The following is a 144,179-nucleotide window of genomic DNA, read 5'->3' as shown; positions in this document are numbered from 1 at the left end:
CCGTGCGCCGCCGCGAGAGGCAACGGGAAAGGGAGAGGCAGGTACCGGAGCTGCCCGCGCGCCGCCGCTGTGGGATGCAGGCAGTGCCCGACGACGGTAAGTGGCTCCTCGCTTGGGTCTACAGCCGGTCGCTTACAACTGCAGAGACAGACGCTTGACAGCTCCGTCGAAAGAACGCCAAGGTGCTCCGGATTGCAATTGAACAGTCTGAGCACGAGGAGGTGGAGGCGGCTCGGCTCGCGAAACTCAAGTGGCAGCAAGACAGGGCCATCCGGTGGCTCTAAGGGCTCATCATCCTCTCCGACACCCCCACCAACAACAACGACCACGGCTCCTCGTCTGACGACTCAGATGATCCTCCACCAGCAGTCGACACTTGCAGTTGCGCCGACAAGGAAGCGGTAAATCTCCACCGTCTCTGTAGATAATTTTTAATTATTTATGTCTCTAATTAGAACCTATTCATCGTATGTTGATTATGTGAACTTTGAGTAGTTTTTGGAGATCCATCTGTCATTTTTTGGTGATCGAAATGTACATAACTAGCTTCGTTTTCATTGTCCGTGTGATGATCTACATAATTCATCTTCACATTGTATGGGTAGTATGGATCCGCGGGCGCGTTCACGCGCGTTTAAAGGTGTGAGTCTACCAAATTCGGCTGTAGATGCTCTCAGTCCACACAAGTAGTGCACTCAACTAGCTCTCATGCATCCTGCTCCATCGCCCACTGCACTTCTGTACCTGCCACTCTATGTTTATCACTTCATGATTGACAAGAAGATCGGCAGGAGATCATTGTTCCTGGAGAGCATATACGCGATCGATCCCTAAATTAAATCCCCTGTTGCACACACAGAGATCAGTTAATCATTCACTCCAGGCCCCTGCGTCCTTACTTTATACACAACAAAACACACATCAATCCGATCGCCCGGCCTGATCTGCTCTGCGAGTGGACCGTACCGTCAGTTCATCACTTGATTCCAAGACAACGGGGCGTCGTTCTGATTCTTCTATGGCACTGAAAAAAACTATGGAAAAATGGATACGAATCATGGTACATGACTGAACCGACGTGACCAACTATGGAGAAAAACTATTCCTCGATTCTTCTAGGGTCAACCCGTTCCGATCGATTTTGACCTCTGACCAACCACTTAACCGGGTTGACTTTGTCAACCCCGTTCCGATCCGCAGCGGTGTAGTAGTAATATAATCCATAAACAACTCAGCGTGCGGCATCGCCAAAAGGTTGCTGATTAATCAAGTGTACTGTATGAAGAACACAGCGCTTCATTTTGACTCCAGTATTTCTTCTGCTCAAATCTGACCCTCTGTTTTTTGTCTGCGGCTAACCACCTCACGTACGCGTATGCCGTCTAAGTGTAGTCCTAAACTTTTAATTTAATTTATTAATAATTTTAGACGTGATCGGTTTCCGGACGTAGGTGCACGGCTGATGAAATGTAAGGAATCTTCCCTCGTGGTGACAAAATTACGTTCTTTCGTGGATGACAGCAAGTAGAGCCTAACCATGGATGCGATGCGATGTGATCGACGGAGACGCAATTATTTTTAGCCACGCGATCTCTGATCGACGACCCAAATCTGACACGATTACAAGTTTATTATCATACGTCTACTTCGCTAATTTAGCGTTTGGCGCGAAAAATGCGGTAGCTTGAATTGGAGATCCGTCTCAAGAAATGGATTGTGGATCCTAGAGCTTAGCTTTAGCGTTGTACAGCAGTGCAACAGAAAAGGATCCGATGGCGTATGCAGCTGCTAGAGAACGCCTGCATGGATGCATCAGAACATCTTTGGCAGACCTCGCAAACCGGATCATCCGCTATAATAACCACTGATTTACAACACGGAGACTGTTTTGCCGACTCGAATAGATCTCGTAAATTCGATCGTCCCGTAAATTATTTTGGGACCCTGGATCCGCCGGCCCATTTTCTCTATATATACGGGATTTGTGCTCTTTTTTACAGGGACCACTAAAACATAGAAATGGTTGATGGAAGGGAAGTTTCAGCTCCCGCCACGGTCTTCCGCCGCGCGAGCTGCCGCCTGCAGAAGCGGCCCCTGCCCCCGCCATACGAGCTGCTACCTGCCGGAGACGCCGCCGCCCATGTCGTGCGAGCTGCTACTTGTCGAAGCACGCCGCCGCGTGAGCACCCGCACCCTTCCGTCGCCCCCTGCCGCGAGCTGCGGTGGCCGCCCGCTGCCGTGAGCCGCCACGCAAGCTGCAAGCTGGCCTGCTGCATGCCGCGGATCTGATTGATTTTCTTTTTTGCATTTTAGGGTGTTTTGTGCTATTTAACAGGGACCTTAGATTTAGAGAGAATCATTTAAATTTATTTTTTTTTACAAGAAAAAGCCTTTGGATTTTATGAGAATTGTGTTCTAAAGTCGTCGTGCTAAGGTCCAGTGGCACCAACGTGCCGGAGAAGAAACTGCTATCTTAGTTTGGTGGTAATATAACTAGTGGATCTTTTGTTTACTCAGTCTGTTTGACTGAACGGTACCCCGTCATTTCTAAATATAAGTCTTTCTAGAGAATCCAATATGAACTACATAAGAAGGAAAATGAATGAATCTAGACGACTACGTCTATATATATCCGTATGTACTCCCTCCGTCCGATGAAGAGTGTATATATAAAAATTTTGGGACAAATTATGAAGTGAAGTAAAAAATGCATTGGAAAGATACAAGCCACCACCTCTCTTTCCTCTTTAATTATCCAACCCTTAATTAGCTAAGTGCATGTAGAAATTAACTAGACCGAGTAGAATGTTATTGACCTTGATTACCGTGTGACGAGAGATGAGCATTTTTTTTTACTTTAAATTGTATCGGAAAGATGGATGTACACTCTTTTATGGACAAATTCTAAACCCAAGCGTACACTCTTTACTGGACGAATGAGTAGTCTGTAGTGAAATCTTTAGAAAGATTTATTTTGAAACGGAAGGAGTACATGTGATGAGCGATGGATTGGACATTGGCCACTTCTTTATCATGGCTATTATTCTCCTTCCTTAATTCAATCGTCGTGCCAGATGGAAAGGAATTCATCCACTCCCACTGACCTGGCCAAGTTCTGTAGTTGTATATATCCCGAATGGTTGACAATGGGTTTGGGATCACACTTTCTGAACCCTGGATGAATAAACACTGAAACGGCAGGGCAGAAGGGAGCAGTGACTTTGCGGCCGGACGGACGGAAGACGGAAAGCTCAAACTTGCGATGTCCACGGGCAGAGGCAACAGGCAAGTGGTGGCACAGAGCTGTCAAACCCGCCGCTAGCGGACTGACTAGCAACGACGACTTTGCCGGTACTGAACAAGTACGTACTACAAGATTCAGCAAGTTGCGGTGACAGGCAGACATGATTGCTTGCCGGAGCAATGTGTTTCTTCCCCCTTCCCGCTCATGCTTTCCCTATGGCTATGAGAGTTGACACAAGTGGTAGCATGTAGAGAGGCCAGCACAAGCCACAGAGGTGTGGCGCCGGGGAGAAGGATGGCGCGCCGATCGGGTCCGGACAGCAAGGAAAGACATGGGAACGGCACACTCGGCTGTGCCGCGTTTGGCTTTCAGTTTTAACCGCAAGCGGAGCGGCAGGCAAGTACTCCAACACAACAGTATACTTGGCGAGTACGCCAGCCCGTGTACGCATGATGGCTCCGCGCTCTACCCTCTTCGGTCGGCCTGCTGTTGCATGCCGTTTGGGCCGCGCGGCGCGGTGTCATCTCTGTTAGTACGACTGTGCGTGCTGTGCCGCCGGTGGGGTGTTGCCGGGCCACCGCCGCCCCGTCGCTTGTCAGCTGCCTGCTCTGCCCACGTCTCTCTCTTTTGAGACAGGTTGGCCCATGCATGACAATTACCCAAGGTCTCCATTACTTAACCCTAATTAGCGCCCATTAAGCTCTGCCAGTTTTGGAAGCAGACAGACACGACATAGCATTATTATGAAGTGACCGTGGAACTTGGTGTGCGTATCTGCGTGGTCCTCCAAGACAAGTGGAGAATAATGCATCCATGCAGGCCTTCTCTAGCTGCTGCATACGCCACCGGATCCTTTTCTATTGCCCTGCTGTACAACGCTAAAGTAGACGTCTATGGGTAATAAACTTGTAATTGTGTCAGATTTGGGCCATCGATCGGAGATCGCGTGGCTAAAAACAATTGCATCTCTGTTGCGTAGAGCACATCACATCACATCCATGGTTAGGCTATAGCTACCCTATACTCGCTGTCATCCATCGAAAGAACTTAATTTACGTGGATCCAATAATGCTAATTTTCTCATCACGAGGGAAGATTCCTTACTTTCCTTACATCTCATCAGCCGTGCACCTACGTCCGGAAATCGATCACATATACTCCCTCCGTTTCTTTCTATAAGACGTTTTAGACAACTGGTTTTGAAATGTTTTAGAAGCTGTCTGAACTTTCTAAAACGTCTTATAAAAATGCACAGAGGGGGTATGATTATTAAAGCTCATTAACTGCAGAAAAAACAGAAAGTCAAATCTGAGCACAAAAAATAGAGTCAAAATGAAGCTCCGTATCTCTTCATAAAGTACGATTGATTAATCAGCAACTTTTTGGCAATGTTGCACGCTGAATTGTTTATGGATTATTACACGGCCGGATGCGCATGGTCTAGTCTAATTTAGGTTAATCATAGTGGGAGTAACTTAGATAGTAACATAGCAATAATCAGTGGCGGAGCCACCGCCCAGCCACCCTGGGCACTTGCCCGGGCTCGTTGGCTCGTAACAGCAACGATCGACAGATTATACAGAGGGCTTAAATTGATCGATAACTTGCTTTACCTGGGCAAAAACCATTGGGCCTTTTTTTCTCACCGGTTCACAGCCCAACAAACGAGCAGTACCGCAGTCTGCAGTCCAGGCAGAAAAAAAAAAGAAACAACGCCGGGAATACCTACGATGGACGGTTCGATCGCTCCAACTCTCCTGTCAGGTTGTCCCTTCGTTTCTCACACGCGAGCGCAGGGACTGGGCGACAGAGGGGCCCTGGCGGCTGGCCCTGAGGCTGAGCCCTAGACGGCAAGACGCAGGGCCGGCGGCGAGCGATGCTAGGCTCCCAAGCAGTCTTCTCGTCCGGCTCTCCTTCCTCTCATCCGGCTTCGGCTTCCGTCGGTAAGAAATCTCTAGTGAAATTAGGGCTAGGGATCCCTCATCTCTGAAGTCTGAATAATTAGTATGGGTTAGGGAAGTAGGGATTGATGCGAGGTATGGATCGAAATACATACACACCCGTCTAATATACATATGCAGGCTATGGTGTGTAATAAGCAACTAATGGTGTGAGAGTTCAAGGTCTGGCTTAGGGGTTAGGGCTTAAATTTAGGGAAAAAAAATCATTGGGGATGATCATGAATTCATGACTAGAGAATTTATTTATTTTTGGCTGCTGAAACTACAAAATCTAGGTATATAAGAAGAGGGCAGCTTGCAGACCATGGAATTCATGCAGTATTTCTTACCTTCAAACTGAATAAACTGCGTAGCGAGAGAATGGTTCAAATGTTACACCGAGCGGGAGTTATTCAAGTTAGTTGATGATAAAGATAATTAATATTCGAACATTTACTGCAATGAAGTCTCAGAAAGGGCATTTGCCTCGTGATTTTCTTTAGCACATTGTCAGTATATTCCATCTGACCATCACTATTATCGCAAGCATTCCATTGTAATATATTCACATCTCACAACCAAATTTCTTTTAGTAATCATTCTTTATCTTGTAGTGCCTTCTATGAATTTGGCCATGGCGAGTTTGCCTCTAAGCAAGGCAGGTTATGTATCTTTCTTTTGGCAAAAATAAACAAGTGAAAGATGCTTTTGAATGTGGTGGAAGAAAACTGCACAATGACATGCGGCGACATCTGGTATGGATAGCTTTACTTTTGCTGGCAATATGGCCAGTTTGCCTCTATGCAAAGTTGGTTATATATCTTCTGTTGTCAAGTCTCAACTTTATCTGGTCTATGAAATGGATATAAATATATTATATATAGTAGTTCACTTCAAAATTACATTTTTGTGTGACTATTATGTTTATGTTTTCACTTGATTATTAATGTGAATTTCCGCTACAAAAGTTTGGTGCTATATTATGTGTTGTGTACACGAATACCCAAATTTTGTTTGTAGATTATACACTTAGGCTTAATTTGCCCAGGCTCAAGAAAAGTTCTAGCTCCGCCACTGGCAATAATCCTACACCTACGAATACCATACGTAAAGCTACGTAATCTTCTAAACTAAATATCACAAGATGATTCCTGCACCAAATATATCTATGACTTGTGTTGGCCTCTTTACACACGTATATATGATTCCTGCACCAAATATCTCCCAAATATCACAGGGAAAGTGTGAGCAGGGGGAAGAAATGAATAGCAAGCAACCCTGTCTGTCTGTCACCACAAGTTGCTGATTATGATACATGGTGCACTGGCAAAGTATTTAATCTTAGTCAGTCCGCGTTCTTCTTTTGTCAGGTTTGACATCTACAGTGCAACTCTACTTATATTGCCACTGCCAGTGGACAAAGCAAAGTCGCCGTCCATTCTAAACTTCTGCAAAGTCACTGATTTGTTCCGCCGCCGAGGCTTGATTTTCTCCTCGTTTTCAGATTTTGTTCATTCGCACTTTCCACTATGAACGGATGTGGGAACGTCTACCATCTTTGCACACGACAGTGGAGAAAGTATGGATGGAGAAGGGGAAGGCAAAGAATCTGTCTGATGTTTCAGGAAAGCTGCTGTCGATGAGAGGGTCTCTCACCCACTGGAGTAAAAATAACTTTGGTTCAGTCCTGCGCAAAACAAAAAGGGTCAGAGACAGTATAAGTAAACTTCTAGAGGAGCGTCAGTCGGAGGCTAGAGAGGCAAAATTGAAGAAACTATCAAGTGAGCTTGATGAACTGCTGTTGCGAGAAGAGATCATGTGGAAACAGCGGTCAAGAATTCAGTGGCTAAGAGAGGGCGACAGGAATACGAAATATTTTCAGCGTAAGGCCACTTGGCGCTGAAAAAAGAATTCTATTCGGAAACTGAAAAGAGAGGACGGCACCTGGGTGGAGAGAGAGGAGGAGTTACAGAAAATGGCCACTGAGTTCTTTAAGACTCTGTTTACGGCTGACAAAGGAGTTGACCCTAGTGCCCTTTTGAATCTGATTTCCCCTAAAATAACCACGGAGATGAACAACTTGCTGATCAAAGACTTCACTGACGAAGAAATAGCGAACGCCTTGTTCCAAATTGGCCCCCTAAAAGCACCAGGAGCGGACGGATTCCCTGCTAGATTCTACCAAAGAAACTGGTCCTTGGTCAAAGAAGATGTCACTAGCGCAGTAAAGAATTTTTTTGAGACAGGAATCATGCCGCCCGGGGTTAATGATACTGTCATATGCCTCATTCCGAAGAGCAAAAATCCCCAATACCTTAAGGATTTCCGGCCGATCAGCCTATGTAATGTTATTTACAAAGTGGTGTCAAAGTGCCTAGTGAACCGCCTCAGGCCTTTTTTGGATGAGATTGTCTGAAACTCAAAGCGCCTTTATACCAGGAAGGATGATCACGGACAACGCTATCATTGCGTTCGAATGTTTCCACAGGATAAATCACTCTAGAAGTAAATTCAACACCAACTGTGCCTACACGCTTGATTTGGCAAAGGCGTATGATAGGGTTGATTGGTGCTACTTGGAAGGAGCCCTTCAAAGACTTGGCTTTGATCGAATCTGGATCAAGTGGGTCATGGGCTGCGTGAGGTCTGTGTCCTATTCAGTGAAGTGGAATGGTCAACTGCTGGAATATTTTTTCCCCCTCTAGAGGTCTCAGGCAGGGCGATCCTTTAAGTCCATACTTGTTTCTGCTGGTGGCTGATGGCCTGGTTAACATTTTGAACAGAGAGGTGGAAAATGGAAACATAACCCCGATCAAAATTGCTAGGGGAAGCCCGGGGATTTCTAACCTTCTATTCGCCGATGACAGCCTCCTCTTCTTCAAGGCAACCGAGCAGGAAGCAAGGGTGATTAAGAACGCCCTGGATCGATTCCAAGGATGTCCAGGCCAACTTCTCAGCCCAGCAAAGTGTTCACTACTCTTTAGTGAGCTTTGTACACCTGAGGCTCAAGGGAGCATTAAGAATGTGCTCGGGGTGACCTTTGTTTCCTTTGAGAGTAAATACTTGGGCCTCCCTACGCCCGAGGGAAGAATGAAGAATGGGTGTTTCCAACCGATCACGAAACGTCTCTCCAAAAGATGCTCAGACTGGAACGAAAAATTCATGTCCTTTGCGGCAAAAGAGGTCAATGTGAAATCAGTAGCACAAGCCCTGCCCACGTACCCTATGGGAGTTTTTAAAATGTCAGTTGGGTTTTGTGACAAGTATGAAAAAATCATTAGGGATTTCTGGTGGGGAGACACGGAAAATCATAGGAAAGTACACTGGATGGTGTGGGATCAAATGACCAAACCAAAGAGAGAAGGTGGTTTGGGTTTCAGGGATATGCACTCTTTCAACCAAGCACTCCTTGCGAGGCAGGGATGGAGGTTGTTACAGAATCCAGACAGCCTGTGTGCTAGGGTCTTAAAGTCCAAATATTACCCAAATGGTGAGCTTTTAGACACAGTTTTTGCAGCTGACGCCTCACCGGCTTGGAGGGGGATTGAGTTTGGTTTAGAACTCCTGAAGGAAGGCGTAGTGTGGAGGATTGGGGACGGAAGAAGTGTTCGGATCCAGCGAGACAATTGGATTCCGAGGAGAAGTGGTCTGAAGGCTGCCTCTTTTACACGTAACTGTAGGCTCAGATGGGTAAACCGGTTAATAAAAGCTGATACAAACGAGTGTGATGTGGAACTCATCCGGCAAATCTGCCCTACATATGACGCAGACGAAATCTGCAAGATTAGACTTCCAACAAAAAAGATAAAGGATTGTATCGCTTGGAACCATGAAAATTCAGGAGTTTTCAGTGTCAGGAGTGCATACAAATTGGCAGAGGAAATCGAGAGCAGAAACACACCTACTGCATCAAGCTCTTCATGTCAGGCCAACAACCGGAGCATATGGGACTTAGTATGGAAAGGTAAGATGCCAGAGAAAATTAAAATCCTCAACTGGAGGGTTGCCACAAACTCTCTAGCTACGACAAAGAACAAACAACGTAGGACGCTGGAGGTCCTAGCAACTTGTCCTATCTGCGGTCAGGGAGATGAAGATGAATATCACGCTGTTGTTAGCTGCACTAAGGCCGGCATTGAGGACAGAAATAAGAAATAGGTGGGAACTGCCAACCGAGAAAGGTTTTGCATACACTGGACCAAACTGGCTGCAGTGCTTGCTGGACACATGTAATGAAACTGTTGGGGAACGTAGCATAAATTCAAAATTTTCCTACGTGTCACCAAGATCTATCTATGGAGTCATCTAGCAACGAGGGAGGAGTGGATCTACATACCCTTGTAGATCGCACGCGGAAGCGTTCAAGAGAACGGGGTTGATGGAGTCGTACTCGTCGTGATCCAAATCACCGATGATCCTAGCGCCGAACGGACGGCACCTCCGTGTTCAACACACGTACGAAGCAGCGACGTCTCCTTCTTCTTGATCCAGCAAGGGGGAAGGAGAGGTTGATGGAGATCCAGCAGCACGACGGCGTGGTGATGGAAGTAGCGGGATTCCAACAGGGCTTCGCCAAGCGCTGTGGGAGGAGGGAGATGTGTCATGGGAGGGAGAGGGAGGCGCCAGGGCTTAGGTTGGGCTGCCCTCCCTTCCCCCCACTATATATAGGGCCAAGGGAGAGGGGGGAGGAGCAGCCTTGGCCCTTCCTCCAAGGAAGGGTGCGGCCAGGGAGGAGTCCCTCCTCCCCAAGGCACCTCGGAGGTGCCTTCCCCCTTTAGGACTCTTCCTCTCCCTTGATTCTTGGCGCATGGGCATCTTGGGGCTGGTGCCCTTGGCCCATATAGGCCAAGGCGCACCCCCTACAACCCATGTGGCCCCCCGAGGCAGGTGGCCCCACCCGATGGACCCCCGGGACCCTTCCGGTTGTCCCGATAAAATACCGGTGACCCCGAAACTTGCCCCGATGGCCGAAATAGCACTTCCTATATATAATTCTTTACCTCCGGACCATTCCGGAACTCCTCGTGACGTCCGGGATCTCATCCGGGACTCCGAACAACTTTCGGGTTACCGCATACTAATATCTCTATAACCCTAGCGTCACCGAACCTTAAGTGTGTAGACCCTACGGGTTCGGGAGACATGCAGACATGACCGAGATGACTCTCCGGTCAATAACCAACAGCGGGATCTGGATACCCATGTTGGCTCCCACATGTTCCACGATGATCTCATCGGATGAACCACGATGTCAAGGACTTAATCAATCCCGTATACAATTCCCTTTGTCTAGCGGTACGATACTTGCCCGAGATTCGATCGTCGGTATCCCGATACCTTGTTCAATCTCGTTACCGGCAAGTCTCTTTACTCGTTTCGTAACACATCATCCCGTGATAAACTCCTTGATCACATTGTGCACATTATGATGATGTCCTACCGAGTGGGCCCAGAGATACCTCTCCGTTTACACGGAGTGACAAATCCCAGTCTCGATTCGTGCCAACCCAACAGACACTTTCGGAGATACCTGTAGTGTACCTTTATAGCCACCCAGTTACGTTGTGATGTTTGGCACACCCAAAGCACTCCTACGGTATCCGGGAGTTGCACAATCTCATGGTCTAAGGAAATGATACTTGACATTAGAAAAGCTTTAGCATACGAACTACATGATCTTGTGCTAGGCTTAGGATTGGGTCTTTGTCCATCACATCATTCTCCTAATGATGTGATCCCGTTATCAATGAAATCCAATGTCCATGGTCAGGAAACCGTAACCATCTATTGATCAACGAGCTAGTCAACTAGAGGCTTACTAGGGACATGGTGTTGTCTATGTATCCACACATGTATCTGAGTTTCCTATCAATACAATTCTAGCATGGATAATAAACGATTATCATGAACAAGGAAATATAATAATAATAACTAATTTATTATTGCCTCTAGGGCATATTTCCTACAGTCTCCCACTTGCACTAGAGTCAATAATCCAGTTCACATCGATATGTGATTAACACTCAAGGTCACATCCCCATGTGACTAACACCCAAAGAGTTTACTAGAGTCAATAATCTAGTTCACATTACCATGTGATTAACACTCGATGAGTTCTGGGTTTGAACATGTTATGCTTGTGAGAGATGTTATAGTCAACTGGTCTGAATCTTTCAGATCCGTATGTACTTCGCAAATCTCTATGTCATCTTGTAGATGCAGCTACTACGCTATATTTGGAGCCATTTCAAATAATTGTTCTACTTGGAGCTATTCTAAATTGTTGCTCCATTATACGTATCCGGTATCTCTACTCAGAGCTATCCGGATAGGTGTTAAGCTTGCATCGACGTAACTCTTTACGTCGAACTCTTTATCACCTCCATAACCGAGAAACATATCCTTATTCCTCTAAGGATAATTTAGACCGCTATCTGGTGATCTACTCCTAGATTACCTTTGTACCCTCTTGCCAGATATGTGGCAAGGCACACATCAGGTGCGGTACTCCGCATGGCATACCGTATAGAGCCTATGACAAAAGCATAGGGGACGACCTTCGTCCTTCCTCTTTCTTCTGCCGTGGTCGAGCTTCAAGTCTTAACTTCATACCTTACAACTCAGGCAAGAACTCCTTCTTTGACTGATCCTTCTTGAACACCTTCAAGATCATGTCAAGGTATGTGCTCATTTGTGGTCGAGCTTCAAGTCTTAACTTCATACCTTACAACTCAGGCAAGAACTCCTTCTTTGACTGATCCTTCTTGAACACCTTCAAGATCATGTCAAGGTATGTGCTCATTTGAAAGTACCATTAAGCGTTTTGATCTATCCTTATAGATCTTGATGCTCGGTGTTCAAGTAGCTTAATCTAGGCTTTCCATTAAAGAACACTTTCCAAATAACCCTATATGCTTTCCAGAAATTCTACGTCATTTCTGATCCACAATATGTCAACAACATATACTTATCAGAAATTCTATAGTGCTCCCACTCACTTATTTGGAAATACAAGTTTCTCATAAACTTTGTATACACCCAAAATCTTTGATCATCTCATCAAAGCATACATTCCAACTCCGAGATGCTTACTCCAGTCCTTAGAAGGATTGCTGGAGCTTTGCATACTTATTAGCATCTTTCAGGATTGTTAAAAACTCCTGGTTGTATCACATACAACCTTTCCTCAAGAAAATCGTGAGGAAACAATGGTTTTTGACATCCTATCTGCAAGATTTCATAAATAATGCAATAATCGCTAATATAATTCCAACAGACTCTTAGCATCGCTACGTGTGAGAAAGTCTCATCGTAGTCAACTCCTTGAACTTGTCGGAAAACATCTTAACGACAAGTCGAGCTTTCTTAATGGTGACATTTACCATCATTGTCCGTCTTCCTTTTAAAATCCATCTGTACTCAACAGCCTCACGACCATCGAGCTGTTTTGTCAAAGTCTACACTTTGTTTCCATACATGGATCCTCTCTCGGATTTTATGGCCTCGAGCCATTTATCGGAATCCGGGCCCACCATCGCTTCTCCATAGCTCGTAGGTTCATTGTTGTCTAGCAACATGACTTCCAAGACAGGATTACGTACCACTCTGAAGTAGTATGCATCCTTGTCATCGTACGAGGTTTGGGAGTGACTTGATCCGAAGTCTCATGATCAATATCATAAGCTTCCACTTCAATTGGTGTAGGTGCCACAGGAACAACTTCTTGTGCCCTGCCACACACTAGTTGAAGAGACGGTTCAATAACCTCATCAAGTCTCCACCATCCTCCCACTCAATTCTTTCGAGAGAAACTTTTCCTCGAGAAAGGACCCGATTCTAGAAACAATCCTTTATTGCTTTCAGATCTGAGACAGGAGGTATACCCAACTGTTTTGGGTGTCCTACGAAGATGCATTTATCTGCTTTGGGTTCGAGCTTATCAGCCTGAAACTTTTTCACATAAGCGTCGCAGCCCCAAACTTTTAAGAAATGACAGCTTAGGTTTCTCTAAACCATAGTTCATACGGTGTCATCTCATCGGAATTACGTGGTGCCCTATTTAAAGTGAATGCGGTTGTCTCTAATGCCTAACCCATAAACTATCGTGGTAATTCGATAAGAGACATCATGGTATGCATCATATCCAATAAGGTGCAGTTATGATGTTCGGACACACCATCACACTATGGTGTTCCAGGCTGTATTAGTTGTGAAACAATTTCCATAATGTCTTAATTCTGTGCCAAACTCGTAATTCAGATATTCATCTCTATGATCATATCATAGATATTTTATCCTCTTGTCACGACGATCTTTCAACTTCACCCTGAAATTACTTGAACCTTTCAATAATTCAGACTCGTGATTAATCAAGTAAATGTACTCAACATCTACTCAAATCATCTGTGAAGTAAGAACATAACGATATCCACTACATGCCTCAGCACTCATTGGACTGCACACATCAAAATGTATTACTTCCAACAAGTTGCTTTCTAGTTCCATTTTACTGAAAACGAGGCTTTCAGTCATCTTGCCCATGTGGTATGATTTGCATGTCTCAAGTGATTCAAAATCAAGTGAGTCCAAACGATCCATTTGCATGGAGTTTCTTCATGCATATACACCAATAGACATGGTTCGCATGTCTCAAACTTTTCAAAAACGAGTGAGCCAAAAGATCCATCAACACGGAGCTTCTTCATGCGTTTTATACCGATATGACTTACGTGGCAGTGCCACAAGTAGGTGGTACTATCATTACTATCTTTTGGCATGAACATGTGTATCACTACGATCGAGATTCAATAAACCATTCATTTCAGGCGTAAGACCATTGAAGGTATTATTCAAATAAACAGAGTAACCGTTATTCTCCTTAAATGAATAACCGTATTGCGATAGACATAATCCCATCATGTCTATGCTCAACGCAAACACCAATCTTGATGGTAGAGGGAGCGTACGATATTTGATCAACCTTGGAAATACTTCCAACACATATCGTCATCTCACCTTTAGCTAGTCTCCGTTTATTCCGTAGCTTTTATTTCGAGTTACTAACACTTAGCAACCAAACCGGTATCTAATACCCTGGTGCTACTAGGAGTACTAGTAAAGTACACACCAACACAATGTATATCCAATATACTTCTATCGACCTTGCCAGCCTTCTCATCTACCAAGTATCTAGGGTAATTCTGCTCCAGTGGCTGTTCCCCTTATTACAGAAGCACTTAGTCTCGGGTTTGGATTCAACCTTGGGTTTCTTCACTAGAGCAGCAGCTGAATTGCCATTTCATGAAGTATCCCTTCGTGTCCTTGCCCTTCTTGAAACTAGTGGTTTCACCAACCATCAACAATTGATGCTCCTTCTTGATTTCTACTTTTGTGGTGTCAAACATCGCGAATATCTCAAGGATCATCATATATGTCCCCGATACATTATAGTTCATCACGAAGCTCTAGCAGCTTGGTGGTAATGACTTTGGAGAAACATCACTATCTCATCTGGAAGATCAACTCCCACTCGATTCAAATGATTGTTGTACTCAGACAATTTGAGCACAAGCTCAACAATTGAGATTTTCTCCTTAGTTTGTAGGCTAAGAAAATCGTCGGAGGTCTTATACCTCTTGACGTGGGCACGAGCCTGAAATCCTAATTTCAGCCCTCGAAACATCTCATATGTTTTGCGACGTTTCAAAACCGTCTTCGGTGCCTCAATTCTAAACCATTTAACTGAACTATCACGTAGTTATCAAAATGTGTATGTCAGATGTTCGCAACATCCACAGACGACGTTCGAGGTTCAGCACACTGAGCGGTGCATTAAGGACATAAGCCTTCTATGAAGCAATGAGGGCAATCCTCAGTTTACGGACCTAGTCCGCATAATTGCTACTACCAACTTTCAACTAAATTTTCTCTAGGAACATATCTAAACAGTGGAACTAAAGCGCGAGCTACGACATAATTTGCGAAGACCTTTTGACTATGTTCAGGATAATTAAGTTCATCTTATGAACTCCCACTCAGATAGACATCCCTCTAGTCATCTAAGTGATTACATGATCCGAGTCAACTAGGCCGTGTCCGATCATCACGTGAGACGGACTAGTCATCATCGGTGAACATCTTCATGTTGATAGTATCTACCATACGACTCATGCTCGACCTTTCGGTCTCTTGTGTTCCGAGACCATGTCTGTACATGCTAGGCTCGTCAAGTCAACCTAAGTGTTTCGCGTGTGTAAATCTGTCTTACACCCGTTATATGTGAACATTAGAATCTATCACACCCGATCATCACGTGGTGCTTCGAAACAACGAACTGTCGCAACGGTGCACAGTTAGGGGGAACACTTTCTTGAAATTTTAATGAGGGATCATCTTATTTACTACCGTCGTTCTAAGCAAATAAGATGTATAAACATGATAAACATCACATGCAATCAAATAGTGACATGATATGGCCAATATCATATTGCTCCTTTTGATCTCCATCTTCGGGGCTCCATGATCATCATCGTCACCGGCATGACACCATGATCTCCATCATCATGATCTCTATCATCGTGTCCTTGTGAAGTTGTCTCGTCAACTATTACTTCTACTACTACAGCTAACAGTTAGCAATAAAGTAAAGTAATTACATGACGTTTATGTTGACACGCAGGTCATAAATAAATTAAGACAACTCCAATGGCTCCTGCCGGTTGTCATACTCATCGACATGCAAGTCGTGATTCCTATTACAAGAACATGATCAATATCATACATCACATATATCATTCATCACATCCTTTTGGCCATATCACATCACATAGCATACCCTGCAAAAACAAGTTAGACGTCCTCTAATTGTTGTTTGCATGTTTTACGTGGCTGCTATGGGTTTCTAGCAAGAACGTTTCTTACCTACGCAAGAACCACAACGTGATATGCCAATTGCTATTTACCCTTCATAAGCACCCTTTTCATCGAATCCGATCCGACTAAAGTGGGAGAGACAGACACCCGCTAGCCACCTTATGCAACTAGTGCATGTCAGTCAATGGAACCAGTCTCATGTAAGAGTACGTGTAAGGTCGGTCCGGGCCGCTTCATCCCACAATACCGTCGAATCAAGATTGGACTAGTAACAGTAAGCATATTGAACAAAATCAACGCCCACAACTACTTTGTGTTCTACTCGTGCATAGAAACTACGCATAGACCTAGCTCATGATGCCACTGTTGGGGAACATAGCATAAATTCAAAATTTTCCTACGTGTCACCAAGATCTATCTATGGAGTCATCTAGCAACGAGGGAGGAGTGGATCTACATACCCTTGTAGATCGCGCGCGGAAGCGTTCAAGAGAACGGGGTTGATGGAGTCGTACTCGTCGTGATCCAAATCACCGATGATCCTAGCGCCGAACGGACGGCACCTCCGTGTTCAACACACGTACGGAGCAGCGACGTCTCCTCCTTCTTGATCCAGCAAGGGGGAAGGAGAGGTTGATGGAGATCCAGCAGCACGACGGCGTGGTGGTGGAAGTAGCGGGATTCCAACAGGGCTTCGCCAAGCGTTGTGGGAGGAGGGAGATGTGTCATGGGAGGGAGAGGGAGGCGCCAGGGCTTAGGTTGGGCTGCCCTCCCTTCCCCCACTATATATAGGGCCAAGGGAGAGGGGGGCGGCGCAGCCTTGGCCCTTCCTCCAAGGAAGGGTGCGGCCAGGGAGGAGTCCCTCCTCCCCAAGGCACCTCGGAGGTGCCTTCCCCCTTTAGGACTCTTCCTCTCCCTTGATTCTTGGCGCATGGGCCTCTTGGGGCTGGTGCCCTTGGCCCATAAAGGCCAAGGTGCACCCCCTACAGCCCATGTGCCCCCCCGGGGCAGGTGGCCCCACCCGGTGGACCCCCGGGACCCTTCCGGTGGTCCCGGTACAATACCGGTGACCCCGAAACTTGTCCCGATGGCCGAAATAGCACTTCCTATATATAATTCTTTACCTCCGGACCATTCCGGAACTCCTCGTGACGTCCGGGATCTCATCCGGGACTCCGAACAACTTTCGGGTTACCGCATACTAATATCTCTATAACCCTAGCGTCACCGAACCTTAAGTGTGTAGACCCTACGGGTTCGGGAGACATGCAGACATGACCGAGATGACTCTCCGGTCAATAACCAACAGCGGGATCTGGATACCCATGTTGGCTCCCACATGTTCCACGATGATCTCATCGGATGAACCACGATGTCAAGGACTTAATCAATCCCGTATACAATTCCCTTTGTCTGGCGGTACGATACTTGCCCGAGATTCGATCGTCGGTATCCCGATACCTTGTTCAATCTCGTTACCGGCAAGTCTCTTTACTCGTTTCTTAACACATCATCCCGTGATAAACTCCTTGATCACATTGTGCACATTATGATGATGTCCTACCGAGTGGGCCCAGAGATACCTCTCCGTTTACACGGAGTGACAAATCCCAGTCTCGATTCGTGCCAACCCAACAGACACTTTCGGAGATACCTGTAGTGTACCTTTATAGCCATCCAGTTACGTTGTGACGTTTGGCACACCCAAAGCACTCCTACGGTATCCGGGAGTTGCACAATCTCATGGTCTAAGGAAATGATACTTGACATTAGAAAAGCTTTAGCATACGAACTACATGATCTTGTGCTAGGCTTAGGATTGGGTCTTTGTCCATCACATCATTCTCCTAATGATGTGATCCCGTTATCAATGACATCCAATGTCCATGGTCAGGAAACCGTAACCATCTATTGATCAACGAGCTAGTCAACTAGAGGCTTACTAGGGACATGGTGCTGTCTATGTATCCACACATGTATCTGAGTTTCCTATCAATACAATTCTAGCATGGATAATAAACGATTATCATGAACAAGGAAATATAATAATAACTAATTTATTATTGCCTCTAGGGCATATTTCCAACAGAAATAACCAGAGACAGAATTCTACTACTATTCTGGAGGGCGTGGTACTTACGTGAAGACTGCGTACATGGTGAAGGGAAAGCACTGGTCTCGGTGTCGGCAGATTTCCTTAAGAGATACGAGTTAGAAATCACGCAAGCGTCGGGGCCTGAACCAGACGATGCGGGCAAAATGAGCCTTTTTCCTGCGGTGTCTGGCAAGGTAGCGAGCTCACCGAACGAGTCTCGGCCCTGGATCCCCCCACCGGCAGGTAGTTGGAAGATTAACACGGACGCATCTTTTGTGCGAGACAGCGACAAAACCGGCCTGGGAATGATCGCTAGAGAGTGCAAAGGTATTGTTGCGGTGTCGGTCTGTAAAAGAATCAACCCTAGTGCAGGTGTTGAAGAAGCAGAGGCCGTAGCGGTGTTGATGGGACTAGCGGAACTGAGTGCCGTCTACCGCGGGCCTGTCGTTATGGAATCTGATTGTCTGAACCCGATAAATCGGCTAAAGAAGAACCTCGCAGAAAGATCCCATTTGTTCCACATCATAACTGACATTAAAGCCCAAATCGGGATCTTCCAGTCTGTCACCTGGTCGTCCGTCCGTAGAAATCAAAACAAGATGGCCCATGAGCTGGCAGGATTAGCAACAAGAAAGGGGGAATGTAGGATTCTCGCAGGCGTCCCTGATGAGCTAACAGAACTCTTATTAAGTGATTGTAAACCTCCTGTAAGCTCTACTTAAGCCATTTTGGCTGTTCTAAAAAAAACCCAGGAGAAGTCAAGTGACAGGCCAATGTCCAGCGCGCTGCTCAAACAGATCCAAATAAGCAAACAGATGTTAGAATTATTGTATAGGGATAGGAGAGGTGTTTAAATTGTATCTATCTCTTCTTCTCTCTATCTCTTGTAACGACCTCCCCGGTCAATCTCTTTCTGTTCCGGTCGATCTCTCCCTGGTCGATCTCCTCCTCTATAACTTGTCCACCAAGGCTTTGCCTCAATATATACAACGCGGCCCGAGACAAAGGGTTCTACGCTTCCCAAACTACTTTACATGGTAACAGAGCCTCTTCCTCGTCAGATCAAGAGAGATCGCATCTAGCTACCGTTCGCAACCGAGCCATGTCCACCACCTCCGCCTCCATGTCACCCAGCACCATGGGCGCGATCACCACCACCTCCTCCACCTCCACCTTTGCTTCCTCATCCACAGCTACCAATACCTTCCTCGGATCGCCACCACAGGAGAAGCTGACAAGGGGGAACTTCCTCCTCTGGAGAGCCATCGTGCTTCCTCAGATCAAGGGTGCTCAGATGGAGCACCATCTTGACGCCACGAGCCCGCCACCGCCGGCCACCCTCATCATCACCAAGGACGGCAAAGAAGAGCAAGTTGTCAACTCTGCCTGCACCCTCTGGTATGCGCAACAACAACAACTCCAAGGGTTCTTGATGGGTTCTTTTTCCCGCGAGATTCTGTCCCAGGTGGCCACGCTCCAGACGCCGGCCGAGGTGTGGCGCGCCATCAATGCCATGTTCATCGCCCAGAGCCAGGCGCAGGCGATCAACACCCGCATCGAGCTCACCAACCTTAAAAAAGGTAACTTGACCATGGCAGAGTACCTCGGCAAGATCAAAACCCTCACCGATGAAGTTGCCTGCACCGCCTCGGCCCTCTCCGACCCGGAGATCGTCTCCAAGATTCTTGCCGGCCTCGACATGGAATATAATCCAGTCGTCTCTGCGCTGGCGGCACGCGTGGAACCTATCACGGTTCCGGAGCTGCATAGCCAGCTGCTCAGCTTCGACGCCCGCCTCACCCTCCTCCACGGCGGCGATCTTCGGCAATGCTCTGCGTACTCCGCCTCTCGGGGACTTGGTCATGGCCGTGGTCACCAGGGCACCACCCGTGGTGGCGGACGCGGTCGCGGTGCCTCCTCGGGCGACGGTGCTCGCTCTGGAGGCGTCTATGGAAACAACTACGACGGCGGCTACGGCAACAACCACGGGGGCGGTGGCTTCAACAACAACACTGGCCGCCGCAACCCCTTCGCTCGGTCTCGCCCTCGGTGTCAACTCTGCAAGAAGGCTGGCCATGAGGTCCTTGATTGCTGGCATCGGTATGATGAAAACTTCGTTCCTGACTCCAAACTAGTTGCAGCAGCTATGCGCGAGCAAGGCGGGGACGGTGTCTGGTACGTTGACTCTGGTGCTACAGATCACGTCACTAATGAGCTTGAGCAACTTGCCCTACGTGAGACATATCACGGCAACGATCAGATCCACACAGCCAGCGGTAAAGGTATGGAGATTTGTCACGTTGGTCAAGTTTCACTTAATTCCCCTAGTCTTCAACGTGATCTTGTTATCAAGGATGTTCTCCATGTTCCCCAAGCTGATAAAAATCTTGCCTCGATGTCTCGTTTAGCCACCGATAATGATGTTTTCTTTGAAACTCACCCTCGCTATTTTTTCATTAAGGATCGGGCAACGAGGGCACCTCTCTATCACGGTAGATGCGTCGGCGGCCTCTACCCCATCTCCTCCGGAGCTCTTAGCAACAAGCATCGTCGTGTCTACTCCATAGTCAAGCCTTCTTTCGAGCAGTGGCATCAAAGATTAGGACATCCCTCCTCAATCATAGTTCGGCAAGTAGTCAATAAAGACAAACTTCCTTTGTCACATAGTTCAAACAAAGAGTCTGTTTGTGAAGCATGTCAATGCGCCAAGAGCCATCAGCTTCCCTATCCTAAGTCTACTAGTGTGTCTCATGGCCCATTACAATTGATCTTCAGTGATGTATGGGGTCATGCTCGAGATTCTTTTGGTCGAAAAAAATATTATGTTAGCTTCATTGATGATTACAGCAAGTTCACATGGATTTATTTACTTAAGTATAAATCCGAAGTCTTTTCAATCTTCCAAGAGTTTCAGAAGCTAGTTGAGCGCCACTTTGATAGGAAAATTATTTCAGTCCAAAGTGACTGGGGAGGAGAGTATGAAAAACTCAACTCCTTCTTCCATAGCATTGGGATCACTCATTATGTGTCCTGCCCTCATGCTCATCAGCAAAACGGTTCTGCCGAACGCAAACACCATCATATCGTCGAAGTTGGTCTCTCCCTTTTAGCTCATGCATCTATGCCCCTCAAGTATTGGGATGAGGCTTTCATCACAGCTACATATCTTATCAACCGTCTTCCCAGTAAGGTCATTGGCAATTCAACTCCTTTAGAACGATTGTATCATCAAAAGCCAGACTACAACTCTCTAAAAAAATTTGGGTGTGCATGTTACCCCAACCTTCGTCCATACAATCATCACAAACTAGAGTTTCGCTCCACACAATGTGTGTTTCTTGGGTATAGTAACCTTCATAAAGGGTATAAATGTCTTGAACCATCTACTGGACGCATCTATATCTCCCGTGATGTTATCTTCGATGAAACATTATTCCCTTTTTCTCTTCTTCATCCCAATGCTGGCGCCTTGCTTCGTGCAGAAATTGCACTTCTACCAGACTATTCTACACATCCTGATCACGGGGGTGAATTAAATGATCATGATCATGTGCAAAAATCCACAGAAAAATGCGTTTCAAATGAGTCTTGTACAAATTCTACTCGTCATTTTATGTGTACACAGGACAAAGGCACAGTCTTCGAGGATGATCTGGCTGTCAGCGCGCGATCCCAGGCGGATCCGCGGCAGCCTGCCGAACAGGGCGGCATGCGATCCGGTGCAGATTTGCCCCTGGCAGGCGACAGCGACAGCAGCCCAGGTGCGGGTTCAGGGGCGGCTCCGGGCGCGCCACGCCGAGCCGACCAGGTGGGTCACGTGGGTCCAGGCGCGGGTCCAGGCGAGTCACGCCAAGCCGACTAGGCGGGCCACAGCGGACCAGGTGCAGGCGTGGGTCCAGGCGCAGCGCCTCGCCAATCCTCGCCTGTGCGGTCTGATCCGGCTGTCGAGTGTGGCGCGAGGGGGGGGAGCAACTCCCCGTCTGCCACGTCGGTCGATCCAGTGCGCCGCCAGACCGAGGAACAACGCGCATCTTCCTCGGATAAGGAGCCGATCCACCATGCTGGATCTTCTATGGGCACCGCCGAAGCTGCTGGATCTCCTGTGCCGCAGTCCACAGCTACTGATTTTGTGGCTCCTTCACCTCCTCGTCGACACACCCAGTCTCGGTCAGGTATTGTCAAGGAAAAACAATATAGTGATGGTACAATAAAGTATAATCCGACCAAGCGTGCTTTTGTTGCTACTACTGGTGAACCTATTAATTTGCATGATGCACTTGCTAGCAAGGATTGGAAGGAAGCCATGGATAATGAGTACAATGCACTCATAAAAAATCAGACTTGGCATTTAGTACCACCACAACGTGGTGCTAACATAATCGATTATAAGTGGGTATACAAGATAAAAAGGAAATCTGATGGTAGTATAGACAGGTACAAGGCAAGGTTGGTTGCAAAAGGATTTAAGCAAAGGTTTGGAATTGATTATGATGATACCTTTAGTCCTGTGGTTAAAGCAACTACCATTCGCCTTGTTTTGTCCATTGCCATTTCCAGAGGATGGAGCTTACGACAGCTAGATGTTCAGAACGCGTTCCTTCATGGTGTTCTTGAGGAAGAAGTGTTCATGCGGCAACCACCAGGTTATGAAAGTCATAGCACACCACATTATGTATGTAAGTTGGATAAAGCATTATATGGACTTAAGCAGGCTCCAAGAGCATGGTATTCTAGGCTGAGCATGCAGTTACAACATCTTGGGTCCACGCCATCCAAAGCAGATACATCCTTGTTCTTTTATAGCAAAGGCAATATCACTGTTTTTGTGCTTGTTTATGTTGATGATATAATTGTTGCTAGTTCAAGTGAAGAGGCCACCACTTGTTTGCTTAAGGATTTAAAACTTGAATTTGCTCTCAAGGATCTAGGTGATCTTCACTATTTTCTTGGCATAGAAGTAAAGCAAGTCAGAGATGGCATACTTCTCTCACAAGAAAAATATACAACTGATGTTCTAAAGAGGGTGGGATTGGAGAATTGCAAACCTGTCAACACACCAATTTCCACCTCAGAAAAACTTACGGTTGATAGTGGAGAAGCTCTTGGTCCAGAAGATGCAACCAATTATAGAAGTGTTGTTGGTGCTTTGCAATATTTAACACTTACACGTCCAGATATTTCTTATTCAGTGAACAAGGTATGTCAATATTTGCATGCTCCTAGAACTACTCATTGGACGGCAGTTAAAAGAATCCTAAGGTATCTTCAGTATTCTCAAGGGCTTGGACTTCAAATTGTCAAGTCCCCTTCCTTGCTTGTTACTGCGTATTCTGATGCAGACTGGGCAGGGTGTGCTGATGACAGAAGATCCACTGGTGGTTTTGCTGTGTTTCTGGGATCTAATCTTGTGTCATGGAGTGCAAGGAAGCAAGCTACTGTCTCAAGATCAAGTACAGAGGCTGAATATAAGTCATTAGCAAATGCCACAGCTGAAGTAATGTGGATACAAACATTACTCTATGAGCTTGGGATTAAAGCTCCAAAGGCTGCACGGTTATGGTGTAACAATATTGGTGCAACTTATCTTTCAGCCAATCCTGTCTTCCATGCACGAACAAAACATATTAAAGTGGACTTTCATTTTGTCAGAGAGAGAGTAGCTTGAAAGCTACTTGAGATACGGTTCATTCCTACAGCGGATCAACTTGCCGATGGGTTTACTAAACCCTTGACAGAGAGAAGATTGGATGAGTTCAAATACAATCTCAACCTTAGCAAGGCTTGAGGTTTAGATTGAGGGGGAGTGTTAGAATTATTGTATAGGGATAGGAGAGGTGTTTAAATTGTATCTATATCTTCTTCTCTCTATCTCTTGTAACGACCTCCCCGGTCGATCTCTTTCTGTTCCGGTCGATCTCTCCCTGGTCGATCTCCTCCTCTGTAACTTGTCCACCAAGGCTTTGCCTCAATATATACAACGCGGCCCGAGACAAAGGGTTCTACGCTTCCCAAACTACTTTACAACAGACACTGGTTACCAAGCTAATTAAGTACACACAGGGGCGGCTTGGCTTGGCCCAGATCGAATCAAACCTAGGTCGATGTGACATTCGCATCATGTCGGCGTCGCACGCACTCCAACTGCATCTGGATTTCTTTGCTTTCTAGCTTCACATGATTTTCACTACATTTTGAATTTTTTACTTAGGAGTAATCACAAACACACAATGAAACATTCCAATGGTGGAGCGGCATTCCAAGTGACGCATCGACGACGTGGAGTCTCGACGGCGTGGCGCGTGGGTGATTTCCGATGGCGAAAAGCTGGCGGGGCGAGGGAAGGGTCCGAGCTATCCATTCCGGCCGAACGAACGGTCATCGGTGGCGGCGTTGGGGCGCGACGGCTGTGACGGCTGGAGACAAGGCGGCACGGGGGGTGGGAGAATGAGGGGTGCCAGTTTTACTCGTCCGCCACGAAAGTGAGTAAATTCGGGCCTTGTTCGGCATGAGTGTGAATCCGAGTGGATTGAAGAGGTTTGAGGAGGATTTAAACCACTTGTAAGTCAAAATATGTCCCAATCCTTGCCAATCCCCGTCAATCCTCTTAGGGAGAGGATTCACCGAACAAGGCCTTAGGGAGATTTGGGGGGATATTGGGAGTTGGAGTAAAAAAAATTACTCCGCTACGCCGGATTGAGGAACGGCGGTACGTGCACCGTAAGGGATTATAACTGAATTTTTACTCCCTTATGGCCTTTTTGGAGATCGGTTGTACACCCAAAATCTCCATTACTTAACCCTAATCAGCACCCATTAAGCTCTGTCAGTTTTGGAAGCAGACAGCCACGATATAGCATTATGAAGTGACCGTGGGTCTTGGTGTATCTGCGTGCTCCTCCAAAACAAATGGAGAATAATGCATCCATGCATGCAGGCGTTCTCTAGGTGCTGCATACGCCATCGGTTCCTTTTTCTGCCGCCCTGCTATACAACGCAAAAGCTAAGCTACCGCATTATTCGTGCCCAATGCTGAACTATCAAAAGTAGACGTATAGTAATAAATTTATAATTGCGTCAGATTTGGGCCATCAATCAGAGATCGCGTGGTTAAAAACAATTACAACTCTGTTGAGCTTCAGCACATCACATCTATGGTTAGGCTCTGGCTAGCCGACCACGTGACACATGTGATAAGCAATTCAAACAACTTAAAAAAAGGCTCTGACTAACCTATTTGCTGTCATCCACGAAAGAACTTAGTTTACGTGGATCGAATAATGCTAATTTTCTAACCACGAGGGAAGATTCCTTGCATTTCACATCCGTGTCGATTAATAATTATTAAAAGTCTAAGACTATATCTGGACGGCATAAGCGTACGTGTGGTGGTTAGCCGCAGAAGAAACAGAGTCAAAATGAAGCGCTGTGTTCTACACTTGATTAATCAGCAACTTTTTGGCGATGCCGCACGCTGTATTGTTTATGGATTACTACTGCACCGCTGCGGATCGGGACGGGGTTGATAAAGTCAACCCGGTTAAGTGGTTGGTCAGAGGTCAAAATCGATCGGAACGGGGTTGACTCTACGGAGATCGCCGTAGAGCCGGGAGGAGCAGACATGAAGTCACGTCAGTTCAGTTATGTACCATGATTCGTATCCATTTTTCCATAGTTTTTTTTCCAGTGCTGTAGAAGAATCAAAATGACGCCCCCATCATCTTGGAATCATGCGGTCCATTTGCAGAGCGGATTGGGGCGATCGGATTGTTGTGTTTTGTTGTGTAAAGTAAGGGCGCGGGAGCCTGGTGTGGATGATTAACTGGTCCCTGTGTGTGCCTGTCAGCAACAGGGGATCTAATTTGGGGATCGATCGCGTATATATATGCTCTCGAAGAACAATGATCTGCTGCTGATCTTCTTGCCAATCATGAAGTGATATACTCCCTTTGTCCGAAAATACTTGTCATCAAAATGGATAAAAAAGAATGTATCTAGAACTAAAATATGTCTTGATACATCTTTATTTATTTATTTTGATGACAAGTATTTCCGAACGGAGGAAGTATATAGAGAGGCAGGTGCAGAGATGCAGTGGGCGATGAAGCAGGATGCATGAGAGCTAGTTGAGCGCCCTAGTTGTGTGGAGTGACGGAGCTAGAATCTACCAAATGTCACAGTTTTGAACTGGGATCGAGTATAGATTATTTCAAGCAAACGAAATCTGACGTCCTGGCAAAGATCCCATGCAGATAGCATATTCTTCAAGAACCAGTTCTTCTCGATGCATACTGGAACGACAGCGGGCCACCGCGCAGCCTCCTCTGGATCCTTTACCACATCATCATCTAGATCATGAACGGGAGAAGCCAAACCCTAACAAGAGGGAGGGAAAACTCATATTTTGTTGCATGCTGAGGTGTGGCAAAGTAGGTAGGCAGCGACATGGCGGAGCGGGGCGTACAAGTCGCGGCCGTCCTCACGGGACATGACGGCCCATCGCCATTCGGGCCACCCAAACGGCATGGGAGCCAGCCGAGCGAGCAGGCAACGCGGTGGAGCAATGCTGTGTCGCGCGGCTACTCGCCACATATTGTTGTGTTGCCTAAAATAAGTGTCTCAATTTTATACTAGCTTTGATATAAAGTTGTATTAAGTTTGAGACTGTTATTTTGGGACGGAGGGAGTATTTGGTTGTCACTTGCACACAGTGAAAACCAAGCGCGGTGCAGCCAAGGATTGTGCTCCCGTACCCTTGGGCGCTGTCTGGACCCGATCGGCGCGGCATGGCCATCATTCTCCTCAGTTACAGATCTCTTTGACTTGTGTTGGCGTCTTTACATACGTATATACTTCCTGCACCAAATATCTCCCAAATATCATAGCGAAAGCGTGAGCGGGGGGAAGAAACGAATAGCAAGCAACCATGTCTCTTTGTTTGTCTGTCTGTCACCACAAGTTGGTGATTGTGATACATAGTGCACTGGCAAAGTCTTACTCTTAGTCTGTCCACCGTTCTTCTTTCGTCAGGTTTGACATTCACAGTACTATACTACTCCCTCCGTTTCTAAATATAAGCCTTTTAAGATATTTCAAAATAGACTACGTACGGATATATATAGACATATTTTAGAATCTAAATTCGTTCATTTTGCCTCATATGTAGTTTATATTGGAATCTCTAGAATATTTTGGAATGGAGAAGTACTAGTCTACTTGTATTGCCACTTGCCACTGCAAAGTCTCCTGCCATCCCTCCGTTCTAAACTTGCTTTGTTCTGCAGTCGAGGCTTGATTCCTCCTCGTTTTCAGATTTTGTTCACTTGGAGGAAAGAAGTCAGGTGACAGGCCAATTTCCAACGCGTTGCTCATCGCACGAACCATTCAGTCAAGCAGATCCGGTGAACAAACAGCCACTGGTTACCAAGCTAATTAAGTACACACATGGGCGGCTTGGCTTGGCCTGGCCCAGATCGAAACGATCTTAGGTTGATGTGACATTCGCTTCTAGCTTTAGATGATTTTCACTGCATTTTGAATTTTTTACATAGGAGTAATCGCAAACACACGATGAAACATTCTGTGCCAGAATTTTTTACTTAGGAGTGTGTCAGTGGCTGCCTCCGACACTCAACGCCGTCAGTCCCGAACAGAATTTTGTACTACTGAATTAAACAATTCTTCTCAACAATTCTTCTCCATTCTGCACGACAACGGTTTAAGCGCGAAGAAGAAAAACCAGGCAAATCCATAATTCATCACATGAACCACTCTTCAGGCTGCCCGTAATGAGAGTATTATAGGTAGTATCATGCATGCCAACTAAGCAAGTTTGATAAGATGTCATAGAATTAAATGAAGAAAAAAAGGCTTGAGTATCATATCATAATACCGTCTCATATTAAATGATGTGCTACTTTGTGTCATGCATGGCAATAAATGTAATCCTCTATGATACCAACTTATGATACTATGTATTAAGTATGTAGTATCATAGACTAGTATCATACGTATGATACTAATATATGCATGATACTCCCCATTACAACCAGCCTCGGGTCAAACAGATGGAATAAACACCAGCAGCTAATTACTCCTACTTACCACTAGTGCCAACCTATAATTAATTTAAGTACAGTTCATGCATGCGGCTTGGCCCACTCAGCTGGAGCTGTACTTGATTGCGACACTGGAGCACGTACTCCCCTCCAACTGCATCTCAATCGGTTTGACTTCACCATCCATCACAGCCCGATGACGTTCCTGGAGGTGGTGACGCCGCCGTCGACGACGAGGTTGTGCCCGGAGATGTACCTCGACTCGTCGCTGGCCAGGAACAGCGCCGCCTCCGCGATGTCCGCTGCCCTCAACGTCGTGCCCTTGAGCGTCGCCATGCCGCGCACCATCTCCTCCGCCTTCTCCACCTCCTCCGCGCTCACCGGCGCCGGCGAGCCCCCTTCTTCGTCCGCGCCATGGCGCCACGCGTTCACCAGCATTGGCGTGGCCACGCCGAAGGGGGACACGCAGTTCACCCGGATGCCGTGCTCCCCGAGCTCGCAGGCCGCGTTCTTGGTCAGCCCCACCAGCGCGTGCTTCGACGCCGTGTACGCATGCGGGCCCATCCCGCCCAGCACGCCGGCCACGCTCGCCACCGACACGATGCTCCCGCCGCCACCACCGCCGCGGCGCTGCAGCATGGCCCGCGCCGCGTGCTTCATGCCGAGGGCCGCGCCGAGCGTGTTTACGCGCAGCACGCGGTCAAACTCGGCGGCGTCCAGGGACGCGATGCCGCCGCTCCTGGCGCCGTTGCTCGCTGGGGGCGCCTGCCGGCCCAGCACGCCGGCGTTGTTGCAGAGGACGTCCAGCCTCCCGTGCCGCGCCACGCAGCACCCGACGGCGCGCTCCACGTCAGCCTCCACCGACACGTCGCAGTGCACATAGCTGCAGCAGGCGCCGCCCAGCGCGGCCGCCAGCGCCTCCCCGGCCGCGCCGTCGATGTCGGCGATCACCACCCGCGCGCCTTGACGAACGAACGCGCGCACGATCGCTTCGCCGATCCCGCGGGCCCCGCCGGTGACGATGGCCACCTTGCCCTCCAGCCTCCTGTGCTGCTGCTGCTGCTGCACCAGCACGGCGGAAGCGGCGGCGGCATTGTGGGTGGTGGTGCCAAGAGCGACGCTGCCGGCTTGGGGGGGCTTCTCGGCGGGCATGAAGTCGAGAGCGGTCATGGCGAACAAGGGCGGTGCGGGCGATAATGTGTGGGACTTTCAGTTGCAGGTATGGATGGATGGACGGGAGTGGGACGAGATCGAGCCGCACGTACGTCGTTATATAGGGGCCGGAGCGGCGGATCGGAGCCACGCGGAGGCCGGTGGGGATGGCATTTGGCACCGTCTTGGTCCTCACGGGCCGCGTGTGCAGTGCACACACACGTAGCGGCTGTATCAATCCGTGTTAATCTGGTGGTGGTACTAATTCTTTTCTGTAATTCATTGCCGTTTGACCCTCATCTGATGTGTGCGTTCATGTCAGACCGACGTCACTGTTCGCTGCAAATATTATACAGTAACATATCCCGGGCTGGTCAAATGATGCCAGGCTGTGGCCGTTCACACCGTATGATGCATTTTCTTTGTACGTGTGTTGGATCATCAGGTCAAGAATCACCTTTTCTCCAAGTCATGGTTAACTACCGAGTAAAATATAGAGTAATCATCGTTTACCGAGCTGTCTCTTCTAATTACAGTCAGCTTAGTTAGTCTTGAACTTCCCTAAAAAAAAGTTAGTCTTGAACTGCACACTGGACCCTTGCAAGTTGCAAGGCTGAGAGCAACTCTAGCAGGACCCCGCATCCCGCCCCGACCCGTAAAATAACCGCCAAAATGCGGGTCAACGCGAAAAAACCAGCCCGACCAGACCCCGCATCCCACCCCGGCCTACAAAAAGTTTTAAGGACGCGGCAAAATCCCGACCCCAATTCGGGAAAACGCGGGTTTCGCCCCAGCCGCTGAGGTGCCCTGCATATAAGCGGAAGCGGTTGGTAGGAGGACATTTCATCCCACTCTTTCTTCCACCAACCACCTCTCCTCCCTCCCCCCCCCCCCCTCGCGTCGCCGCCGGCCACCGCCCAATATTCAGGCGAACGCAGCCGGCATGAGCACGCTGGAAGGCCGCCACGCGCACAAGGCCTCCCCTCCCTCCCTCCCCTCCCCCTGCGTCGGCGGGCCGCAGATCTGCGGCACTTCATCCCGGGCCACCGGATTTGGTTTTTTCCAGCCGTCTGTTGCGGCCTCAAGCGATGGAGTGGTCGGGGAGCCTCTCCCGCAGCCCAGGCAAGGGTGCATCACCGCATGCAGGTACGGGTTCGTCCGCCCGCCGCCGCCGAAGGTTTGCGGGCATGGACTCATCCAGCCGTCCACCGGGCTCGGCGCTCGCGCAACGCCTTTGTGGCTTGCCGATGCCGCTCATAGAGTGTGACGACTGCACAAGGAAAGTGCTGCGGCTCACTTCGAGCACACCGAAGCACCCCGGATGGGTGTTCTTCAAATGCGAAAACGACGGGGTACGTGCATTTGCGGTAGCTCGTTTCATAGTTCATTTTCTAGTTCAATTGCGGTAGCTCACTTCGAGCTTGCTCATTCTTTTGTGTAGGACGATGGATGCTCATTTTGGTTTTGGAAAGGCCAATACATTGATTTGTTGATAGAAAGAAACTTAATAAATGTTAGTGCACTCCTTAGTATAATCGAAGGCAATGATGCGGCTGCATGTGCAACTAGAGGGGAAGCAACATCTACTTCTTCCGAACCAAAGATGAAGAAAGAAGAATGCAAAATCGAGAATCCACAGATCAAAAACGAATGCATGGAGAAGATATTAGTCCAACTAGTGGGAGCCGTTATGGAAGTTGGAAATCTTTTAAAATGCATACTTGTAGTTCTTGTTTTCTTTGGTCTTACTATTCTAGCAAAGATTTGGTGATATCTTTTGTATCCAATGTTGTTAAATAAGAAAGGCAATGCAATATGCAAGATCAAATTAAGTTGCAAATTTAAGTTTTGCGGGCCGGGAGGAGCTGCGCCGATCAGATGCCACAACCCCAACCCGTAAAAAGCATATTCCGGGAATATCCTTTTTTACGGGTCTATTATGCGGGGTCTGCATACGCAGCCGTCCGCGCCGGCCCGCAAAGGCGTTTTTCCGCGACCTGCAAAAACGTTTTGCGGGTCGAAGGATGCGGGGTCTGCTAGAGTTGCTTGAGAGTCTCATGTGAGCAGTTTGGATACCACTTTAACATGACATATAGTAATACTTAGTAGATCTTGGTAAAAATTTAGTTTGCATCTAGTCATAGATTGGACGGAGAGGAAGTGAGCGTATATTCTCTCTCTCTCTCTCTCTCTCTCTCTCTCTCTCCAAGCTGAAACAGCAGAGCCGGTTGACTGCAATAAGAAACTAGAGGCGTGCAGCACGACCCGATTCTTTTAGACATTTCGCGTCCGTAGTTTGAGCTAATCAGGCCTACATATATTTGAGAGCACATGAGCGCATTGGTTGGTCTCCGTTTCATCACATTGCTAGCACTGCATTATGCCATGCTAGCTGCACTCTTTCTGCTTGCCTGTGCATTTTCGTCTGCCCAGGTGGAAAAGAAACAAGCCAGTCACGTCTCAGATGTCGCGATATCGTCTCCCAGGCAACCGTGTACGGAACTCATGGTGATCGTTAATCCATCATCATCTCGACCAAATCACGACGTATGATCCATCACCTCCGACTCGATGGAAGTTATACCGAATCCTTTTTGACGTTTTATTACTGTCTGTTAACTTGTCACGTCGACGTATCTGACGATAAGCAAGATTTTTCTCGTTAGACATGAACGAACGCGAGCACTTGCAGCATAAGCTATGTGGTCTATCAATCAAGTTAACGGCGCTGGGCGTTCCCAGAGTTCACCACGGCTCTCATTTGTTATTGCATCGCAACCCTTGACAGTTCTTGCCATCGATTTTTCCTGACAGTTCTTGCCATGGATTCGAAGAGCTAGGCTAGCCGCTAAGCTAATTAACCTGTCGTTTCCCGCGCAAAAAAAAATTAACCACTTGCTTGCTTGCTACTGTGGTGATTAAAATTGATGGCGATGGGACCGCGAGCCAGAAAGTAACAGGGTCGAAGAGATTGACGGCTCCGCCCATGCATGTCATGTGATGGGCCACATTACATATCGGCAGGATGTTGTCAATTCTGCCGGAGGTCAATGATATCTTCACATCAACTTTTCGCGAACAGCAGTAGGAGTACTGATAAACAATTGGATTCCGTGCTGTACTTGTTTGGGCTGCTCTGGTTTGCCACTTTTTTCTTCTAAAGGGGAAAGGAGAATTCCCACTTATGATCAATTTCAGACATATGATATCGGACTTGCTATAACTTTGTGATTATTTGTTATGATTTGCATGCATGCTAGTACTACCCTTTGCTGTGTTGATTTCTACTCTCAGTTAAGTGCGAAAAAGTGATGTTTCAGCGTACTGCAAAAGGTATGTGAAACAAAACATTATTAGCACAAAAATTACTAGGATGGGTGGAGTAATTAGTATACAAACGATTTTCTAGCGGATGCAATCCACGGCATTTTCAACTGCTTGCCGGTTTTGCAGCTCATCCATGCTTATGAAGGCGAGGGAATGAAAAGAAGGGGATATATGCATGAAAGATATAGACATGCCTATTAAGCATCTTCTTTTGCAAATGTCAGGTATTTGCTCATTGTAGTTGTATCAGATCCATATAACATTTGAGCTAAAATGCCCATTATTGAAGGAAAAAAACATGCCACGAAGATGTATCACCTAAGTGAAGAAATAATTCAAACCCAGATATTGCAGTGCGACTGGCCGTACATGGTTGTCATGATTAACACAATTTTGTAGAATTTGAAAGATTTGATTAAATTTGAATGAATTTGACGCATAAGGTATGCCCAGGACAAATACATGTTGGGTTGTCCACCTCTCAGCTGCCATGTCGTCCTGACAAGTTGGTCCAAGTTGCTTGTTTGTAGAAAATAACAAATGGGGTGAATTCTGCTATAAATTTTATCGATTCAATAGTCGCATCAAGGTGATACGAAGGAGCAATCGTCGCAAGATTTTTCTGAAAACTGTAACAATCTACTCATTTCAACAGCCTTGCATATGGTTGCCCAATTAGCCCCAAACTATTAACACATAACCACTAGGTTAATACCAAAAACAGGTTGGACCATCATGAGAATGAGATCAACTGTACTCAATACCCCCATTAATTAACCCAATTTGCACCTAATAGGCTAATACTGCATTAACTTGTCCCGGTTTCGTTAGAAGACAAATCAAGCCAATGCCACGACATCGCATTATGAACTGAGCACGGATCTTGGTGTCTCTGCGTGCTACTCCAAATTAAATGGAGAATGCACCCAAACAGGCATTCTCTTGGTCCTGCTTGCGCAGATCCTCCTCTGTGAACTTGGTGTACAACACTAAAGCTAAGCAAGGATCTCCATTGATCCAAGCTGCCTCATTATTCGCCCATAATGCTATATTAGCAGATTGAAACAATAAACTTACAATTGTGTCCGATTCGGGCCACCAACCAGGGATCTTGTGACCAAAGACAATTGCATCTCTGTTGAGCACATCACATCCATAGCTAAGTTCCGGTACGAACTAGCTTGGCTAGCCTGGCGCTGTCATGCACGAAGGAACATAATTTACCTTAATGGATGTCAATTTTCCCACCACGAGGGAAGCTTCCTCATTTCAACAGCCGGAAATCGATGACATGCTTATCAGAAGTTTAAGACTATATCTGGACGGCATACGCGTACGTGTGGTGGTTAGCTGCAGAAAAAACAGAAGGTCAAAATTTAAGCAGAAGAAATAGTGAGTCAAAGTGAATTTTATACACATTGATACACATCTTAGTCGTTAGCAACTTTTGGACAAGTCGAGTTTTGCTATCTGCATGCTGAGTTTTATACTACTGCTACCAGTGATACAGCTGCGTGCACGGTGTAGCTAGTCCTCTAGCCAGGATTAGTTTCGGAGTAACTTCTGGGTTGGTCTCTTTGACAAAGTCAGAGGTCGAAATCTTGTCAGCTTAACACTTCTTCGGCGGATCAGAGCGGGTTTACCCTCCGTGGCGTGCGTACGGCCGGGAGGGAACCATTCATGGTTAAGTTGTAGCTAGCCTATTAGCTGTCATGCACGAAGGAACTTAATTTATCGTGGATCGTATAGTGCTAATTTTCTCACCACGAGGGAGGCTTCCTTACATTTCACAGGCCGTGCATATGGTTGTCGTTGCCTCCATCCGAAAATACTCCCTCCATCCCATAATATAAGAGCATTTCTAAATCTAAAACGCTCTTATATTGTCGGACGGAGGGAGTAGATGACATGATTATCAAAAGTTTAAGACTATATCTGTACGGCACACGCATACGTACAGTGGTTAGCCGCAGAAGAAACAGAGGGTCAAATCTATGCAGAAGAAACAGCGAGTCAAAATTAAGCTGTTTGTTTCTTGTTCATGTGGTACTTTATTAAGCAGATTATTGGGCTGTGCTGCATGCTGAATTGTTTAGGGGTTAGTACACCGCTACCTGTGCACGGTCAACCTTGCTGGCTTAATTTAGGAGTAACTTCTGGGGTCGCAGGTCAACCTGGTTAGCTGGTTGGCCGAAGGTCAAAATCTCGTCAGCTTAATTTCAGATCGGAACGGGTTGACCCTATGGATCCCCGTACGGCCGGGAGGATCAGACATAAAGTCATGTCGGTTTGGTTATGTACCATGATTCGTATCCTTTTTTTTCATAGTTTTTCGAGAAATGACGCCCATGCCATCATCTTGGAGTCAAGCGGTCCATTCGCGAAGCAGATCGGGGCGATCGGATTGCTGTGTGTAAAGTAAGGCGCAGGAGCCCGGAATCAAATGATTAACTGGTCCCTGTGTGTGCCTGTCAGCAACAGGAGAACAATGATCTGCTGCTGATCTTCTTGTCAATCATGAATAAGAAGAGCTGCATGCTAGGTGATCTACATGGAGAGGCACGTACGGAAGAGCAGCGAACGATGGAGTAGGATGCAGAAGAGCTAGTCCACTTGAGTGTGCTAGTCGTGCGACCAAGCTATCTGCCACTGGATACATCATGCGTATCAACATATAAGAGCATCTACAGGACGCCTCAAACCCTCCCTCATACGCCCGCGGACGCGTTCGGATAGTGACCAGACAGGAGAAAGAAGGAAAAAAATGAGCCAACAAGACCCATCATATCATCCCTATACATATGAGCTGTCCGCAAAACCTCATATTGAAGATCAACGTAGGGAGGATATGAGGGGCGCCCGGGCAATCCTCCACATATGATGTGGCCCATCCCGGACAACCTTTTCTTTGTTTATTCTTTCTTTCCTATCTCTTTCTTCTCTCCACCAATCACATGCAGATGACCGGATATATAAGGGGGGAAATGAGAAGTGTGGATGCATGAATAAAAAAAATAAAGGCTTAAAGCGGACACGTTCGGTCATTGACCGTGCGCGCCAGCGGGCGTTTAGGGTGGTTAGAATTGCCAAGTCCGGTTCTAGACTAAGTACTCGTAGGTGCTTTGAACTTAGCGTAGCTCAGATGGTTAGGTCCTTGCAGTGGAACCTGCCCATAGGGTTTAAGTCTTAGACTTGACAATGATGCTTGCATTTTGCTGGACTTATTTCCTGCTTCTCGGCAAAGTCCGTTCAGTGAGAGTAGACGTTCTCGTCGACTACGAAGGCGTCTGATGACTTCGCCAATCTCGAAATATTATGCCAGCTCAATATCTTGGAGGTGCTCATAAAGATAGAGTGAACGTGCGTGGGGTTCATAGAAGTGAATGTATATGTGTGTATGTGGCATCTGCTTTGTGTTGTGTTAAAAAAAATACTCGTATTTGTTTTCGTCCGCGTACTCAATAAATTGCTACAAGTAAGGGCATCTCCAACGCCGACTAAGTTGTCCAGACACATTCTATCATCCAACGTGGTACCTTACCGGTCAGTGCAACGGCCCGAACATCCGCTTTCCGTAAATAAAAATCAAAACCAAACTGGAGGTAATGTGGCCATTGCGTGCTTTAGAGCATCTCCAATAGCACGTCTATATTTAGATGTCTATATATTCATATAGACAATGATCTAAAAAAATTCCCTTATATACACGTCCAGTTTTGCATCAGAACGTCTATACACTAATAGAAAAAGGGTCATTTGTCTCGGTTCATAAGGCCCATCTGTTCCGGTTCATAAGGCCCATTTGTCCCGGTTCATAAGGCCCATCTGTCCCGGTTGGGGGACCGAGACTAAAGGGTCGTTAGTAATGCCTAGGCCTTTAGTCCCGGTTCTTATACTAACCGGGACAGATGGACCTCCACGTGGCCGCTCCGGTGAGCCCAGGCACGAGGGCCTTTGGTCCCGGTTGGTAGCACCAACCGGGACCAATAAGTTTCCACGCGTCAGCATTTCAGGGGCTGTTTTTTTTTAAAGAAGGTGGTTTTGGGGTTTGGGGGGTTAATTTAGGTTGGTATAGGTAGCTAATAGAGAGATGTGTCCTCTCTTATCTCCGTGCTACTGCTACTGCTATGCCTAAACATGACTTAGATTGAAGTGAGGCAACATGTGGTGCATGTCGAAAGTAATACTAATCCTAACTTGATCAAGTTTGGATTGTACTACTTTCGACATGCACCACATGCATATTGCCTTCACTTCAATCCAATCCATGTTCATTTCACCCACATATATATAATAACTCTTCATGCTCGCATCATGCATCATCATAATAACAAGTCCTACTAATCATCATCATACAACTTCTACTCGTTATTAATAACAAGTCATACGATCATCATCCTGATAGTCATCGAACCAACCCTACTTAATTGTTCTTAGCACATGATCATCAGTATTAGGTAGGACCTAAATACCCTCTTTAAGGTAAAATAACATAAAACAATAAAGACTCTGACACTCCATTATGGAGAATGGAGATCATCCTATCTCCAATTCTTGCGCTTCGCTTCCTTTTGCTTTCAAGAACCTCCTTACGACTGTCCATACATTTTTTTTCCATTTTTTGATTAGCATGTCTCCACTTCTTTGAGAAATTCGGTATGGACAGTTGAGATTCGTAGGATGACCTGGATATATGTTCAAAACACGAAGGCTGCCATTCTGATACATCAAATGAGGCACACAATCCTCTGGGATTCTCTGTTGAAAAACATAGTAATAACTTCATAGTTAGGAATGATGTACTAGTTTTAAAAGTATGCAAAAGATGCACGGATGTCGTAATAGTAAAAAATCTTACCAGGGTATCTTCATGGTAGTTACCGTAGTTCAACACGTGCACTAGTGGCACGTATTGACCATAATGTTGAGGAGTTTGATTGTAGATATTGTAAATCTCAATATCAGTAGAAAATCCGACAAGATGATTTTTTTCCTGATAAGTTAATTCGAAGCCATCGGTGTAGTGGGTTTTGTCTACCATCTCCCACAAATTCTTTGAAGAATGAAAATAAGCTGTTGATGGAAAGAAGCCGTCAACTATTTTGAAATAAACAATATAAATTAGCTACTAACTATGTTTGAGAAACTCACATAGCAGGGCTAAGTGAGGGACACAAAGGGGGAGAAGGGCAAGAGCTCGGGATAGGTCAATGGGGAAGAAGAGAGTGAATGGTGAGTGGTGGGTGAAAGCCTCACGACCACCTAAAATATCTGCATCAAAAACGCCAAAGCCGGTGGCGTTTCTAGTAACGCTAGCTTGCTAGACGTTTCCACCACGCCACGTCAGCAACCAACGCGTCCTCGGCCTGGCAGTGGGCCAGGACAGAAACACTAACTGCCTCGGCGTTTGGTAGTTGACCAGAAACGTCACGGGCCCTGGCGTTTCTAAAAGGGTCAAATCGTGAAATACCTTCACGTCGGGTTCAACTTATGAGAATAAAGTCTGACAAGGCCAGAACAGTGATTTCGGCCTAGGAAGAGAAGCTGAAACAGCGGAGCAATAGTTGCAGCGGGTTGACTGCAATAAGAAACTGTAGGCGTGCCCACATATATTTTGAGCGCACATGACCGCATTGATTGGTAGCCGGATCCGTCACATTGCTAGCTGCACTCTTTCTGCTTGCCTCTACATTTTCGTCTGCTCTCAGGTACGTAGAAAAGAAACAATGCTAGTCACGTCTCACAGATGTAGCTCTCCTGACGTGCAAGTGCAACATTGATCGTTTTCCAGGCAACCGTGTACGGGACTCACGGTGATCGTTAATCCATCATCGTCTCCACCAAATCACGACGTATCATCCATCACCTTCAACTCGACGGAAGTTTTTTTTTTTAGAGTTGCGACTTGATGGAAGTTACCAAATCTTTTTTTGACGATTTTTTTTGCCGGGTCTTTTTTTGATGATTTACCACCGTCGGTTACTTTGTCACGTCTACGTGTGTGTGATTTTTCTCGTTAGACATAGAACACACATGAGCAGTTGCAGCATAAAGCTATGTGTTTTTTTTTTGCGAGGGTGCGTAAAGTTATGTGGTTCCAAGAGTTCACCATGGCTCTCATTGCATCGCTTGACATTTCTAGCGATCGATTTGACTTCCCATAGAGAAGATTCTAAAAAGATGGCTAAGAGTGGGGCGTTTTGGTGACCGGCCTGCATGGAGCCTGAAATGTTTGAAAAAAAAAACAAAATTCAAACTTTCCGATTTAAAAAATAAATAAATAATGAGCAAGTTCCCAAGGATGAAATATATATTCCCTCCGTTCCTAATTATTTGCCCTTCTAGATATTTCAACAAGTGACTACATACGCAGTAAAATAAGTGAATCTACACTCTAAAATATGTTTATATACATCTGTATGTGGTAGTCCATTTGAAATCTGTAATAAGACAAATATTTAGGAACGAGGGAGTATGTGTGTAAAAATGCAGAATAAAATACCTTGAAATGCGACCAGTAAAAAAATCATGGAATTTAAGGATAATGAAAACCAGAGTTTTCTTAATTTTGCACAACCTTCGTTTTGATGTGTTTCGTCCTGAAATTTACTCACATGTACATTATGCCTTCATGTACCCCCTCTGTTTCATAATGTAGTCCATGTAGATATTTTGAAAAGTAAAGCACCACAAACTTTTTTCGATAAGCATCACAAACTTTGACCGAATTTATGGACAAAAACATTTACATAATCTAGTATGCCAAACTTGTATCATTAAATTCATTATAAAATCAACTTTTATATTTTATATATTTGATATTGTAGATATAAGTAGTTATCTCTAATAATGGTCAAAGTTTGTTTTGTCAAAAAAAAACTATACCCACTACATTATGGAACAGAGGGAGCATAACTGTATATTTTTTTCAGAATTTTTTGAAATGTATTGAATTTTAAATTTTCTAAATGGATGCCTTCATGGAGCTGGGCCTCCAAAAGCAATTTTCCAAGGCTAACTGCAACCTAATTAACTAGTCGCTTCCCCGGCAAAAACAAAAAAATTACCCACTCGCTTGCTTGTTAGCTATAGATGATTAATATTGATGGCGATGGGACCGCAAGTCAGAGAGGAACAGGGTGGAAAAGACCGACGGCTCCACCCTTGTGATGGGCTACGTATGTACCCCGGCTGGGTGCGATTGTCAATGCCAGAGGTCAATGATATCATCACATCAACTTTTCGCCGATAACAATAAAAAAATTGAATTCCGTGATATACTTGTTTGGGCTGCTGTGGTTTGCCACTTTTTCTTCAAAAGGAGAGAGGGGAATTCCCACTTATGATCAAATTCAGACATATAATATCGGACTTGCTGATAACTTTGTGATTGCTTATTAAGATTTGCATGCATGCTAGTATTACCCGTTGATGTGTTGATCTCCACTCTCAATTAAGTGCGAACAAGTGATGTTTCTGCGGAGTACTCCCTCCGTAAAAAAATATAAGACCGTTTAGATCACTACTTCTGCAAAAGGTATGTGAAACTAATACTCCAACGGGTGGAGTAATTAGTTAATTAGGTAGTCAAAGGCGATATATGCATGAAAGATATAGACATGCCTATTAGAGCAATGCTAGACTCACGGGCAGTTTACTGGGATTGACGTGATGGTTAAGGATGATTGGTTGAAATTGATAAGTGAGGTGGGCCCACCAGTTAAATTAGGGGGGGGGGGGTATTAGAGGAGGGCACGAGGAGGTGGGGGTCATGGAGTTTGTTGTTTCTTTCCAAGCATGTAGTATTATCATGCCTATTAAGCATCTTCTTTTGCAAATGTCAGGTATTTGCTCATTATAGTTGTATCAGCTCGATATAACGTTTGAACTAAAATACCCATTATCGAAGGAAAAAAAGCATGCCACGAAGATGTATCACCTAAGTGAAGAAATAATTCAAACCCGTATATTGCAGTGCGACTTAATTGTCGCATCAAGGCGACATAAAAGGAGCAAATGTCGCAAGATTTCTCTGAAAACTGTAACAATCTAACCTAATTAGCCCCAAACTATTAACATAACCACTAGGTATATGTAGTGGTAGTGCCAAAAACAGGTTGGACCATCATGACAATCAGATCGACAGTACTCAATACCCCATTAATTAACCCAATTAGCACCTAATACTGCATTAACCTGTCCCAGTTTCGGTAGCGGACAAATCAAGCCAATGCCACGACATCGCATTATGAAGTGAACATGGATCCTGGTGTATCTGCGTGTTCTTCCAAAATAAATGGAGAGCGCACCGATGCAGGTATTCTATAGCCCCTGCTTGCGCCATCAGATCTTCTTCTCTTCCGTGGACTTGCTGTACAACACTAAAGCTAAGCTAGGATCTCCATCGATCCAAGCTGCATCATTATCCGCACATAATGCTATATTAGCAGAGTGAAACAATAAACTTACAATTGTGTCGGATTTGGGCCACCAATCAGAGATCTTGTGGCCAAAAATAATTGGATCTCTGTTGTGTTGAGCACATCACACCCATAGCTAAGTTCCCGTACTAGCTTGGCTAGCACGGTGCTGTCATGCACCAAGGAACATAATCTACTTTAATGTCAATTTTCCCACCACGAGGGAAGCTTCCTCATTTCAACAACCGTGCATATGGTTGCCGTTGCTATGTCCGGAAGTCGATGGCATGCTTATCAGAAGTTTAAGACTATATCCGGACGGCATATGAGTACGTGTGGTGGTTAGACGAAACAGAGGTCAAAATTTAAGTAGAAGAAATAGTGAGTCAAAGTGAATTTTATACACATTGATACACCATGTTAGTCGTTAGCAACTTTTGGACAGGCCGAGTTTTGTTAGCTGCATGCTGAGTTTTATACTACTGCTACCAGTGGAGTGAATAGCAAAAAACTACCACATTACGGGCTATCGTTCCAAAAAACTACTGCTTTTTTTATTTTTTCAAAAAACTATCACAAAAGTGGCTGGCTGTTCCAAAAAACCCAAGTGGCCGAACGGTTAAGTTTTAACTGGGGTTATGACATGTGGGGCCCGTCCGTCAGGGTTTTGTCGGCCACAGTGCTCACGGCGCGCGGGTGACGGCCGTTAGGGCGCACGGGCCGTCCCGACCAGGTCAAAACGGCCGCCCCCTCACTCTATCTCCCTCGCGCTCACTCACTCTCACTCTCCCCCCTCACTCTCACTCTCCCCCCTCGCCCTGTTTCCCCTGGCCGAGCTCTTCATCGTCGCCGACCACCTCAGTTCCTCGTCGCCGGCCAGGATGCCTTCTTGGAATGATGGGGATGAGAGCTCCGGTGACAACATGGGGGGCAACCTGATGGACATGGAGTACTTTGTAATCCTCATCCTCCTCCTCTCTGTCATTATCTAGGGTTAGGATTAGGGTTGAATCGATTTGGGAATGAAGGTTGATGAGCTGTATATTTGTATGGATGGATTCGTTTGGTTTGGTTATCTATTAGTTTTGATCTAGGGTATGGATGGCACTGTGATGTCTGATCTGACCCTGAGCAAGGCAAAGCTTGACTCAAGTTGAAATAGTTGATGCATTGGTTCTGATCTACCTTTTACTGCATGTAGGACACACCTGACACCGTCCCTGAGCCACTCTGGTGTGGTGCTCCCATGGAGGAAGTTGCCAAGTGTACTCTGCACGATATGAAGCCTAGGAAGTGTGTTGCTTTTGAAGGTGCTAACACTGGGAGGAGGTTCTATGGATGCCCTGTTCAGGTGAGTAATTGAGTATGCTGGGTGGATTCAGTTATGCCTAGTGGATTCAGTTATGCCCAGTGGTTACTGAATTTGTACATTAACTCTGTTTGAACTGAATTTAGTACTGAATTTATGGTTACATGTCCTCCTTGTGTACCAATCCTCTTTTTGAATTGAAGTTAGAACTGAATTTATGCATTTTCTGAAGTATGTGTTCTCTGATCAAACTACAGGGAGGTGTGAATTGTGGTGTAGTTCAGTGGGTTGATCCTGCCTGTCCTGATGTACTTAAGAACTGCCTCATCAAGTTGTGGGAAATGTTCCATGAGCAAAACATTGGAAGGATTCAAGACAAGCATGCATATGAGGATGAGGTTGCCAAGTTGAAGAAGGACTATGATCTGCTCTGCACTGAGTATCATAAAATGGTTGATGATGTTAGCAAGATGTTTGACTGGCAAGATGGTGTTGGCAAGATTGACTACCAAAAAGCAATGGATGCTGAGAAATTTGAGAAGCAGAAGGAAGAGCTAGAGCTGGAGATGAAGATGGAGAAGCTAAGGCTAGCAAAAGAACAGAGGTGTATCCTTCAGGCCCAGGCAGACATAATTCACACACCAGGAAGGCAATGAAAGAGATAAAGGTGGACATGGATCTTCTTGCACAAGAGAAGACAGAGCTTGAGAAAGTAGTTGCTGATCTGCTAAATGCTGGCCATGGGAGCAAGGAAAAGCTTGAGAAAATCAAGGCCATACTGGAGGCTTGAAGATTTGGACAATGGTGGTTAAGTAAGTAAGGTGGCCTACACATATAACAGGCCTTGCAAGATGATGGTAGGAGTATATTTTGTGCAGTCCTATATGAACTGTTTAAGTTATGGTAACTAGAGTGGTGGAGAAACTTTGCTAAGTCTGGCTTATGTTATTGTACTGTTAAGAACCTATCTATCTTAAGTAATGCAGTGAAGAACTGTTTTATTTCTTTAGGTTGTTTTCCTGAAAGTAGCAATGATGAACTAGTATATTTTTGGGCCTAAAACCATTATGTACACATTGTGGGCCTAGACTGGGCTGTTTTATTACTCCACCTACCTACCACCAACCATTAGTAGTCTATAAAGCCCACCCCTTGAGTGAAACCGCAGTCAATCCCCCCATCCCCACCCTTCTCAACCCCCCAGCCGCCAAAGAAACCCTAGAATCCAAGGGAGAGATGGATCCTGGAGAGGTCATAGATGGAGAATTCACATCAGCCTTTACATTTGATCTAACTGTGTCCTCCACAGCTTCTGCAACCCATTCAGCAGTAACCTTTGTACTCTCTCCATAAGCTCCACAACTATGATCCATGTGGCACTTCTTGATTGTGAATGTATCTTCATGGGCTACTTTGGATGCAGTCATGAAAAATTCACATCCATTCTTCCTCTCTGGGCACCAAACAATAACCAGGACCCCCCACTGGACTGCCTATTGAAATTTGTTCTTCACAAACATTGTGAGCCTTGTTACAATCAACACCTCTATCTTCATTTGCCTTGGAAACAATGATATTGAGCACTGTGAAATCTGAGTGATCTATCATTTCTTCAACTGCATCTTGACTGTCCAGAAGAAATAAACCTTCCTGTCCAATCCCTTATTCTTTTACCCAGTACATGTAGTCATCTGACCCATAGCCTTCAGTCTCAGTAAGTGCTATCAAGTTCAGAAATATGATGTCTGAAACAGAAAACCTCCTTTCCATATTATCTCTGCCCTGGAAATGCAGCCTAACCTCCCAAATTTCATCATCCAGCCTGCATTACATAATATGTTATTTGAAAAGCCCAACTAACTAAGTGTTTTTTGCTACAAAAATTCAGTGCACACTAACTATAAAGTATAGTAAGGAATCTGAATCCAACAAATGCTTCTCTGAATCCACCATGCATTTCTACTAAATCTAACTAATCCTTCAGTGCTAAGTGATACTGTTGCATCCAAAACATGCCACAGAGTGTTTGCTCAACTATTATTCAGTGCATGTTCATGTTCTAAGATGAATCACAGCAGCATCAACCTAGGGTTTGGTCAAAAAACTAACTAAATTATGCTATGTTGTTTGAAATGAACAAGCAGAAATGCAGAAACTGTTGAAGGAGCTCATAAGAGGAAAAAAACTTACTCCACCCCTCCAAATGCAGAGGCCCAGTGCTGAGAGTTGGCCGGATCTGCCTGCACAGCGCTAGCAAGAGACCTCGCTGCTCTGTACTCAAGCGAGAACTGGCAATCATCAGGCGACGACGGTGTAGCCTGTGGCGTAGGAGCCTGCATCAGAGCTGCAGCCTGTGGTGTCCGCTGCGGCGGCGGCGCCGCCGCCTGGGTTGCGAAGCTACCACTCCCCAGCCAGTTATCAACCTCTGAGAACTCGTCGCCTCCATCCCCCCTTCCACCTCCACCCGTTGAATGGCCGCCATCGCCTAGTTTCGCCGCCGCCGCCATCGGAGAGGGAGGCGCGCACGAGAGAGAGGGAGACAGAGAGGGGGAAGACAGAGTGAGGGCGAGCCGAATCCGTTTGACCTGGTCGGGACGGCCCGTGCGCCCTAACGGCCGTCACCCGCGCGCCGTGAGCACTGTGGCCGACAAAACCCTGACGGGCGAGCCCCACATGTCATAACCCCAGTTAAAACTTAACCGTTCGGCCACTTGGGTTTTTTGGAACAGCCAGCCACTTTTGTGGTAGTTTTTGGAAAAATTAAAAAAAACGATAGTTTTTCGGAACGATAGCCCGTAATGTGGTAGTTTTTTGCTATTCACTCGCTACTAGTGATACAGCTGCGTGCACGGTGTAGCTAGTCGTCTAGGCAGGATTAGTTTCGGTAACGATAACTGCCGAACGTTCGGTTCTGGGCGTCCAGGCCCGACCGCCCTTGTCACCGTCCATTGCGTCACGATTTTTGGAGCATACAAAGTCGCCACGTCAGCCCACAAACTCGTTCGGGATGAAACGAACTCTCGCGAACGCCACCAACTCTCGATAATTCTACTCCTTCTGATCCATAATAAATGTTGTAGTTTTGAACTCGGATCAAGTATAGATTATTTCAAGCAAACGAAATCTGACGTCCTGGCAAAGATCCCATGCAGATAGCATATTCTTGAAGAACGAGTCTGGCATCCTTTACCACATCCTCAAACACAACATCATCTAGACATGAGCGGGAGAAGCAGACCCTAACAAAAGAGGGGTAAAACTCATCTTCTATTGCATGCTATGGTGTGTAAGGTAGGTAGACAGCGACATGGCGGAGCGAGGCGTACGAGTCGCAGCCGTCCTTGCTGGACATGACGGCCCATCACCATCCGGGCGACAACCGCCGTGCGGCCCAAACGGCATGGGAACCAGCCGACCGAGCACCGAGCAGGTAACACGGCGGAGCAATGCTGTGTCGCGCGGCTACTCGTCACCTACTGTTGTGTTGCCTACTTGGCTACCACTTGCACACAGTGAAAACCAAACGCGGTACAGCCGAGTGTTGCGCTCCCGTACCCTTGGGCGCTGCCTGGACTCGATCGGCGCGGCATGGCCATCCTTCTCCCCAGTTACAAGTCTCTGTGACTTGTGTTGGCCTCTTTACATACGTATATGTTTCCTGCACCAAATATCTCCCAAATATCATAAGGAAAGCATGAGCAAGGGGAAAAGAAACGAATAGCAAGCAACCCTGTCGTTCTGTTTGTCACCACAACTTGCTGATTATATGTTACTCCCTTCATTCGAAAATACTTGTCATTAAAATGAATTAAAAAAATATATCTAGAACTAAAATACATCTAGATACATCCCTTTTTATTCACTTTGAATGACAAGTATTTCCGAACGGAGGAAATACATACATAGTCCACCGGCAAAGTCTTAATCTTAGTCAGTCCGTCGTTCTTCTTTCGTCAGATTTGACATCTACAGTACTATACTACTAGTCTACTTGTATTGCCACTTGCCACTGCAAAGTCTCCTGCCATCCCTCCATTCTACTAATTAATTTCTAAACTTCTGCAAAGTCACTGCTTTGCTCTGCCGTCGAGGCTTGATTTCCTCCTCGTTTTCAGATTTTGTTCACTCGGAGGAAAGAAGTCAGGTGACAGGCCAATGTCCAACGCGTTGCTCATGCAGATTCAGTAAACAAACAGCCACTGGTTACCAAGCTAATTAAGCTAATTAAGTACACACAGGGGCGGCTCGGCTTGGCCTGGCCGAGATCAAATCGATTCGATCTTAGGTTGATATTTTTGACGGGAATAGCAGGAGCTCTGCTTTTGCATTATAGCAGAAGAGAGGAAAAAATCAGACAATACAACATCCTTCTGGGACAGACCCCAGATAGGATCGGGACTTGCTTTACGTAATAACCTGACCCTGGCCCGTCGCCTCATAGTATAATTTTACATCATCGCTGATTAAATCAGCCAGCATGAACCCAGTCAGTTCCTATTGCGCTCCTTCCACAGGTGCGGCCGCCAACGTGATATCCTCCTGCACCTTGTTCTTTGGACCGCGTCCGGAGCATAGCCTTCTCCACCAATCAGTAATCGAGCTAGCCGAAGACGCAATACGCCACATCCTGATGTTAGATCCCTGGAAGTGGAACCATATCTCCTTTGCAAAAGAATACCCCAGCGTCAAATGCATTCCAGATTCAGGCTCTTGATGACACAACTTGCACCGATCATTATGCGGCCAATTCCACGCTAGCAGTCTATCCGCCGTCCAATTCCTATTCTGCAGGAGTAACCAAAGGTAAAATTTGACCTTCCCCTCCATCTTGCATCTCCATATTCTCTCAAGATACGGCTGCTCGATCCTGGCCGCAAACTGGATGCCATACGCAGAGCACGCCGAGTAGGAGCCGTTTGCCGTGAGTGACCATCTGATCACATCCTTTGCTTCCGAAAGGCTCACCAGCTGAAGCTCCTCCCAAATTCTGACAAATTGTGCTAGCTGCTCTTCGCTGTTCATTCTTTGCAGACCTTGCATCTACCGGCCGTTTGTCAAAGCCTTTTTGACAGTAATTTTCTTGAAACGCGCTAGCTTGAAAATCTCCAGTGCAATCAAATAAGGGGCCTCCCCATGCATCCATCTGTCCATCCAGAACAGCGCAAGCCGACCATCACCCAACTGAATAGAGGAACAGCTCGAGAACAATTGTCTATCAATAGCGTCGCACGGGGTAGGAGATCCTTTCCACGGTCGATCGACGTCATCCCATTTGAACCATTCCCATCTCAAGCGCAAGGCCCGGCTGAAACACTCGATGTTCTTGATACCTAACCCGCCAACAATCTTGGGGGAGCAGGCCCGCTTCCAGTTAACAAGACACTTAGATCCAGCCGCTCTTTCTTCAATTTCTCATAGGAAATTTCTTCTGAGTTTGTCCACCTTTCTAATGAACCATTTATCCGGTTGGAAGGCTGTTATGAAATAAATGGCAGTGTTAGTGACCACTGAGTTGATGTAAACCAGCCTCCCCATCATGTTTAGCAATCTGCCTTTCCTAGGCGATAGCTTTCCCGCCATCTTATCCAGCACCGGCTGCACCTCGGCCCTCTTGGGCTTCCTGACACCTAGAGGCAGTCCCAAATATTTACATGGGAGAGTCCCTTGTATCCCACCAAAAATAGCCAGCATGGGATCCAGCTCAATTCCATGACAAGTGATGGGATAAGCCACCGTTTTGCTGATATTAGTGGACAGACCAAAAGCATTACCAAAGATCTTGAGAATGGCTTGAACAGCAAGAAAATCATCCATGGTGGGGTTGATGAAAAGGGCCGCGTCATCAGCGTTGAAGCTGGATCGGAAGCGGTCAATCCGAGATCACAATGGTGACAGAATGTTTCGCTCTGCAGCCATCGATAGGAGCCGCTGCAATGGTTCCATGGCAATGAGGAAAAGCAGCGGGGACAAAGGGTCTCCCTGCCGAAGCCCTCGCAAGTGAACAAAAGGTGAGTCAGGTATCCCGTTTAAAAGCACCATTGATGATGTGGAGGACAAAATCAGTGAAATCATGTCGCGCCATCTCTGCCCAAACCCCATCGCCTCCAGGACCTCCATCAGGTATGCCCAGCTTACCGAATCAAAAGCCTTGGCGATGTCAAGCTTCAGGAATTCTTTGCTTCACATGATTTTCGCTACATTTTGATTTTTATTTCTACTTAATCGCAAACACACGATGAAACATTATGTGCCAGATGTTTCCCCGGCTGAACTCAGTGGCTGCCTCCAACACCGTCAGTCCCGAACAGGAATATACTACTCCTGCGTCACTTTGTACTGCTGAACTAAACAATTCTTCTCGATCTGGGCACGACAACAATTTAGGCCTCCTTGGAGGAATTTCATAGGAATTTTAGAGGATAGGATTCTTATAGGATTTTTTCCTTTAGAGCCTTTTGGTTCATAGGAATGGATTCCTATTCCTACATAGCTTTGGTTCATAGGAATGGATTCCTATTCCTACATAGGATTGGTTCCTATCCTTCACATTTCATAGAAAAATAAAAATTAGCCTAGACTCAATGGAAAAATTCTTTTGGTGTCAACCAAATGACATCTCGTTTCCTATTCCTACTCAAGGATTTGAGATACATGTCATCTCATTTCCTACACAATTCCTATTCCTACGATAATCCTATCTATGAACCAAAAGAGGCCTTAGGTAACAAAGAAGAAAAACCAGGCAAATCCATAGTTGACGGCATAACCACTCTTCAGGTCAAACAGATCGAACAAACACCAGCTAATTACTCCTACTTAGACTTGCCACAGTGGGAGTAACTTCAGCAGTAACATCGAGTACAACTCAGCAAATTTGCTTATGTGGCAATGAGTTAATGAGGAGAGTGTGAGTTGTAGTAACTTAGCTAATTACTGTAACATCGCATGTCCCAATGCAATATGAGTATATAACCTAATAAATGAATCTTTGCATGTTACCACACTTAATTACTATCCATTATGAGGTAAGTAACATAGTCTGGGAATACGTGTATGTTATTAGTGTATGTTATTCTCCATTATGGCTAGTCTTACCACTATTGCCAACTTATAATTAATTTAAGTACAGTTCGTGCATGCGGCTTGGCCCACTCACTGGAGCTGTACTTGATTGCGACACTGGAGCACGTACTCCCCTTCAACTGCATCTCAATCGGTTTGACTTCACCATCCATCACAGCCCGATGACATTCCTGGAGGTGGTGACGCCGCCGTCGACGACGAGGTTGTGCCCGGAGATGTACCTCGACTCCTCGCTGGCCAGGAACAGCGCCGCCTCCGCGATGTCCCCTGCCCTCAACGTCGTGCCCTTGAGCGTCGCCATGCCGCGCACCATCTCCTCCGCCTTCTCCACCTCCTCCGCGCTCACCGGCGCCGCCGCGCTCCCGTCTTCATCTTCATCATGGTGGCTGTGGCGCCACGCATTCACCAGCATTGGCGTGGCCACGCCGAAGGGGGACACGCAGTTCACGCGGATGCCGTGCTCCCCGAGCTCGCAGGCCGCGTTCTTGGTCAGCCCCACCAGCGCGTGCTTCGACGCCGTGTACGCATGCGGGCCCATCCCGCCCAGCACGCCGGCCACGCTCGCCACCGACACGATGCTCCCGCCTGCGCCGCGGCGCTGCAGCATGGCCCGCGCCGCGTGCTTCATGCCGAGGGCCGCGCCGAGCGTGTTCACGCGCAGCACCCGGTCGAACTCGGCGGCGTCCAGGGTCGCGATGCCGCTGCTCTTGGCGCCCGCGCCCGCTTCCGAGGGCGGCGCCTGCCGGCCCAGCACGCCGGCGTTGTTGCAGAGGACGTCCAGCCGCCCGTACCGCGCCACGCAGCAACCGACCGCGCGCTCCACGTCGGCCTCCACCGACACGTCGCAGTGCACGTAGCTGCAGAGGGCGCCGCCCAGCGCGGCGGCCAGAGCCTCGCCCGCCGCGTCGTCGATGTCGGCGATCACCACGCGCGCGCCGTGCCGGACGAACGCGCGCACGATCGCCTCCCCGATCCCGCGCGCCCCGCCGGTGACGATGGCCACCTTCCCCTCCAGCCTCCTCTGCTGGACGAACTCGCGCACCCGCATGGCGGCAGCGGCGGCGGCATTGTGGGTGGTGGTGCCAAGAGCGACGCTGCCGGCTTGGGGGGGCTTCTCGGCGGGCATGAAGTCGAGAGCGGTCATGGCTGCTAACAAGGGCGGTGCGGTGATGATGTGTGGGACTTTCAGTTTCAGCTATGGATGGATGGACGGGAGTGGGACGAGATGGAGCCGCACGGAGGTCTTTATATAGGGGCCGGAGCGGCGGATCGGAGCCACGCGGACGCCGGTGGGGATGGCATTTGGCACCGTCTTCGTCTTCATGGGCCGCGTGTGCACACAAACGTAGCGGCTGTGTCACTAGATACAATGTCGTTTGACCCTCGACTCTCAGCTACGTTCATGGCGACGGCGAGAGCGATGTATGCATGTCAGACGGACGTCAGTGTTCGCTGCAAATATTATACAGGCTGGTCAAATGATGCCAGCCTGTGGCCGTTCACACCATCCGTGTGATTCAGTTTCTTTGTACGTGTGCTGGATCACGAGGTCAAGAATCACCTTTTCTCCAAGTCATGGTTAACTACCGAGTAAAGTACAGAGTAATCATCGTTTACCGAGCTGTCTCTTCTAATTATAGTCAGCTTAGTTGTTAGTCTTGAACTGCACACTGGACCCTTGCAAGTTGCTCATGCGAGCAGTTTGGATACCACTTTAACATGACATATAGTAATACTTAGTAGATCTTGTTGGTAAAAATTTAGTATGCATCTAGTGATGGATTGGACGGAGAGGAAGCTGAACAGCAGAGCCGGTTGAATGCAATAAGAGCATCTCCAGCTGTTCGGCCCCAGGGGCATCGAAAAAGAGCCCCTGAGAGCGAGCCGGCGGTAGATTGGCGCGTGGGGGCGAGCAGGTTCCCAGCCGATCGCCCCAGACGTGCATTTTTTTTATATTTTAAAACATATGAATTCGGCAAAGTTCGGTCAACTTCGGCATAAATTCGGCTAACTTGACATTCATATTAAACATGTTCGGCGTTTACATAAATTATTAAAAAAATACATCTACGGGGCGAAGAAGTCGCTGAGCGCCGCGAAGTCGCCGACGTTGCCGCCGTTCTCGTCGTCGGCGGCGGCCTTCTCCTTCTTGACGGCACGGCCGCTGTTGAGGATATAACCACTAAGGGTAAACCGCCCAGGAGGGGCCGGTTCACCTTCACCTAGACTGAAGCCCAAAGAAACCCAGAAGATGGCGCTTTACGGATAAGGCTTAGAGGCCCAGAGCCCGCAGGCGATTTAGGGCCCATGATAGTAAACCGCCATGATTGTATAAACTTGTATTATAAGATAGGAAAGAGGAGACCGAGGCGGACACTTGTATGAGCCAGCCTCAGGACTCTGTAGACCGGCCGGAGTCCTCCTGAGTATATAAAGGGGTGACCCGACGGTGGTTCAAGGAGAGAGAACAACTCGAGAGCCACACAAAGCGGATTCGCTCCCTGGCCTCCGAACCCATAGCAATACCAATCACAACTAGACGTAGGCTTTTACCTTCATCGAAGGGGCCGAACTAGTATAAACTTCCGTGTCCCTTTGTCCGGTTTAATCCCTTCAAGCTAACCCGTAGTGATGGCTCCACGACTAAGTCCTTTCACGAGGACATCTGCCGTGACAAACCCACGACAGTTGGCGCCCACCGTGGGGCTATCGCATGCTGGTTTTGAGTTCTTGAAGGGCAGCTTCGATGGACTCAAGGGATACGCCGTGGGCCGGATGTCGAAGAGTCGCCGTGGAAAGCTCTACATCGACAACTCAGGATGGGGTCCCGAGGCCGATTCAATCGAATACGGGTACCGGGTCCCCTTTGGTGGGATTCACGTCTTCATCGGCAAGATCGGCGAACCGGCCCCCGAGCCGGACATCTCCACCGACATCATCGAAACGGCTCGGCGTGCAAGTTCTTCGCCGGTTCAGCCTGAGGCAAGGCATGTTTTCGTAGGTGTCGTCCATGGATCGGGGTACGAGGATGGACCGGTCTCTGATGGAGAAACCGTAGTCTGCTCTAATGACGAGTCTTCTGGAGAAACCGAATCGCTTTACCAATTGCAGGACAGCCGGATTGAGGGAGGATCCGAGGGCAACAGTATTCCGGATTCCCCCGGTCTGCCAAACCGGGCCGCCATCTTCATGGCCGGCACACGATCGGCGCCTCATTCATCTACCACCGCAGCAGTGCTCTCCGGTTCAACAACGGCCACACCAGCAGGGGCAGGAAGCTCGGCGCCGCCTCCGGCCCAAGTCTTATCTGATTTGTTCGACGCTCTGGCGGCACTGATGTCCGCGGAGGTAGACGCAACAGCCAGGGATCAACACGATGCGGAGATTCTAAAAGTGAAAGATCAGATAGCCCAGGCTAAAGCGGACCTGGCTGCAGAGAACGCCAGGATGGCTACGGAGCGGGCCGAGTTGGAAGCACAGGCTTATCGGATTAGACTGGATCAGAATGTTTGGAGGAGGTCATGAGAAGAAGGTACCGATCACGTCTTCCGTCGGTCTATGAGCCGCAGAATCTTTTCAACACGCCAGGTGTAGGAGCTGGTAACCAACCCACGCTAAACCGGGCGGGGTCGCCGGGAGCAGGAGCGCCGGTTCAGCCGCGCGCGACGGACCTGCCTCGCCAGAACAACGTTGTACCATCAACGCCGCCCGGGCATTATTCCAACCCGTTGGACAACATTGTGGCCGCCGCTTCGCATCTGGCGGCCCTCCCAACCGACGGCGAGTCACCAGTTGCAGTGGAAGCGCGTCGGGCCAGGGATCTCCTTCAGACAACACTATATCAACAGCAAGCATATTCACACAGCCGTGAGAGGATTCATTCCAATCCCCGTCCAAGCCGGAGTTATAGCAGGCACGTGGAAGACGAACCGGCCGTGTCCAGTAGTGCACCGCCGAAATTCGCCACGGGGGAACAACCCGGCCGGGGGAGGTGCTAATGCACAAGATGTTGTGGACCACGGCCGCGCACGTCAAGAGGCCGAGTTGACAGCTCGACACGAAGCACGGCAACATACTCCGGTTCACCCCACTGCCTCCATGGAGCCAGGGGTGATGTTCAGTTCCCTAGGGGTACCGTGTTTAACTCCCGCATTGCGTAATGTGCGACTGCCCAAGGATTTCAAGGGACCTCGTAAGGTACCAAATTACACCGCCGATTTGCAGCCAGAGGCGTGGGTGGAGAGCTATGAGATGGCAATGGAGATGTTAGATGTGGATGAGGCGGTGTGTGCTAAATATTTCACCATGATGTTTGAAGGAATAACTCGCACTTGGTTGAAGAGCTTGCCAACCAACTCTATTGGATCATGGGCCGAACTGAAGCACCGATTTATCCAGAACTTCAAGGATACATGTAAGTAGCCAATGTCGATTGTAGATCTGGCCGCTTGTGTCCAAGAGGAAGGAGAGTCCACGACCCATTGGGTCAAACGGGTCTCGGCGATTTTGCATTCATTAGATCGTATCAATGCAGACACCGCAGTGTTAACGTTAGAGGCAATTGCCGTTTCAAGCCGTTGAAACAGAAGTTGGGAAGGCTCAAACGTCACTGCAACGACATGTCAACACTCATGGCTGCTTTGGTTAAATATGCCGATTCAGATAATACTAAGTATCCGGATTCAGAGGAGGACAAACCGGAGAAGGGAAAGAAGAACGACAGGGCAGCACCACAACCAAGGAGGCCATGGGAATAATGGTAAGCGTAAAGCGGATAGTTCAGACTTGGTGGCTAACACAAATATGTGTTGGGGAACGTAGCAGAAATTCAAAATTTTCTACGCATCACCAAGATAAATCTATGGAGTAATCTAGCAACGAGGGGAAGGAGAGTGCATCTACATACCCTTGTAGATCGCTAAGCGGAAGCGTTCAAGTGAACGGGGTTGATGGAGTCGTACTCGTCGTGATCCAAATCACCGATGATCCTAGTGCCGAATGGACGGCACCTCCGTGTTCAACACACGTACAGCCCGGTGACGTCTCCTACGCCTTGATCCAGCAAGGGGAGAACGAGAGGTTGGGGAAGACTCCATCTAGCAGCAGCACGACATCGTGGTGGTGGAGGAGGAGCGCGGAACTCCAGCAGGGCTTCACCAAGCACTACGAGAGACGAGGAGGAATAGAGGTAGGGCTGCGCCAACAGGGAGATTGAATCGCGTGTCTTGGGCAGCCCCAAACCTCAAGTATATATAGGGGGAGGGGAGGGGCTGCGCCCCCACCTAGGGTTCCCTCCCTAGGGGTGGCGGCAGCCCCCAGATCCCATCTGGGTGGCGGCCACAAGGGGGAGAGGGGAGGCGCACCTGGGGTGGGCCTTAGGGCCCATCTGCCCTAGGGTTTGCCCCCTTCCCCTCTTGGAGGCGCCTTGGACCTTGGTGGGAGGCGCCCCAGCCCACCTAGGGGCTGGTCCCTTCCCACTATTGGCCCATGTAAGCCTCCGGGGCTGGTGGCCCCACCCGGTGGACCCCCGGACCCCTCCGGTGGTCCCGGTACACTATCGGTGATGCCCGGAACACTTCCGGTGGCCAAAACCATACTTCCTATATATTAATCTTACCTCCGGACCATTCCGGAACTCCCCGTGACGTCCGGGATCTCATCCGGGACTCCGAACAACATTCGGTAACCGCGTACATACTTTCCCTATAACCCTAGCGTCATCGAACCTTAAGTGTGTAGACCCTACGGGTTCGGGAAACATGCAGACATGACCGAGACAACTCTCCGGCTAATAACCAACAGCGGGATCTGGATACCCATGTTGGCTCCCACATGCTCCACGATGATCTCATCGGATGAACCACGATGTCAAGGACTTTATCAATCCCGTATACAATTCCCTTTGTCTAGCGGTACGATACTTGCCCGAGATTCGATCGTCGGTATCCCGATACCTTGTTCAATCTCGTTACCGGCAAGTCTCTTTACTTGTTCCGTAGCACATCATCCCGTGATCAACTCCTTGATCACATTGTGCACAATATGATGATGTCCTACCGAGTGGGCCCAGAGATACCTCTCTGTTTACACGGAGTGACAAATCCCAGTCTCGATTCGTGCCAACCCAACAGACACTTTCGGAGATACCTGTAGTGAACCTTTATAGCCACCCAGTTACGTTGTGACGTTTGGTACACCCAAAGCATTCCTACGGTATCCAGGAGTTGCACAATCTCATGGTCTAAGGAAATGATACTTGACATTAGAAAAGCTTTAGCATACGAACTACATGATCTTGTGCTAGGCTTAGGATTGGGTCTTGTCCATCACATCATTCTCCTAATGATGTGATCCCGTTATCAACGACATCCAATGTCCATGGTCAGGAAACCGTAACCATCTATTGATCAACGAGCTAGTCAACTAGAGACTTACTAGGGACATGGTGTTGTCTATGTATCCACACATGTATCTGAGTTTCCTATCAATACAATTCTAGCATGGATGATAAACGATTATCATGAACAAGGAAATATAATAATAACCAATTTATTATTGCCTCTAGGGCATATTTCCAACAGTCTCCCACTTGCACTAGAGTCAATAATCCAGTTCACATCGATATGTGATTAACACTCAAGGTCACATCCCCATGTGACTAACACCCAAAGAGTTCTGGGTTTGATCATGTTATGCTTGTGAGAGAGGTTTCAGTCAACGGGTCTGCAGCATTCAGATCCGTATGTACTTCACAAATCTCTATGTCATCTCCCAGATGCAGCTACCACGTTCTATTTGGAGCTATTCCAAATAACTGTTCTACTATACGAATCCAGTTTACTACTCAGAATAATCTGGATTAGTGTCAAAGTTTGCATCGGCGTAACCCTTTACGACGAACTCTTTTACCACCTCCATAATCGAGAAAATTCCTTAGTCCACTACTTACTAAGAATAACTTTGACTGTTGTCCTGTGATCCATTCTTGGATCACTCTTGTACCCCTTGACTGACTCACGGCAAGGCACACTTTAGGTGCGGTACACAGCATAGCATACTGTAGAGCCTACGTCTAAAGCATAGGGGACGACCCTCGTCCTTTCTCTCTATTCTGCCGCGGTCAGGTTTCGAGTCTTACTCAATGTTCACACCTTATAACACAGCCAAGAACTCCTTCCTTGCCGATCCATTTTGAACTCCTTCAAAATCTTGTCACGGTATGTATTCATTTGAAAGTACTATTAAGCGTTTTGATCTATCCTTATAGATCTTAATGCTCAATGTTCAAGTAGCTTAATCCAGGCTTTCCATTGAAAAACACTTTCCAATAACCCTATATGCTTTCCAGAAATTCTACGTCATTTCTGATCAACAATATGTCAACAACATATATTCATCAGAAATTCTATAGTGCTCCCACTCACTTCTTTAGAAATACAAGTTTCTCATAAACTTTGTATACACCCAAAATCTTTGATCATCTCATCAAAGCATACATTCCAACTCCGAGATGCTTACTCCAGTCCTTAGAAGGATTGCTGGAGCTTTGCATACTTATTAGCATCTTTCAGGATTGACAAAACCTTCCGGTTGTATCACATACAACCTTTCCTCAAGAAAATCGTCGAGGAAACAATGTTTTGACATCTGCAAGATTTCATAAATAATGCAGTAATCGCTAATATAATTCCAACAGACTCTTAGCATCGCTACGAGTGAGAAAGTCTCATCGTAGTCAACTCCTTGAACTTGTCGGAAAACATCTTAACGACAAGTCGAGCTTTCTTAATGGTGACATTTACCATCATTGTCCGTCTTCCTTTTAAAATCCATCTATACTCAACAGCCTTACGACCATCGAGCCATTCTGCCAAAGTCTACACTTTGTTTTCATACATGGATCCTCTCTCGGATTTTATGGCCTCGAGCCATTTATCGGAATCCGGGCCCACCATCGCTTCTCCATAGCTCGTAGGTTCATTGTTGTCTAGCAACATGACTTCCAAGACAGGATTACGTACAACTCTGAAGTAGTACGCATCCTTGTCATCCCACGAGGTTTGGTAGTGACTTGATCTAAAGTTTCATGATCACTATCATAAGCTTCCACTTCAATTGGTGTAGGTGCCACAGGAACAACTCCCTGTGCCCTCCCACACACTAGTTGAAGAGACGGTTCAATAACCTCATCAAGTCTCCACCATCCTCCCACTCAATTCTTTCGAGAGAAACTTTTCCTCGAGAAAGGACCCGATTCTAGAAAGAATCCCTTATTGCTTTCGGATCTGAGACAGGAGGTATACCCAACTGTTTTGGGTGTCCTATGAAGATGCATTTAGCCGCTTTGGGTTCAAGCTTATCAGCCTGAAACTTTTTCACATAAGCGTCGCAGCCCCAAACTTTTAAGAAATGACAGCTTAGATTTCTCTAAACCATAGTTCATACGGTGTCATCTCATCGGAATTACGTGGTGCCCTATTTAAAGTGAATGTGGTTGTCTCTAATGCCTAACCCATAAACTATCATGGTAATTCGATAAGAGACATCATGGTATGCATCATATCCAATAGGGTGCAGTTATGATGTTCGGACACACCATCACACTATGGTGTTCCAGGCTGTATTAGTTGTGAAACAATTTCCACAATGTCTTAATTCTGTGTCAAACTCGTAATTCAGATATTCATCTCCATGATCATATCATAGATCTTTTATCCTCTTGTCACGACGATCTTTCAACTTCACCCTGAAATTACTTGAACCTTTCAATAATTCAGACTCGTGATTCATCAAGTAAATATACTCAACATCTACTGAAATCATATGTGAAGTAAGAACATAACGATATCCACTACACGCCTCAGCACTCATTGGACTGCACACATCAAAATTTATTACTTCCAACAAGTTGCTTTCTAGTTCCATTTTACTGAAAACGAGGCTTTCAGTCATCTTGCCCATGTGGTATGATTTGCATGTCTCAAGTGATTCAAAATCAAGTGAGTCCAAACGGTCCATTTGCATGGAGTTTCTTCATGCATATATACCAATAGACATGGTTCGCATGTCTCAAAATTTTCAAAAACAAGTGAGCCCAAAGATCCATCAACATGGAGCTTCTTCATGCGTTTTATACCAATATGACTTACGTGGCAGTGCCACAAGTAGGTGGCAGTATCATTACTATCTTATATCTTTTGGCATGAACATGTGTATCACTACGATCAAGATTCAATAAACCATTCATTTTAGGTGCAAGACCATTGAAGGTATTATTCAAATAAACAGAGTAACCATTACTCTCCTTAAATGAATAACCGTATCGCGATAGACATAATCCAATCATGTATATGCTCAATGCAAACACCAATCTCGATGGTAGAGGGAGCGTGCGATGCTTGATCACATCAAGCTTGGGAATAACTTCCAACACATATCGCCAGCTCACCTTTAGCTAGTCTCCGTTTACTCCGCAGCCTTTTATTTCGAGTTTACTAACACTTAGCAACCGAACCGGTATCCAATACCATGGTGCTACTAGGAGTACTAGTAAAGTACACATTAACACAATGTATATCCAATATACTTCTATCGACCTTGCCAGCCTTCTCATCTACCAAGTATATAGGGTAATTCTGCTCCAGTGGCTGTTCCCCTTATTACAGAAGCACTGAGTCTCGGGTTTGGGTTCAACCTTGGGTTTCTTCACTAGAGCAGCAGCTGATTTGCCGTTTCATGAAGTATCCCTTCTTGCCCTTGCCCTTCTTGAAACTAGTGGTTCACCAACCATCAACAATTGATGCTCCTTCTTGATTTCTACTTTTGTGGTGTCAAACATCGCGAATATCTCAAGGATCATCATATATGTCCCTGATATATTATAGTTCATCACGAAGCTCTAGCAGCTTGGTGGTAATGAGTTCGGAGAAACATCACTATCTCATCTGGAAGATCAACTCCCACTCGATTCAAATGATTGTTGTACTCAGACAATCTGAGCACAAGCTCAACAATTGAGCTTCTCTCCCTTAGTTTGCAGGCTAAGAAAATCGTCGGAGGTCTTATACCTCTTGACGTGGGCACGAGCCTGAAATCCCAATTTCAGCCCTCGAAACATCTCATATGTTTCGCGACGTTTCAAAACGTCTTCGGTGCCTCAACTCTAAACCGTTTAACTGAACTATCACGTAGTTATCAAAATGTGTATGTTAGATGTTCGCAACATCCACAGACGACGTTCGAGGTTCAGCACACTGAGCGGTGCATTAAGGACACAAGCCTTCTATGAAGCAATGAGGACAATCCTCAGTTTACGGACCTAGTCCGCATAATTGCTACTATCAACTTTCAACTAAATTTTCTCCAGGAACATATATAAACAGTAGAACTGAAGCGCGAGCCACGACATAATTTGCGAAGACCTTTTGACTATGTTCAGGATAATTAAGTTCATCTTATGAACTCCCACTCAGATAGACATCCCTCTAGTCATCTAAGTGATTACATGATCCGAGTCAACTAGGCCGTGTCCGATCATCACGTGAGACGGACTAGTCAACATCGGTGAACATCTTCATGTTGATCGTATCTTCTATACGACTCATGCTCGACCTTTCGGTCTTCTGTGTTCCGAGGCCATGTCTGTACATGCTAGGCTCGTCAAGTCAACCTAAGTGTTTGCATGTGTAAATCTGTCTTACACCCGTTGTATGTGAACGTTGGAATCTATCACACCCGATCATCACGTGGTGCTTCGAAACAACGAACTGTCGCAACGGTGCACAGTTAGGGGGAACACTTTCTTGAAATTATTATGAGGGATCGTCTTATTTACTACCATCGTTGTAAGTTAACAAGATGCAAAAACATGACAAACATCACATGCAATCAAATAATAGTGACATGATATGGCCAATATCATATAGCTCCTTTGACCTCCATCTTGGGGCTCCATGATCATCTTGTCACCGGCATGACACCATGATCTCCATCATCGTGTCTCCATGAAGTTGCTCGCCAACTATTACTTCTACTACTATGGCTAACACGTTTAGCAATAAAGTAAAGTAATTTACATGGCGTTTCTCAATGACACGCAGGTCATACAAAAAATAAAGACAACTCCTATGGCTCCTGCCGGTTGTCATACTCATCGACATGCAAGTCGTGATTCCTATTACAAGAACATGATCTCATACATCACATATATATCATTCATCACATCCTTTGGCCATATCACATCACAAAACACTTGCTGCAAAAACAAGTTAGACGTCCTCTAATTGTTGTTGCAAGTTTTTACGTGGCTGCTATGGGTTTCTAGCAAGAACGTTTCTTACCTACGCCAAAAACACAACGTGAATTGCCAATTTCTATTTACCCTTCATAAGGACCCTGTTCATCGAATCCGATCCGACTAAAGTGGGAGAGACAGACACCCGCCAGCCACCTTATGCAACTAGTGCATGCCAGTCGGTGGAACCGGTCTCACGTAAGCGTACGTGTAAGGTTGGTCCGGGCCGCTTCATCCCACGATGCCGCCGAATCAAGATAAGACTAGTAACGGCAAGATAATTGACAATATCGACGCCCACAACTACTTTGTGTTCTACTCGTGCATAGTAACTACGCATAAACCTAGCTCATGATGCCACTGTTGGGGAACGTAGCAGAAATTCAAAATTTTCTACGCATCACCAAGATCAATCTATGGAGTAATCTAGCAATGAGGGGAAGGAGAGTGCATCTACATACCCTTGTAGATCGCTAAGCGGAAGCGTTCAAGTGAACGGGGTTGATGGAGTCGTACTCGTCGTGATCCAAATCACCGATGATCCTAGTGCCGAACGGACGGCACCTCCGTGTTCAACACACGTACAACCCGGTGACGTCTCCTACGCCTTGATCCAGCAAGGGGAGAAGGAGAGGTTGGGGAAGAATCCATCCAGCAGCAGCATGACGGCGTGGTGGTGGAGGAGGAGCGCGGAACTCCAGCAGGGCTTCGCCAAGCACTACGAGAGACGAGGAGGAATAGAGGTAGGGCTGCGCCAACAGGGAGATTGAATCGCGTGTCTTGGGCAGCCCCAAACCTCAAGTATATATAGGGGGAGGGGAGGGGCTGCGCCCCCACCTAGGGTTCCCTCCCTAGGGGTGGCGGCAGCCCCCAGATCCCATCTGGGTGGCGGCCACAAGGGGGAGAGGGGAGGCGCACCTGGGGTGGGCCTTAGGGCCCATCTGCCCTAGGGTTTGCCCCCTTCCCCTCTTGGAGGCGCCTTGGGCCTTGGTGGGAGGTGCCCCAGCCCACCTAGGGGCTGGTCCCTTCCCACTATTGGCCCATGTAATCCTCCGGGGCTGGTGGCCCCACCTGGTGGACCCCCGGACCCCTCCGGTGGTCCCGGTACACTACCGGTGATGCCCGGAACACTTCCGGTGGCCAAAACCATACTTCCTATATATTAATCTTTACCTCCGGACCATTCCAGAACTCCTCGTGACATCCGAGATCTCATCTGGGACTCCGAACAACATTCGGTAACCGCGTACATACTTTCCCTATAACCCTAGCGTCATCGAACCTTAAGTGTGTAGACCCTACGGGTTCGGGAAACATGCAGACATGAACGAGACAACTCTCCGGCCAATAACCAACAGCGGGATCTGGATACCCATGTTGGCTCCCACATGCTCCACGATGATCTCATCGGATGAACCACGATGTCAAGGACTTTATCAATCCCGTATACAATTCCCTTTGTCTAGCGGTACGATACTTGCCCGAGATTCGATCATCGGTATCCCGATACCTTGTTCAATCTCGTTACCAGCAAGTCTCTTTACTCGTTCCGTAGCACATCATCCCGTGATCAACTCCTTGATCACATTGTGCACATTATGATGATGTACTACTGAGTGGGCCCAGAGATACCTCTCCGTTTACACGGAGTGACAAATCCCAGTCTCGATTCGTGCCAACCCAACAGACACTTTCGGAGATACCTGTAGTGAACCTTTATAGCCACCCAGTTACGTTGTGACGTTTGGTACACCCAAAGCATTCCTACGGTATCCGGGAGTTGCACAATCTCATGGTCTAAGGAAATGATACTTGACATTAGAAAAGCTTTAGCATACGAACTACATGATCTTGTGCTAGGCTTAGGATTGGGTCTTGTCCATCACATCATTCTCCTAATGATGTGATCCCGTTATCAACAACATCCAATGTCCATGGTCAGGAAACCGTAACCATCTATTGATCAACGAGCTAGTCAACTAGAGGCGTACTAGGGACATGGTGTTGTCTATGTATCCAGACATGTATCTGAGTTTCCTATCAATACAATTCTAGCATGGATAATAAACGATTATCATGAACAAGGAAATATAATAATAACCAATTTATTATTACCTCTAGGGCATATTTCCAACAGTCTCCCACTTGCACTAGAGTCAATAATCCAGTTCACATCGATATGTGATTAACACTCAAGGTCACATCCCCATGTGACTAACACCCAAAGAGTTCTGGGTTTGATCATGTTATGCTTGTGAGAGAGGTTTCAGTCAACGGGTCTGTAGCATTCAGATCCGTATGTACTTCACAAATCTCTATGTCATCTCCCAGATGCAGCTACCACGTTCTATTTGGAGCTATTCCAAATAACTGTTCTACTATACGAATCCAGTTTACTACTCAGAATAATCTGGATTAGTGTCAAAGTTTGCATCGGCGTAACCCTTTACGATGAACTCTTGTACCACCTCCATAATCGAGAAAATTCCTTAGTCCACTACTTACTAAGAATAACTTTGACTGTTGTCCTGTGATCCATTCTTGGATCACTCTTGTACCCCTTGACTGACTCACGGCAAGGCACACTTCAGGTGCGCTACACAGCATAGCATACTGTAGAGCCTACGTCTAAAGCATAGGGGACGATCCTTGTCCTTTCTCTCTATTTTGCCGCGGTCAGGTTTCGAGTCTTACTCAATGTTCACACCTTATAACACAGCCAAGAACTCCTTCTTTGCCGATCCATTTTGAACTCCTTCAAAATCTTGTCACGGTATGTATTCATTTGAAAGTACTATTAAGCTTTTTGATCTATCCTTATAGATCTTAATGCTCAATGTTCAAGTTGCTTAATCCAGGCTTTCCATTGAAAAACACTTTCCAATAACCCTATATGCTTTCCAGAAATTCCACGTCATTTCTGATCAACAATATGTCAACAACATATATTCATCAGAAATTCTATAGTGCTCCCACTCACTTCTTTGGAAATACAAGTTTCTCATAAACTTTGTATACACCCAAAATCTTTGATCATCTCATCAAAGCATACATTCCAACTCCGAGATGCTTACTCCAGTCCTTAGAAGGATTGCTGGAGCTTTGCATACTTATTAGCATCTTTCAGGATTGACAAAACCTCCGGTTGTATCACATACAACCTTTCCTCAAGAAAATCATCGAGGAAACAATGTTTTGACATCCTATCTGCAAGATTTCATAAATAATGCAGTAATCGCTAATATAATTCCAACAGACTCTTAGCATCGCTACGAGTGAGAAAGTCTCATCGTAGTCAACTCCTTGAACTTGTCGGAAAACATCTTAATGACAAGCCGAGCTTTCTTAATGGTGACATTTACCATCATTGTCCGTCTCCCTTTTAAAATCCATATGTACTCAACAGCCTTATGACCATCGAGCCGTTCTGCCAAAGTCTACACTTTGTTTTCATACATGGATCCTCTCTCGGATTTTATGGCCTCGAGCCATTTATCGGAATCCGGGCACACCATCGCTTCTCCATAGCTCGTAGGTTCATTGTTGTCTAGCAACATGACTTCCAAGACAGGATTACGTACCACTCTGAAGTAGTACGCATCCTTGTCATCCCACGAGGTTTGGTAGTGACTTGATCTGAAGTTTCATGATCACTATCATAAGCTTCCACTTCAATTGGTGTAGGTGCCACAGGAACAACTCCCGGTGCCCTGCCACACACTAGTTGAAGAGACGGTTCAATAACCTCATCAAGTCTCCACCATCCTCCCACTCAATTCTTTCGAGAGAAACTTTTCCTCGAGAAAAGACATGATTCTAGAAACAATCCCTTATTGCTTTCGGATCTGAGACAGGAGGTATACCCAACTGTTTTGGGTGTCCTATGAAGATGCATTTATCCGCTTTGGGTTCAAGCTTATCAGCCTGAAACTTTTTCACATAAGCGTCGCAGCCCCAAACTTTTAAGAAATGACAGCTTAGGTTTCTCTAAACCATAGTTCATACGGTGTCATCTCATCGGAATTACGTGGTGCCCTATTTAAAGTGAATGTGGTTGTCTCTAATGCCTAACCCATAAACTATTGTGGTAATTCGATAAGAGACATCATGGTATGCATCATATCCAATAGGGTGCAGTTATGATGTTCGGACACACCATCACACTATGGTGTTCCAGGCTGTATTAGTTGTGAAACAATTTCCACAATGTCTTAATGTTGGAAATATGCCCTAGAGGCAATAATAAAAGGATTATTATTATATTTCCATGTTCATGATAATTGTCTTTTATTCATGCTATAATTGTGTTATCCGGAAATCGTAATACATGTGTGAATAATAGACACCAACATGTCCCTAGTAAGCCTCTAGTTGACTAGCTCGTTGATCAACAGATAGTATGGTTTCCTGACTATGGACATTGGATGTCATTGATAACGAGATCACATCATTAGGAGAATGATGTGATGGACAAGACCCAATCCTAAACATAGCACAAGATCGTATAGTTCGTTTGCTAGAGTTTTCCAATGTCAAGTATCTTTTCCTTAGACCATGAGATCGTGTAACTCCCGAATACCGTAGGAGTGCTTTGGGTGTGCCAAACGTCACAACGTAACTGGGTGACTATAAAGGTATACTACGGGTATCTTCGAAAGTGTTTGTTGGGTTGACACGGATCAAGAATTGGATTTGTCACTCCGTGTGACGGAGAGGTATCACTGGGCCCACTCGGTAATGCATCATCATAATGAGCTCAAAGTGACCAAGTGTCTGGTCATGGGATCATGCATTATGGTACGAGTAATGTGACTTGCCGGTAACGAGATTGAACGAGGTATTGGGATACCGACGATCGAATCTCGGGCAAGTAACATACCGATTGACGAAGGGAATTGTATGCGAGATTGATTGAATCGTCGACATCGTGGTTCATCCGATGAGATCATCGAGGAGCATGTGGGAGCCAACATGGGTATCCAGATCCCGCTGTTGGTTATTGGCCGGAGAATCGTCTCGGTCATGTCTATGTGTCTCCCGAACCCGTAGGGTCTACACACTTAAGGTTCGGTGACGCTAGGGTTATAGAGATATTAGTATGCGGTAACCCGAAAGTTGTTCGGAGTCCCGGATGAGATCCCGGACGTCACGAGGAGTTCCGTAATGGTCCGGAGGTAAAGATTTATATATGGGAAGTCTTGTTTTGGTCGTCGGAAAAGTTTCGCGCATTATCGGTATTGTACCGGGAGTGTCGAAAGGGGTCCGGGGGTCCACCTGCCCCGGGGGGCCACATGGGCTGTAGGGGTGTGCGCCTTGGCCTATATGGGCCAAGGGCACCAGCCCCAAGAGGCCCATGCGCCAAGAGATAAGGGAAAGGAAGAGTCCTAAAGGGGGAAGGCACCTCCTAGGTGCCTTGGGGAGGATGGACTCCTCCCTGGCCGCACCCTTCCTTGGAGGAAGGGCCAAGGCTGCGCCCCCCTATCCCTTGGCCCTATATATAGTGGGGGGAAGGGAGGGCAGCCGCACAAAAGCCCTGGCGCCTCCCTCTCCCTCTCCAACACACCCTCCTCCTCCATAGAGCTTGGCGAAGCCCTGCCGGAGTACTGCAGCTCCATCACCACCACGCCGTCGTGCTGCTGGATCTCCATCAACCTCTCCTCCCCCCTTGCTGGATCAAGAAGGAGGAGACGTCGCTGCTCCGTACGTGTGTTGAACGCGGAGGTGCCGTCCGTTCGGCGCTAGGATCTCCGGTGATTTGGATCACGTCGAGTACGACTCCCTCATCCCCGTTCTTTGAACGCTTCCGCTCGCGATCTACAAGGTACGTAGATGCATCAAACCACTCGTTGCTAGATGAACTCATAAATGGATCTTGGTGAAACCGTAGGAAATTTTTTTGTTTTCTGCAACGTTCCCCAATAGTGGCATCATGAGCTAGGTCTATGCGTAGTTCTCTATGCATGAGTAGAACACAATTTGTTGTGGGCGTTGATGTTGTCAACTTTCTTGCCGCTACTAGTCTTATCTTGCTTCAACGGTATTGTGGGATGAAGCGGCCCGGACTAACCTTACACGTACACTTACGTGAGACCGGTTCCACCGACTGACATGCACTAGTTGCATAAGGTGGCTGGCGGGTGTCTGTCTCTCCCACTTTAGTTGGAGCGGATTCGATGAAAAGGGTCCTTATGAAGGGTAAATAGAAGTTGACAAATCACGTTGTGGCTTTCACGTAGGTAAGAAAACGTTCTTGCTAGAACCCTATGGCAGCCACGTAAAACATGCAACAACAATTAGAGGACGTCTAACTTGTTTTTGCAGCAAGTGTTTTGTGATGTGATATGGCCAAAGTTGTGATGAATGATGAATGATATATATGTGATGTATTAGATGTTCATGCTATTTTAATAGGAATCACGACTTGCATGTCGATGAGTATGACAACTAGCAGGAGCCATAGGAGTTGTCTTTATTTTTGTATGACCTGCGTGTCATTGAGAAACGCCATGTAAATTACTTTACTTTATTGCTAAACGCGTTAGCCTTAGTAGTAGAAGTAATAGTTGGCGAGCAACTTCATGGAGACACGATGATGGAGATCATGATGATGGAGATCATGGTGTCATGCCGGTGACAAGATGATCATGGAGCCCCAAGATGGAGATCAAAGGAGCTGTGTGATATTGGCCATATCATGTCACTTTTATTATTTGATTGCATATGATGTTTATCATGTTTTTGCATCTTGTTTACTTAGAACGACGGTAGTAAATAAGATGATCCCTCATAATAATTTCAAGAAAGTGTTCCCCCTAACTGTGCACCGTTGCGACAGTTTGTTGTTTCGAAGCACCACGTGATGATCGGGTGTGATAGATTCTAACGTTCACATACAACGGGTGTAAGACAGATTTACACATGCAAACACTTAGGTTGACTTGACGAGCCTAGCATGTACAGACATGGCCTCGGAACACAGAAGACCGAAAGGTCGAGCATGAGTCGTATAGAAGATACGATCAACATGAAGATGTTCACCGATGTTGACTAGTCCGTCTCACGTGATGATCGGACACGGCCTAGTTAATTCGGATCATGTTATACTTAAATGACTGGAGGGATGTCTATCTAAGTGGGAGTTCATTAAATAATTTGATTAGATGAACTTAATTATCATGAACTTAGTCTAAAATATTTACAATATGTCTTGTAGATCAATTGGCCAACGTAGTCCTCAACTTCAACGCGTTCCTAGAGAAAACCAAGCTGAAAGACGATGGCAGCAACTACACGGACTGGGTCCGGAACCTGAGGATCATCCTCATAGCTGCCAAGAAAGATTATGTCCTACAAGCACCGCTAGGTGATGCACCTGTTCTCCCTGCAGAACAAGACGTTATGAATGCTTGGCAGGCACGTACCGATGACTACTCCCTCGTTCAGTGCGGCATGCTTTACAGCTTAGAGCCGGGACTCCAAAAACGTTTTGAGAGACACGGAGCATATGAGATGTTCGAAGAGCTGAAAATGGTTTTCCAAGCTCATGCCCGGGTCGAGAGATATCAAGTCTCGGACAAGTTCTTCAGCTGTAAGATGGAGGAAAATAGTTCTGTCAGTGAGCACATACTCACTATGTCTGGGTTGCATAACCGCTTGACTCAGCTGGGAGTTAATCTCCCGGATGACGCGGTCATTGACAGAATCCTTCAGTCGCTTCCACCGAGCTACAAGAGCTTTGTGATGAACTTCAACATGCAGGGGATGGAAAAGACCATTCCTGAAGTGTTTGCAATGCTGAAATCAGCAGAGGTAGAAGTCAAAAAGGAACATCAAGTGTTGGTGGTGAATAAAACCACTAAGTTCAAAAAGGGCAAGGGTAAGAAGAACTTCAAGAAGGACGGCAAGGGAGTTGCCGCGCCCGGCAAGCAAGCTGCCGGGAAGAAGCCAAAGAATGGACCCAAGCCCGAGACTGAGTGTTTTTATTGCAAGGGAAATGGTCACTGGAAGCGGAACTGCCCCAAATACTTAGCGGACAAGAAGGCCGGCATCACAAAAGGTATATGTGATATACATGTAATTGATGTGTACCTTACCAGTACTCATAGTAGCTCTTGGGTATTTGATACCGGTGCAGTTGCTCACATTTGTAACTCAAAGCAGGAGCTGCGGAATAAGCGGAGGCTGGCGAAGGACGAGGTGACGATGCGCGTCGGGAATGGTTCCAAGGTCGATGTGATCGCCGTCGGCACGCTGCCTCTTCATTTACCTACGGGATTAGTTTTGAACCTCAATAATTGTTATTTAGTGCCAAGTTTGAGCATGAACATTGTATCAGGATCTCGTTTGATACGAGATGGCTACTCATTTAAATCCGAGAATAATGGTTGTTCTATTTATATGAGAGATATGTTTTATGGTCATGCTCCGATGGTGAATGGTTTATTCTTAATGAATCTCGAGCGTAATGCTACACATATTCATAGTGTGAGTACCAAAAGATGTAAGGTTGATAATGATAGTCCCACATACTTGTGGCACTGCCGCCTTGGTCACATAGGTGTCAAACGCATGAAGAAGCTCCATGCAGATGGACTTTTAGAGTCTCTTGATTACGAATCATTTGACACGTGCGAACCATGCCTCATGGGTAAAATGACCAAGACTCCGTTCTCAGGAACAATGGAGCGAGCAACCAACTTATTGGAAATCATACATACTGATGTGTGCGGTCCAATAAGTGTTGAGGCTCGCGGTGGCTATCGTTATGTTCTCACCCTCACTGATGACTTGAGTAGATATGGGTATGTCTATTTAATGAAACACAAGTCTGAGACCTTTGAAAAGTTCAAGGAATTTCAGAGTGAGGTTGAAAATCAACGTGACAGGAAAATCAAGTTCCTGCGATCAGATCGTGGAGGAGAATACTTGAGTCAAGAATTTGGCACACACTTAAGAAAATGTGGAATAGTTTCACAACTCACGCCGCCTGGAACACCTCAGCGTAATGGTGTGTCCGAACGTCGTAATCGCACTCTATTAGATATGGTGCGATCTATGATGTCTCTTACCGATTTACCGCTATCATTTTAGGGCTATGCTTTAGAGACTGCCGCATTCACTTTAAATAGGGCTCCGTCGAAATCCGTTGAGACGACACCGTATGAATTATGGTTTGGGAAGAAACCTAAGCTGTCGTTTCCAAAAGTTTGGGGATGCGATGCTTATGTCAAGAAACTTCAACCTGAAAAGCTCGAACCCAAGTCGGAAAAATGCGTCTTCATAGGATACCCTAAAGAAACTATTGGGTATACCTTCTACCTCAGATCCGAAGGCAAGATCTTTGTTGCCAAGAATGGATCCTTTCTAGAGAAAGAGTTTCTCTCAAAAGAAGTAAGTGGGAGGAAAGTAGAACTTGATGAAGTATTACCTCTTGAACCAGAAAAAGGCGCAACTCAAGAAAATGTTCCTGAGGTGCCTGCACCGACTAGAGAGGAAGTTAATGATGATGATCAAGATACTTCTGATCAAGCTCCTACTGAAATTCGAAGGTGCACAAGGACACGTTCCGCACTAGAGTGGTACGGCAACCCTGTCTTGGAAATCATGTTGTTAGACAACGGTGAACCTTCGAACTATGAAGAAGCGATGGCGGGCCCGGATTCCGACAAATGGCTAGAAGCCATGAAATCCGAGATAGGATCCATGTATGAAAACGAAGTATGGACTTTGACTGACTTGCCCGTTGAGCGGCGAGCCATAGAAAATAAATGGATCCTTAAGAAGAAGACAGACGCGGTTGGTAATGTGACCATCTATAAAGCTCGGCTTGTCGCTAAGGGTTATCGACAAGTTCAAGGGGTTGACTATGATGAGACTTTCTCACCGGTAGCGAACCTAAAGTCCGTCCGAATCATGTTAGCAATTGCCGCATTCTACGATTATGAGATATGGCAAATGGACGTCAAAACGGCATTCCTTAATGGTTTCCTTAAGGAAGAATTGTATATGATGCAGCCGGAAGGTTTTGTCGATCCTAAGAATGCTAACAAGGTGTGCAAGCTCCAACGCTCGATTTATGGGCTGGTGCAAGCATCTCGGAGTTGGAACATTCGCTTTGATGAGATGATCAAAGCGTTTGGGTTTACACAGACTTATGGAGAAGCCTGCGTTTACAAGAAAGTGAGTGGGAGCTCTGTAGCATTTCTCATATTATATGTAGATGACATACTTTTGATGGGAAATGATATAGACCTCTTGGACAACATTAAGGCCTACTTGAATAAGAGTTTTTCAATGAAGGACCTTGGAGAAGCTGCATATATATTAGGCATCAAGATCTATAGAGATAGATCAAGACGCCTCATAGGTCTTTCACAAAGCACATACCTTGATAAGATATTGAAGAAATTCAATATGGATCAGTCTAAGAAGGGGTTCTTGCCTGTGTTACAAGGTGTGAAATTGAGCTCAGCTCAATGTCCAACCACGGCAGAAGATATAGAAGAGATGAGTGTCATCCCCTATGCCTCAGCCATAGGTTCTATTATGTATGCCATGCTGTGTACCAGACCTGATGTAAACCTTGCCGTAAGTTTGGTAGGAAGGTACCAAAGTAATCCCGGCAAGGAACACTGGACAGCGGTCAAGAATATCCTGAAGTACCTGAAAAGGACTAAGGAAATGTTTCTCGTTTATGGAGGTGACGAAGAGCTCGTCGTAAAGGGTTACGTCGACGCTAGCTTCGACACGGATCTGGATGACTCTAAGTCACAAACCGGATACGTGTATATTTTGAATGGTGGGGCAGTAAGCTGGTGCAGTTGCAAGCAGAGCGTCGTGGCGGGATCTACATGTGAAGCAGAGTACATGGCAGCCTCGGAGGCAGCGCATGAAGCAATTTGGGTGAAGGAGTTCATCACCGACCTAGGAGTCATACCCAATGCGTCGGGGCCGATCAAGCTCTTCTGTGACAACACTGGAGCTATTGCTCTTGCCAAGGAGCCCAGGTTTCACAAGAAGACAAGGCACATCAAGCGTCGCTTCAACTCCATTCGTGAAAATGTTCAAGATGGAGACATAGATATTTGTAAAGTACATACGGACCTGAATGTAGCAGATCCGTTGACTAAACCTCTCCCTAGAGCAAAACATGATCAACACCAGAATTCCATGGGTGTTCGATTCATCACAATGTAACTAGATTATTGACTCTAGTGCAAGTGGGAGACTGTTGGAAATATGCCCTAGAGGCAATAATAAAAGGATTATTATTATATTTCCCTGTTCATGATAATTGTCTTTTATTCATGCTATAATTGTGTTATCCGGAAATCGTAATACATGTGTGAATAATAGACACCAACATGTCCCTAGTAAGCCTCTAGTTGACTAGCTCGTTGATCAACAGATAGTATGGTTTCCTGACTATGGACATTGGATGTCATTGATAACGAGATCACATCATTAGGAGAATGATGTGATGGACAAGACCCAATCCTAAACATAGCACAAGATCGTATAGTTCGTTTGCTAGAGTTTTCCAATGTCAAGTATCTTTTCCTTAGACCATGAGATCGTGTAACTCCCGGATACCGTAGGAGTGCTTTGGGTGTGCCAAACGTCACAACGTAACTGGGTGACTATAAAGGTATACTACGGGTATCTCCGAAAGTGTCTGTTGGGTTGACACGGACCAAGAATGGGATTTGTCACTCCGTGTGACGGAGAGGTATCACTGGGCCCACTCGGTAATGCATCATCATAATGAGCTCAAAGTGACCAACTGTCTGGTCACGGGATCATGCATTACGGTACGAGTAAAGTGACTTGCCGGTAACGAGATTGAACGAGGTATTGGGATACCGACGATCGAATCCCGGGCAAGTAACATACCGATTGACGAAGGGAATTGTATGCGAGATTGATTGAATCCTCGACATCGTGGTTCATCCGATGAGATCATCGAGGAGCATGTGGGAGCCAACATGGGTATCCAGATCCCGCTGTTGGTTATTGGCCGGAGAGTCGTCTCGGTCATGTCTACGTGTCTCCCAAACCCGTAGGGTCTACACACTTAAGGTTCGGTGACGCTAGGGTTATAGAGATATTAGTATGCGGTAACCCGAAAGTTGTTCGGAGTCCCGGATGAGATCTCGGACGTCACGAGGAGTTCCGGAATGGTCCGGAGGTAAAGATTTATATATGGGAAGTCTTGTTTTGGTCGCCGGAAAAGTTCCGCGCATTATCGGTATTGTACCGAGAGTGCCGAAAGGGGTCCGGGGGTCCACCAAGGGGGTCCACCTGCCCCGGGGGCCACATGGGCTGTAGGGGTGTGCGCCTTGGCCTATATGGGCCAAGGGCACCAGCCCCAAGAGGCCCATGCGCCAAGAGATAAGGGAAAGGAAGAGTCCTAAAGGGGGAAGGCACCTCCTAGGTGCCTTGGGGAGGATATCTACTTTTGTGGTGTCAAACATCGCGAATATCTCAAGGATCATCATATATGTCCCTGATATATTATAGTTCATCACGAAGCTCTAGCAGCTTGGTGGTAATGAGTTCGGAGAAACATCACTATCTCATCTGGAAGATCAACTCCCACTCGATTCAAATGATTGTTGTACTCAGACAATCTGAGCACAAGCTCAACAATTGAGCTTCTCTCCCTTAGTTTGCAGGCTAAGAAAATCGTCGGACTCTCTTATACCTCTTGACGTGGGCACGAGCCTGAAATCCCAATTTCAGCCCTCGAAACATCTCATATGTTTCGCGACGTTTCAAAACATCTTCGGTGCCTCAACTCTAAACCGTTTAACTGAACTATCACGTAGTTATCAAAATGTGTATGTCAGATGTTCGCAACATCCACAGATGACGTTCGAGGTTCAGCACACTGAGCGGTGCATTAAGGACACAAGCCTTGTATGAAGCAATGAGGACAATCCTCAGTTTACGGACCTAGTCCGCATAATTGCTACTATCAACTTTCAACTAAATTTTCTCCAGGAACATATCTAAACAGTAGAACTGAAGCGTGAGCCACGACATAATTTGCGAAGACCTTTTGACTATGTTTAGGATAATTAAGTTCATCTTATGAACTCCCACTCAGATAGACATCCCTCTAGTCATCTAAGTGATTACATGATCCGAGTCAACTAGGCCGTGTCCGATCATCACGTGAGACGGACTAGTCAACATCGGTGAACATCTTCATGTTGATCGTATCTTCTATACGACTCATGTTCGACCTTTCGGTCTTCTGTGTTCCGAGGCCATGTCTGTACATGCTAGGCTCGTCAAGTTAACCTAAGTGTTTGCATGTGTAAATCTATCTTACACCCGTTGTATGTGAACGTTGGAATCTATCACACCCGATCATCACGTGGTGCTTCGAAACAACGAACTGTCGCAATGGTGCACAGTTAGGGGGAACACTTTCTTGAAATTATTATGAGGGATCGTCTTATTTACTACCATTGTTGTAAGTAAACAAGATGCAAAAACATGACAAACATCACATGCAATCAAATAATAGTGACATGATATGGCCAATATCATATAGCTCCTTTGACCTCCATCTTGGGGCTCCATGATCATCTTGTCACCGGCATGACACCATGATCTCCATCATCGTGTCTCCATGAAGTTGCTCGCCAACTATTACTTCTACTACTATGGCTAACACGTTTAGCAATAAAGTAAAGTAATTTACATGGCGTTTCTCAATGACACGCAGGTCATACAAAAAATAAAGACAACTCCTATGGCTCCTGCCGGTTGTCATACTCATCGACATGCAAGTCGTGATTCCTATTACAAGAACATGATCTCATACATCACATATATATCATTCATCACATCCTTTGGCCATATCACATCACAAAACACTTGCTGCAAAAACAAGTTAGACGTCCTCTAATTGTTGTTGCAAGTTTTTACGTGGCTGCTATGGGTTTCTAGCAAGAACGTTTCTTACCTACGCCAAAAACACAACGTGAATTGACAATTTCTATTTACCCTTCATAAGGACCCTGTTCATCGAATCCGATCCGACTAAAGTGGGAGAGACAGACACCCGCCAGCCACCTTATGCAACTAGTGCATGCCAGTCGGTGGAACCGGTCTCACGTAAGCGTACGTGTAAGGTTGGTCCGGGCCGCTTCATCCCACGATGCCGCCGAATCAAGATAAGACTAGTAACGGCAAGATAATTGACAATATCGACGCCCACAACTACTTTGTGTTCTACTCGTGCATAGTAACTACGCATAAACCTAGCTCATGATGCCACTGTTGGGGAACGTAACAGAAATTCAAAATTTTCTACGCATCACCAAGATCAATCTGTGGAGTAATCTAGCAACGAGGGGAAGGAGAGTGCATCTACATACCCTTGTAGATCGCTAAGCGGAAGCGTTCAAGTGAACGGGGTTGATGGAGTCGTACTCGTCGTGATCCAAATCACCGATGATCCTAGTGCCGAACGGACGGCACCTCCGTGTTCAACACACGTACAACCCGGTGACGTCTCCTACGCCTTGATCTAGCAAGGGGAGAAGGAGAGGCTGGGGAAGAATCCATCCAGCAGCAGCACGACGGCGTGGTGGTGGAGGAGGAGCGCGGAACTCCAGCAGGGCTTCGCCAAGCACTACGAGAGACGAGGAGGAATAGAGGTAGGGATGCGCCAACAGGGAGATTGAATCGCGTGTCTTGGGCAGCCCCAAACCTCAAGTATATATAGGGGGAGGGGAGGGGCTGCGCCCCCACCTAGGGCCACAAGGGGGAGAGGGGAGGCGCACCTGGGGTGGGCCTTAGGGCCCATATACCCTAGGGTTTGCCCCCTTCCCCTCTTGGAGGCGCCTTGGGCCTTGGTGGGAGGCGCCCCAGCCCACCTAGGGGCTGGTCCCTTCCCACTATTGGCCCATGTAAGCCTCCGGGGCTGGTGGCCCCACCTGGTGGACCCCCGGACCCCTCCGGTGGTCCCGGTACACTACCGGTGATGCCCGGAACACTTCCGGTGGCCAAAACCATACTTCCTATATATTAATCTTTACCTCCGGACCATTCCGGAACTCCTCGTGACGTCTGCGATCTCATCCGGGACTCCGAACAACATTCAGTAACCGCGTACATACTTTCCCTATAACCCTAGCGTCATTGAACCTTAAGTGTGTAGACCCTACGGGTTCGGGAAACATGCAGACATGACCGAGACAACTCTCCGGCCAATAACCAACAGCGGGATCTGGATACCCATGTTGGCTCCCACATGCTCCACGATGATCTCATCGGATGAACCACGATGTCAAGGACTTTATCAATCCCGTATACAATTCCCTTTGTCTAGCGGTACGATACTTGCCCGAGATTCGATCGTCGGTATCCCGATACCTTGTTCAATCTCGTTACCGGCAAGTCTCTTTACTCGTTCCGTAGCACATCATCCCGTGATCAACTCCTTGATCACATTGTGCACATTATGATGATGTACTACCGAGTGGGCCCAGAGATACCTCTCCGTTTACACGGAGTGACAAATCCCAGTCTCGATTCGTGCCAACCCAACAGACACTTTCGGAGATACCTGTAGTGAACCTTTATAGCCACCCAGTTACGTTGTGACATTTGGTACACCCAAATCATTCCTACGGTATCCGGGAGTTGCACAATCTCATGGTCTAAGGAAATGATACTTGACATTAGAAAAGCTTTAGCATACGAACTACATGATCTTGTGCTAGGCTTAGGATTGGGTCTTGTCCATCACATCATTCTCCTAATGATGTGATCCCGTTATCAACGACATCCAATGTCCATGGTCAGGAAACCGTAACCATCTATTGATCAACGAGCTAGTCAACTAGAGGCTTACTAGGGACATGGTGTTGTCTATGTATCCACACATGTATCTGAGTTTCCTATCAATACAATTCTAGCATGGATGATAAACGATTATCATGAACAAGGAAATATAATAATAACCAATTTATTATTGCCTCTAGGGCATATTTCCAACAATATGCAACGTCGCGAAGGTAAACCGCCCCAGCGCGGTGGTGGGATGAATCTGGAGCGTTTGTTAAACCAACCCTGCCCGAAGCATGGAACCAAGGAGGCCCCTTCCACACATCTTTGGAAGGATTGTCACATAATGAGGGAGTTCAAAAACTCCGATCTATACCGGTATGATCAGGATCCGCCGGGCGGTTCAGGTCCAGGTTTCCATGGGGGCGGCGGTTCAAGCTCTGGATTTCAGAATAACCAGGGCCATCAGAACACCATGGTAATAACCAGTAGAATAACCAGGGGAATCAGCAACAGTCAGGTTACCAAAGTCACCCCAAGCAGTTGAACAGCGGACAGTACCATGTGTTCACTACTAGCCTGTGCAAGCGGGATCAGAAGCTTCACAAGAGGGCAGTTAATACTGTTGAACCGGCTGTACCATGTTATCTACGATGGTCGGAGCAGCCCATTGTGTGGAGCAGGGAGGATCACCCGCCCCGGGTTGACAATCCGGGTCAACTAGCCTTGGTGGTAGCACCTCAGGTGGGGGGCTATAAGTTTACCAAGGTTCTGATGGATGGAGGGAGCAGTATCAACATCCTGTACTATGAGACTTTCCGTGATAAGAATCTTAAACCGTCAAACACTATTTTTCATGGTGTAGTACCAGGTAAATCGGCATACCCTGTTGGAAAGATTGCTTTGGAAGTCGTGTTTGGAGATGAGCATGATTCCAGGTCTGAAACATTGACCTTTGAGGTGGTGAAAATCCAGAGCCCATATCACGCGCCTTTTGGACGGCCGGCTTACGCGAAATTCATGGCGAGACCCTGTTATGTCTATTTACAGCTCAAAATGCCGGGTTATATGGGGACGATCACAATACATGGAAGTAGAAAGATTGCTTTGGATTGCGAGGAAGGTGAAGCGGCCTATGCTGAATCGGTTTGTGCTACAGAGGAGCTGAAATTCTATAAGGACAATGTTGATCCGGCGGACATGACCCCTCTGAAGAAACCCACAATAAGCATGACCCGACCCTAACGTTCAAGCCGGCTAATGAGACTAAACTCGTTGACTTCGTCCCTGGTGATTCATCCAAGCAGTTCAGTATCAGTGCCAATCTGGATCCAAAATAGGAAAGCGCGCTCATCGAGTTCATCCGTGAGAACCGGGACATCTTTGCATGGAAACCTTCTGACATGCCAGGTGTACCGAGGGAACTCGCTGAGCACACTCTCAATATTGATCCTAAGTTTAAACCGGTCAAGCAGTACCTTCGCCGTTTTAACGAAGAAAGACGCAAGGCCATTGGTGAAGAGGTAGCTCGGCTATTGGCAGCTGGGTTTATCGTCGAAGTGTTTGATCCCAAATGGTTGGCTACCCGGTGCTTGTTCTTAAGAAAAACGGCACTTGGAGTATGTGTGTGGACTACACTGATTTGAATAAGGCCTGCCCGGCAGATCCTTTCGCTCTCCCGCATATTGATCAGATCATTGATGCGACGACGGGTTGTGAGCGCCGGAGTTTCCTGGATGCTTATTCAGGTTATCATCAGATTAAAATGGCAGTTAAGGACCAGGAGAAGACAGCCTTCATCACTCCCTTTGGAGCCTTCTGCTATATTTCTATGCCCTTTGGGCTCAAGAGTGCCCAAGCAACCTACCAGCGTTGTGTGCAAAATTGTCTTCACAAGCAGATTGGGTGTAATGTTCATGCCTATGTGGATGATATTGTGGTGAAGTCCAGGAAGCAGGAAACCTTGATAGATGATCTCAAGGAGACGTTCGACAATCTTCGGGTTTACAAAATGATGCTCAACCCAGACAAATGCGTTTTTGGTGTTCCGGCAGGCAAACTCTTGGGCTTTCTTGTGTCCAACAGAGGTATTGAGGCCAATCCAGAAAAAATCAAAGCAATCACATCCTTGGCTAAACTGGCGTGTATCAATGATGTTCAGCGTCTGGCGGGCCGGATTGCAGCCCTCAGCCGGTTTATCAGCCGTTTGGGAGAGAAGGCGATTCCCCTGTATCAGATGTTGAAGAAGACAGATAAATTCGTCTGGAGTGACGCTGCCAATGCGGCATTTGAGGATTTGAAGCGGCAGCTGGCTGAACCGCCAGTCCTCGCTGCTCCGGTTGATAATGAGCCTCTATTGTTGTACGTGGCTGCCAATGCCCGAGAAGTGTGGTGATCGTGGTTGAGCGTAAGGAGGCTGGAAAAGAATATCCGGTTCAACGACCAGTTTATTATATCAGTGAGGTACTAATCGAATCAAAGCAAAGATATCCGCATTGGCAGAAGCTAGTGTATGGAGTTTTTATGGCAAGTAGGAAGCTCAAGAAATACTTTCAAGGCCATCCTATCACAGTGGTTAGTTCTGCTCCCTTGGGCGATATAATCCAGAATAGAGAAGCAACTGGCCGGGTTGCGAAGTGGGCAATTGAGCTTGGTCCCCATGGTTTGAAGTATACGCCCTGAGCAGCCATTAAATCTCAGGCGCTTGTTGACTTCATCAATGATTGGACCGAGTTACAGGCACCAGAGGACAAACTGGATAATACATACTGGACCATTCACTTTGATGGATCCAGGCAGCTGGAAGGCTCGGGGGCTGGGGTTGTCCTCACTTCCCCTCAAGGAGATAAGATTCGTTATGTTCTCCGCTTAATGTTTCCTTGTACTAACAATGCAGCAGAGTACGAGGCCTTACTCCACGGCCTTCGTGTGGCTAAGGAAATGAACTTAAGCCGGGTTCAATGCTTTGGAGATTCTGATCTGGTGGCTCAGCAAGTTTCTGGTACTTGGGATTCTAAGGACCCACTCATGGCGGCTTATAGGTGCGAGGTGGATATTGTAGCAGGTCACATTAAGGGTTATCAGGTGGAACACATCGACCGGCGCAAGAATGAGGCAGCAGATGCTCTAAGCAGGCTGGGATCTCAGCGTAAACCGGTACCACCCAATACCTTTCTAGATATCTTGCATAACCCATCTGTAAAGTTGCCTACAGAAGAGGATTTAGCTGTTCCTGATCCGGAGGCCCAGTTGGTAGCCGTTTTACATGCCACTCCGGATTGGACGGTTCCATATTTGGCGTATCTGAACCGGGGCGAATTACCAGATGACGAACTTTTCGCCAGACAGATAGTTCGGCGGTCCAAGTCTATGGTTGTTCAGAATGGTGAGTTGCACCATTCTAGCGTTTCAGGCGTATTCCAACGTTGTGTTTCTCCTGAAGAAGGACAAGAGATTCTACGTGAAATCCATGAAGGGGATTGCGGTCACCATGCCGGTTCAAAATCCTTGGTGGCTAAAGCTTTCCGACACGGGTTCTACTCATTGACAGCTCATTCTGATGCGGAAGACTTGGTAAAGCGGTGTGATGCTTGTCAGAAATTTTCACGTCGAGCTCATGTTCTGGCTCAAGAGTTACGCATGATTCCCATCACTTGGCCGTTTGCTACTTGAGGGCTTGATATGGTTGGACCCTTTAAGCGCTCCAAGGACAAGAAGACCCACCTGTTGGTGGCGGTTGACAAGTTCACCAAATGGGTTGAAGCGGAGCCCATCAGTAAATGTGATGCAGCCACGGCGGTTCAATTTCTCAAAAAGATTATTTTCCGTTTTGGCTTTCCACACAGCATCATCACAGATAATGGTACAAACCTTTCTAAAGGTGAGATGGAGGAGTTTTGCCAACGAGAGCACATCCGGCTTGATGTAGCATCCGTGGCTCACCCCCAGTCTAATGGTCAAGCTGAGAGGGCGAATCAAGAAATCCTGAAGGGTATCAAGCCTCGGCTTATGGTCCCTTTGAAGCGGACGCCGGGTTATTGGGTGGAAGAATTACCATCTGTGTTATGGAGTATAAATACCACCCCAAACCGATCTACGGGATATACACCTTTTTTCATGGTTTACGGGGCTGAGGCTGTCCTCCCAAGTGATATTCATCACGACTCGCCCTGGGTTGCGAATTATGTTGAAGCGGACAACGAGCAAGCACGCCAAGAGGCGCTGGACCTGTTAGATGAGAAACGGGATATGGCTTTGGCTCGGTCGGCGGTTTATCAACAAGACCCGCGGTGTTATCACAGCCGCCGGGTTAAGACAAGAACCTTTCAAGAAAGCGATTTGGTACTTCGGCTCATTCAAGACCAGACTGATATGCACAAGTTATCCCCACCTTGGGAAGGGCCCTTTGTGGTCAGCAAAAATCTGCACAACGGATCATACTACCTCATTGACGTTCGAGAAGACTCACATAGCTCTGAGGAGGAGACCCGGCGGCCATGGAACATAGCTCTCCTACGGCCTTATTACACTTGAAGCCATAGGCTTTTCTTATGTACATATTTCAACAATGTATATATTATGATCAATATAATAAACCGACATCCTTGCTATTAAGCAGGGTCTCCGCCATTTTTTCGTTAAATATATGTTAACTTGGGGGCTTCAGCTAATAAAGCGAAGTACTACTTGTTAGCCCGGCTACCATGCCACCACCTAGCTTGGGAGCTTCACACCCAAGGGGCCAAAGAGAGTTTGATTGCTCAAAGCACGACTCAAACATAGGCACCCATTGAGCACAACTCACAAAGTTACTTGGGGGCTTTTTGTGTCAAATACCAAAGAGTTTGAAAGGACCCTTGTAGCTGGGTATCGACCCACGGCTTGGAAGCCTGGTGTATTCACCTAAAACCCCGGGTTAACCTACCTTCATCAAGTAAGCCACTCCTATCCAAGTAATCCTGGCACGACCCGTCGAACGTTTGACAGTTACTCTCATTGAGACCCTGAACTTGTCAAAGTTAAAACGATGATTGGTTAGTTGGAGGGCCATCTTAAAAGGCTTTGTCAAAATGGTTTAACTCAGTGCCCTGGTAGCCCATGAAAAGCCTCGATTTGGGTCTGGCAGCCCTTGAAAAGCCTTGACCATGGTTTTTGTTTGCTTCTTGCCAAGTTTTTGTTTTTTTCCGTAAAGTTTATGTTAAACCGGTGTTTCTTAACCCGGTATGGCTTACGGATCTTCTGTTAAAGCATACAATTAAAGGTAACCCGGCATCCTTCAAAACCGGTCTGGCTTTGACACCTTGTCTCCAGCAATCAGCCGGTGTTCATCACAACCGGTTCTATATCATATATACCAGCATGGCATGGTGGAAGTTGGATTTTCACCCTTCTTCAAATCACAATTGGTAAACCGACAACAATGTTTCGTATCACATGTATGATTTATTATTGCTGCAACCATAGTTGCTTACCAAGTTGTGTTGGGTATTTTGATCCGTCCGGTGGTAAACCGCCCGGACAGATTTTTCTTATGCAGACACAGGGATTGCATAATATTGTGAAAATACATAAGCCAGTACTGAAATTATCATAACGAATCAACGCAAAGTGTATTCCAGTGCACGATGGTAATAGATTAAAGTATTTTCACTAACCTATTACAAGGCGCTTGAAGGCTCAAAAGTATGGTGTTTCCAACAGAACAAAGTTTATGGAGCATCACTCCGATTGCCGGATCAAGTCTCATTACCATGTTGATGTGAAGTTGATGGGTCATTTGGCGTCGGATCAGCCTCCTCCTCCCCACCTAGCGGCTGGAAGTTTGTGGTGGTCCAGTCAATCCGGGTTAAGGCCTGAAAGATAGCTTCTTCACTGATAAGTTCCGACGGATTAATGTCAGGGGCATAAGTGTGCTTACGGATTGGCGGAATAAGATTTTGCGCCTCCGGCATGACAGCATTAACCCGTTTGTTGTTGGCATCATAATAAGACCGGTGAACAGTCAAGTTAGCATCTTCTGCCAGCTGACTCGCCAGAGGATGCATTTCCCTTGTCACTTTTTTAAGGGCTTCATCATCAAAATCTGCCCCGTTTTCTTGTGTGCTTGGAAAGCCTTTGGCAATGTCAACCGGATCCAAGTTGGCTATCCACGCTTTGGCTCGGGTGAGTGCCAACAAAGCGCCAACCCTGGCAGCATATCGCTTTACCTCTTCTATCTGTGCTGGTGCCATGGATAGCCTTGCTAGAGTGTCCTTGATCAGTGTTGGGGCCGGATTATCATAGGATGCTGCGCAGATAACCCGTTGAGCACCGACGTATAGTTGTTCAAGCAGAGTATATGCTGCTTTCAGCTTCATCCGTACATCTGAGCCCAGATGAGTAATGCGGCTACCTGCAACGGTTTAAGAATTTCATATTTCAACCGGCACCTTACAAGATGGATATTTCAGATGCCTTGCTAGGAGTACTTACCAAATACTACGGAGGTCATGGCGTTCACTTGACGTTTCAACCCAGAAAGCTCTTCTGCCACCGGTTTAAGAGCAGACTCGGCGTTTTCAGCCCGTTTCAGCAATGTACCCTTCTCAGTGTCCCAATTGGCACGTTCAGTCTTGAATTCTTCCTTTAGTCGTTCCATGGAAGTTAAAGCGGCTCGAAGCTCATATTTGGCTTTAGAAGATTCTTCTTGATGGGATTTGATACTCTCTTGAAGATCAGCAATCTGCGTCCGTTGATGGTTTATATCAGCCTGCCATAATCAGAGGAGCATATCAATATTTTATCAAAAGTCCCAAGCATACAACTGGTTCTACACTTGGCACTTGGGGGCTAATGCGGATTGCTTCTTTCCTACTGCTTATTAAAAGTCCCGAGGATTAATACAAGTTTCAATCCTGGCACTTGGGGGCTAATGCGGATTGCTTCTTTCCTACTGCTTATTCAAAGTCCCGAGGATCAATACAAGTTTCAGTCCTGGAACTTGGGGGCTAATGTGTATTTGTTCAAAAACTTAAAAGTCAACAATGTGCAGTTTGGAAGTTCAAAAGTCCCGGTTTGTCTTTATAAGCTAAACCGGCCCTTGGGGGCTACAAGATACAAGGCAGTGAAAATACAAAGATAAGGATGAAAATGTTTACCTCATAGCGTTCCTTCATCAGATTTACCAAGTCAGCCTCATTATCTCGGCTTGTATAAAGCCGGTTTAAGAATCCGGAATGAAGATCCTGGGCAGAAAGATTAGCATATTTTGACAAGTCAGCTTCCATCTTCCCCTTGCCCATAGAAGTAAACTCATCCTTGGCGGTATGTTTTGCCAAGATAACTGGATTGCCCGGAGCGGTATAAGCAGTGCCAGTAACAATAACGTCATCATCTTTGGCTGGGTTAGGAGTGGTAGCAGGGCTTGGCGGATTAGCAGTTGACCTCAGTGGATCAACAACCGGACTTGAAGGTATAGCATGTGGACTTGAGGTGCCCTCATGTGTGGCCGGATCAGCTTCCGGCGGATCAGTGTTGTTAGTTGGCTCCGGCGGGACAGAATCATCCATGATATTATCAAGATTTTTATCAAGATTTTCAGGAGTTTCCTCCGGTTCAACTTCGCCGGTAGGGGCACTGGTCTTGGCCTTCTTACTCAGACGAGCTTTAGCACTAATATTAAAACAAGGATTAGCATGATTAACCGAATTATGAAATAGAAGGGAGGGCTGCATGCTTACCCAGGGACGATTTTCAGTGGAGGCAGCTGAGTGGTTGATGAACCGCCAGACGAATTAGAAGATACTTGGTAGTTTGAATCAGATGGATTGAGAGGGCATCGGAAGAAACCTTTCAAAAGATAACATTTTTCAGGAGAACAAGCAACCTCTGGACGACGTTTCCGGTTTGGTGTATGAGGTAAACCGGAAGAAGTGACCTGTTGACCACTATGCCGGGTTGTGCGACGCCCTTCGGTTTGCTGTGTCTTCAAAGAAAGTTTTTGATCCAAATGAGCAACAGGGTGAGAGCATTTCACTTTCTGAACTGCACGGCGAAATCGTTGAACCGGCACAAGTTCTGAGTCAGAAAGACAAATTACCTCAACATGATCTGCATGGCTGGCCTCCGCATCATCCTGGGAGTAATCATTATCAGTAAAATATATGAATAGAAGTCAAGGGAGTCAAACTTTACCTCTTCAGCCGAGTCACCGACATCCTCTGGTGGTTCCGAAGACTCAGTAGTTTTCTTTTTGGCAGCTCTCTTGATGACCTTGGTCTTAACACAAGGAGCCTTAGCCGCTTTGTCTTGAGATTTCCTTTTCCAGAAGGAGCTACTGGCCTGCGAGATTGCACAAAGGGTTATTATAGCAGTGTTAAAGCGGAGAAGGATCAGGAAAAGTACAAGGTTAAAGTCTTTACCGATGGCGGTTTGTTGGAGGCATAAAAAGGACGCAGACCAATTTGAGTACAAACGGTGAGCGGTTCGTCAAGTATTTTCTTTACACCTTCAGTGACTTCATCATTAGTCAGTTCTATTTCATTAAACTGTTGTGGATCATTGGTGTTGCCGGTATATTCAAACATCAATCCGGGGCGGCGGCTTAAAGGTAGAATGCACCATGAAATCCAACAGCGGATGAGATCAACACCAGTTAAACCGTTGGCGAGGAAAGCCCGGAGTTTGGCGAGTTGAGGTGCATAGGCTTGTCGGTCTTTGGAAGACAATCTCTGAGGTTATTGCTGAGCCGGTGCGGATGGTAGCCCGGTAAAGGATTCTCTTCAGCAGGGGCAGTATTCTGACAGTAGAACCAGGTTTGGTTCCAGTCTTTTGGATGGCTGTGAAGTTTGGCGTGAGGAAATTCAACCTCTTTCCTCTTTTGGATCGACACACCACCAAGTTCAGTATTGGGTCCGTCAGAAAATTCAGTCCGGCGGTTTAAGTGAAAGAGATCTTGAAAGAGATCGACAGTTGGTTCTTCTTGCAGGTAAACCTCGTAGAATACTTGGAAATCGCATATGTTGGACACAGAATTTGGTCCAATATCTTGAGGATGAAGTTGGAAGCTGGCAAGAACATCCCAGAAATTTTTTGATCAGGGAGGACTGAAACCTCGAGCTAAATGTTGCATGAACACAATCACTTCTCCATCCTGAGGCTCAGGAGGCCACTCAGGGCCAGGAACTCGCCAATGGAGGACATTTTTTGAAGCTAAAGCGACTATGGTGACATATCCATTGATTTGCGTTTCTGTGATCCGAGATGGAACCCAGCAGCAAGCAGCAAATTGCTTCGTCATCTTACAAAGTCTGTAAAAGGAAAATGGATGGTTTACGATTGGCGGTTCATATGTGTTTGTCAAATGTTAAACTGACAATTCAAGGTATACGTATGAAGTGAACCAGGCATTGCTATTCAAGTCTAGATGGCGGTTTAAGAGAGGGATAATGACATATGACGGATTATAAATTACTAAAGGTTAAACCGCCCTTGGGAGGCAGAACCCAATCTGAAAATTTGCTAAGTGTTGCGGAAACAAGTTTTACAAGATGGTGATATAATTTTGGATCTACCGTTGTTCAAAAAAACAAATTTTTCTAAGCCTTACAATGGTGTTAAACAGAACAGAGAAGGTTCAGATAAGGATTTATACAGGAACAGTAAGATGTTGTAGTACGGCAGATTAAAGCTACAGATCCAGCCGCAAGGGGAAACTATCAGGCCTAGCTAGATTCAGTACGATGCTAAAGGAAAAGCAGAGAAAGTACTGATGAACACTGACGAACACCGAAGAAACTTCGAAACCCTAATGCAGATTTAACAAGTAAAGGAAAGGAGTATTTATCAGAGACACGCAGCGGTGGAGTATCTTAAGAGATCTGGTACGAACAGGGTGATGCAGCGGCCTAGTTGGTGCAGACTGGAAGATCGACGACGGCGGCGGCGGCGATGCTTGAGGTCTTCGGGTCGCGAGGAGGAAGACGATGCGAATAGGAAAGGGGGGAAATGGAAGGCGCCCCGGTCTTATTTATAAGGGAAGTGGGATAAAATAGCAGGCACGAAAATCGAGGAGTCGGGAGCGGCAAAAGAGGATGCAGTTGTCGCCTCGATCTTCGGGAATTAATTAAAGAGAAGGGAATCTTCATAAATCTTTTTATACAGGGATGACGTCACAATGATTTACTGCAGTGACAGAAGATGACATCATGGCGGTTCACCAAAGTTCACAGGGAGAAGACAATATGACGGTTTACGAGAATTGTCAAAAAATCAGGTAGTTTTTCTAAGGATTGAAGATTGACATGAACAGGTTCAAATCAATCTGGGGCCTAATGTTGAGGATATAACCACTAAGGGTAAACCGCCCAGGAGGGGTTGGTTCACCTTCATCTATACTGAAGCCCAAGGAAACCCGGAAGATGGCGCTTTACGGATAAGGCTTAGAGGCCCAGAGCCCGCAGGCGATTTAGGGCCCATGATAGTAAACCGTCATGATTGTATAAACTTGTATTATAAGATAGGAAAGAGGAGACCGAGGCGGACACTTGTATGAGTCAGCCTCAGGACTCTGTAGACCGGCCGGAGTCCTCCTGAGTATATAAAGGGGTGACCCGGCGGCGGTTCAAGGAGAGAGAACAACTCAAGAGCCAGACAGAGCGGATTCACTCCCTGGCCTCCGAACCCATAGCAATACCAATCACAACTAGACGTAGGCTTTTACCTTCATCGAAGGGGCCGAACTAGTATAAACTCCCGTGTCCCTTTGTCCGGTTTAACCCCTTCAAGCTAACCCGTAGCGATGGCTCCACGACTAAGTCCTTTCATGAGGACATATGCCGTGACAAACCCACGACAGCCGCCCCTGCTGGACCCCTGCCCGCTCCAAGGCGGACCGGTGGTGGTGGCGGCGGCGCGTCGTCGTCGTCGCTGTCATCAAGGACGACGACGCATCCCTCGTCCCGGCCGCGGCGCCGGGCTTCGAAGCGATCGAAAGCGGCGATCTGGCACTGCAGCTCCATCTGCGCCCAATCATCGCGCGCCCACTTCAGGGACGCCTCGTCGTCGAGCTCCTCCTCCTTGATGCCGCCGGTGAGCCCCATCCCCTTCTTGACGGCGACAAGCCTCGGCTTCGTCTTCGGTTTGACGAAGCACGGAGGTGCCGAGGAGGGGGCGCGCCGGCCGCCCTCGTTAATGACGATGCCGGCGCTGCGGGTGCGCCGACCGAGCGGCGTCTCCGCAGCGGGCTCGGGCTTGACACTGAAGAGCGCCGGCGAGGAGGAGTGGAGGAGGAGGAAGAGCCGAACCTCCTCGGCACCCACGGCCCGACGCTCCGGCAGGGGGGGCTGCAGGGTATGCCAGCGACGGGTTGTTGCCGCCCTCGAGGTGCTCCAGCACCCCATGCAGTGTGCATCCGGGGACGCCCAACCAGAGGCGGCGGCCGTCGCTGTTCTTGACGCCCCCCATCACCGGTGCCCTGTTCGTGGACACCAGCCGTTGCGCCTGCCGCCGCTGGAAATACTCCGTCCACGCGGCATGGTTGTCGGCGGCGTACTGGGGGAGGGCGCACTGCTCCTCAGTCAGGGCCGACCGCACGCGGTCGACCTCGGCGGCAAAGAAGTCGGGGCGCGCGTCGACATCAGGCACCGGGGGAATGGGACGCCGCCGTTGCTGAGCCTCCACCCCATTGGCCCGGCGCGCATGTTCGGCGCCGCCGGGATGTTGGCCTCGAACAGAAGCCACGCCTTCGACGACTGGAGCGAGCGGTGGCCGAAGCCGTTGGCCGCTGCGGCGGCGCCGGGAAGCGCTCGACCATCGCTGCAGACGGAAAGAGGGAAGGGGAGAGCTCGGCGGCGCGGTCAGGAGAGGGTAGAGCTCGGCAGCGTACTAGGGGAGAGTAGAGCTCGGCGGCGGCTGGTTTGGGCTCGGGATGGTGTGGCCAGCGGCGGGTCGCCGTGTGTACGCGTGGCGGGAGAGGAGGCGTCGCCGCGCCACCCGTGACGCGCCGGCCCGTGAGGAATCAATGGAAGGCTGACCGGCGGCAGCCTTGCCGTTGATTCCCCGCGGGAAACCGAGGCACACCGGGGAAGACGAGGCGCCGTCTCGCTGACGCGGCTGGCCCATGGCTCTTTCGCGCCAAAACCATTTGCCTCGGCGTCCCCGGGCGCCCCAGTTCGTCCTGGGTCCGCCCGCGTCCGTTTCAGTTCAAGCTGGCAAAAAGGGCTACTGAGAATGCGACTGGGCCGATTTTTTGACACCGACGCGGTAAAATCGCCTGAAAAGAGGCTATTGAGGGCGCGGCTGGAGATGCTCTCATATATAGCTCTCCTGATGTGCAATGTCGATCGTTTTCCAGGCAACCGTGTACGGAACTCACGGCGATCGTTAATCGATCATCATCCCCACCAAATCACGACGCATGACCCATCACCTCCGACTCCATGGAAGTTACCGAATCTTTTTTGACGTTTGATAATTTGTCACTTCTACGTATCTGACGATCAGCACACGATTTTTATCGTTAGACATGAACGAACGCGAGCACTTGCAGCATAACCTATGTGGTCTACCAGTGAGTTTGTGGCGCAGAGCGCTCAAAGAGTTCACCACGGCTCTCATGGCGTTGCTTGACAGTTCTAGGGATTCTGGAAGATTCTGAACTAATTAACCGTTAAGCTAATTAACCATTTGCTTCCCCCGCAAAAGAAAAACAAAAAAATTAACCACTTCCTTCCCGCACAAAAAAATATAAAAAAAATCATCACTTGCTTGCTTGCTTGTTAGCGTGAAAATGGATAAAAATGACCCTTATCTGAAACTTCAATACAAAATGGCCTCAATCTAAAAATATTTCATGAAAAGGTCCCTTTTGCATGACGCCCCGGGCTAGGGCGCTAGGCCGGGGTGTCATGCTACATGTCGCTATCATGGCGCTCTATCCCGGGGCGTCATGCTCTCTAGCATGGCGCCCTAGCTGCGAGCGTCATGCAAAAGAGGATCATTTCGTGAAATATTTTCAGATTGAAGTCATTTTGTGTTGAACTTTTAGATAAGGACAAATTTTGTTCATTTTCACCTATGATGATTGAAATTGATGGTGATGGGACCGCGAGTCAGAAAGCAACAGGGTGGAAGAGATTGACGGCTCCACCCATGCATGCCATGTGACGGGCCACATTATATATCGGCCGGATGCGATTGTCAATTCTGCCGGAGGTCAATGATATCATCACATCAACTTTTGGCGAACAGTAGTAGGAGTACTGATAAACAATTGAATTCTGTTTGCCGCTTTTTTCCTCAAAAGGAGAAAGGGGAATTCCCACTCATGATCAACTTCAGACATATGATACCAGACTTGCTGGTAACTTTGTGATTATTTATTAAGATTTGCATGCATGCTAGTCCTACCCTTTGCTGTGTTGATTTCCACCCTCAATTAAGTGCGAACAAGTGATGTTTCTGCGTAGTATCTGCGAAAGGTATGTCAAACTAATACTACAACGGGTGGAGTAAGTAGTACTCCACCCGTTCTAGTATAAAATGCCACCAAGATGTTTGAATTAAAATGCCCATTATTGAAGGAAAAAAACATGCCACGAAGATGTATTACCTAAGTGAAGAAATAATTCATACCCGGATATTGCGGTGCGACTGGCCGCACATGGTCGTCATGATTAACACAATTCTGTAGAATTTGAAAGTTTTAATTAAATTTGAATGAATTTGACACATAACGTATGCCCAGGACAAATACATGTTTAGTTATCCACCTCTCAGCTGCCATGTGGTCCTGACAAGTTGGCCCAACTTGTTTGTTTGCAGGAAATAACAAAGAATTCTGCTATAAGTTTTATCGACTCAACTGTCACATCAAGGCGATACAAAGGAGCAATTTTCTGAAAACTATAACACTCTAACCCAATTAGCCCCAAACTATCACTCCATCTGTCCCATAATATAAGAATGTTTTTGACACTAGTGTAGTGTCAAAAACGCTTTTATACTAGTGTAGTGTCCAAGCAGGCATTCTTTAGCTCCTGCTTGCGCCATCAGATCCTCTTGTGTGAACTTGCTCTACAACACTAAAGCTAAGCTAGAAGCTCCAATGATCCAAGCTGCCGCATTAGTCGCACATAATGCTATATTAGCAGAGTGAAGTAATAAACTTACAATTGTTCGGATTTGGGCCACCAATCGGAGATCTTGTAGCCAAAAAGAATTGCATCTTTGTTGAGCACATCACATCTTGAACAACATCCCCCTAAAAAAAACATCCTGAACAACATAGCTAAGTTCCGGTACTATAGCTTGGCTAGCATGGTGCTGTCATGCACGAAGGAACATAATTTACGTTATTAATGTCAATTTTCCCACCACGAGGGAAGCTTCCTCGTTTCAACAGCCGTGCATATAGTTGTCGTTGCCTGCATCCGGAAATCGGTGACACGATTACCAGAAGTTTAAGACTATCTGGACGGCATATATACGCGTACCGTACGTGTGGTGGTTAGCCGCAGAAAAAAACAGAAGGTCAAAATTTAAGCAGAAGAAATAGCGAGTCAAAGTGAATTTTATACACATTGATACAGCATCTTATTATAGTCGTTAGCAACTTTTGGACAAGCCGAGTTTTGCTAGCTGCATGCTGAGTGTTATACTACTGCTAGTCTGCTACCAGTGATACAACTGCGTGCACGGTGTAGCTAGTCATCTAGCCAGGATTAGTTTTGGAATAACTTCTGGGTTGGTCTCTTTGACAAAATCAACCGGGTTAGCCGGTTCGTCAGACACTTCACTACGGTTGTTAATTGAAGGCATTTTGTTACGGCGGCTTTGTAAATGCCTCAAAATGGTGCCTAGAGGTGGCGTTTTAGAAAAATGCCTCAAATTGATGCAGCTTTGGACTAAAATGCCTTCTGAACTTGTCATTCCTTCTGAGCTTGTCATTCCTTCTGAAATTTTGTACCGTGTTGTAGTGAGAGGTCAAAATCTCATCAGCTTAACCCTTTCGATCTTCGGCGGATCAGAGCGGGTTTACCCGCTGTGGCATACGTATGGCCGGGAGGGAGAGGAATATGTAAAGGGTCGGGCAAGTCACCTCGGTTCAGACATCTACAGTGCGACTAGGCAAATCCGGTCCCTCAAACGTCCGTGAACGCGACTTGACGAATTCGCAGGCATTGACCCGTCACACCTCATATTTGTGTTATGCATCCGAGTTTCTGATATTTCATTCCCTAAATACATACAAATGATACAAGAGAAATCATGCGTACCACGCACGTCACAGTAGCCTAACTACGCTTCATCGTCAGAGATGTCCATGCTGTCAGTGCCGGGCGCGGGGTAGATGGACGCGTAGGAGGGCTCCGGCTCCTCCTAGTCATCCATATCAAGGTTTTGGATCCCTAGTGCACATTTTTTTCTCGAGGGGCACCGGAATTCGCGGTTACCATGGTAACCGCGAAATACCGGAAAAAATTCGGACGAAATTTGAAATTAAATTTTGAATTCAAATTTTTTTAAGTCGATATAGATAGAGAGAATTCCTCATTTAACACTGTGCTTAAATTTTATGCCCTATTTGACATCGACAAATAATTTCTTCCCTATCTAACAACGAGTCTAAATCTTATGTCTTTTATGACACTTCTGTCCATTTTGAACCTAAATGACACTTAAAAAGACCATATCGCCCCTCATGTGGTATGTTTGTGTGTGTGTGTTGTTCGATGATTTTTTATCATCTTTATTAATAATTATTATATTATTATTTGTTGGATTTTCTTATGGTGCTCACATAATCTGTTTTGAATGTCTGAGTTTTTTTAGTGCAGGATCTTCCCGGGAGAATATATGTACATGTAGATACATGATATAGTAGATGCATACACTAGATGGTCTATCATTAGTTTTGTACGTGATGCATGGCAAAATTGCCGGGGCTTATGGCTCTAGCCGGTGTGCGCATTCACTTCTTAATACCCACACGTCTCTCCGGCATACATGTACACAATACACATAGCCATGTATGTATATTTGTTCGGGTATTCGTGTACCAGCTGCCGTGTGGACATATAAATATTTAAATACCCACGTACACGGGCTAGCTAGCTATGTGCACTTACAATGGATCAATGAAATACTTGTTCGGGTATTCGTGTACCGGTTGCCGCGCGTTACGTGCGTGTTTGTGTGCTGCTGCTGCGTGTGTGCTGCGCGCTGTGCGTGTGTGATGCGTACGTGTGTGCTGCGTGCGTGCGTGCTACAGTGTGTGTTTGCTATTCTCAATGCGTGTGTGTGCCCTATTGCCTCACTGATGTTGTGCGTATGCTACTGCCCCGCACACACATACTCCCTCCGTTCCTAAATATTTGTCTTTCTAGACATTTCAAATGACTACTACATACGGATGTATGTAGACATATTTTAGAGTGTAGATTCACTCATTTTGCTCCGTATGTAGTCACTTGTTGAAATGACTAGAAAGACAAGTATTTAGGAACGGAGGGAGTATATCATATGAGGGCAAAAGAGTCTTTTTAAGTATCATTTAGGCTTAAAATGAACGAAAGTGCCATAAAAGGCATAAAAATTTAGACTCATTGTTAGATAGGGAAGAAAAAAGTTTTCAGTGTTAAATAAGGAAACGAAATTTAAGATAGTGTTAAATAAGGGATTGTTTCATATAGATAGGGGATTAACTTCAGAAATTATAACGTACCTGGTTCTAGCGTAGTGGCTGTTCAAGCCGACCCCCCCCCCCCCCTTGCTATTTAACTACATTCTGAGAGTTTGAATTCAAAATATTCAAAAATTTCGAGATTTTTTGCCCGGTATGAGTGTTTCTCGGGGGGGGGGGGGGGGGCGATAAACGCAGTAACCGGGTGAGATCGCGAAATTTCGTTCGGTTACCAAAACAGTGATCCATATACGCAAGCATCTTGTCGACTTCCGTGGCATGCTCCGCCTTCACCTCCTATAGACAACGGCGGTTTGACCTCCCCTCCGATTCCGACCGAAGGAAATCGTGGATCGCATGTTATGTTATGCTACAAATTCAAGTATAAAGAGAAAGGCTAACTTCTGAAAAGATTTGGGCAACTAGTCAGGTGAAAATATTCAGGCAACAGGCAACAGGCCACGACGTTCATGCTGACACCAGCCGTGGAGATGCATTTGGAAAATACCCTGTCCAGAATTCGGAACAAAAGGAAAAGTGTTGTCATTTGTGAAGCCGAAGAACTAAGAAATATGCCTCATCCGTGAGTGCCAAGGGCCAAAATATTTTGCGACCTAACACAGTACATTTTTAGATTATTCTGACAGTAGTGTGACAATTTTTCTGAGGGCTGATGGTATTCGTAAGATAGCAACACCAAGTTCAGCTGCGATTCCGGCTTGAGTGAAACAAATTAATTCTGAATTTCTGATGTTGGTGGGGGTCATGAACACGACAACGGCAGCGATGATACCTTGAGTTACAGCCGGGTAGAAAATGCTAGCACGCGAGACGGACCACTAATCGCACTTTCTTTGCTGTTTTGTGTAAGATAGGGAACTTTCTTACATATTAAACATTTTTTTAAACATAGTAAAGCCCGAGACGCTCATATATATGCATCTACAAGAGACTAAACTGACGCACCATCTTAAGATTAACCAAATACTCCCTCCGTTCGGAAATACTTGTCAAAAAAATGGGTAAAAATAAATGTATATAAAACTAAAACGCGTCTAGATACATCCATTTCTCTAACAAGTATTTTCGGACGGAGGGAGTATATGTAAGCACCAAGACCAGGTTGGCCCATCATGAGAATGAGATGGACTGCACTCAGTATCCCATTAGTTAACCCAATTAGCACCTAATACCGCATTAAGATGTCCCAGTTTCGGTAGCAGACAAACTAAACCAATGCCACGAGACCGCATTATGAACTGACCATGGATTTTGGTGTATCTGCGTGCTCCCCCAAAATAAATGGAAAATGCATTCATGCAGGCATTCTTTTAGCTACTGCTTGCGCCATCAGATCCTCTTGTGTGGCCCTGCTGCGTACAACACGTACTGAAGCTAAGCTAGGATCGCCAACAATCCAAGCCACCGCATTAGTCGCTAATTTAGCAAAGCTGAAGTGCTAATAAACCTACAATTGTGTCAGATTTGGGCCATCGACCAGAGATCGCATGTAAAAATAATTGCGTCTCTGTTGTGTTGAGCACAACACATCCATGGTTAAGTTGTACTGTACTTCTACCAGCTTAGCTAGCATGGTGCTGTCATGCACGAAGGAACTTGGTTTACGTCGATCTAATAATGCTAATTTTCTCACCACGAGGGAAGCTTCCCTACATTTCATCGGCCGTGCATATTGGTTGTCGTTGCCCACGTCCAGGAAATCGTTGACATGATTACCAAAAGTTTAAGACTATATCTGGACGGCATACGCGTGCGTGTGGTGGTTAGCCGTAGAAGAAACAGTGGGTCAAATCAAATTTAAGCAGAAGAAACAGCGAGTCAAAGTTAAGCTGTCCGTTTCTTGTTCATGTGGTACTTGATTTAATCAGCAACTTTTGGGCTGTGCTGCATGCTGAATTGTTTAAGGGTCAACCTTCCTGGCTTAATTTGGGAGTAACTTCTGGTTGACAACGTCAACCTGGTTAGCTGGTTGGCCGGACGTCAAAATCTTGTCAGCTTAATTTCAGATCGAACGGGTTGACCCTATGGATCACGGTACGGCCGGGAAGGGCAGGCAGAAAGGGCCGCGGCAAGTCACGTCGGTTCGGTTGTGTACCATGATTCGTATCCTTTGTTTTTCATAGTTTTCCAGAAATGACGCCCATCATCTTGGAACCAAGCGGTCCATTGGCGAAGCAGATCGAGGCGATCGGATTGTTGTGTGTAAAATAAGGCGCAGGAGCCTGGAATCAAATGATTAGTCAGCAACAGGGGATTTAATTTCGGGATCGCGTATGCTCTGGGAGAACAATGATCTCCTGCTGATCTTGTTTGCCAATCATGCATGAGAAGAGCTGCATGCTAGGTGATCTATATGGAGAGGCAGGTGCAGAAATTCACTGGACGATGGATGCCTAAAACTACAAGCTACGTAGCTTTTAAAACATTTCTTTGGGGTACTTCAAAGTGCATTGGATACATATGAACGTACACCGATGTGCTTCCGTAGGCGTCCTCAATAAATTGCTACACGGTAGACAGCACCGAGACCGTCTCCGGCTTTCGATGGAAGCGTTAGCACGCTCGCCTAATAGATGGGTCGGTCGACGCACGTAAGGTAGTAGGTACACGTCGATGTGGCCGGCCCAGGCACCAGGGGCGGAGCCAGGATTTTGATATAGGAGGGCCAAGTTGAGTTAAAAAAATTGTCCAGAGCAAAGAAATAACTTAATAATATGTCATTTTGAGGCCATAAAAATGGATACATTTGTACATTATTAGTTTACATTTAGCTCTACCATTATCAATGAGATGAAAAAATTAACAAATTCATCCAAAGAAAACGTAGCTACTAATTTTATTCAACGTAGATTTTTATGCAATACCGAAGAAGTTGTGTCCTATTTGGGGGCTCTTAGAAAACAAATAAACTTTAGACTGTTTGAGGGCGATTTCTATATTCATAACTGCCCAAACGCAAGCTTTAGAAACAGCCTCACAACACAAACAAAAGAACTGAATCTGATGTATAATTTTGACACGTCAGGAACTAAAATCTGATGTATAATTTTGACACATACAAGAACTAAAATCCCTTATAGAATTAGCATCACGACAGAAGCATTGAGAGAGATCAATACAGTAATCGGTAATGCTACTGCTAACCTTGTCTAATTCCTTCCGGACTGAAGAATTGACAAGGGCAGCCTGAGGACATAGCTCTTTTTCGCATTGCAGCACATGCGGTTTCAATCTAATCCCAAGCAGGAAGGGGCGACAGGGTGCAGGGAGGAGCAGAGGCGGCAGTAGGGGCGTAGGGTGGGCAGAGGTGCAACGCCAATTACACGCGTGAATGACGGGTGAGGCTAATTACGCAGGGCCTGGAAGACCTTTTTTTTCGAGAATTGAGTCTGGAAGTCATCTGTCCACTTGTGGGCTGTCTCATGGGCTTTTTCTTCTTTTCTCGTCTTATTACACTTGTGATGGGAGGGGCCAAGTACGTGCAATTGTATGATTTTCGCTAATTAATCGGTACCTGATAAGCGTTCCTTCGATCGTTAGGGGGGGCAGGCCCCTGCTCGCCCCCCCCCCCCTGTCTCCGCCACTGCCAGGCACCAAGCGTTCCTAATATTGATGAATGTACCATTTCTTTTCTGTCTTGGGCCAATGTAGATAAAATCGTTTGGACTTTTGAGTGAGATAATGCAGTTGGATTTCTGTAGGTATCGACCGCCAGAATGCAATGCCAGAGTCGATGCACGAGAGAGGCGACGATCGGACCGGGCGACTTACTCTGTCCGCATGCGTCAACACATAGTTCCCCGCTTTGAGTTTCATCTCAGTTCACCATCCGCCGATCTCTGCACAAAAAAGTTCAGCACGTGTCGATCTGTCTCTTTTGTTTTGCTTTGCCCTGGCAACAATAGCTAGGTTCGCATGGGTCGAGTGGGGAGTGAGGCACTACGTCTATATCTCGCTTAACGCACGTTCTACTTAGCGTTCGCCTCTGGCGTTTCTTCAGCGGGCTATTAGCTCAAAAACACTGTGAGAGGGTAACATTTTCTTTCTAAAAAGGTTTTGGTTGCTTTTTCCTGTGTTATTCTTTTATTGGTTTTCTATATGCGCCTCTATAGAGTTCTCATCGGGGGTTTCCATATATTTTAAGTTCGTTTCCCACCTTTTTCAATTTTTTCTCAAAGACATGTCTATTTTTTAATACACATTCAACAATCCACAATGCATGTCGGGTTTTGAAATATATATTTGAACATTCTTTTGAATACATGTTAAAGATTCATCAAATACACATTCAATTTTTCTGAATGGTATGAGTTTTTTTTAAAACAAATCATGAATATTTATTTACACTGTTTTGAATGGTAAGAGATATTTTCTAAAAATTATGTAAACATTTTATTAGATTGTGTAAAAAAATCACAAACACTTTTTTTTGTCAAAAATGGGAATATTTCTTTAAAATCCAATTACATATTTTTTAAATTTTACGAAGTGTTCATGATTAAAGGAATATTTTTTATATTTGTATGAACATTACTTGAAAATTTCACAGACAATTGTTTGAAGCACAAACTAATTATTAACAATCATGATTTTTTTTGAATTATAAGTACATTTTTTGAATAGTTCAATCATTTTATCAAGTTCAAATAATGTAATTATATTTTTAGGGGTATTTATAGTTAAATTAATTCAGGAATATATTGAAAGTAATAAAAGGGAAAAAAGAAACAAACAAAACGAAGCAGACTACTGGCCCGTACTTTTATCCGCTCCTCTTCCGTACCTATGTCTCGCTTATTCTGAGAGACGTAGGGCACGATATAGGGCCGGCCCAACTAGCAAGGCCACAGGCCACAACCTCATTTTTTTCTTTTCGCTTTATGTTTTTATTTTTTTATATTTCCAACTATTCTAAATATAATATTATAAAAACACTTCAGATAAAGCATTTGAAAAATCATAATCAGGTATTTGAAAAGTATGAAATTTTATAGAAAAAAAGTTTCTTAGGTATAATAAAACTGTATAAAATGTGTATGAAAACCGTTGATCATATATAGAAAATGTTAATATTTTTTTGAAATTTTTTAGTTGAGCATTTGAAAATATTAAATATGTATAGAAAAATGTTGCTCATGTATACAAAAAATGCATGCAAAAAATAAACAATATTTGTGAAGACAATGGTGATTATGTTTTTAGAAAATATTAATCAAGCAGTTGAAAATTAGTAAATCTGTGTAAAAAATGCTTCTCATGTAGTATACAAAATATATACAATGTGAATGCAAAGGTTTGATCATGTATTTGCAAAATGTTAAATATGTATAAGGAAATGTTCCCGATGTATACCAAAAAGGTACAATGTACGATGAATAAAATTACGCATCAAAACAAAGAAAAACAAAGAAGACCGATGGAAAAAAAAAGAGAAAATATAAACAATAAAAATAAAAATAAGAAAGAAGTAGTAAAGAAACAAAAAGAAAGGGGAAGAAAATGAAGAAACCGAAAAAGAAACATACAAAATAAACATATAAATAAAAACCCCAAAATAGGGAGAAAAAACAAGATATACCAAAGATGAAAAATAAAAATAAAATCAGTGAAGAAAACAAGAAAAAAACAAAGAAAATCCGAAGCCAAACAGTGAAAAAAAACACAAAGTAAACTGGCCCAAAATAGTGGAGAAATAAAAAAAACAGGCAGAGAAAAAAATGAATGCATTACTAGATTAATGGACCGGCCGATCGCGCACCGTTTCTGGCGAGGGTGAGCTATCTTCTGGGTTTAAGCGAGATATAGGTCGCGCGCGTCCGGAGTGAGGAGCCAATCCCATATAGGTTAACCTGGGCTGCCAACCAGGCCATGGAAGTTAATTCGGCACATCATCATTGGCTTGGTAAATCGTTGGGTCCAAAATCTCGGGCTAGTCCCGGCCTAACTTTTAGAAGTTTTTAGAGCGAAATTGAGTCAAAGGAGCCAATATGTACAGTTCATTACAATAATGTTCTATACCATTTACTGCATCAACCGAACTGCTGCAGAAAAACACATCAGGAAGATACTGGTTGCTCTGAATACACTGCACTGCTGCAGCCTATTCCTCCGATGCAGTGGCCATAAATACAGAATTAAAGATACGCAAAGGGATCAAAAGTTGCATCACCTAAACTTAGAATACTTGGACCAGAATCACCAACGAATAAAGAATCATCAGTGATAAACCCTGCAGCTAAAAAAGACTGAAAAGATTCAGGCAAACGATGTTGAATGCTGATATCACCCATGGAGATGCATCTAGAAAAGACCCTGTCCAGAATTCAGAAGAGAAGGAAAGTGTGGTTATCTGTGCCGCAGAACAGCTAAGAAATATGCCTCAACCGTCAGTGCAAAGGCCAAAATATTTTGTAGCCTAACACGGTACATTTTTAGATTATTCTGACAGAAGTGTGGCCATTTCTATGAGGGCTGATGGCATTCGTAAGATAGCAACACCAAGTTCAGCTGCAAACTCCGAGTTGAGCCAAACAAATTAATTCTGAATTTCAGATGTTCACCTTAAAACATGACAACTGCAGCGATGACAAGCGTTCGCGGCGGTGCCAAAACCGGGTAGTAGTGCCGAACCCCCATATTACTTTTCAAGAGGTCGATGCTGCTAAGTCAGGACTCAAGAACGACGACTTGAGACTTGAGAGTGAGACTGAGACCTGTGGCTGCTCGGCATGGCCGGTCAACTCACGTCTCCTAGAAAAAGATTGCATTCAGCCGCATGTGGTGGTGTAGACTCTGCAGTCACATTTCAACAGCATGGCAGATAGCACAAATTCTATATCCCATCCATGCATTTCCATTTCAGTCGGTAGACGTCCAACTCTTCACGAGACCAAGGCTCCCAGAATTTTCCTCACCCTAACTCGGAGGCACTGACACGCGGAAAGTTAACCGTGCCTTCTTTTAGAAAACTTTCAATCTATTCATATTCTATCACGGTAGTACAACGAACATTATGAATAATAAAAATTACATCTAGATTCATAGATCACCTAGCGATGACTACAATCACTGAAGTAAGCCGAAGGCGGGCCGCCGTCATCACCCCTCCCTCGCCAGAGTCGGGAGCAACTTGTTGTAGTACACAGTCGGGAAATCGTCGTGCTAAGGCCCCGTAGGACCAACACATCAGAACAGCAACCATCGCTGATGAAGAATAACGTAGATCGAAAGGATCCAACCTGAAGACACACGAATATAGACGAACCACAATCAGATCCGAGCAAATCCATCGAGAATAGATCCGCCGGAGACACACCTCCACACGCCCACCAACAATGCGAGACGCATCACCGAAACAGGGACTAGGCGGAGAGACCTTTACTCCATATTCAGAGAGCCGCCGCCGTCTCGTCTTCCTGAGTAGGGCACAAACCCTAACAAGTCTTGAAGGAACGACTAACAATGAAGCCATCCCGCCGGCCCTGGCCAGGATCCACCGTGCTCCCATGACCCTAGGGCCATCTGAGACGAGGCGGACCTATAGTGGAGCCGACGAGAAGCATGAACTCTAGCTTTTCTTGAAGGAGGAGGCAGCGGCTGGAAAGAGTTCAAGTTAACCGTGCTCCTGTTCAGAAATCCCAGGCACCGTAGCGTGCGGTTCTTTAATTTACGCCCCGGTGATACGAGAGGTCGAGAGCCATGCTTCAGCCTCAGAGCACCTACAGCCCGACACTCTGAACTTGCCTTAAACACCCAGATGAACGATCTGGCCAGTGATTGATAAAAAAAACAGACTTAGACAAACGTCTCAAAGAATCTCTAATGCCCGAATTCATCATTTATATTCAGTCCAAATATAGGACAGACATAGAAAAGCCCGGGCGCGCCTGTCACGCTGGACTGACGGTTGGGTCCCACACGAAAAACACATATTACTTTTCAAGAACGTGTCAAAACCTGTAAGTAGTACCCAAGGGCATCTCCAACGGCAATCCGTAAATTTTCTCCCACATCCGTCGACGGACAAGGAGGATCAGTCCACGGACACGGGTGCGGGTGCCAACCATCCAACGTTCTCCACATATATTTCAAACAACTTTTCGACAAACCGAATAAAGTTCATGCAAACACAATGGGTTTTCATATAAACTAGACAAGATTCATGCAAACACGCTGGATTTTCATTACATTTCAAACATTGAGAAAAAAAGTTGACCCTAAACCTATTGTACGGCGGCGACCGGCAGTCGTCCACTTCCTCTCCATTCCGCGTCGGTGACCACCTCCTCCATCTGCCGTCTTCATGAATGGTGGCGGTAAGACCCAAGGTGCAGTCTCCGGCGAGAAAGTGTAGAACACGGGAGACAGACCACTACTAGGGAAAAGCCTAGCAGCAGCACGAGTTTGCGCGGGGCGATGCGCTACTGATAAGGCGCTACAGCTAACGTATAGCAGTAGCGTGCTTTCGCCGGCGCTACTGCTAAATCGACTTAGTAGTAGCGACTTCGCGGAGGAGCGCTACTGGTAATTACTAGTAGCGCTTCTCCCAGCCCGCGCTACTACTATTATTCCGTATTTTTTTTATTTCATGTTGTATTCATACACCTCTATACAAGTTTTCATACAACCGCAATTTAGAGATTGTTTTTACATCATAATGATTTATTACATCATTGGGTGAAAGAACCGTGGACTAGTTTCAAGTGGATGGACATCCACTTGAAACTAATCCGCGGTTCTTTCACGCAATGATATAATAAATATCATCATCATATCATTAACGACTTATCATCATAATACATCATTTTCATATAACACCTCCTCATGATCATCGTTTTGATCGATGAGACATCACATAGCAAGTTGGTCACTAGTCATAATCACAACTATTCCTCATCATCAACTCTAACACATTGTACCACATAATAAACCTATTGTACCTCATAGGATCTACTACATTCTCTTAGGACCTACTATATTCTCTAAGGTAAAATAGCAAAAAATAAGATAGCCCCTGGCTGTCCATTATGGAGAATGCAGATTATCCTGTCTCCAATTCTTGCGTTTCGCTTAATATTGCTTCCAAGAAACTCCTTACGAATGTCCAAACATTTTTTCCACTCTTTGATTAGCATGTGTTCACCGGTTTCAGAAATCCGATATGCACAGGTGAGATCCGTAGGATGACCTGGCTGTAGGTTCAAAACTTCAAGGCGACCATTGTAATACATCGGATGAGGCACATAATCCATCGGGATTTTCTGTTGAAAAACATAGTAATAACTTCGTAGTTAGCAATGATGTACTAATTTTAGAAGTATGCAAAAGATGAACGGATGTCGTAATAGTAAAAAATCTTACCAGGGTATCTCCATAGAAGTTATCGTGGTTCAACACGTGCACTACTAGCACGTATTCACCATAATTTGGAGGAGTTCGATAATAGGTATTGTAATTCTCAAAGAAAGTACAAAATGCGATCAGATGATTTTTCTCCTTATAAGTTAATTCGGAGCCATCAGTGTAGTGGGTTTTGTCTACCATCTTGTGCACATTCTTTGAAGATTCAAAATAAGCTGTCAATGGAAATAAGCTGTCAACTATTTTGAAATAAACAATGTAAATTAGTTAATAACTATGTTTGAGAAACTCACGTTGCGGTAGAATCGGAAGCGTATCAACAAGGACCCAAATGTCCATATTGTTTTGCTTGATATCAGGATCACCAAGATCCATGGTGACAATCATACCCTCATAAAAACCATACATTTTGCAAAGTGCTTCCCAATTTTGGCAACCAAAATGGGTTACGCTCTGAGAATTGTACAGATTTACTTCAAAATCGATATCATGATGGGTCCTTAGGTGTATTTTCTTTGTTTGAAAATTTTCATGGTCTTCAAAACCCATCCTCTCCAAGACATAGCATCTTGCATGGCATGTGATAAGCTAGTCAAATTGTAAAAGATGAAAATTAGATGTTGAAATAGTTGAAGTTATGCTTAATTATGAAAAAAACACACTTGTCGTTGTTGCGTACCGTTTCAACATCGAAGGTCTCCTCGAGCTTAATGCTGAATCGCCGATCTTTGTCCAGCTCAATGAACATGTCGCACATACCTTGATCGTCGTGGCACCAGCTGCACTCCCCCGGGAGACTGTCGTCGTCCGAGTACGACATTTCCTACGTTCATAATTCAAAGATTAAACTTATACAATTAAATATATGTACTAAAAAACCTAAATTAGATCATTATTTTTCGAGAAAATTCAGGCCATTCAATATTTCTGCATATTCTAGCACAAGTCATGCCAGAATTTACGGAAAAATCCGGCATGACCTTTGCTAAAAAAGGACATATCGAGCGCCTGAAATTTGTCGGAACGGAAATTAATCAACACTCCGGCAATACATAGGCCACTCGGAGGTGTAAACTGAACATGAACGGCCACTTGGGCAACAACATATCCTATTTGAGCAAATATGACATGTTCAACTAGTTTTATTAATTCAACTAGTTCTTACTAAATATAAACTTACTATAAATAGAAAAAAACTAGTTCTTTCTAAAAGTAAAGTAGTTCAACTAGTTATATTAATTATCTTACTAAAAATACATTAGTTCTATTAATTCAACTAGTTCAACTAGTTTATTAATTTACTTACTAAAAATAAAGTAGTTGCTTTAACTAAAAAAATAAACTAGTTCTATTAATTTTCGTACCAAAAATAAAATAGTTGTATTAACTCAACTAGTTCAATTAAGCACTTACTATGAATAAAAATAAACTAGTTTTTACTAAAAATAAACTAGTTCAACTAGTTATATTAATTTTCTTACTAATTCTATTAAACACTTACTAAAATTTAACCCTAACTAATTTGATGAACTCTAAAATTTAATCCTAACTAATTCGATGAACTCTAAAACTAATTCTACTTAACAACTTACTGTCATAATTAGCATCTAATTTGATGAACCCTAACTAATTAGATGAACTCTGAAATTTAACCCTAAGAACCCTAGCTAGGCATAGGTAGGGGAGGAGGAGGAGGAGGGCGTGCTCACCTCTGGCGCCGGCGGAGTTAGGGAGAGGGGCACGCGGCGTCGAGGTTGGGGACGGGGTCGGGGCGGCGGGCGCACGGCGGAGGGCGGCGATGTAGGGGGGGTGTCGAGGTCGGGGTCGGGGCGGCGTCGAGGTCGCGGTCGGGGGCGGGGGTGGCGTCGAAGGTGTGCGGAGAGCGACGGGTCGCGCGCAGCGGCCGACGATGATGCAGGGTGGCGACAGCGGAGGAGTAGGGATTTGGGGGAAGTGGCTGTGGGGAAGAATGAACCGCGCGGTTAATTAAGTTAAAGGTAGCAGTAGCGCGTTCCAGGAAGTGCGCTGCTGCTACGGTAGCTATAGCGCGTTTCCTAACAAGCGCTACTGCTATTTCTTCTCATTTTTATTTGCTTTCCATTTAATTTTATTTTCATTACACTACTAGGGAAAAGGCTAGCAGCAGCGCGGGTTTTAGGTGTATCAGTAGCGCGGGTACTCGCGCTACTAATAAGGCGCTACAGCTAATAGTTAGTAGTAGCGTGTGCCACCCACGCTACTGCTATTACAGACTCATGCTACTACTAATGAAGTAGTAGTAGCGTGCCTACAATACCAGCGCTACTAGTATCCTAAATACTAGTAGCGCACTTTTTTCCCAACGCTACTAGTAGCAAATTAGGAATTAAAAAAAATAAAAATAGATGCAGTATCCATGAATGGAGATCAGAGACACGTCCAGTGCAAAATAAATTTCACAGAACCATCTTAACACTTGTAGTGTTCATGGATGCATCATTCAACATCTCAACTCGAAGAGATCACGAGGACACACACAACCATCATCAAAAGGTTGGTACCTTCCCTAGCGTTTCACCACCAACCTAACCAGACCACTTCTCTAGATGTATGTACAAAGCGTCGAGGTCCTCCACCTTGAGGAACTCCGGACGGTGGCGTCGTCCTCCACCTCGGTGACGTCCGGACGGTGGCGTCGAGGTCCTCCAACCCGGGGACCTCCTGCGTCGCAATCACCTGGACGATAATCTGTATGACGCGGTCGCGGGGCTTCACGGTGAAGTCTGCCTCCGAGTAGTTGAAGAGCACGACTCCCATCGGGCCGCAGTAGTCCTTGTCGATCACCCTGCACCCAGTCGAGAAAGTGAAAACTTTTTAGTTAGCTCCTGCTTGCGCAGGGTTCACGGAAGGGTCCGACCACTTCCAAAGACGATAATAAGATACAATAACTATGTCCAGGCTTGGCAGATTGAAAACAAATTAAAAGAGAAATGTATTCAAGATAATAACACACAATAATTAGATTGAAAACAAAGAAAGCACCTGCGCACGCTGCCCTTGCCCCCGGTCACTGGCTATATCCCAGTCTCGCACGTCCTCAGCTAGGATTTCATGGTTGTTGAACCTTTTTGCTCTGCAGGGAAGCATTATGGACAAGACCAAAGATAGTTTAAGAGACAGACCATAATCCCAGTTCGCCACAGGATATCATTTCAGCTTTAAATTACTGAAAATATCTTAATACAGCCGAACATGTGTTCACCTTTCTGATCTGCAGCAGCTTCACCTGCATCATATTTGGTTACACCTTCTGCCTCAGCGACACCGTTGACAACATCATGACGCTGTCATTTGCAGGTGCAAGAAACCCATCAGATGAATCACAGTATGTACAGTATGAGAAGTGTAAAATAGAAACATCTCTTGTCCTAATTTACCAGTTAGCATCATGGTACATGTGAGAGTTGATTGCAACAGTCACAGGGATCAAAAGGAACAAAAGAATAAAACAGTAAAGCATAAATCATATGGACACACAGAACTAAACGAGCAAGGCTGTTCATTCAGGTTCAGAGGCAATCAACAAGATTACTAGTGAGGCGTGGCCCTCTCGCATTTCCACCGATTAACACAACTGGCTAAGACGACGACGCGCACAGAGCAGCCTAGGCCCTCTCGCCACGGATGCGGCGTGCGAGCTGCAGAACAAAGTCTTGGTACTGTGCATATTCACTAAAGGTTAAACATTTTTTTACTGAAATCCCAGCTGCAGAACAAAGAAAGCACCTACTGCTGGTAGCAAAACCAATATGTTTATGAGGAATATATAGATGTTTCAAATCAAAAGACCAAGTAGAATAGATAAATTTAGTCAGGAATCTGTTGTAGCATGGCAAACCCCTTGTTTCTAAATAACATGTATGCTAGTCTGTAGAGCTAGTTCACTGGGATTATTACTATGGTTTGTATGCTGGTTCACTTTCCATGAATTTCCCTCTAATTCAGCTTATCGACGGATGATTTTTTTAATAGAAAACTAACTTTACATATACGTCACACATAGAAAAGGTCATATGCCATAAGGTTTTTCTGTTAATTAGTGTGATATCACAAGAAAACTTAAATGGGAATGTACAAAAAGTAAAAAAAAATCCTGCAAGTCATAATATGGCTAGTGTGTACGTACTGGAACTGAACCACTTTGAATAATAAAAGCATCAGCAGGCAAAGACCAGAAGATCAGAATCTATTGTCTCTAAGGGCTTAGATCTCAAAGAATATATAAGATGCGTATGTAAAATATGGCAAAAGGGGAACATACCATGCATGGAGTCGCTGTTATGAAATTTCAGTTATCTCACCAGTCCGCTGTAGTTTTTCCACTCGGCAGCGTCCACCGTCCACGTAGTTTCTCCACTCGGCAGCGTCCCCCGACGGCGGCGGCCTCCTGATTTGCTACAACCTGCCATCGGTATGCCTCCTCCGCTGCATCATCCATCACTCATCTATGAGAAATAAATTAGATGTTGGATCTTCATATGTTCAGAAAGGTTAATTGAGGTAGGTAGAAATAAATTAGATATCACTACTGGGTGTAAACCGGCCTATCTGGGCCGGGTTAACTTCGTCAGTAGTTAAGTATGTTAAAACCCAAAAAGGCAGATGAGGGCTCAAGGCCCATAGTCGGTTCAAGGCCTGTAGCCGTAAACCGGCATTAGTATTTAACTTGTATTGTAAGTTAGGAATAAGTAGAGACCAAACCGGACACATCTATGAGCCGGTATTGGGACTCTGTGAACCGACGGGCGTCACCCGTGTATATAAGGGGACGACCCGGCGGCAGTTCAAGGACAACAGACAACAACTCAAGACATAGGCGAAGCTTGTTTGCTCCCTGGTCATCGAAACCCCATCAATTCCATCACAACTAGACGTAGGCTTTTACCTTCATCGAAGGGGCCGAACTAGTATAAACTCTCTTGTGTCCCTGTGTCCGCTTTAACCCCTTCAAGCTAACCCGTCGCGATGGCTCCATGACTAAGTCCTTTCTCTAGGACATCTGCCGTGACAAAACCACGACCGTTGGCGCCTGATACGTCTCCGTCGTATCTACTTTTCCAAACACTTTTGCCCTTGTTTTGGACTCTAACTTGTATGATTTGAATGGAACTAACCCGGACTGACGCTGTTTTCAGCAGAATTGCCATGGTGTTGTTTTATGTGCAGAAAACAAAAGTTCTCGGAATGACCTGAAACTCCACAGAATATCTTAGAATAAATAATAAAAAATCCTCGCCAAAGATGAAGACCAGGGGGCCCACACCCTGTCCACGAGGGTGGGGGGCGCGCCCCTCCCCCCTGGGTGATGAAGCTATGTACCTAGGGTAGGGGCACGGACCTGTCCAAAGAGCCCTACCCAAGGACATCCCTAGAAGAAGTCACCTTTTCAATCGACTTGAAGGTATCCCACTCGACAGGTTCAAGACACTCGACCAAGAAGCTATCACTCGACCATGAAGCCAACCACTCGACTGCCAGGAGACCTAAAGTCACTCCGCAGGCAAACGGTCGGCTATTAAGTAGTCTTTATGGTCATTATAGCACTTTATTAGGGGCGTTACCAGTAACGCCCAACCTTAAATGTACCTTAAACCCTGCATCACTGAGGGCAGGAGAGGGCCGGCGAACTCTATATAAGCCACCCCCTCCTCAGTATGAGGGGTTCGCACCCCTGTTATTCATACACACATAATCCAATCGACCGCCTCCGGGCACCGAGACGTAGGGCTGTTACTTCCTCCGAGAAGGGCCTGAACTCGTAATCCTCGTGTGTTTACAACTTCCCAATAGCTGAGATCTAGCCTCTCCATACACACCCCCTACATCACTGTCAGAGTTAGAACCACGACAGTTGGCGCCGAATGTGGGGAAGGAATCTTAGCGCCTGATTGGAGAAGTTGCGATTTTTCCGATCCCTTTGATCATGGTTTCGTGCGGAGTTTTGGTGGAGGGCCGCGAGATCCGCCTCGGCGCGCTCACGTTCATCGCCGACGACTCCGCCTAGCTTCAGGAGGCACCACTCGACATCGACGCGCTCCCCGTCCGCGGTGCGACGCATTTCCGCGCATGCGTTCGTGGCGTCCTCCTGCGGTAGCCGTCGACCCAGTATCGGTCGGCCCCCGTATCGTCTCCCCGCTCTGTCTCCCACCGGCGCAAGCGCTCCGGTCGATCGAGACTTCAGAGGTGGGTGAGGCATGCCGTGGCTCGCCAGTCGGCCGCCCCACAAGTCGCGGCAATCGAGCCCGACGAATCCCTCTGCGGCCTGTTCGACTGGCTCCGCGGAGACCGCATCTGAGTGCGACAGCAGCGACCCAGCGGCTGAGGTTCTGGCGGTCGATGGAACGCACAGTTCTCCCGGTTTCCCTCGCGCTGATGGAGGCGCGGGTGGGGGCGACCCGTCGCATCCCCACGATGAGTATCTCCCCGAACCTCTCACGTCATTACAGCGAGAGGAGCTTCGCCGCCGGAACATGGACGCACTCCACACTCCTATAGTCGAAGAGACCCCCGAGGCCCGGGCCTTGGAGGACGCGCGCTTGGCTAACTTGGCCGAGCGCACTCGACTGGAGAATCTCCAGCGAGCACTCGACGAGCAAGCGCGTCAGCGGGCTCCCGAGTCTAGTCGACGTCAGCTCTTCCCGCCGACGCAGGTATACCGAACCCCAGTTCAGAATTTGGCCGCCGCGGCCCGTATAGCAGAATCGATTCAGCCCTCCCAGTCGGAGGCTGGCAGGGGCTTGTTGCAGATCAGAGCGTTGCTCCGGGCGGCGGGAAACCAGAATTACGCTGTTTCTCAGTCACGGAATAGGATCCACAGTCGATCCGTTGCAACAGATACAGTCCAGTCAGCTCACATCCCGAGATCGCCCCCGAGGCGTGAGGGACGTGGTGACCGGCATGATCAGTACAGAAGGAATGAGCAGTATGATCACCGATCCGATCGTGATGATCGACATCGAGTGCCAACCCCTCCCCCGAGGAGTGGGTCATATGCGCCTCGACATCGAGATGACAAGCGCCCTCATAGTGTTGGGCAGAGGATTCCAGTCGACCCCAGGAACCCAGGCTTTGACGCGAGATCTATCCTCGTTCAAGGTTTGGTTGACAGGAACAGAGCTCATCGGGAAGGCCACAACAGAGATGCGCCTGCCAGCAGCAGAGTACGTGTTTCGGGGCCAGAGTGTTTCAGTCGAGCCATCAGGGCCGCAGTGATTCCTCCCAACTTTCGGTTGGCGACTGGAGTCAGCAAGTTCACCGGCGAGTCTAAGCCTGACACTTGGCTCGAAGACTACCGAGTGGCTGTCCAGATTGGTGGTGGCAATGATGAGGTGGCTATGAAGCATTTGCCTCTCCTGTTAGAGGGCTCGGCCAGAGCGTGGCTGAATCAGTTAGCACCCAGCAGCATCTACACTTGGGAGGATCTCTCTCGAGTGTTTGTCACGACCTTTGAAGGAACATGCAAGCGACCAGCAGGCCTTACAGAATTGCGGTCTTGCGTGCAGAAACCGAGTGAAACTCTGAGGGATTACATCCAGAGGTGGATCACTTTGCATCACACAGTTGAGAACGTACCGGATCACCAAGCAGTTTGTGCCTTTAAAGAAGGTGTCAAGAACAGAGAGTTGAACCTGAAGTTCGGTCGGACCGGAGAAATGTCCCTGAATCGGATGATGGAAATTGCCACCAAATACGCTAACGGAGAAGATGAAGATCGACTCCGGAGTGGCAAGCAGAAAGCAGTCGCCCAGGAAACCGGAGGCAATTCCAGTCGGAAGCAGAAGCGGAAGGCCGAGCCAGCCGCCCCTGGGGAGGCCCTGGCCGTAACCCAGGGAAATTTCAAGGGAAAACCCAAAGGCCCCTGGAAGCCCAAGAAAGTCAAGGATCAATATGGAAATGATGTTTTGGATCTGCCATGTCACATCCACACCAAGAAAGATGAAGAGGGTAAGTTTATTTACCCAAAGCATACCACTCGACAGTGCCGACTCCTGATCCAGCAGTTTCAGGGCAAACAGTCCAAAGATAAGGAAAAAGAGTCGGACAGAGTTGAGGACAAGGAAGATAGTGATGATGGATACCCCCAAATCAATTCCACCCTGATGACTTTTGCTGATGTCGAAAGCAAAAGTCGACTGAAAGTCATTAACCGTGAGGTGAATATGGTTGCTCCGGCAACACCCAGTTATCTGAAGTGGTCTCAGACTGCCATCACATTCGACCAGTCTGATCACCCTACGCACATTGCCACCCCTGGGAGGCAAGCTTTGGTGGTCGACCCAGTTGTCGAAGGCACTCGACTGACCAAAGTCCTGATGGATGGTGGCGGTGGCCTGAACATATTGTATGCTGAAACATTGAAAGGAATGGGCATTCCGATGTCCAGGCTCAGTACCAGTAACACGAGCTTCCATGGAGTCATTCCTGGGAAGAAAGCCGAATCACTCGGCCAGATCGCTCTTGATGTGGTTTTCGGTGATTCAAAGAATTACCGCAAGGAAAAGTTGACATTCGAGGTTGTGGACTTCCAAAGTGCTTATCATGCCATTTTGGGCAGGCCAGCTTACGCACGCTTCATCGCTCGACCATGTTATGTGTATCTCAAGTTGAAGATGCCTGGTCCCAAAGGTGTGATCACTGTTACATGCAATCGGAAGAAGGCAGAAGAGTGTTTTCAGAAAGGCTCAAAGATTGCTGACGCTCAGATGGTAGTTGTTGAGCTGCAAGAGTACCAGAAGACTGCTGATCCGAGTGAATTGCTACGAGCCAAGAAGCCTGCTTCAGAATCTGCTTTTCAGTCGTCCGGTGAAACTAAGCCAGTTCACATTCACCCGACCGACCCCGATGCTGCTCCGACTCACATCTCAACGACGCTCGACTCCAAATAGGAAGAAGCGCTCATCCAGTTCCTCCGTGAGAACTGGGACATCTTCGCATGGAAGCCTTCTAACATGCCTGGAGTTCCCAGGGGGCTGGCTGAGCACCGTCTACGAGTCGACCCAAAGCTCAAGCCTGTGAAAGAACATCTTCGACGGTCCGTCGTCCAGAAGAGGAAAGCTATTGGCGAGGAGGTGGCTCGGCTCTTAGCAGCGGAGTTCATCCGAGAGATTTACCACTCCGAGTGGCTCGCCAATGTTGTCATGGTCCCCAAGAAGGACAAGTCACTTCGCATGTGCATTGACTTTAAACATATCAATCGGGCCTGCCCGAAAGATCATTTCCCCCTCCCCCGCATCGACCAGGTAGTCGACTCGACCGCGGGGTGTGAGCGTTTGTCTTTTCTAGATGCTTATTCAGGGTACCATCAGATCCGTCTGTATGGACCCGACGAGATCAAAACGGCTTTCATCACCCCATTCGGGTGCTTCTGTTACATCACCATGCCCTTCGGCCTCAAGAATGCTGGAGCCACGTTCATGAGGATGATTCGGAAGTGTTTGCTCACTCAGATCAGTGGGAACATAGAAGCATACATGGATGATATTGTGGTTAAGTCACGAAAAGGTTCCGACCTACTGACTGACCTCGCCGAAACCTTTGCTAACCTCAGGAGATATGATATCAAACTCAATCCATCAAAGTGCACATTCGGAGTTCCAGGTGGAAAGTTACTCGGTTTCCTCGTTTTCGAACGAGGAATCGACGCCAATCCCGAGAAAGTTGGCACCATACTCCGGATGAAGCGCCCTGTGCGTGTACACGATGTCCAGAAGCTTACAGGTTGCTTGGCCGCTCTAAGTCGATTCATTTCTCGTCTCGGTGAAAAGGCGTTGCCTCTTTACCGACTGATGAAGAAGTCTGACAAGTTCGAGTGGACTCCAGAAGCTAATGCAGCGTTCGCAGAGCTCAAAGCTCTGCTCTCCACCCAGCCGGTGCTTGCTGCCCCAATCAGTAAAGAGCCTCTGCTGCTTTACATTGCAGCCACGGGACAAGTTGTCAGTACAGTACTTACGGTCGAGTGGGAAGAAGAAGGAAAGGCCTTCAGAGTTCAGCGCCCAGTATATTATGTGTCTGAAGTTTTGACTCCTTCGAAGCAAAGATATCCCCATTACCAGAAGCTTGTATATGGGATTTACATGACCACGAAGAAGGTTGCACACTACTTCTCTGACCATTCCATTACAGTCGTCAGCGACGCTCCACTGTCAGAGATTTTGCACAACAGAGATGCAAATGGTCGAGTGGCGAAGTGGGCGATTGAACTCCTTCCCCTAGATATCAAGTTTGAAGCAAAGAAGGCTATCAAGTCCCAAGCAATTGCAGATTTCGTCGCCCAGTGGATTGAACAGCAGCTTCCGACCCAAGTTCACTCAAAGCACTGGACCATGTTCTTCGATGGATCTAAGATGCTGAATGGTTCCGGTGCTGGGGTAGTATTGGTCCCCCCCGAGGAGATAAGCTCAGATATGTTCTCCAGATTCACTTCGATTCCTCCAATAATGAAGCAGAATATGAAGCACTCTTGTATGGGTTGCGCATGGCCATCTCACTCGGCGTCCGGCGCCTCATGGTCTACGGCGACTCAGATTTTGTGGTTAATCAGGTGATGAAGGAGTGGGACGTCAGAAGCCCAGCTATGACTGGCTACTGCAACGCAGTAAGAAAGCTAGAAAAGAAATTCGAGGGGTTAGAGCTTCATCACATCCCCCGACTGAAAAATCAAGCAGCTGATGATCTGGCAAAGATAGGCTCCAAGAGAGAAGCCATTCCCAGCAATGTGGTTTTGGAGCACATCCGCTCGCCGTCAGTCCAGGAGGATCCTTTCACAGAAGAAGCCCCGCAACCGAAAAGTGCCACAGATCCGACTGAAGTCGAAATTCCTGCTGTGGTCGACCTAGTCATGGAGGTCTTGGCTATCACTCCCGACTGGACGATACCATACATCACGTATATCTTGAGGAAAGAACTTCCAGAGGATGAAGAAGAGGCTCGACAGATCGTCCGTCGATCTAAAGCTTTCACAGTCATAAAAGGACAGGTGTATAGAGAAAGCGTGACTGAAATCGGTCAGAAGTGCATAACGCCAGAAGAAGGTCAGATGATCCTTGATGATATCCACTCGGGGACCTGTGGTCACCATGCGTCCTCTCGGACCATTGTGGCCAAAGCATACCAAGCGGGTTTTTTCTGGCCCAGGGCAAACGAAATGGCGAAAGAGATAGTCGACAAGTGTGAAGGCTGCCAGTTCTACTCCAACATGTCGCACAAGCCGGCATCAGCTCTGAGGACCATTCCACTCGTCTGGCCCTTCGCTGTTTGGGGACTGGACATGGTTGGTCCACTGAGAACAGGCAGGAGCGGATTCACACATGTGCTTGTGGCAGTCAACAAGTTTACCAAATGGATTGAAGCCAAGCCTATCAAAAATCTTGATGCTAGCACTGCTATCAGTTTCGTCAGAGAGTTGATATTCAGATATGGGGTCCCGCATAGCATCATCACTGACAATGGGTCAAACTTCGATTCAGACAAGTTCAGAGCTTTTTGCGCCTCTCAAGGCATACGAGTCGGCTACGCGTCGGTCGCGCATCCCCAGTCGAACGGACAAGCTGAAAGAGCAAATGGTCTAATTCTCAAAGGATTGAAGCCTCGACTGATGCATGATCTCAAGCACGCAGCAGGCGCTTGGGTCGACGAGCTTCCGTCAGTTTTGTGGGGACTGAGGACCACCCCGAACCGGTCGACTGGAAGAACGCCATTCTTTCTGGTTTACGGAGCCGAAGCCGTTCTGCCGAGTGATCTACTTCACAACGCCCCTAGAGTCGAGCTTTACAACGAAGACGAAGCAGAGCAAGCCCGGCAAGATGTAGTCGACCTCCTAGAGGAGGAGAGGGAAATGGCTATGATCAGATCGACCATCTATCAGCAAGACTTGCGTCAATTCCATGCCAGAAATGTGAAGAGCCGAGCCTTCCAAGAAGGATATTTGGTCCTCCGAGTGGATCAGCAGAAACCACACAAACTTGCTCCTACTTGGGAAGGCCCCTTCATCATCACCAGAGTCCTCCACAATGGAGCATATCATCTCTACAACGTTGGTCGCCGGATCGACGAGCCACGAGCTTGGAATGCGGAACTACTCCGCCCATTTTACACTTGAATTCTCACTCGGACGAGATGTAATAAGGAAAAATTTCCTGCAGTACATTTTTATCAAAGACAAGAGTGTTCCAATAATTGCTGTCACTTTTGTTTGCATGCGAAATCCCCCAGCGGGTGACTTAGCTGCGAATCCGTTTCGCCTAAGTTTGAAAAATCCTACCGAGTGGAGAGCAATCCTCCCACTTGGGGGCTTAGCTGCAGTCCAGTACTCGCCTAAGTTCTCCCACTCGGGGGCTTAGCTGCAGTCCAGCACTCGCCTAAGTTTGAAAAATCCTACCGAGTGGAGAGCAATCCTCCCACTCGGGGGCTTAGCTGCAGTCCAGTACTCGCCTAAGTTCTCCCACTCGGGGGCTTAGCTGCAGTCCAGCACTCGCCTAAGTTTGAAAAAATCCTACTGAGTGGAGAGCAATCCTCCCACTTGGGGGCTTAGCTGCAGTCCAGTACTCGCCTAAGTTCTCCCACTTAGAGACTTAGCTGCAGTCAGGCACTCGCCTAAGTTTGGAAAAATCCTACTGAGTGGAGAGCAATCCTCCCACTCGGGGGCTTGGCTGCAGTCCAGTACTCGCCTAAGTTCTCCCACTCGGGGGCTTAGCTGCAGTCCAGCACTCGCCTAAGTTTGAAAAAATCCTACCAAGTGGAGAGCAATCCTCCCACTCAGGGGCTTAGTTGCAGTCCAGTACTCGCCTAAGTTCTCCCACTTAGAGACTTAGCTGCAGGCAGGCACTCACCTAAGTTTGAAAAAATCCTACCGAGTGGAGAGCAATCCTCCCACTCGGGGGCTTAGCTGCAGTCCAGTACTCGCCTAAGTTCTCCCACCTAGAGACTTAGCTGCAGTCAGGCACTCGCCTAAGTTTGAAAAAATCCTACCGAGTGGAGAGCAAACCTCCCACTCGGGGGCTTAGCTGCAGCCCCGCGCTCGCCTAAGTGTTTAGAAATCCTACATAGTGAGAGCAGACCTCCCACTCGGAGGCTTAGCCGCAGCCCAGCGCTCGCCTAAGTGTTTAAAAATCCTACCGAGTGAGAGCAAACCTCCCACTCGGGGGCTTAGCTGCAGCCCAGCGCTCGCCTAAGTGTTTAAAAACCCTATCGAGTGAGAGCAAACCTCCCACTCGGGGACTTAGCTGAGGCCCAGTGCTTGCCTAAGTACAGGACACAACCCAATCCGCAAGGACGACGAGGCGCAAGTCGACTGCTACCTTCTCCTTCGGAGTTGCGCCGCAAATACAAGGTTATTCCAAGTGAAGATCGAATTCCACTCGACGGATCAAACCATGAAGATATTCAAATTGAAATCAAGTTCAGATAAAGCCTAAAAGGTCCCAGACCTCAGATCAAAGTACTCGAGCCCTCGGCTCGGCGGAGTTTAACGGTTACAAATCCACTCGGCATTCCGAGGCAAATTTAAAGTGAAGCATAAAAGTTTTTCATTCCTCAGGAGGAGGACTGGAAGGGGCGACGAACTCGTCCAAGTCGATCCCGTCTGCAATACGAGTGGCGGCAGCAATGAAAGTCTCCATGAAGTCTTGAAAGTTGTGCTTCCTGGTATTGGCGACTTGGATGGCGGCCAGCTTTTCTTCTTGCGCTTCCTTGCAATGGACGCGGACTAGAGACAGAGCGACATCAACACCACATCTAGCAGAAGATTTCTTCCATTCCGCCACTCGACCTGGGACTTCATTAAGTCGAGCCATCAGGGACTCGAGGTCGTTCTGAAGCGTCGTCCCAGGCCAGAGTGATGTGTCGATCCACGACATCGCAACCTTCAGTCGAGCAAGATAGTCAACCACGCTGGCAATACGAGACTCCAGACGGAGCATGTTCATTGCAGCCTCGTCCTTCACAAGGGAGTTAGCAGGGTCCAAGCCTGGCTCCACTCGACGGGTCTTCTCTTCAAAGTTCTGACAGAATTCTGCAAACACGATTCAAGAATAAGACAGTGACCCTACACAGACTTGGTAACTGCAAGACAGTCGGGGCAGAGTAATTACCTTCGAGCACGACGAACAGCTTCTTGGCGAGTCCACCAAGATAAGCCTCCAGATCATTCCTCTTCCCCGCTAGCTCACCTGCCTTGTCGTGCAGAGCCACGTTGTCGTTCTTCAGTCGGCTGACCTCTTGATTGGCTACCTCGAGAGCAGCTTTCAGTCTGGAGTTCTCCTGCTCAAGAGCTCCGACCGAGGCCATTTTCTCTTCAGCAAGCCTCGTTTTATCCAAGACCTCCTTCTGTGCCTCCGCAAGATCTTGATCCTTCTTCTTCAGAGCTTCCTCCAGTTTATCTGCGGCGCGTCGAGCGAAATCAACATCAAGAATGGACAAGAAAGAAAAGCCACTCATCAAGAATGGAGAACCTCACCAGCCATACCTTTTTCTTCTTCTTGCGCCTTCTTCAAATTCTCCTGAGCAAGCTTCAAGTTAAGGTTGAGCTGGATCTGCTGATTCTCCAACTCAGTATAGCGAGCTACAAGTTCGCAGGATTTCTGTAAAAAGAAAAATCAGTCGACAGACGTCCAAAATAAGTTGCTTCCGAGTAACTAAGAGACAATGATGACGTTTCTAAGACTACAGCCAAATCAAGAACATTCGAGAGTAGTCTCGGGGACTACACCTAGTGGGTGCACTCAGCGTGCCCCCAATGTAAAAAAAAAGTCGACTGCCCGCAGTCGACCGGATACAGTCCCATTCGACATGGCCTGACCAGACCGAGTGAAGAAATACAGCTACAGCAACACAATATAAAGACTATAGTCGACTGCCAGCAGTCCACCGTAGTCTCGGGTACTACACCCAGTGGGTGCACTTAGCGTGCCCCCACTCGTCCAAGAATTGGCAGACACACCCAGTGGGTGTACAGATACAAAGATCTTCGGAAAATAGATTCTTCAAACAGCATATCACAACAGACCAAGTGTTGAGTCGACTGACCTGGATGTTGCTCTGAAGAGCCGAGCTCGCGTCATAAGCTGCTTGGCTGGCCTCCCGAGCCACCTTCACTTGCTCCATCATGATCCCTGCCTGGCGTATAGCCTCTTTTGCGGCAGCCTCTTGGTCCTCAGGGACAGGGTACGCGGCAAAAAGCGAAGGCGGATCCGCAGTCGACGTCGAAGGCCGAACACTTGTCAGAGGAATGGCGAAAGTCACAGAAGCCCGAGCAGTGTCACCACCATCCCGAGCTACGGCCTCAGACGCCGGAGCAGATTGGGGGGTCTTGTCAGCCGACGCCCTCTTGTTCCTCCTCACTCTCAGCGGTTCGTTGTCGTCGTCATCCGGGAGGTCGATAACATGAGGAGGGGCTACAAGGGAAACATTCAATCGACCAGAGTTGCAATAAATGTTCAGTCGACTCAAAGCGGAATGTCAGTAATCGTACCAGGGTTGGAGGTAACAGCATCCTCCATCTCTTGGTCGTCGTCCTTGGCAGAGATCTCAGAAGTAGCAGCACTGCAAGTCTCGAAAGTCAGTCAGTTGGCTCAATGAATCGACCAAGGATCTGTCCACGGTCGACAAAGGAAAACAAGTTTTATTATTACCCAGAAATGGTGGGGACGGCCATCTTCATCTTGGGCAGAGCCTTGGGCTGCTTGGACGGCGTCGCGCGTGGGTGCTTGGGAGCCTTTCCAGTCGGCGTAGGAGAAGAGGTCCGAGGGCGTTTCGACGACTGCCCAACAGGAGCAGTCGCCCTACCACGCTCCCGCGCTGGGTCGTGTGTGAGCTTGGATCGCCCCCCCGGGCGGGGGGGGGGGGGGGGTTCAACCTCCTCCTCCTCCTCTTCGCTAGAGTCGACGTCGTCGCCTCCCTCTCCTTCACCGTCGGACTCCCACTCGCCTTGATCGTCTTCGCTCTCACCTCCGCTCGCCTCCCCTTCCTCAGTTGGCCCCTGTGCCCCGTTGGGCGTCGAGTACATCTCGGTAGTCGCTTGGAAAGCAACAGACAAGACGAAAGTCAATCGACCTACTCAAAGAAGACCAATGAAGAAAACAAGATCTCAGTCAGGAGCATAAAGACATACCTGGTCCACGTCATACGAGTTGTCGAGTGGAATTACCCTCCTGGCTCCTCGGGGGTTGTCTTTGTTCCCCGTGATGCTCGACAGCCACCCCTCCAGCATCTCGTCAGTAACCTCCTCCGGGTGGACCCGAGTGGTGTCGTCGAGACCCGAGTACAGCCACATCGGGTGGTCACGAGCCTGGAGCGGTTGGATGCGCCTCCGGAGGAAGACCTCCAGCAAGTCCATACCAGTCACGCCCTCACGGACAAGCTCAACCACTCGACCAGCTAGTACTTTGACTTGGGCCTTTTCCTCCGGCGTCACTTTCAGAGAAGCAGGTTTTTCAGCTCGGTCGAGAGAGAAAGGGGGAAGTCCGGTCGACTGCCCTGGGGTCGCCTGGTCTTGACAGTAAAACCAGGTCGCCTGCCAACCGCGGACCGACTCCGGGAAAATGATAGATGGAAAACAACTCTTTCCCCTCGTCTGGATCACCAGGCCCCCGCACAGCTGAATCACCTGCGTCCTTTCGTCACTCGACTTGGCCTTCTTGACCGATTGAGAACGGCAGGTAAAGATGTGCTTGAAGAGTCCCCAATGGGGGCGGCAACCCAAGAAACCCTCACACATGGAAATGAAAGCAGCAAGATATACGATGGAGTTGGGAGTGAAGTGGTGGAGCTGCACTCCGAAGAAGTTCAGAAAGCTCCGGAAAAAAGGATGGGGCTGCAGAGAAAACCCTCGGTCGATATGGGTGGCTAGGAGCACACACTCACCGTCGCGAGGCTGAGGTTTGATCTCTCTCCCCGGGAGACGCGCAGCTTCGTGGGGAATGATTCCCCCCTCGACCATGTCGTCGAGGTCTTCTTGCGGGATCACCGACGGCATCCAGTCGCCCTGGATCCAGCCGCGGGGCAGAGCAGACCTTGAGGAAGATCCGCCCCGAGCAGATCTCTTCCCTTTCCCCTACGCCGCCGCCTTCTTCGCGCGCTCCAGAGCGGATGTCTTGTCCTTCGCCATCGTCGCTGGCAAATCTCGCACGGGTCTGTGGCGCTAGGGTGAGAGCGGAGGTGGCGGAGGAGCTTGCGAAGGGAGAGAGGAAGAAGAGAGCACACTGTTTGGAAACCCCGAGCCGGCTACTTATAAGAGGCCGCTCCCGAGTGGCTGACTGGTAGGCCCAGGCAATCCAGTCAAATCCCGCAGCGGACGCGCGCGCAGTACGTGGCGAAAAAGGTGGCGTGGAAATCGAGGAGCTTCCGCTTTATCGCTTTCGATTACTGCGGCCGCTCCCGTCCCGCGTGCTTCCCGAAACCTCGATCCCCACTCAAACTCTTTCCCCACTCAAACCTCGATCCATTCGGGGGCTAATGATGAAGCTATGTACCTAGAGTAGGGGCACGGACCTGTCCAAAGAGCCCTACCCAAGGACATCCCTAGAAGAAGTCACCTTTTCAATCGACTTGAAGGTATCCCACTCGACGGGTTCAAGACACTCGACCAAGAAGCTATCACTCGACCATGAAGCCAACCACTCGACTGCCAGGAGACCTAAAGTCACTCCGCAGGCAAATGGTCGGCTATTAAGTAGTCTTTATGGTCATTATAGCACATTATTAGGGGCGTTACTAGTAACGCCCAACCTTAAATGTACCTTAAACCCTGCATCACTGAGGGCAGGAGAGGGCCAGCGAACTCTATATAAGCCACCCCCTCCTCAGTATGAGGGGTTCGCACCCCTGTTATTCACACACACATAATCCAATCGACCGCCTCCGGGCACCGAGACTTAGGGCTGTTACTTCCTCCGAGAAGGGCCTGAACTCGTAATCCTAGTGTGTTTACAACTTCCCAATAGCTGAGATCTAGCCTCTCCATACACACCCCCCTACATCACTGTCATAGTTAGAACCACGACACTGGGTGCGCCCCCTACCTCGTGGGCCCCCTGGTGGCCCTCCGACGCCAACTCCAACTCCATATATTGGCTTTCGAGGAGAAAAAAATCAGAGAGAAAGTTTCATCACGTTTTACGATATGGAGCCGCCGCCAAGCCCTAATCTCTCTCGGGAGGGTTGATCTGGAGTCCGTTCGGGGCTCCGGAGAGGGGGATTCGTCGTCGTCATCATCATCAACCATCCTCCATCACCAATTTCATGATGCTCACCGCCGTGCGTGAGTAATTGCATCGTAGGCTTGCTGGACGGTGATGGGTTGGATGAGATTTATCATGTAATCGAGTTAGTTTTGTTAGGGTTTGATCCCTAGTATCCACTATGTTCTGAGATTGATGTTGCTATGACTTTGCTATGCTTAATGCTTGTCACTAGGACCCGAGTGCCATGATTTCAGATCTGAACCTATTATGTTTTCATGAATATATGTGAGTTCTAGATCTTATCTTGCAAGTCTATAGTCACCTACTATGTGTTATGATCCGGCAACCCCGAAGTGACAATAATCGGGACCACTCCCGGTGATGACCATAGTTTGAGGAGTTCATGTATTCACTATGTGTTAATGCTTTGTTCCGGTTCTCTATTAAAAGGAGGCCTTAATATCCCTTAGTTTCCAATAGGACCCCGCTGCCACGGGAGGGTAGGACAAAAGATGTCATGCAAGTTCTTTTCCATAAGCACGTATGATTATTTACGGAATACATGCCTACATTATATTGATGAACTGGAGCTAGTTTTGTGTCACCCTATGTTATGACTGTTACATGATGAACCACATCCGGCATAATTATCCATCATTGATCCGGTGCCTACGATTTTTTCATATACTGGTTTACGCTTATTTACTTTTCCGTTTCTACTGTTACAATCACTACAAAAATACCAAAAACATTACTTTTGCTGTCTTTACTTTGTTACCGTTACCACCACTATCATATTACCTTGCTACTAAACACTTTGCTGCAGATACTAAGTTTCCAGGTGTGGTTGAATTGACAACTCAGCTGCTAATACTTGAGAATATTCTTTGGCTCCCCTTGTGTCCAATCAACAAATTTGGGTTGAATACTCTACCCTCGAAAACTGTTGCGATCCCCTATACTTGTGGGTTATCAAGACCTTTTTCTGGCACTGTTGCCGGGGAGCATAGCTCTATTATTTGAGTCACTTGGGATTTATATCTACTAGACACTATGAAGAACTTGAAAGACGCTAAGACAAAAATTTATCCCTCAACTACGAGGGGAGGTAAGGAACTGCCATCTAGCTCTGCACTTGATTCACCTTCTGTTATGAGTAAGCTAGCGACACCTAAACCTACTACTGCTATGAATTCTGATATGTCGCATGTTATTGATGATGCCACTTCTTCTATGCATGATACTTATGATGAAACTACTTCTATGCTTGATACTACTGTGCCACTTGGTGAATTTCTAGACGAGCAAATTTCTAAGTCTAGAGAAAGAGAAATTAGTGAACCTGAACACGATGATGTTAGTGATGATGAACCTATGCCTGTTATTCCTGAGGGTTATCTTTTTAATAATGAATCTTATGAAGCTATTCTTGCTTGTCCGGATAAACCTGAACGTAAGAGGTTACTAATTAAGTGGAGTAAGGAATCTTTTAGAGGTAGGATGAGACCCGACCCTGCTTTTGCTACTTCACCTATCTGTGTTCCTGATCAGGATTATTATGATATTACTGTTGATCCAGATATAATTACTTTGGTTGAATCTGATCCTTTTTATGGCTATGAATCTGAAACTGTTGTGGCACATCTTCGTAAGTTAGATGAAATAGCTGCCCTGTTTACTAATAATCTGAGATCGCGCCACTTTTATATACTCAAAGTATTTCCGTTCTCATTAAAGGGTGATGCTAAGAAATGGTTTAATTCTCTTGATCCTGCCTGTGTGCAAAGTCCCCAGGATATGATTTATTACTTCTCTACTAAATATTTCCCTGCTCATAAGAAACAAGCTGCTTTGAGGGAAATATACAATTTTGTGCAAATTGAAGAAGAGAGTCTCCCACAAGCTTGGGGGAGGCTTCTCAAGTTACTTAATGCTTTGCCTGATCATCCTCTTAAGAAACCTGAAATATTTGATATCTTTTATAATGGACTAACTGATGCTTCCAGAGATTACCTGGATAGTTGTGCTGGTTCTCTTTTCAGGGAAAGAACACTGGATGACGCTGAAATTTTATTGAATAATATGTTGGCAAATGAAAATAATTGGGCACCTCCTGAGCCACCTCCTGAGCCACCTCCCGAGCCAACTCCTGAGCCAGCTCTTGAGCCAATTACTGAGCCTATTCCTAAACCAACTCCGAAGAAGAGAGGTGTTCTATTTCTCAGTCCCGAAGATATGCAAGAGGCAAAGAAATCTATGAAAGAAAAAGGTATTAAAGCTGAAGATGTTAAGAATTTACCTCCTATTGAAGAAATACATGGTCTTAATTTACCGCCTGTTGAAGAAGTATATGATCTCAATTAATTATTTACTGAAGAACCTCCCAATATCCCGACACAGGTAGTAAAGGTAAATTCTCTCTATAGATATGATAAAATTGAAGTCCCTCCTACTAAAATTGCTAGTCAGTGCTTGGATGAGTTTGATGACTTTATGTTTAAGCAAGATGACTTTAATGTTTATTTTGGTAGACAATTAAAGCAGAATACCTTTATGATTAAACGCTTGAGTGATTATATGGATAATATTAGAGGTGAACTTAAACTTGTTAGCAAACATGCTTCTATGGTTACCACTCAAGTAGAACAAGTACTTAAAGCTCAGAAAGAAATGCTTGATGAAATGAATAGTAAGAAAAATGATTATGCTATTAGAGTGACTACTAGAACTGGTAGAATGACTCAGGAACCTTTGTATCCTGAAGGCCACCCTAAGAGAATCGAGCAAGATTCTCAAAGAAATAATATTGATGCACCTAGCTCTTCTAAAAGGAAGAAAAAGAAAAATGATAGAACCGTGCAAACTTCTAGTGAACCTATTGCTGAACCACCTGATAATCCAAATGATATCTCTATGTCTGATGCTGAAACACAATCTGGTAATGAACATGAACCTAGTGAAAATGTTAATGATGATGTTCATGATGATGCTCAACCTAGTAATGATAATGATGTAGAAGTTGAACCTGCTGTTGATCTTGATAACCCACAATCAAAGAATCAACGTTATGATAAAAGAGACTTCGTTGCTAGGAAACATGGTAAAGAAAGAGAACCATGGGTTCAGAAACCCGTGCCTTTTCCTCCGAAACCATCCAAGAAAAAGGATGATGAGGATTTTGAGCGCTTTGCTGAAATGATTAGACCTATCTTTTTGCGTATGCGATTGACTGATGTGCTCAAAACAAATCCTTATGCTAAGTATATGAAGGATATCATTACTAATAAAAGAAAGATACCGGAGGCTGAAATTTCCACCATGCTTGCTAATTACACTTTTAAGGGTGGAATACCAAAGAAACTTGGAGATCCAGGAGTACCTACTATACCATGCTCCATTAAAAGAAATTATGTTAAAACTGCTTTATGTGATCTTGGAGCCGGTGTTAGTGTTATGCCTCTCTCTTTATATCGTAGACTTGACTTGAATAAGTTGACACCTACTGAAATATCTTTGCAAATGGCTGATAAATCAACTGCTATACCTGTCGGTATTTGTGAGGATGTACCTGTTGTGGTTGCAAACGTTACTATTTTAACGGACTTTGTTATTCTTGATATTCCCGAGGATGATAGTATGTCTATTATTCTTGGAAGACCTTTCCTTAATACTGCAGGGGCTGTTGTTGATTGCAACAAAGGCAATGTCACTTTTCATGTTAATGGTAATGAGCATACGGTGCACTTTCCGAGGAAACAACCTCAAGTTTATAGTATCAACTCTATTGGAAAAATTCCATCGATTATATTTGGAGGTTTTGAATTTCCTCTTCCTACTGTCAAAAAGAAATATGATATACTTATTGTTGGGGATGTCCATATCCCCGTTGAGGTAACATAGTGTTATTCGAAATTTCTCCGGTTCCATGATTATCGGAATGAGTTTGTTAACAAGACTTGATCAACCTTGTTAGTGGATTCTTTTTGATGAGCATGAGATGGATGAAACTAGAAGCACAACCTTCTATACCCTCTTTATATTTTCTGTTCTTTAGTAGAAATAAAGTAAAATAGTATTTTTCTGTCTGTTTCCCGACTTATCCGTGCAATATAAAAATATCTCGAAAATAAAAGTCCTCAGAATGCCATGCCAATTTAATATGATTTTTTCGAGAATATTTAAGGATTTTTAGTGCAAAAATTACCGCGGGGGGAGCTGCCACCTGGTCACGAGGGTGGAGGGCGCGCCCTACCCCCCTGGGCGCGCCCCCCTACCTCGTGGGCCCACGGTGGCCCTCCTCCACTTATTCCTGCACCCATCTTCTTCCTCTGTCTCGCACAAACCCGAAAAACCAACTCAAGCTCATGTTCCAGCAACTTTTGCTGCGATTTTTGATCTCCTTGCTCAAAGCACCTCTCGCAAAACTGCTTGGGGAGATTGTTCCTTGGTATGTGACTCCTCCATTGGTCCAATTAGTTTTTGTTCTAGTGCTTTATTCATTCAAATTTGTGCTGCATAGGTGACCATGTTCTTGAGCTTGCATGTCAAATATATATGGTTCCAAGTAGTTCTAATGGTTGATATATGCTCTAGGCACTTGTATGAGTAGTTGCTATTAATCTTATTGAAGTTGGTTCACTTTTGTTTGAAGTTACTAAAAATTTCAGAATTATTTTCAGAGAAAACAATATGCTTAGGAGGATGTTCCAAGGTGGTTCTTCAAGGAAGCAAGGTCCCAGACTTGCAATGCGTGATGGTGACGAGGAACCACCAAGAGACGCTCTCATGAGGCCCTGTGAATGGCCTTCGGAAAATTTTATGAATCAAGTGGGAATTAAAGAAGAATTTTATGCATATGTGCGTAATGCCGGTCTTGAGGACTTTGAAGCTGATAAATGCCCCCAGTATCGTTATCTCACAAGTTCATTTGTGGGGAGGTTTGATTATTCATCTTCGCGTAATTCTCCTTCAGTCATGTTTGACCTTTATGACAAGTCTTATACCATGGACTTAGAGGATTTCACTCGTGCATGCAAACTTCCATCTTGGGGTAGTATCAGGGATCCCCCTAAATCTGAATATAGAGATTTTCTTGCTAGAATAACTGTGGGGGAATCTAGAGATATAGCACAGGCCACTATAGGGAGCATTCACTTTCTTGCTATACATTATTTTGCTCTCTTCATTGGTAGATGTATAAGTGCTAAGGATGAAGCATGTCACATGTGTGCCCCTAATCTCAGCATTCTCAGAAGTGCTGTGTTAGGGGACCAAGCTTATCATATGGAAGCCATTGTAGCTCGTAAGTTGCATCTTAATAGACGTAACGGAGATTTCTTTGGAGGAATTTATGCAACCCGCTTAGCTAATTTTCTTGATGTAGACATTCGTGAGGGTGATGTGGAGTTGCCCACTTCTTATTTAGATCTTGATCCTATGTTTTCCCACCAGTTCATTGAGAGGACTGGACCACCTTACCAGTATCGACTAATCTTTGACAGACGGCGTGTGGTCCGTGTTGCTCTTCCTGCTCCTACCTTCTTTGATTTTCAGGTGAGAGGAAGATATATTATTACCAAAGAGGAGGTAGATGAGTACGAGAGGGGAGTGGAAGCAGCCCGACGCCGTGCTACTGCTCAGCAGGCGGTAGCCACTGCATCGCAGTACGACCCCAGCTTCACCTACGGATATCAGCCAGGTTATCCCTGGCAATAGACCAACTTAGGCCAAAAGCCTAAGCTTGGGGGAGTACGTATTTCCCACCGACATTACATTCATGTTCACACTCATTGCTAGATGTCGGTGCTCATACTCTTTCATTGTAATATCCATGCTAGTTTATTTTCCTTTTTCCTGCTTTCTTCTTGTGTGTTTAATAAACCTTAAGAAAAACAAAAAAATTAGTGTTAGTCTACTTTCCATGCTTGTAGTAGAATTAAAAAGAAAACCCAAAAATATTTCCCGTCCTTCTTTTGCTTGTTGGGAGCTTTCCCGTATAAATAGTTTTTATTTTTCTTTTCCTTTCTTTGGGGGTCGAGAAGACTATATTGAAAATGCTTAGTAGCTCTTATATGCAAGATTGTTTATTTAACTTAGAGCCCATATTACTTGTCTTCTCTCTTGAGTTGAATGCTTGCAGATTCCAGCTTAGTCCAATGCACGTGCACTCTTATTATTATACACACCGTTCGGTCGTGCAAGTGAAAGGCAATAATGATGATATATGATGGACTCATTGGGATGAGAAAAGCTGGTATGAACTCGACCTCTCTTGTTTTTGTAAATATGATGATTCATCGTTCCTGATTCAGCTATTATGAAGTAAACATATTTGCAATGACATTTAGAGATTATAGTTGCTTGTGCCATGCTTGATTAGCTATGAGTTATAATGGTTAACCTTGCGTGCCAACATGCTATTGAGATGATTATGATGTGGTATGATAGGATGGTATCCTCCTTTAAATGAATTGAGTGACTCGACTTGGCACATGTTCACGCATGTAGTTGAATCAAATCAACATAGCCTTCATGATATTTATGTTCATGGTGGATTATATCCTACTCATGCTTATATTCGGTGTGAATTAATTTTAATGCATGTTTACGACTGTTGTCGCTCTCTCAGTTGGTCGCTTCCCAGTCTTTTGCTAGCCTTCACCTGTACTAAGCGGGAATACTGCTTGTGCATCCAAACTCCTTAAACCCCAAAGTTGTTCCATATGAGTCCACTATACCTTCCTATATGCGGTATCTACCTGCCGTTCCAAGTAAATTTGTATGTGCCAAACTCCAAACCTTCAAATGAAATTCTGTTTTGTATGCTCGAGCAGCTCATGTGCAACTATGGCTGCCTATATCTTCCATGTTAGGTGGGTTATTCTCAAGAGGAGTGGACTCCGCTCCTCATTCACGAGAAAGGGCCGGTAACCGGGATGCCCAGTCCCATGATCCAAAAAGATCAAAGCAAATCAAAATAATTAAACAAAACTCCCCCTGGGACCCGTTGAATGTTGGAGGCACTCGTTGTTTCGAGCAAGCCATGGATTGATGCTTGTGGAGGAGGGGGAGTATAAACCTTTACCATTCTGTTTGGGAACTGCCTATAATGCATGTAGTATGGAAGATACAGCCATCTCATAGTTGTTGCATTGACAGTGAAAGTATGCCGCTCAAAATATTATTTATCTCTATTTCAAAAATCGAGCTCTGGCACCTCTACAAATCCCTGCTTCCCTCTGCGAAGGGCCTATCTATTTAATTTTATGTTGAGTCATCACCCTTCTTATTAAAAAGCACCCGCTGGAGAGCACACTGTCGTTTGCATTCATTATGATTGGTTTATATTGGGTATGACTTGACTGGATCTCTTTTACCATGAATTACAATGTTTAGTCAGTCCTTGATCTTTAAAGGTGCTCTGCATTTATGTTTTGCGGTCTCAAAAAGGGCTAGCGAGATACCATTTTGTTATATCATGTTATGACTATTTTGAGAAAGTGTTGTCATCCGAGTTTTATTATTATGGCTCGCTAGCTGATTATGCTATTGATATGAGTAATTGTGAGACCTACGTGTTATTGTGAGTATGGTTAGTTCATAATAATTGCTGAAACTTGAATGCTGGTTTTTATGTTTACAACAACAAGAGCAAACAGAGTTTGTAAAAGTTTTTATTTTTCTCTTTCAGTTTGTCAACTGAATTGCTTGAGGACAAGCAAGGGTTTAAGCTTGGGGGAGTTGATACGTCTCCGTCGTATCTACTTTTCCAAACACTTTTGCCCTTGTTTTGGACTCTAACTTGTATGATTTGAATGGAACTAACCCGGACTGACGCTGTTTTCAGCAGAATTGCCATGGTGTTGTTTTATGTGCAGAAAACAAAAGTTCTCGGAATGACCTAAAACTCCACGGAATATCTTAGAATAAATAATAAAAAATCCTCGCCAAATATGAAGACCAGGGGGCCCACACCCTGTCCACGAGGGTGGGGGGCGCGCCCCTCCCCCTGGGCGCGCCCCCTACCTCGTGGCCCCCCTGGTGGCCCTCGGACGCCAACTCCAACTCCATATATTGGCTTTCAAGGAGAAAAAAATCAGAGAGAAAGTTTCATCACGTTTTACGATACGGAGTCGCCGCCAAGCCCTAATCTCTCTCGGGAGGGCTGATCTGGAGTCCGTTCGGGGCTCCGGAGAGGGGGATTCATCGCCGTCGTCATCATCAACCATCCTCCATCACCAATTTCATGATGCTCACCGCCGTGCGTGAGTAATTGCATCGTAGGCTTGCTGGACGGTGATGGGTTGGATGAGATTTATCATGTAATCGAGTTAGTTTTGTTAGGGTTTGATCCCTAGTATCCACTATGTTCTGAGATTGATGTTGCTATGACTTTGCTATGCTTAATGCTTGTCACTAGGGCCCGAGTGCCATGATTTCAGATCTGAACCTATTATGTTTTCATGAATATATGTGAGTTCTAGATCCTATCTTGCAAGTCTATAGTCACCTACTATGTGTTATGATCCGGCAACCCCGAAGTGACAATAACCGGGACCACTCCCGGTGATGACCATAGTTTGAGGAGTTCATGTATTCACTATGTGTTAATGCTTTGTTCCGGTTCTCTATTAAAAGGAGGCCTTAATATCCCTTAGTTTCCAATAGGACCCCACTGCCACGGGAGGGTAGGACAAAAGATGTCATGCAAGTTCTTTTCCATAAGCACGTATGACTATTTACGGAATACATGCCTACATTATATTGATGAACTGGAGCTAGTTTTGTGTCACCCTATGTTATGACTGTTACATGATGAACCACATCCGGCATAATTATCCATCATTGATCCGGTGCCTACGAGTTTTCTATATACTGGTTTACGCTTATTTACTTTTCTGTTGCTACTGTTACAATCACTACAAAAATACCAAAAACATTACTTTTGCTGTCTTTACTTTGTTACCGTTACCACCACTATCATATTACCTTGCTACTAAACACTTTGCTGCAGATACTAAGTTTCCAGGTGTGGTTGAATTGACAACTCAGCTGCTAATACTTGAGAATATTCTTTGGCTCCCCTTGTGTCGAATCAACAAATTTGGGTTGAATACTCTACCCTCGAAAACTGTTGCGATCCCCTATACTTGTGGGTTATCAACGCCCACCGTGGGGCTATCTCACGATGGTTTCAAAGTTCTTGGAGGGCCGCTTTGAAGGACTCGAGGGCTACGCCGTAGGCCGGATGACTAACAGTCGTCGCGGCAAGCTTTATATCGACGATGCAGGCTGGGGCCCCGAGGCCGGCTCAGTTGAGTACGGGTACCGGGTCCCCTTTGGTGGCATACACGTTTTCATTGGCAAGATCGGAGAACCGGGCCCTGAGCTGGATATCTGCACTGACCTCGTCGAAACGGCTCAGCGTGCGCGATCTGCCCGGGTTAAACCGGCCATGAAGCGTGCCTTCGTGGGAGTCAAACATGGAGGAGGTCATGAGGATGGATCGGGATCTGGCAGCGAGACCGTTATTTACTCCGGCGATGAGTCATCAACCGGAGAAACCGAATCTCTATATCTGCTACAAGATGGCCGGATTGGGGGCTGTTCCGACGGCGACAGTATTCCGGACCCCTCTGATTTGCCCAACCGAGTTGGAATATTCATGGACGGCACACAAGCAGCACTTCATTCTTCGACCGCTGCGGCAACAACCTCCGGTTCAGCAGCGGCGACGGCTGCCGGGGCAGGAGGCCCTGTGCGCCCGCCAGCTCAAGTTCTATCAAAGCTATTTGATGCATTGGCTGTGCTTATGGCGGAAGCTAATCCGGCGGATCAGGACGTCCACAACACGGAGATTGCAATGGTAAGGGAACAGATCACCCAGGCCAAGGCGGACTTGGCAGCTGAGGATACCAGGATGGCCACAGAGCGGGCCGCTCTAGACACACAAGCCTACAGGCTCATGTTGGACCAGAACGCGTCGCATGAAGTCATGAGGAGGAAGTACCGATCCCGTTTGCCTCCGGTTTTCGAGGCCAGAGACCTTTTCAACACCCCGGGAGCAGGAACCAGTAATCCGCTGGAGGGAAACCGGGCGGAAGCTCTTGGGACCGGTGCACCGGTTCAGCCTCGTCGGATGGATCCGCCTCGTCAAAACACCGTTATACCTCAGGCTGTTTCAACACCTCCGGGTCACTACTCCAACCCAATGGACAATCTCGTCGCCGCTGCCGCACGGCTGGAGGCCATTCCAATTGAAGGTGACTCACCGCAGGCGATAGAGATGCGACGGGTCAAGGAGCTTCTTAGGACAGCTTTGGACCAACAGGAAGCATACTCATACAGCCGCGACCGGATCCACTCGACCCCTCGCCCAAGCCGGAGCTATAGCAGGCGTATGGAGGAACTGGCAGTATCAAGTAATGAACGACGTGGAGCACCCCGCGACAACAACCCGGCGGGTGGTGCTGATAACGCTCAGGAAGTGGTGGACCGGGCCCGAGCACGCAGGAAGGCCGAGTTAGCCGCACAATATCAGGCTCGGCAGCTTACGCCGGTTCGTCCAACTATTTCGGTCGAACCCGGTGTTACTTCTAGCTCTTTGGGGGTGCCTTGCCTTGTCCCCGCTTTACGCAATGTGCGCCTGCCCAAGGATTTCAAGGGCCCGCGCAAGGTACCAAATTACACGGCGGATCAACCCCCAGAGACATGGGTGGAGAGCTATGAGATGGCCATGGAGATGCTGGATGTGGATGACGCGGCATGTGCGAAATACTTTACCATGATGCTTGAAGGAATGGCCCACACTTGGTTAAAAATCTTACCGGCCAATTCTATCAGTTCATGGGCCCAATTACGAACCCGGTTTGTCAATAATTTCAAGGATACATGTAAGCAGCCCATGTCGATAGTAGACTTAGCTGCCTGTGTCCAGGAGGAAGGAGAATCGACGACTCATTGGGTGCGTCGGGTCTCACAAGTGTTGCATTCATCAGACCGCATCAACGCTGACACCGCAGTCTTAACCCTAGAAGGCAATTGCCGGTTTGGGCCCCTAAAGCTGAAGTTGGGACGGATGAAGCGCCATTGCACTGACATGGGGACCCTCATGACTGCTTTGGTAAAGTATGCTGATTCTGATAGTACCAAGGATCCCGAATCTGATGATGACAAGGCAGGGAAGGGAAAGAGGAACAACAACTCCAAAGGTCAGCAGCATCACTGGGCAGGCAATGGTGGTGGAGGCAAGCGTAAAGCGGATGGTAACATGGACTTTGTGGCTAATACCAACGCGCAGGACAATGGCCAGCGACGCAAGGGTAAACCGAAAAATCGCAGTGGGGCACCCAACCCTAACCCGGATCACCTAAATTATCTACTGAGCCAGCCCTGTCCAAGACATGGGACGAAGGAGGTGCCAGAAAACCACCTTTGGAAGGATTGCTTTATTATGCAGGAGTTCAAGAATTCTAATGCTTTCCGGTATGATCACGGTTCCGGCGGTGGCTCAGGATCCGGGCCGGGTTACGGTGGAGGAAATTCCAGTTCAGGATTTAATGGTAATCCGGGCGGACATAATAATCAAAATAATCAGAACAACCAGGGTGGTTATAACCAGCAGCAGAAACAGTCACGTTACCAGAGCAACCCAAAGCAGTTGAATAGTGGGCAGTACCATGTCTTCACCACTAGCTTGGATAAGCGAGACCGGAAGGTTCAGAGGCGGGCAGTCAACTCTGTTGAACCAGCTGTGCCCCGTTATCTACGCTGGTCTGAACGGCCAATCATATGGAGCAGAGAGGATCACCCTCCCCAGGTTGATAATCCGGGTCAGTTGGCTCTGGTGGTGGCACCTCAGGTGGGAGGTTACAAGTTCACCAAAGTGCTCATGGATGGAGGGAGCAGCATTAATATCTTATACTATGAGACCTTCCGTCGTATGGGACTAACAGATAAAAATCTCAAACCATCTAATACGGTGTTCCACGGTGTAGTACCTGACAAGTCAGCATATCCTGATGGTAAGATAGCTCTGGAAGTGGCCTTTGGAGATGATCATGATTCCAGGTCGGAGACATTGACGTTTGAAGTGGTGAAAATCCAAAGTCCATATCACGCCCTGTTTGGGCGACCGGCCTACGCCAAGTTTATGGTACGGCCCTGTTATGTGTATTTGCAACTCAAGATGGCGGGTTACAAGGGGACAATAACGGTTCACGGAAGCCGTAAAATCGCTTTGGAGTGCGAGGAAGGAGATGCGGCTTACGCAGAGTCGGTTTGTGCCATCGAGGAGCTGAAGTATTATAAGGACAGTGTTGATCCGGCGGACATGACTCCATTAAAAAAGCCAACTACGGAGCATGATCCGGCCCTGAAGTTCAAATCAGCAGCAGAAACTAAGCTTGTTGATTTCGTACCTGGCGATTCGTCCAAGCAGTTCAGCATCAGTGTCAACTTGGATCCGAAATAGGAAAGCGCGCTCATCGAGTTCATCCGTGAGAATCGGGACATTTTTGCATGGAAGCCCTCTGACATGCCAGGTGTACCGAGGCAACTCGCTGAGCACACCCTTAATGTGGATCCTAAATACAAACCGGTGAAACAGTTCCTCCGCCGGTTTAACGGAGAAAGACGCAAGGCGATTGGAGAAGAGGTAGCCAGGCTCTTAGCAGCTGGTTTTATTGTTGAAGTTTTTCACCCTGAGTGGCTTGCCAATCCGGTGCTAGTCCTTAAGAAAAACGACACCTGGCGCATGTGTGTGGATTACACAGATCTCAATAAGGCTTGTCCAGCAGATCCTTTCGCCCTCCCCCGTATTGATCAAATCATTGATGCTACGGCGGGTTGTTAGCGTTTAAGTTTTTTGGATGCATATTCGGGCTATCATCAGATCAAAATGGCAGTTAAGGACCAGGAGAAGACGGCATTCATAACTCCCTTTGGAGCCTTCTGCTATGTGTCTATGCCCTTTGGGCTCAAAAGTGCCCAGGCAACTTATCAACGGTGTGTACAAAATTGTCTTCACAAGAAGATTGGCCATAATGTACATGCTTACGTGGATGATATCGTGGTTAAGTCCAGGGAGAAGGAGACTCTGGTTGACGATTTGAAGGAAACCTTTGATAACCTAAGGACGTACAAGATGATGCTTAATCCGGACAAGTGTGTCTTTGGTGTACCGGCGGGCAAGTTATTGGGTTTTCTGGTGTCCAACAGGGGAATTGAGGCTAATCCGGAGAAGATCACAGCCATCACCTCCCTGGCTAAACCGAAGTGTATCAATGATGTTCAACGCCTGGCAGGCTGGATTGCCGCGTTAAGCCAGTTTATTAGCCGCCTTGGTGAGAAGGCAATCCCTTTGTATCAGATGTTGAAGAAGACGGATCAGTTCGTGTGGAGTTCTGCTGCTGATGAAGCATTTGAGGACTTAAAGCGGCAATTGGCCAATCCGCCTGTGCTCGCCGCTCCCATTGACAAGGAGCCGTTACTGCTATATGTTGCTGCTAATGCTCGTGCGGTCAGCGTGGCTATTGTGGTGGAGCGAAAGGAGGCAGGTAAGGAGCATCCGGTTCAACGTCCGGTCTATTATATCAGCGAGGTACTCATTGAGTCCAAGCAAAGGTATCCGCATTGGCAGAAGCCGGTGTATGAAGTTTTTATGGCAAGCCAGAAGCTTAAGCAATATTTCCAAGGGCACCCAATTACGGTGGTCAGTTCTGCTCCTTTGGGGGATATCATCTAGAACCGGGAAGCGACTGGCCGGATTGCCAAGTGGGCTATAGAGCTTGGGCCGCACGGACTGAAGTATGTGCCTCGGACGGCGGTGAAGTCTCAAGCACTGCTTGATTTCATCAATGATTGGACGGAAATGCAAGCACCTGAGGAAAAGCCGGATCACACATATTGGACCATCCATTTTGACGGATCCAGGCAATTGGAAGGCTCGGGGGCTGGAGTCGTATTAACTTCCCCACGAGGTGATAAGTTTTGTTACGTTCTCCGCTTAATGTTTCCTTGTACTAACAATGCAGCTGAGTACGAAGCCTTGCTCCATGGTCTCCGGATGGCTAAGGAGATGAACCTAAGTCGAGTTAAGTGCTTCGGTGACTCGGACCTCGTGGCTCAACAAGTGTCTGGCACTTGGGATTCCAAGGACCCACTCATGGCAGCATATCGTCGTGAGGTGGATATTGTTGCAGGTCATTTTAAAGGCTATCAGGTGGACCACGTGGACCGACGGAGGAATGAAGCGGCGGACGCTTTAAGCCGGCTAGGCTCTCAGCGCAAACCGGTCCCGCCCAATGTTTTTCTGGATGTGCTGCACAACCCGTCGGTCAAGCTCCCTGGTGAAGCGGATTTGGCTATTCCTGATCCGGAGGCTCAATTGGTGGCAGCTCTTCATGTCATTCCGGATTGGACGCTTCCTTACCTGGCGTACATGAACCGGGGCGAGTTACCAGAGGATGAGATTCTGGCCCGACAGATAGTCCGGCGGTCCAAGTCCATGACTATTGTCAATGGCGAGTTGCATCATTGCAGTATATCAGGGGTGTTTCAACGTTGTGTGTCTCCTGAAGAAGGCTGTGAAATTTTGCGTGAGATCCACGAAGGAGATTGTGGTCACCACGCCGGTTCAAAATCTTTGGTAGCTAAAGCGCTTCGCCATGGCTTCTATTGGTGTACTGCTCATGCTGATGTGGAGGATCTGGTCAGACGATGTGACGGCTACCAAAAGTTTTCAAGACATGCTCATGTGCCGGCTCAAGAATTGAGAATGATTCCAATTACTTGGCCGTTTGTGACTTGGGGGCTGGATATGGTTGGGCCTTTCAAAAGGTCCAAAGATAAGAAGACTCACCTCTTGGTGGCGGTTGACAAGTTTACAAAGTGGGTGGAGGCAGAACCTGTTAGCAAGTGTGACGCAGCCACAGCGGTTCAGTTCATCAAAAAAGTGATTTTCCAAGGGTGCCATGAAGGAGTTCTGCGAACGGGAGCATATCCGGCCTGACGTTTCATCAGTGGCACACCCACAGTCCAATGGTCAAGTAGAAAGGGCTAATCAAGAGATCTTGAGAGGCATCAAGCCCCGGCTCATGGTTCCTTTGCAGAGAACACCGGGTTGTTGGGTAGAAGAATTACCATCTGTGTTATGGAGCATCAATACCACACCCAACAGATCAACAGGATACACACCGTTCTTCATGGTTTACGGAGCGGAGGCGGTTCTCCCCAGTGATATCCGTCATGATTCACCTCGTGTGACGGCTTATGTTGAAGCGGACAACGAGACAGCACGGCAAGATGCTTTGGACCGGTTGGATGAAGAACATGACATAGCAGCCACCCGATCGGCGATTTACCAACAGGATCTTCGTCGTTATCACAGTCGCCGAGTCAGAACCAGAACCTTTCAGGAAGGAGATTTGGTGCTTCGGCTCATCCAAGATCAGACTGATATGCATAAGCTATCCCCACCTTGGGAGGGGCCTTTCGTGGTCAGCAAGAATCTACACAACGGGTCATACTATCTGATCGATATTCGAGAGCATAAAGACTCACGTACATCAGAGGAGGAGACCAACAGGCCGTGGAACATAGCTCATCCTCGGCCTTACTATACCTGAGCCATTGGCTCTACTTATGTACATATTACGACGATGTATATATTATGATTAAATATAATAAACCGGAACCTCAGCTAAAGTGGGGTATCTATTCTTTTACATCATGTGTGGTTACACGGAGTTGTTCTAAAGCGGCCTCCGGTTTACCCCTTGAGTTAGCTTTTCAAAAGCATCATGTTATATCACTTGGGGGCTTGGTCGTGTCCGAACCAATGCAATACCTCTTGATAGGCGTGAGCCACCAGATCACTTGGGGACTTGGTCACGTCTGAACCAGTCATGCCTCTTGATCGGCCTAAGGCCATAGAATCACTTGGGGGCTTGGTCGAACCCAAACCATTGCCATGCCACTTGATCGGCATAAATGCCACAGTTTCATTTGGGGACCTGGCTGACTTGAACCATAGCTACACCTATCGGGAGCTTGGTCGTGTTCGACCATGGTAACGCCATCTGATCAGCTCAAATAAGCCTCTTTTTGCAAATGGTTTTGTCATTGCCTTTGCTTTACACTTTTCTTTGAAAGATATTTCTTTCTTTTTATTGCGTTTATTAAACCGACAAAGTTTTAAGCCGGTTCAAACTGTCAATTGACGGAACACGGTCCATTTTAATCCGGAGACTATTTGCTCGGTTTGATTTTTTGATTAACATCCTATTACGAAGTAACACGATGTTTATTATAACCCGGCATGGTTTACATGGTAAACCGGCGTCATATATATACAGGAGCTACTATCTCCTCCAATAGTGTGGGTTTATAAAACTCCGCTTCAAGATTGGCCAAGCCAACTTCACGTCCAACGATGGCAGGTATTATGTATCTCAAAATTTGGTCATATACTTAAAAATTTCGGATGTTTTGATTTCATGTATGCAGACATCATATTCCGCCTGACGGTACAACCGCGGTGGCACTTTAAGATTTTTATTGCGGAAAGTACTTTGGAAAGTTCATCACCCAAAGGAAGAGCAAGTTGCAGTAATTATGCACGAAGGCATATCAGCATCAAAATTATCAGCCAGCCTATTAGAAGGCAACACGGTGCCCACAATAAGATCATTGTTTTTTGCAAGGGAGAAGCAGTTTTAAACCGGCTTCCGGTTCAAGCTTGGTCACCACCCCGGCCTGATGGTTGTGGGTCATCCCGCGCCGCTTCAGCTTCAGTTTCTCTACCCAGCGGCTGGAAATCAACAGTTGTCCAGTCGATTCCCATTAATGCTTGAAAGACAACTTCATCATGGATCAGCAACGACGGGTCAATATCGGGAGCGTAAGTATGCTTACGGATTGGAGGGATAAGATTTTCTGCTTCATGAATTGGTGCAGCTACTCGCTTGTTTTGATTGTCATATTGGGCTTGATAATTAGACAAGTCTGCTTCTTCAGCCAATTGACAAGCTAGCGGACGCACCTCCCGGTTTATTGCTCGCAGATCCGCTTCACTAAACTCTGACCCGTCTTCCTTCAAGCTGGGATAGCCCTGAGCCGCTTCAATAGGGTCAAAATCTGGCACCCAAGCTTTTGCCCGGATTAAGGCATTGATCGCACCGGTTCGAGCAGCAGATTTCTTCAGCTCTTCAACCCGGGCAGGAAGCACCGACAGTTTCATCAGAGTGTCCTGAATCAAAGTGGGCGCCGGCTTGTTGTGGGATGCAGTACAGATGATCCGTTGTGCACCAGTGTACAATTGTTCGATCAACGTGTAGGCGGCTTTCAATTTCTTCCGCACATCTGACCCCAAGTGACCAATGCGTGTCCCTGAAATATCATAAAGGGTTAACAAACCGGCAGCTCTGTAAGACGGCAGAATCAATTCAGAAGTCAAACTGGCTTACCAAAGATAGCAGTGGTCATGGCATGCACGTGCCGCTTTATGCTGGTCAGTTCATCCGCCACCAGTTTTAGTGCAGCGTCGGCATCTTCTGCTTGTTTGATTAAAGCGGATTTTTCAGTGGCCCAATCTGCCCGCTTCTTCTTGAATCTCTCCTTAAGCTGTTCCATGGCGCTTAAAGCGCTGGTTAATTCCTCTTTTTCTTTGGAGGTTTCAGCTTGTTGGGATTTTAGATTTTCTTGGAGATCAGCAACTTGGCTTTCTTTCGTCTTCAGCTCAGCCTGCATGCAGACAGTTATATGATTAAGCAAAACGGTACAAGCATTGAAGTACCAACCACATAACAAGTTATGCACTTGGCACTTGGGGGCTAATGCATATTCGATATTCATCTTTCAATTGCTTACAAAGTCCCAAGATCAATACAAGTATTCAACTTGGCACTTGGGGGCTAATGGCTATTTGCTCGTATATATTCTGATGCGGCAATCTCAATTACTTAAAATCCCGGTTTAACTACGCTAAGTTGAACTGGCCCTTGGGGACTACATCAGCGAATTTCAAAGCATTAAGATTTATATTAGTAAGTCCCGGTTTGAAAGAAGATTACAAACCGGCCCTCGGGGGCTAGGAGTGTCAACAAGAATTGAAATATACAAGCAGGAAAGAGCATATGGAAGTTACCTCATATTTATCTTTCATCATGTTAACCAGACCGGCTTCATAGTCACGACTGGTATACAGCCGGTTTAGGTAGCCGGAATGGATATCTTGGGCGTTCAGAGCAGCGTAAGTTGCCAGATCAGCATTCCACTTGCCTTTGCCAAAGGCAGCAAATTCTTCCTTAGCAGTATGTTTGGACAAAGCGACAAGATTGCTTGGCTCTGTATGGCCAATGCCAGTAATGACAACCTCATCATCCTTGGCATCGCCGGTTTGCACTGGGGCTGTTGGCTTGTCAGTAGGCTTTGTCGGACCGGTGGATTTCTCAATCCGGACAGAGCTTGTGGGCTGATTGACAGGACTTGAGGTATCAATAGGTCTCTCTTCAGCAATAAGATCGTCGTCTTGCGGCGGTGGATCATTGGGTATATCCTCAGGAATAGCCACTTCAAGATCTGGTGTTTTGCCCGGTTCAAGGACGGCATCCTCTTCGACCGCTTTGTCCAGGCGAGCCTTCTTGCTTGGCCTAGGCTTGGCCCTGAAAGGAATAACAAAATCAAATACAGCATATGTTCCAGGGTAATGTACTGCAAATATTATGATAAGTATAGCTTACCTAAGCACCGTTTTGAGCGGTGGCAGCTGAGTAGCCGATGATTCGCCAGAGGATGAGTGGGAAGTAACCTGGTAATCGGAGTCAGATGGATTAAGAGGTTGACGAAAGCAGTCCGCTTTAGGACAAGCACTAACAAGCAAATTAGAGACCTCTGAACGGCGTTTCCGAACCGGACTGTTCGGTAAACCGGCGGAGGTAACTACCTGGCCGCTGTGCCGGGTTGTGCGACGAGCTTCGTGCTGTTGGGTCTTCATAAGAAATTTGGGATCCAAATAAGCAAGAGGATGAGAAAATTTAACTTTCCGGTTTGCCTGACGAATTTTTAGTGAAGGCAAAGGTTCTAAATCGGAAGAGAGAATAATTACCTCTGCAGCATCAGCATGGCTGGCTTCGGCATCATCCTGACAAATATCATCATCAATAAGACGCATGAAAAATAAGCCAAGTGAGTCAAGCCCTACCTCAAGGTCCGGATTATCCACATCATCATCAGGGGCCGGATTAGAGGATGCAGTGGTTCTTTTCCTGTGGGTAGTCTTCTTCACAGCTTTAGTCTTTTGCCGGGTTGCTCTTTCCGGTTTGTCTGGTTTTTCTGGTTTCTCCTGCGGTAATTTCTTGCTCCAAAATAGATCATTGCCCTGCTTACACAGACACTGATATTAAACAATGACCAGATATTGTTGGGTTTCGTAGTAATTTCAAAAAATTTCCTACGCACACGCAAGATCATGTGATGCATAGCAACGAGAGGGGAGAGTGTTGTCTATGTACCCAATGCAGACCGACTGCGGAAGCGCTGACACGACGTAGAGGAAGTAGTCGTATGTCTTCACGATCCAACCGATCAAGCACCGAAACTACGACACCTCCGAGTTCGAGCACACGTTCAGCTCGATGACGATCCCCGGACTCCGATCCAGCAAAGTGTCGGGGAAGAGTTCCGTTAGCACGACGGCGTGGTGACGATCTTGATGAACTACAGCAGCAGGGCTTCGCCTAAACTCCGCTACAGTATTATCAAGGAATATGGTGGCAGGGGGCACCGCACACGGCTAAGGAATAGATCACGTGGATCAACTTGTGTGTTTCTGGGGTGCCTCTGCCTCAGTATATAAAGGAGTAGAGGGGGGGAGGCTGGCCGGCCAAGCTTGGCGCGCCAGGAGAGTCCTACTCCCTCTGGGAGTAGGATTCCCCCCCCCCCCAATCCTAGTTGGAATAGGATTCGTGGAGGGGGAAAAGAGGAGGAGGGGGCCGGCCACCTCTCCTAGTCCTAATAGGACTAGGGGAAGTAGGAGGCGCGCAGCCCATCTAGGGCAGCCCCTTCTCTTTTCCACTAAGGCCCACTATGGCCCATATAGCTCCCGGGGGGTTCCGGTAACCCTCCCGGTACTCCGGTAAAATCCCGATTTCACCCGGAACACTTCCGATGTCCAAACATAGGCTTCCAATATATCAATCTTTACGTCTCGACCATTTCGAGACTCCTCGTCATGTCCGTGATCACATCCGGGACTCTGAAAAACCTTCGGTACATCAAAGTGCATAAACTCATAATATAACTGTCATCGTAACCTTAAGCGTGCGGACCCTACGGGTTCGAGAACAATGTAGACATGACCGAGACACGTCTCCGGTCAATAACCAATAGCGGGACCTGGATGCCCATATTGGCTCCTACATATTCTACGAAGATCTTTATCGGTCAGACCGCATAACAACATACGTTGTTCCCTTTGTCATCGGTATGTTACTTGCCCGAGATTCGATCGTCGGTATCCAATACCTAGTTCAACCTCGTTACCGGCAAGTCTCTTTACTCGTTCCGTAATACATCATCTCACAACTAACATATTAGTTGTAATGCTTGCAAGGTTTATGTGATGTGTATTACCGAGAGGGCCCAGAGATACCTCTCCGACAATCGGAGTGACAAATCCTAATCTCGAAATACGCCAACCCAACATCTACCTTTGGAGACACCTGTAATGCTCCTTTATAATCACCCAGTTACGTTGTGACGTTTGGTAGCACCCAAAGTGTTCCTCCGGCAAACGGGAGTTGCATAATCTCATAGTCATAGGAACATGTATAAGTCATGAAGAAAGCAATAGCAACATACTAAATGATCGGGTGCTAAGCTAATGAAATGGGTCATGTCAATCAGATCATTCAACTAATGATGTGACCTCGTTAATCAAATAACAACTCATTGTTCATGGTCAGGAAACATAACCATCTTAGATTAACAAGCTAGTCAAGTAGAGGCATACTAGTGACACTTTGTTTGTCTATGTATTCACACATGTATTATGTTTCCGGTTAATACAATTCTAGCATGAATAATAAACATTTATCATGATTATAAGGAAATAAATAATAACTTTATTATTGCCTCTAGGGCATATTTCCTTCAGTCTCCCACTTGCACTAGAGTCAATAATCTAGATTACACTGTAATGATTCTAACACCCATGGAGCCTTGGTGCTGATCAAGTTTTGCTCGTGGAAGAGGCTTAGTCAACGGGTCTGCAACATTCAGATCCGTATGTATCTTGCAAATCTCTATGTCTCCCACCTGGACTAGATCCCAGATGGAGTTGAAGCGTCTCTTGATGTGTTTGGTTCTTTTGTGAAATCTGGATTCCTTTGCCTAGGCAATTGCACCAGTATTGTCACAAAAGATTTTCATTGGACCCGATGCATTAGGTATGACACCTAGATCGGATATGAACTCCTTCATCCAGACTCCTTCGTTCGCTGCTTCCGAAGTAGCTATGTACTCCGCTTCACATGTAGATCCCGCTACGACGCTTTGTTTAGAACTGCACCAACTGACAGCTCCACCGTTTAATGTAAACACGTATCCGGTTTGCGATTTAGAATCGTCCGGATCAGTGTCAAAGCTTGCATCAACGTAACCTTTTACGGTGAGCTCTTTGTCACCTCCATATACGAGAAACATATCCTTAGTCCTTTTCAGGTATTTCAGGATGTTCTTGACCACTGTCCAGTGATCCACTCCTGGATTACTTTGGTACCTCCCTGCTAAACTTATAGCAAGGCACACATCAGGTCTAGTACACAGCATTGCATACATGATAGATCCTATTGCTGGTGCATAGGGAACATCTTTCATATTCTCTCTATCTTCTGCAGTGGTCGGGCATTGAGTCTTACTCAACTTCACACCTTGTAACACAGGCAAGAACCCTTTCTTTGCTTGATCCATTTTGAACTTCTTCAAAATTTTGTCAAGGTATGTGCTTTGTGAAAGTCCAATTAAGCGTCTTGATCTATCTCTGTAGATCTTAATGCCTAATATGTAAGTAGCTTCACCGAGGTCTTTCATTGAAAAACTTTTATTCAAGTATCCCTTTATGCTATCCAGAAATTCTATATCATTTCCAATCAGCAATATGTCATCCACATATAATATCAGAAGTGCTACAGAGCTCCCACTCACTTTCTTGTAAATACAGGCTTCTCCGAAAGTCTGTATAAAACCAAATGCTTTGATCACACTATCAAAACGTTTATTCCAACTCCGAGAGGCTTGCACCAGTCCATAAATGGATCGCTGGAGCTTGCACACTTTGTTAGCTCCCTTTGGATCGACAAAACCTTCCGGTTGCATCATATACAACTCTTCTTCCAGAAATCCATTCAGGAATGCAGTTTTGACACCCATCTGCCAAATTTCATAATCATAAAATGCGGCAATCGCTAACATGATTCGGACGGACTTAAGCATCGCTACGGGTGAGAAGGTCTCATCGTAGTCAATCCCTTGAACTTGCCGAAAACCTTTTGCGACAAGTCGAGCTTTGCAGACAGTAACATTACCATCAGCGTCAGTCTTCTTCTTAAAGATCCATTTATTCTCAATTGCTTGCCGATCATCGGGCAAGTCAACCAAAGTCCATACATTGTTCTCATACATGGATCCCATCTCAGATTTCATGGCTTCAAGCCACTTTGTGGAATCTGGGCTCACCATCGCTTCTTCATAGTTTGTAGGTTCATCATGATCTAGTAGCATGACTTCCAGAACAGGATTACCGTACCACTCTGGTGCGGATCTTACTCTGGTTGATCTACGAGGTTCAGTAGTATCTTGATCTGAAGTTTCATGATCATTATCATTGGCTTCTTCACTAACTGGTGTAGGTGTCACTGAAATAGTTTTCTGTGATGAACTACTTTCCAGTAAGGGAGTAGGTACAGTTACCTCGTCAAGTTCTACTTTCCTCCCACTCTCTTCTTTCGAGAGAAACTCCTTCTCTAGAAAGGATCCATTCTTAGCAATGAATGTCTTGCCTTCGGATCTGTGATAGAAGGTGTACCCAACAGTTTCCTTTGGGTATCCTATGAAGACATATTTCTCCGATTTGGGTTCGAGCTTATCAGGTTGAAGCTTTTTCACATAAGCATCGCAGCCCCAAACTTTAAGAAACGACAACTTTGGTTTCTTGCCAAACCACAGTTCATAAGGTGTCGTCTCAACGGATTTTGATGGTGCCCTATTTAACGTGAATGCAGCCGTCTCTAGAGCATAACCCCAAAACGATAGCGGTAAATCAGTAAGAGAC

The 144,179-nt window shown here is 46.6% G+C and overlaps 4 protein-coding genes, 1 long non-coding RNA gene and 1 pseudogene across 5 annotated transcripts; 2 read left to right on the top strand and 4 right to left on the bottom strand.

Moving 5' to 3' along the window:
* Positions 1 to 28,238: 28,238 nt before the first annotated feature.
* Positions 28,239 to 29,471, bottom strand: LOC125540915 (sex determination protein tasselseed-2). The gene has a single exon (XM_048704439.2). The coding sequence runs from the start codon at positions 29,374 to 29,376 to the stop codon at positions 28,393 to 28,395; it is 984 nt and encodes a 327-aa protein (XP_048560396.2). The 5' UTR covers positions 29,377 to 29,471; the 3' UTR covers positions 28,239 to 28,392.
* A 1,074-nt stretch (positions 29,472 to 30,545) lies between these two features.
* On the top strand, positions 30,546 to 31,129 carry LOC147983680 (uncharacterized). The gene is made up of 2 exons (XM_087539577.1): positions 30,546 to 30,710; positions 30,800 to 31,129. Exons 1-2 carry the CDS (start codon positions 30,546 to 30,548, stop codon positions 31,127 to 31,129), a joined length of 495 nt encoding a protein of 164 aa, XP_087395703.1.
* Positions 31,130 to 42,351: 11,222 nt separating this feature from the next.
* On the top strand, positions 42,352 to 43,070 carry LOC147983679 (uncharacterized). The gene is made up of 2 exons (XM_087540829.1): positions 42,352 to 42,456; positions 42,672 to 43,070. The coding sequence occupies exons 1-2, from the start codon at positions 42,352 to 42,354 to the stop codon at positions 43,068 to 43,070; spliced, it is 504 nt and encodes a 167-aa protein (XP_087396955.1).
* A 6,292-nt stretch (positions 43,071 to 49,362) lies between these two features.
* LOC125540914 (sex determination protein tasselseed-2 pseudogene) lies at positions 49,363 to 50,749 on the bottom strand (annotated as a pseudogene).
* An 815-nt stretch (positions 50,750 to 51,564) lies between these two features.
* LOC147983678 (uncharacterized) lies at positions 51,565 to 85,158 on the bottom strand. Its single transcript, XM_087540828.1, has 7 exons — positions 84,994 to 85,158; positions 84,767 to 84,913; positions 84,313 to 84,707; positions 83,731 to 84,244; positions 83,066 to 83,342; positions 82,344 to 82,985; positions 51,565 to 51,719 (listed from the first exon to the last, which is right to left on the bottom strand). Exons 1-7 carry the CDS (start codon positions 85,156 to 85,158, stop codon positions 51,565 to 51,567), a joined length of 2,295 nt encoding a protein of 764 aa, XP_087396954.1.
* Positions 85,159 to 118,011: 32,853 nt separating this feature from the next.
* LOC147983677 (uncharacterized) lies at positions 118,012 to 118,347 on the bottom strand. Its single transcript, XR_015615001.1, has 3 exons — positions 118,301 to 118,347; positions 118,141 to 118,211; positions 118,012 to 118,063 (listed from the first exon to the last, which is right to left on the bottom strand). It is a non-coding gene; the product is annotated as an uncharacterized LOC147983677 (long non-coding RNA).
* Between the last annotated feature and the right edge of the window lie 25,832 nt (positions 118,348 to 144,179).

This window comes from Triticum urartu, chromosome 2A (assembly GCF_056163025.1).
Source record: "Triticum urartu cultivar PI428250 chromosome 2A, HENAU_Tu73, whole genome shotgun sequence".
In the NCBI taxonomy this organism is placed as follows: domain Eukaryota; kingdom Viridiplantae; phylum Streptophyta; class Magnoliopsida; order Poales; family Poaceae; genus Triticum; species Triticum urartu.
This window is presented reverse-complemented; position numbering and strand designations above follow the sequence as displayed.

Bases quoted from the DNA above. Each gene is read 5' to 3' on its own strand.
- LOC147983679 (XM_087540829.1), top strand. From the start codon at position 42,352: ATGGAGGAAGTTGCCAAGTGTACTCTGCACGATATGAAGCCTAGGAAG. The intron at 42,457-42,671 runs GTGAGTAATTGA...ATCAAACTACAG, and splicing joins TCTATGGATGCCCTGTTCAG to GGAGGTGTGAATTGTGGTGT.
- LOC147983678 (XM_087540828.1), bottom strand. From the start codon at position 85,158: ATGTTTGAATATACCGGCAACACCAATGATCCACAACAGTTTAATGAA. The intron at 84,708-84,766 runs GTAAAGTTTGAC...GATTACTCCCAG, and splicing joins TCGGTGACTCGGCTGAAGAG to GATGATGCGGAGGCCAGCCA. The intron at 84,245-84,312 runs GTAAGCATGCAG...TTTTAATATTAG, and splicing joins CCACTGAAAATCGTCCCTGG to TGCTAAAGCTCGTCTGAGTA.
- LOC147983680 (XM_087539577.1), top strand. From the start codon at position 30,546: ATGGACTCATCCAGCCGTCCACCGGGCTCGGCGCTCGCGCAACGCCTT. The intron at 30,711-30,799 runs GTACGTGCATTT...TCTTTTGTGTAG, and splicing joins TCAAATGCGAAAACGACGGG to GACGATGGATGCTCATTTTG.
- LOC125540915 (XM_048704439.2), bottom strand. From the start codon at position 29,376: ATGACCGCTCTCGACTTCATGCCCGCCGAGAAGCCCCCCCAAGCCGGC.